The sequence below is a fragment of the Canis aureus genome, chromosome 3 (genome assembly GCF_053574225.1).
Source record: "Canis aureus isolate CA01 chromosome 3, VMU_Caureus_v.1.0, whole genome shotgun sequence".
NCBI lineage: Eukaryota > Metazoa > Chordata > Mammalia > Carnivora > Canidae > Canis > Canis aureus.
The window spans coordinates 64685603-64806962 of record NC_135613.1 but is presented as its reverse complement, the minus strand read 5'-3'; the positions used below and the strand labels follow the sequence as shown (position 1 = coordinate 64806962).

Below are 121360 nucleotides of genomic sequence, written 5' to 3'. Positions count from 1 at the left end.
TCTTCACATGGGGGCAGCTCAGACACCTGAAACCACCACAGAAGTACCATCAAAGATCCCTCGTCACTGTAACAGATAGGATGAATGTTTCAAATATTGCAAAAATTACCCAAATGTGACCCAGACACAACATGAGCAAACACTATTGGAAAATCAATCCAGTTGTCACAAACGTCCAACATGTAAAATCCTTTTCTGCAGAGTGTAGTAAGGAGGTGCGAGGTGTAGCCCACAGAGGATTCCCAGGGCCCGACCAGGACTTGGGAGAGGCCCAGCAATGAGTGGCCCAGAAGCTCAAGGTTAGCGGGAAGTCTATCTCTAGGGTTAGGTGAATACTATACGGAGACCAGACTTTTCCAAATTAACCCCCCTGCCCCACCCCACACCCTGCTCAAGTCCCAAGCTGAGCTCAGGGTTGAGTCGGAGTCCATAGACTTAATGACATCCATCTGCCCCAAAGTCCCACGTTGAAGCCTAATCCCCAGTGGGATGGTATTGGGAGGTGGGGCCCTGGCTTTGATAAGGTTAGGAGCTTCATGAAGGAGATTAGTGCCCTTACAAGAGACCCTGGCACCTCTCTCAGCCCTCTCTCCTCCATGTGAGGACGCAACCAGAAGTCAGCAGCTGCACGGTGGAAGAGGTTCAAGACCAAAACCACCTGTGGTGGCACCTTCATCTTTGACTTCCAGCCTCTGGAACGGGGCGAAACAAATTTCTGTTGCTTATAAGCCACCCAGTTTCTATGGTACTTCCATGAAAGACACTGTCCACAACCTTATTACTAAACTTTCTCTAGCTTTGAAATTTAACTATTTCACAAATTTTCCAAAAAACACAAAACATGAAATAATTATATATATTACTTTTATCTGACATATAAAATTCATATTGTGGTTATGACCTGGCCTATCTAACCTGATGGAAGGAATGCATTAATCACGTTCAGGTCTGAAATATCTTATCTTTTCCAGGCATGATAACCTTAGGCTGCTATCACCATTGGGAAAGCTACACTTCTGATAGCTTTCATCATCTAAAAGAAATCTAAAAGAAATAAGTGGATTACTTTTCATGTTTGATTCCTAAGGCTAAGATTTACTGTTTCACCATGAAATGTGTAAATATACTTATTACACAAATTTAACTCTCAAAAATTACTTAAGAGTAGAACATGAACATTTTCTGGATAGGTGAAGGCTTTTATATTACATTTTTATTTTGCAAGAAAATAAATTATACAACTTAAAAAATAAAATCCAAAAATTAAGCAGTTCATTAAAATATTTCAGCCTACTGCATACAGAAACTGCTACCATTTAAAATTGTACAGCATTATCATCTCAGTATGTAGTGGCACACATTCAAAATCGTATATACCATACGAAGATAGATTACAACTTAGGAACGCAAATTTGTTCAACACTCCAGACAACATATATAGTGTAGATGACAGGAAAGCTCTCAAGTAATGTTGATTTCACAAACATGACCTTGGAAGAGTTTATAAGATAGCATCCCAGTCATTTACATGAAAATAGAAAAACCGGCTTGAGTTTAAGATAGCAAATCTTTCTGGAAAACTAACAAATCTTTCACTCAAATTGAATTTTTAAAATTTGCCCTGTGAGCTGGGCCAATGACATCCTACTGCAAATAATGCAAAATACTTTGTAACTACTCTGGTCATATTTTGTATTAAATTCAATAAAAAGTAAAAACAAGAAAGCTAACATTTCATTTTTGGAAATTGTTAACATTTTATGCACAAAATAAGAGACTTAAATAAACACGCTGACAATGCAGGGACCCCACCAATAAATGTAAAAATTGGAAGACTTCATAATTTATTTCAAGATCCTCATTAAATCATTGAACACTAATGTCCTAATAGTTTTCTCATTGAAAGTATTAAAATTGTTCTCTTTTAAGTTTTGCTTCATGTCTACTTACTCTGGCAATGAGAGGACAAAAAGGTTAACATTTTCCAGATGGCTCCATCTTTAAATCAGAAAAGGAGTGTTCACAGTTTAAATTAACCTGTGACATATCCCATTGCCCTACTCCTGGTGGCCTAGATTCTTCTCCCTTAACTATGTCAGGCTACGTCCCTGCTCAGACAGTACCACTTTTAAGTGCAATCAGAGAAAAGGGACTTAATAAAGGATACTAACTGTGATTCTGTACTTTTAAGCTCATTGCTGGTACGGTTTTTTTCAGATTTTTTTTTTTTAATTAGCAAATCTATCATCAAAACGTATTTAAAGAAAACTTAACAATGGTATAGGCACCTCGTCAACTAAACTGTTTTCATAAACACCAAAAATTAGTTAAACTTTTGTATACATAACAAAAAAAAAAGATGAAAACTGTAAGTCTACAGTATTTGCTGCTGTTCAATTTCCCAAAATATAATTAGGACATAATTAGGTATTAAAAAATTTATAAAATTTAATAGAAAACTTTGCTATGGATTTAGTTACCCACTTTTGCATTAAATTCTCTTTATAAATCAAAACATCATGGCTCTCATTCTCAAATTAAATGACCAAAAAGATGAGAAATTCCAAACATGTTCTGGGAACAATTATGGTTTAAAGCAACAAATCTGAAACTTTAAAAAATGACCTCTAATTCTCCTTTCCATGGTCTTCCCTGGGCATTCTTATATGGGAAAAGCAAATATGCCCAATCCTAAACTATTTGTTAAATGTAAGGGCCACAATTATTACAAAATTATTTTTTAAAATTTCAAACATATCCATCGTCCACAATCATCAATTTAGTTTAATTCTCCATAATACACTTGGTCTAATAATGGACACATTATTAGAGCTAAGTGTAAGATTTTAAATTAGATACAACATTCCAATTTCCTATGTTTCAGAACAGGTATATGAATATATACCCAGTGACACCTTCAATGTTCTGAATTTGTTCTCCTTCCTTCCAGCAGACAGCTCACAATGCCTCTTGGCTTGGGACTGGGGATGGATTCCAGGGAATGTTCCTGAAAGCACTCTGCATGATACTGTCCACCGTACACTTTTCAAAGCTCAGCATTCCAATTCCTACCATTTCCAAAATCATAGGTTTAAAGTATTGCTTGGTATCAAACAAGATAGAAAATGCGAGAAACTTGGAACATGCAGTGTAATGAATAAAAATCCATGTAGAGCCACTCCTTCCCAACAGGGAATACGTTCCTCTGCTAAGTTGCTGTGTCCTCAAGGCCTGAACTCTGCATTACTCTGGGTGTTCAGTTGTCAGCAACTAGTTAAGTTGCTACTTTGGATCGACTGAAACAAATAAGGTAAGTGTTGCCCTCTGAACATTTAAAAATGTTTATTTTTTAAAATATATAAATATATATGTACATATATTTGGCAAGTTTACTGCTCATATTAAGACTGAAACAATTTTGCTTATGCTTTTCGGGTCTTACGTTGCGGTTTTTCTCTTCCCTTGGTAATGGACAATCACTACTTTTTACAACAGAATGTCTTCCTTTCCAGAAACCTGAGGCTATAAATCCCTAATCATGAAATGTTAAAATTCCAAAATATCTCTATGCTCAGGATCAAGAGGTCAGTTACGTAACTATATTATATAAGAGTAGATTTCTGCCTTGTTTTCAATAAATTTGGCATAGTAAGTATTAGGTGTACAAACGTTAAGTGTGTAAGTGAACACACTTTGTTTTGCCATTTTTGACTGTGTAGTTGAAATGACCTATCTCCATACATTTTTTTAAACAATTGAAGCAACAAATTAATATAAGCTTCAGTTTTTCAAAACAAGCTCTCCAGCCATGTAAGATTTTAAATCTCCTTATTTAACGACAAACATCTAAACTAGCAGTCTCCTGCTTAAAGAAAGCCAACATTTCTAAGTTGGAAAAATTCAGTATCATTTTCAGGTCACCATTAAATCCTGTCACTTTACTGGAGAGGGTGTGAATAGTGTGATACTGTTAAAATACTTATCTTCTCACCTACATCTGCGCCACCCCCCCAATATTGTATAGACCAGCTCCTTCTTTTGATCAAAAGAAACCAAGAGTGCTATTTCTAGTTTTAATTGCATTTTTAAAAAAACAAAACATAACAGCATTATTCAGTGCACGAATATCTGAAGATCCTTCCTTGTGCAAGTACATTTTTGTAAGAGAGAAAAAAAAAGAGGAAAAGAGGAAAGCAACAAGAACCCCGCCCTCACCCTTCCCGACTATTTCTTCTGGTGGGTATAAATCAAATTTACTTTTACAAGTTCATCATGGGCTCTTCATGAATGCAAGTTTCTCCACAAAACAGCATGCTGTTACAGAGTGTGCAACATGAAGGGAATGCCATCATGCTAACTAATGTGACTGGCAAAATATAGTTGTTTTGTCAGGTAAGGCAGAGATTTTAATATTTATGTAATCAAAGTCCAAATAAACTTTCCTCCAGCACAAACTGTTACAACTTTCTGCCCAAGCACTCTGAAATCTGGGTTCTTAATGTTGTCCATAATATTCAAGATTATGCCATGTATATGAAAGTGTTGATGTCAGACTCGTCTCTCCTGATGTATTTGTGCTCTATTAGCCACTCTATTTGCTCTTTTATCATTTTCTTTTGTGGCAAAAACATGTTTTTCAAAATTTCTACTAATTCAGTCTGCAGCTGAGCATTACTAATTTTCTTTCTCATCTTCATTATTTGTATGATAGCTTCCTAAAAGAAAAAGAAAAATGAAAGACCATTAATATATTAAATCTTAAGTAGAACAAAACATAATTTTCTATGTATTTCATTCTCTTTTCAACATCTATTCAAAAGACTCATTACTAGTTATCTTCACACCAGGAGCTTTTACTTAAATAAAATTACCTTTTTTTACTCACTGTAAAAGAAAATCTGATTGCAAAGATTTTGAGGAAAAGCAAAATTACCCATAACTGCTCTGTAGAAAACCACACCTATTGTTCTGGGATACTTTCTTCCACACTATCCATATTTTAAAAATTTATCTTATATGTGAACTCAGTATGTATATAATCAGATATTGTGTTAAACATCAATCAAGATATAACAAACCCCTTACCCACCCTTTTCCATTGTCCACAGAGTTATTTCTTGGGGTAGCCACATGTCAGTTGGTGTCTATTTTTAAAAATCAGTAATTACTACTCTTTACTTATTTATCAGAATAATAAATTATATTTGCAATAAACATTACTTCCAGTTTATTGATTCAATTAAACATTCTGACTTCCTAAAGCAGTAAGCACTGTTTGCCTAAATCAATTTTATAAATATTTCCTTGGTGATTCAATTACTATTAAGCTTGTAAAAGGGATAATTAGAAAATTATTAAATATTCTTTTCTCTTTTGCTATTCCAGTATAAGCTCTGTCCTTAGCAAAGCAAAGGGATCCGTCTGCTTTGGTGGAGATTAGAATTTGTTAAAAAAGAAATGTGAAGGGGCGCTTGGGTGGCTCAGTGGGTTAAGAGTCTGCCCTTGGCTCTCATGATCCCAGGGTCCTGGGATTGAGTCCCACATCAAGCTCTGTACTCAGCGGGCACTCTACTCCTCCCTCTTCCTCTGCCTGCTGCTCCCCCTGCTTGTGCTCTCTTGCTCTGTCAAATGAATAAATTAAAACATCTTAAAAAGAAATGTGAAAACAAAATGAGGGGTAATATTGGCTTTTAACATTCACAGTGAAGTTTTGCTGCAAAGCAATAACAGACTGGGGGGCCAGACACGGTTTGGCAAGACAGAAGAATCTTCCACGTCCCCCACAGAGACATGAGGATCCCACCCCTGTCATTAGGAGTCCTTCCATTCTCACTGTATTCAGATGCCAGGCTCTTGAGGACAGGGGCTTAGTTCAAGGGTCCAGATAGAAAGGAGGAAGGGGGAAAGCCGTTAGGCACATGGAGATCCCGGGAGCCGGGAAGGAGGAATGACGTAAATGTCTCAAGCTCTCCTCTCCCAGCTTTGGCAGAGCTGAGGAGGAGACTGTGCTTGAGAAGTGTTGAGAAGTGAAGAGAACAGCACCGGGGCACTGGCCCTGGCCTGCACCTTCTAGCTGGACGTCACTGGAAGAGGAGCATGACAAGATGCCTAGAACACGCACTCCTGCACCTTCTCAGTTCCCACATGATGCAGACAGGGTGTCGAGCTCACAGACCCCCATAGGCCTTAAGTGCTGGGCAACGGTAATCCCGCAGGACATGACAGTGACAGGGTGCCAAGTGGACCAAGGGGCCACATGGGAGATGTGGCAGGGTCTTGGAGAGTTGAAGAGCTCAGTAAGAATAGAGGACAGGCAGTCAGAGCAGGGAAGAGCCCCTGTAGTCCTTACCAACTGGAAAAAGAATGAACCAGAGCTCATCTGCTAAGACATCAGCAGGAGACAGCAACAGGAAGTCAGTCCCACAAGTGACAGATACAGCATCCCACCAAAAAGCAAGGACCCAGGACATTGTCATGACAACAGGATGATCCCTTCACTGTCACTATGAGGTCCAGTGAGTTCCTCTCACCCTCGATCCACCCAGATGCATCTGAGCGGGGATGGCTGGAGGAAGATCAGGGGAAACAAGCAAGGCTGAGCACGACCTAAAGGGACAGGCTGCCTTACTAGCCTGGACACAGTTATCCAGTTTAAGACAATGTAAAAAAATTAAATTTCCTCTGCATATCCTGTAAAATGACTATAACTGCTCAACACTAATCCATCGGGGATTTATCCTGGTATAGCCAGAAACTAGGACCGTATCCTGATTTTTCACCCCAAACAAAAAACTCCCCCAAATCTTATTGAATAATCCATTCCCTTTTGCAGGGTCCATGGAAATTATTTCCTTCATTCCAAAGTTTGTCTATACATATAGAGTAGGTTCAATTCTGAGTTATTTTCAACTCATGTGCCCATTAAACTGTTTTATTTTTGTAGATATTTTAGTAAGTGTTCATAGTTCACAAAGGGAGTTCCACCAATACCTTAATCTTTTTTTTAAGGATCTCAAACACTCTCATTTATTTATTCTTTTTAAAGTTTATTTGTTTGTTTGTTTGTTTATTTGAGATAGAGTAAGTGTGAGAGAGAGCACGAGCAGGAGGAGCAGAGGGACAGGGAGAAGCAGACCCCATGCTGAATGCAGAGCCCAAGGTGGGGCTTGATCTCACAACCCTGAGATCATGACTTGAGCCAAAATCAAGAGTTTAGACACTCAACCAAATGAGCCACGTTGGTGCCCCTTTCTCTTAAGTTTTTAAAATTTATTTATTGCTAAATAGAAAAGAAACTGGTTTTCATCCATCTTTTTCTACTTTATCATACTCTATGCTCTAGAAGTAATAAAAAATTTTAATCTTTTCTTCTTACTTGTTTTATACTTTTTATTGAATTGGCCACAGTTTCAAATAATATTAAATAAAAACAGTGAAAGTGAGAACTTAGTTTTAATAAGAATACTTCTAAAGTTAATATGGTCACACATCAGTTGCAATAGGTGTTCTTTCTCACGTCAAAAGGGACCACAATCCTAGCTTTAAACTGTTTTTAAAAGTAGAGGTGTCAGGCTGGCTCAATCAGAGGCACATGAGATTCTTGATCTTGGGGTCGGTCATGAGATCGAGCCCTATACTGGGTATGGATTGCTAAAAATAAATAAATAAATAAAACTTAAAAAACAGTTTAAAAAAAATTCCCTAATTTCACATTACAATGGACTTATAAATCTTAAAATTAAGCAAAAATTTAAATACTTCAGTCTTAGAATTGTCAGTTATTGTGGACACACAGTCAGTTGTAATCAAAGGAAGATACAGCTTGATGCCAAGGTTCTGCCCAACCAATGGAATCTACCAGAGGCTACCATGATGTACAGACCTCTCTTTCAGCAACTGAGAGAATGCCAGCAATGCAATTCTTAAATTTCAGTAAAATGAAAATTAGCTCTTCATCATAGTTTGAATACCTACATGCTTTTAAATAAAAAAAAAAAAAATTGAAGGTAAAAAACAAATTAAAAAATATATATACACATTCTGTCTTAGAACAAACCTGGGTTCTAAGTATTCTTAGTTGAACTATTCCTTCATTCTCTTCTTCTCTCATCCTTTCTGTAGTGAGCTGCAAGCGTCCAATCAAGTTGATTTTACCCCTTTTCTGAACTTTTGCATTTTTTCTATAAAAAACATTGAATCAAATATTTTACAGTAGAAGGCCTTTTAACATCATATTATAGCAACAATGTCTGAGAAAAAAGATTTAGAAATATTCTAAAGATTACGACCCAGAACTATTGAAAGGAAAAGTAACAAATAATCGACATACAGCTTTATTTAAAATGAACCATATAATTTCCCCTGAACACAACAAAGGCTCAGTTGTTAAGGTATGGGTGACAATACTCCTGTAATAACAACTAATATAATTTATACTGCCATGAAAGTGCTTAGATAGCTGAAGATATATAGACTATTATTCAGCATTATCATCTAAGTGGATTTTGGGGGAATAAAGCCTCTTTAGAGTGCAATATAATCACACAATAAATGTATCCTGGACAAAAAAGTAAAGAAGTAAGCATCTCCAGTTCATTATTATGTTTAATAAATAACTAAATGGCATAACCATAGAGTGATGTTTTAAATATAATGTAAGGAAAATACTGTGCTAACAATAAAATACCAAAATTCAAACAAGGTATTTTTATTTTACATCAACCAATGTTGACCTTACATTAGACTGAACTCCTGGTTCACTGAGAAGAGGGTGCCTTCCGTAAAGTCTTTGGGGGAGTTGACTTGAGGTTCATACAATAAAACTTGCCGCTTGAGCTTTGGGAAAGCTACTAAAGACTATGAAGAATAAAGAGAAAATGATTAACATCTAGAAACGTTATGGAGTATGAAGACCAATTCTCCAACATGACGAAAAGAGGTGAGAACAAATTATGAGCACAAAAATCATAATTCAACTTTTATTTGGTAGCTCAATGAATAAAAGAATGTACACGTATCATGAGAAAAGATCAAGGAGAGAAGACGTGGTTACGAGAAAGGAAGCAATAAATGTCTCTTTACAGTAAGACAAGACACCAGAGGGATGGTTTATATGCCATTACAGCAAACCCAACTTGCTGTTTACACACCAGCCACTTCCCTCTAGAAAATTATTATTCTGGAACTTTCAAGAGGTCTGCAGAATGGGGGTAAAATGTAGCTAAAGCAGGAGACTAACAAGTACATTTTATAAGCCTTCAAAAGGACCAAAGTTTCCTAATTCTCACATTTTTGGTCATCATAAAATCTTTGAACACATCCTCAGTATGAGATCTGTGGTCACACTCCTCACAGGTAATGTTTAAACATTAACTCAATCTTTCTCTACTTTTTTTCTTTTTTGTCTTTCACATCTTGGTAACTTGCTTATTTTCAATTTCTTTTTTACCATGAATACCTCATTGGTGCATTAATCCCTCACTAGTGTATTTTTCTTGGTTAAAAGTCATTTTCAGAGTGTTATGAATTCATAAATTATAAGCAAGCCATCAAATATTTTCTGCCTTGTGACTGGATACAACTTAAAAAAAAACAAAACATAAAACAAACCCATAAAGTCCTTCTAAGCTCAGCATCAGGGAGTTCAGTTGCAAGTTTTAGATTTTCAAAGCTGATTTTCTCTCTAGGTCTTTGGTTCCATGCAAACAACACAGCCAGCTGAAACGTTGTTACCTCCAAGTCGTATTGACCTACTTCATTCTTAAATGTTATCTGTAACAGACAAAATAATATAAAGATGAGACTCTCTTCAGGATTACCATCTCTCTAGTATACTATCCCTCACATGAGATGAAACATGAAAAAGACTGCTAGCTGTCTACCAATATCCATCCTTATGTGGTAATCAAAATTTTAGCAAACCTTAATGACTACCCAGAATAAAGGTTCAAATCCCAGCTCTCCTGGGGGCAAAATGTGGTCATGTGACCAGTTCTGTCCAATGAGATGCGAGTGGAAATGATGGGGAACCTTCTACAAGTTGCTCCTGAAGTAGTACATTCTCATCTTTCCCTTCCTGTTGGGCTGGAAAAGAGCCACAGAGGGGATCGTATTGGATCTGCAGACAAAAGCAATACCCTAGCTGATACAACCAGAAGCCCACGTCCCTACAACTCCAAGGACTGGATCCAGTAGATCTGTTCACACTTGACCTGTGAGACAAAGAAAGATCTCTCTCGTTTAAGCAAATCATATTTAGAGTCCTGGTACTTTCAGTTAAAACAACAGCAGAACTAACACACCATCTACTTACAATTCCATTTGACATGAGATGATGCCAATGTAATTTTCTACCACTGTGATTTTTTTTGTAGAATTCTTCTACTTCAGGTATCAAATCCTCCAGTTCAGTAGGAAGTGAGACAAAGACTTTCTCAGAGCTCCTTGACCAGGCACCAGCATTCAGAATTTTTATATTAACTGAATCAGCTACAGGCAAGAATATCAGAAAATATGAAGTAACCAATCTTGAAAATGGATAAAATTAAAAAGATATAAATATGTACATACTGGGTAAGCTTTGGTGAAAAATAAAACCCTAAAGGATTTTGCTAGAAGAGTCCTTTTAAAAAAAATTATTTTTTTAAAGATTTTTTTATTCATGAGAGACAGAGAGGCAGAGACATAGGCAGAGGGAGAAGCAGGCTCCATGCAGGGAGCCCGATGTGGGATTCGACCCTGGGACTCCAGGATCACTCCCTGAGCCAAAGGCAGACTCTCCGCTGAGCCACCCACGCGTCCCTAAAAAAAAAAAAATTAAGGATCAGAGGGGCACCTGGCTGGCTCAGTCAGGGGAGTATGTGACTCCTGATCTCTGGGTCATTGAGTCTGAACCCCACATTGGCTATAGATATTACTTAAATAAAAATAAAACTTAAAAAGGGGGGGAGGGCAGTTTTCAGTCAGTTAAGCATTTGACTCTTGGGTCTCAGAGCTCAGGTCTTTTTTTTTTTTTTAGATTTTATTTATTTACTCATGAGAGACACAGAGAGAGAGAGAGGCAGAGACATAGGTAGAGGGAGAAGCAGGCTCCATGCAGGGAGCCCGATGTAGGACTCAATTCCGGGACTCCAGGATCATACCCTGAACTGAAGACAGACACTGAATCGCTGAGCCACCCAGGCATCCCTCAGCTCAGGTCTTGATCTCAAGGTTGTGGGTTCAAGCCCCCTAGTGGGCTCCATGCTGGATATAGAGCTACTTAAAAAAATAAACAAACTGGGGTATCTGGGTGGCTCAGTCAGATAAGCATCTGCCTTCAGCTCAGGTCATGATCCTGGGGCCCTAGGATCCAGATCCAGCCCCATGTCAGGCTCTCTGCTCAGTGGGGGGTGAGGGTGGGGAGGTGTCTAGTCTGCTCCTCCCTCTCGGTCTACCTGCCAACTCCCCCTGCCAAATATTCTTAAAAATTAAGAATAAATACAATACATAAATAAATAAAGATAAAATCTTAAAAAAGAAGCAATTTAGTCTCTTCATGTGGCTGGATCTGAAACATGTAAAGCACAGGCAACTGAGCATCCAACTCTTGGTTTCAGGTCAGGTCATGATCTCAGGGTCATAAAATTGCGCCCCATGTTGGGATCTGTGCTCAGTGCAGAGTCTGTTTGAGGGTCTCTCTCCCTCTCCCTCTGCCCTTCTTGCTCATGTTCTCTCTCTCAAATAAATAAATAAATCTCAAAAAATAAAATAATAATAAAAAATATACACATAAGAAGGATTAGCAAATCTAAATTCTGTTAAATTCTGTTTTGCTGGATGTCTTCAAGGAATGTGGACTCTGTAACATCTTTGTATCTGTTACTGCTATGGCTCATTTTTAATATATTGGAAAATAAAGATATTTTCTTTAAAAAGGTTATATACACACACACATAATTATAAAACAATACCTGGTAAAGCCAATTTATTATTTTTGTGCATTTCCTTAAAAGCTTGGTTCAAATCTTCAGATACTTTTATGTCCTGAAACATTCTAGCAAGCTTGTTTACATAATCTGCTGGCATACCAACTTCCTATGAAAAGCAAAGACAAAAGAGGTAATGAACAATAATATAATCTGATATACTATTAGCTTTTAATGGAAAACTAAGTCTCAGATGCCTTAATATAAAATCATTCCCCTTTTATTTATTAGAATATTTATATTCTATACTATTAAATTTGATTCTTAAAAACTAAACAAGGTCACCCCAGCTTTCTCTGCATGATTCCAATAGACATCAATCAGTCACTGCAGCGTAGTTCAATAATACCAATCCCTCAACAACACAAGTCAACTCTCAGTTATCACCAAATATGAAATGTGAGGAATGTATAAAGTACAAAATCTACTTCTCATCAGTGACCAGTCATAACACTTTTTTCAAGATCTGTTAGTTATCTGTTTATTCAGTTTATCCACAGAAAGCAAAACATACAGTTTTGTAGCATCCTTGCCTTCCAGTGATAAATCCACTTAACATTTTATAAAAATGGATAATCAAGAGGCCTAAGTGGCAAATGACGATAATAAAAGCATACGAAGGAAATAAAAATAAAGCTGGAAATGAAAATAATCTAATAGAACATAAACGGCACATTGAGGTTGTAATGTTGATACTGTCAACAATGAAGACTCTAAATATACAGGAATAGGAACTTAAGGCAAATTATCTAAGGTAAGTTTACTGAAGGTAAATTATCAATATAAGTGAGAAAACAGGACGCCTGGATGGCTCAGCGGTTGAGCATCTGCCTTCGACTCAGAGTGTGATCCCAGAGTCCGAGATCAAGTCCCACATCAGGCTCCTTGCAGGAAGCCTTCTTCTCCCTCTGCCTATGTCTCTGCCTCTCTGTGTCTCTCATGAATAAATAAAAAGTCTTTAAAAAACAACAAACATAAGTGAGAAATGAGTAGTAACAAAACAAAAACAATCAAGAAGCCCCAGAAGAAGCAACACCAGCAAAAACTTTCACAACACTGAGAGCTCAAAAAACAACAGGCTGGAAGCCGACGACCCAAACTGACAGAGAGTATCACAACTCTCCCAAGGCACAGGGAAGATGCTGACACCGAATTCTAAGTCACAAGACGAGAAGGCCAGGGCTTGTCAAACTACTCTTCATGTACAGGACAGTCTTCCTGAGATACAACTCATCTACCATAACACTCACTCTTTCAAAGTATACAATTAAGTAGGTTTTGGTGTATTTACAGAGTCTCTGTGGACTGGCCATTGTGAACATTTTGTTTTAGTGGAATCATATACTACGTGGTCTTTTGTAAATTCTTCCACTAAATTCTTCCACTTAACATATTTTCAAAGTTTACTCATGTTGTAGCGTGTCAGCTTTTCTCTTGACTTTTCTCTTGACTACTAAATATCCCATTATATGATTAAACCATATTTTGTTCATCCCTTCACCAGCTGATTGACAATTTGGGTTGTTTTCACTTTGTGGCTCTTATTAATAATGCTGCTGTAAACATTCACAGACAAGGTTCATTTCTCTTGAGAAGAATTACTTAGGAGGAGAATTGCTGGGTTGATTCTTTTTTTTTTTTTTAATATTTATTTATTTATTATTTAGGATAGACATAGAGAGAGAGAGAGGCAGAGACACAGGAGGAGGGAGAAGCAGGCTCCATGCCAGGAGCCTGACGTGGGACTCGATCCCGGGACTCCAGGATCGCACCCTGGGCCAAAGGCAGGTGCTAAACCGCTGAGCCACCCAGGGATCCCCTGCTGGGTTGATTCTATGTCTAACTTCTAAGAACTGCCAAATTGTTTTCCCTGGTGGCTACATGATCAATTTCTCCTTTCCCTGCCACACTTGTTTTCTTTTTCTTTTTAGCTACCACAGTGAGAGTAAAGGAGAATGGGAGGAAAGCAGGAATAAAGTAAGTTATCTCACTGTGGTTTTTTTTTTTAAAGATATTATTTATTTATTCATGAGAGACAGAGAGAGAGAGAGAGAGAGAGAGAAAGAGAGAGAGAGAGAGGGACAGAGACATAGGCAGAGAGAGAAGCAGGCTCCCCATGGGGAGCTTGATGTGGGACTCGATCCTCATACTCCAGGATCACGCCTTGAGCTGAAGGCAGACGCCCAAGCACTAAGCCACCCAGGTGTCCCTCTCACTGTGGTTTTGATTTGCGTTTCCCTAATGACTAATGATGTCCAACACCTTTGATACATGCATTGGCCATGTAAATATCTCCTGGAAAGAAATGTCTATTTTAATATTTCACCCATTTTAAACTCAGGTGTCTTTTTACTGTTGAATTGTAAGAGTTCTTTATGTGAGAGCAGCCCTCGGCAGCCCGGGGGGGCGGGCGGCTCAGCCCGTCCAGGGGCCGCGCGAGGCATAGGCGCCACGAGGGGCCGCCCGGAGGACCCCCCGCCCCCCGCCGACCTTGTGCTCTGCTCCCCAGGCCGGCGGCTCCGGAGGGCTCGGGGTGGCCCGGGTGTCCGACGCGAGCAGGGCCGCGGCGGCCGGAGCTTGCCGCGCAGGTTGAAAGCTACAGGTAGCAGCCGTGGAAGCTAGAATATTCTGATGCTGGTTATTTTTACTGACCTACAGCAACTCTGCGGCCTAAGCATCACTGGCGAGGGAAACTCAACATGTGCGGAAATCCGAGAGGAGGTTGAGCCCTTGCCCGGCACAGAGGCTCCCTCCTCCTCCTACGGACCTCAACCCCCGCTGCCCACCTCGAGGCTTCCTTAGGGACCTGTCGTGGTTGGATAGAAGCTTATCCCACGCCCGTGAGACGGCAGACGTCGTGGCCACCGTCCTTACGAACACATCATTCCCCGTTTGGGGCTGCCTCGAACCCTCCAGTCGGACAACAGACCCGCCTTCATATCCAGCATAACGCGGCAAGTGGCTGAAAGTCTCATCTCCTGGCAACTACACATCCCTTACCATCCGCAGGCATCGGGCCCTCCTGAGAGCTCATGCTGACTCACTCACCCCGGCCCCGAACGACCTTGAGGACAATGAGATTCCTCCCCAGAAACTGCTCCCAGGTGACCAGGTTCTCCTCAGGAGTAGCAGCCCCGGCCCCTTGCAAACGCGGTGGACGGGACCCCACACCGTCATCCTCACTACCCCAACTGTGGCTAAATTCCTGGGCCACCAGCCACGGGTACACATCAACAACCTTAAACAGGCCCCCGCCGACAGTAAATGGGCCTCCCAGATGGTGGGCCCCACCAAGCTCCGCTTGGTTAAGTCTCCTCCTAATACTCCTCCTGAGCCCCCCCCCCCCATGCAGGCGGAGTCATGTGACTGCATGAGGGGCTCGGGTACCTCCCGCTACTTCTCGGCTTATACCTCTATGCCAAAATCTTGCTACCAGGGAAAAACGCCAACCCTCTGCACGTCGCCCTATGCCCCGGGAAGGACCTTTTGGACCTCTGAGCTGTCTCAAACCTTTCGATCCCCCTGCACTAAGTACCCCAAATCTGGAAAAGTCTGCTGGACCTATTTGGCCCAAATAGGACTCTCTGATGGGGGAGGGGTCCAGGACCAGGCCTCCCGCAACCACTCCCTCCAGAGAGTACAGCAACTCCTGTACAAGCACAACCCGAATATAAAGGGATCCATCTCGACTCCTCACGGGGAGCACCCTCCACCAAACCGCTCACCCTAACCCTCCTAAATTCCAGTTACAACCTCTGGAAAAATGTTTCTGGAGGACAAGATTGCTGGATCTGCTTTCCTTTTTCTTCCCTCACTAACATCATCGGGATCCCGATTCCTAATCCTGGCCTATACCCAATTTCTCCAATAAAACGGTCCACATTGGATCTATCGGTGTTCCCATACCGATCCTGAACCCCATCTCCTCCACCTGTCATACCACCAGCAATATCTCCACTCTCCCCTACTGCGCCCCCTCGGGAATCTTTCTCTCCTGCCCCACAGGATTCTTGTTGCTTAACCGCCAATGACTCTTTAAACTGCACTCTGATCCTTCCATCTCTGACCACAGGCATCTATTCCTCTGAACAACTCTCGTCTCAAGTATTCCCTACCCCTACCCCTCGAGAAAAACGGCTGTTTTTCTCCCCTTCTTAATAGGGGCAGGACTAACAACTCGGGGGGCAACTGGGGGGGCGAGACTGGGAACCTCCATTAACTTCTATTACGACCTCTCCCAGGCACTCAATGAAGACATGGAATGTATAGCCAACTCCCTCACCGCCCTACAGACTCAAGTCACCAGCTTAGCTGCCGTCACCCTGCAGAACCGACGGGCCCTGGACCTCCTCACCGCTGAAAAAGGGGGACCATGCCTGTACCTGAACAAGGAGTGATGCTATTATGTCAACCAGTAGGGCATAGTCACCTCCAAAGTCAAGGAGCTCAGAGATCAGATCCGAGCAAGGTGTCAAGATGACTCCATTTGGGGCTTAAAGCCTCAAGCCTGGGTGACCTAGCCTCTCCCCTTGGCAGGGCCCCTCTATATACTCCTCCTGTTAATCTTAATCGGTCCCTGCCTTATACGTTATGTACAAGAGCGCCTGGGACAAATGACCAGAATATCAGTTAACCAACTCCTCCTACAGCCCTATTGCCGCCTGCCCACTTCCGATGGCCTCTACAACGGCACCCCACTGCCTGCAGGAAGTAGCCAGAGCAAAGTCAATGCCCCCTGACACCAGTATATAAAAGAGGCCAGAATGATGGGCCGGCTGGGAAGTCGGGGCACCGAAATGGTGGACCTTCCACCAACCCTCTCTAAGATGACAGACTTTCTTGCCACCCTCACAACGGGCCTTCTGGGCACCATCGGGAGACCGACACTCTCCACCCAGGAACTTCCCATTTGGGAAGTGCCAATCATCTACTCCTCGCCCCGTGTGCCCTGAGCACTACGTACCTTACAGATATGAACTCGGACCCATGCCTTGGCGATGATCTGACACACTTCCCCCCCGCCCCATGCTCACTAACCACCACATGCCTCGCCTTTTTTGGGCACAAGCCAGGGCCCTACCCTGACCCAATAAAAGAACATCACCAATTCCTTCCCAGTGTGACTTCCCCGACTCACTCCTCCCCCCCTCAACGCGTGTCATGGAACCTCGCCCGAGGGTGCTTGCAATAAAGCTCGTCTGGGATCCAAAAAAAAAAAAAAAAAAAGAGTTCTTTATGTATTCTAGATACAATACTGGACATATGAATTGCAAATATTTTTCTAACTACCTCAGGTTTTTACAAAGAAATAGTACTTTAGTTCTAAAAGATTCTATCCTTTGAATTACAGTGTCCTAAATACGCATTTTACAATTTTCTTCCCATGTGTGAGTTCTTAATGTTTTAGAAATTTCTCAGTTACAAAACAATTTTTCCCACTGACTGTTAGCATTAAGATCATGTTGCACACTGTCAGTTTGCAGAGTAATTTTTACTATCCTATACTATCCTACAAATCAGAGCAATCTATGTGTATTTTGAAATATATATAAATGAAAGACATATAGAGCACATATAACTACATATATGATCTTATATATGAATATAATATTATGTATCTTAACATCATATAAATAAAACACATTCATTTTATTTTTTTAAAGACATTTTAATATAACTCAAATCCCATTAAAGTGAACTGACAGGAGCAGACTTAAAATAGATATGAGAATCTAGTCATAATCAATTAGCACTGATTATTTAATAAATAAGCCATCATCTTTTATGTACTGGTTCTTTTAGCTACATAAAGGTCTTTATTTACAAGCACCCTTAAGCATTTGGTACTAAAAACACCTTAATGCAATTATCTATCCACAGCCCATTTAATAAGGCCAGTTCAAATGGAAGCGGAAATATATCAGAAGAAAAGCAATAGCAAGGGTGTTTCATTAAAAGTCTTTATTAAGAAAATATACTTTATTAAATATCACTTTATTTCATATTCTTGATGCCATGCTCTTATAAAACGTCCCCTACTTCTTTGACACTAGTATCACCAAAATGTATTATTGAAGAACACATAAGAATCATGTGCTATATTAAGGAAAACAAGTATTAAAAAATGTACTTACTCTTAGCCACTCTACCATATTCTCTTCGATTTCACTATCAGCAGAGATGTCTAATATAAGACGTCGTGTCAAATGAGCTTTGTGGTATCTCATAAAAACATCCTTATTTTGTACGTATTTAAGTACCAACAGCTGCACAGAAAACAATGCTACTTTCAATTCATGCATATTCTTGGCCATCTCTCTGAGACCTTTCCATAACCCCAATGTTAAAATCCCAAAATTTACCGAAGCCTACAGAGTTAGAAGCCTGCTGAACCACCCAACTCTGAAAAATGACTCGCCCCAATATCCTACTTTACTACTTTAAAAGTTAGCACATTTGAGACTGTAATCAAATCACCTTTTAGTTCCTATAAACATTAATTTTATGGATTTAATAAATAATGTAATAAAACTTTACATGAAAATTAAGGGTTATTCCCAAAATTTCTCTTCTCCATAGCCTTCTCACTGTGATCTGACACTAATCTTCTAAGCCTTTTGTCTATCTTTTCTATCTTTACTTCTTTATCTTTTTCCTCTTTGCATTCCTGGGCTTATAGCATATTACGCTAACACCCAGGAGACAGAAATGCAAGGTACTAACTACACTCACTCATTCCAAGTTATCTATATCTAGCTCTCACAAAGAAAGAAGTGACAAACTTCCAGACTCTCTACTGTCATTTCCCCTTCTTTGTCCTTTAATGGGAGCCAGCATTGAATACCTTTAAAAGAATCAAGCAAGGGAAAGAATTAAACACTATTTCCCTTTTCTAGAAGCTACAAAATAAAAATTTCCAAGAAGAGAAATAACTGGCCTGGAGAGCTCTTACACTATCAAATTCCACAACATTCCACAACATGAACCGCGCTCACAGAAAGTCTCTTCAGCACCACACAAATTCCCAGTAACGTAATTACAATTTGTGAAACTTAAGAAAAAAAAAATACATACCACTTCTTTAAGCTTTGCTTCAATCTCTTCAGATGTTAGTTTTTTGCTTAATGGGGTTTTTCTTAGCAACATGTCACAGTAGTTGGCAAGCAGCTCAGGGCATTTTGATTCAGGCTGAGTTTTTAACCCCACCCTAAAAAACAAATTCAAAGCAGTTGATGAAAACTGACTGATATCTGCACATATTTTTTTCTAAAGCAGATTTTTCACAAATTTCTTTTGTATAAATGCAGTGATGAGCGCTAGAAGAACGATGAACAGACGATGAGGGTGCACAGCTGAAGGAGACACTTTCTCTCAGGTTCCTGATGCTGAACCTGCAGGACCCTGGGAGTGAGGCCCACAGATATTCTGTGGGCCAGATATTCTGTGGCCAGGCAATGCCCTGCCCACTCTAGTGGCCTTGTCAATGATCTTTACAATTTTTATTCAGGTACTTACTTGCTAAATACTTTTGAAAAAACTGTAAGTCCTTGCATTTTATAAGTCAACATTTAAAACTTTTCATTAGTATTGTCAAGAAAAAACTGTTCCTTTGCTCTCTGGAATGTAACCCACATTACCTACATCACAGTGATGTGACACCCGTCACCGATTTTATTTTTTAATTTTTATTTTTTTAAAAGATTTTACTTATTTATTCATGAGAGACACAGAGAGAGAGAGTCAGAGACACAGGCAGAGGGAGAAGCAGGCTTCATGCAGAGAGCCTGATGTGAGACTCGATCCTGGGACTCGACTCCAGGATCACGCCCTGAGCCAAAAGCAGGCGCTAAACTGTTGAGCCACCCAGGGATCCCCCATCACTCATTTTAGAAAACTGTACACAAACTTTTCTTAAACAATGAAGAACTCGTATCTCTATTTTACTTTGCCAACAAAATTTAAAAACCAGTGTACTTTTATGGTTGAAAGTCTTGCATATATTCTTTATCCTGCTTCTCTAAACTACAATGTGAATAAATTTAAATCCAACATTTTAGAATTTGTGTATATAAAATTTAAGTGTTATTTTCCCAGAATTGAGTTATTCACATTTAAGTACACAACTTACCAAAACTTTTTTCCCTCCTACTTAATGAATCCAGAAATTACAACCAATTTTACTTCTACTCTTTGTAACTGTATGTCTAGCCCTGAAGAATCTTATTCAGGTAAGTAAGTAGATCAGACTGCAAAGCTTTTTTTTTTTTTCTTTTTAAGGATTTTATTTATTCATGAAACACAGAGAGAGAGGCAGAGACATAGGCAGAGGGAGAAGCCCTGCAGGGAGCATGATGCAGGACTCGATCCCAGGATCCTGGGATCACAACCTGAGCCATAGGCAGACGCTCCAACCACTGAGCAACCCAGGTGCCTGGAAAAAGCTTTTCTGATGTTACTCAACTCGTTGAGAACCTCCTGAGTAATTTGCTTAAAAAATACATACAGATCTAACAAAAAGGGGTTATTTTTAGTAATGCATCAAAGTAACTATCAATTGGGTGGAAAGCCAAGAACTGGGAAATCATGTGACCTCCAAAAGGATCTGGTACCTAATTATTAGAAATTCATTTTCTGACCTCAATCCCAATGTTTCAAAATATTCCTTTCTTATGCAGCTTGGAGGCTTTTCATGTTTCGAGGCAACACACCACAGTAAGAATAGAGAGAGGTGTGCTTTTCTTTGTAAAGCAGGGAAGATTAATGGTGGGAAGAAGTGGAAAGGGCAGATCATAATGATAGCTTCCACCAACGGCTTCAGCATAGAGGAGGCAGACGTAGAGGCAGAGGACCAGCATCCACACTGGCAGACTTTAGGAAGGTTTTCTGCATCCAAGCTGAAGACCACTAACTTACTTCTCAAGAACCCCTCTATCTCTTCCAATCTATTGGCACTGTTACAAAGCTTGGCTCCTGCAGTAACTACTGCCCTAAGTTAAGGGTAGTGCTCTATTTATCTTCCTTCCTCCAATTCACTCTGCTGAAAAGTAGTTAGTTCATCAACGTTTCTTTGAAGGTAGTGTCATTTCCTCTTTGGTGGCTGTTTTAAAGCCTTGTTTGTTTGCAGTTTTTAGCTGTTTCATTGTGACATACTTGGGAATGGTTTCATCTGCGTTTATCCTGCTTGAGATTCAAAGAGATGCCTGAATCTAAGAGTTGCCATCTTGCAATAATTTTGAAAATTTCTGGTCAATCCCTCTTCAAATACTGCTGTGTCCCCCTTTTCTGTTCTCTGTGATTCCAATTACATCTTGCTACAGATATTCTGGCTTTCCCCAGTTAACAATTTCCACCTATTTGTCTATTAATATGTATTATTTGTTACTATTTCTTATTTTCTTATTTATTATTACTAAGATATAATTCACATACGATTTATGTCCATTAACACAATTCAATGTTTTTAAAGTATACCTACAGACTTGTGCAACCATCATAATGAAGTTTTGAAACATTTTCATGATCCCCAAAAGAAACCCTGTACGCATTAGCAGTCAAATGTCATTCTCCAGCTATCCCTCCCTGCCAGTGCCTGGCTACAAGTAATCTACCTTCTGCCTTTATGGATTTCCTTATTCTGAACATCTCAATAAAGGGAATCATACAATATGTGGTCTTTTGTGACCGACTTCTTTTCCTTAGCATGATGTTCTTAAGATTCATCATATCATAACATATACTGGTAGTTCATTCCTTTTTTATTGTGGTAAAATTTTACCATTTTAACTATTTTTAAGTTTACAGTGGCATTAATTATATTCATAATGTTTTGCAAATATTACCAAATATCTGTGTGCAGAGCTTTTTCACTATCCTAAACAAAAACCCTACACCCATTAAACAATAAACTCCTACTCCCCTCACCCCCAGCTGATGTCTATTTTGTTTTTTATATCAATGAATTTGCCTATCCTAGAGATCTCATGTAAGTAGAAAGATACAAAATGTGTCCTTTTGTATATAGTTGATTTTACTTAGCATATTCCCAGGGTTTCATTCATATTGAAGCATGTAATAGAATTTCATGTTGTTTTATGGCTGGATAATATAGCATTGCATGAATATACCACATTTTGCTTACCCATTCATTAGACAATAGGCATTTGGGATTTTTCCTTTTGGGGGAGCTATTAAGAATAATGCTGCTACAAACATTTGCGTACAAATTTTTGAGTGGGTGTACATTTTTGTTTCTCTTGGCTATATACTCAGAAAAAGCATATAATGCAAGTCAACGGCCATTCATTATCAAAACTTTTAACAAGCTGGGATAAAAAGCAATCTAATTAAGGATATCTATGAAAAGCCCTCTGCTAACTTTGTACTTAGTGATAAAATATTAAAGGTCCCCCCCTCACCAAACTTGACAAAAAGGGCAGGGATGCCCACTCTAACTACTTTCATTCAACACTGTACTTAATAATCCTAACCAGTGTACCAAGGCAAGAAAAAGAAGCAAGTGGTATAAAGATCAGAAAGGAAGAAGTAAAGCTGTCTGTTTATGGATTACATGATTATTTATAGACAAGTCTTAAGAAATCTACAAACAACTATTAGAACTGATAGCTTTGACAAGGTAACAGGATATAAAATTAATACACAAAAATCAATTCTACTTCTATATTCTAGCAAAATACTGGAACATCAAGTGTTCATGGAAAAAAGAACAAATTATACTACTCGACTTACTACAGAACTATATTAATTAGGACTATGTAGTAATGGCCTACAGATACCCAAATAAATCAATGGAATAATATAGAGAGCCCAGAAATACACACATATTTTTTAGGTCATTTGATATTTGACAAAAGGCACCAAAGCAATGCAGTGGGGATGGAAAATATTTCCAATAAATGGTGATGAGAACACTTGCTATCCATATGGAAAAGAAAAAAATCATTAAATTTAACCCCTACTTATAAGTATTCATTAATTAAAGATGGATCTTAGAACTAAATGTGAAAGCTACAATTATAAAGCTTCTAGAAGACACAAAAGATTATCTTTGTGTCATATAGAAATCGAGGTTTTCTAGACAAAACCAAAAAGCAAGAACCATAAAAGAAAAGCAAGTACCTCTCAAAGAATCTATATACAGACTACCAAAGAACCTTTATAGCTCCCTAATAAAAAGGAATAATGCAATGGAAAAAAAAAACAGGCAAAAATGCAGAATTGATATTTTATAAAGGAAAATGTAAGAAGGCCAAATAGTACAGGAAAAAGTGCTCAGTAGCAACAGTCATGAAAGAAATGGAATTACAACCATAATGAGATCATCACTACATACTTCTAGAATGACTACAATTAAAATGACAACTCTAAATGTTGGTAAGAATGTGGATCAACCAACACTCCCTTGCTTTACTGGTGTGCGGGTAAAGCAGTACCAACACCTGGGAAAAGAGGACCACTGTGATTCACAAAAACAATGGATGAAAGAAGCTTTACACACAAAAGTACGTATTGTAGGATTCCTTTTAGATCAAGTCCTCGATCAGGCAAAACTGATCTATGCTGAAATAATCACAACAGTGGCTACTCCGGAAGGAGGCGAGGTAGGATCACATGGGATGTGCATGGGGGATTTTCACTGTCATCTTCACAGGTCTGGGGCGGGGGGCACATCTGTGAAATCTCACAAAACCGTACACTTAGGATTTATACACACACCAGTGTGTAAATTTTATCTGAAAACCTAAACTGACACCAAATTCCATTCATGACTACATACTGAAGTGTTCAGGGAGTGAAAGTTACTGGTGCCTGAAACATCTTTTTTTTTTTTTTTTTTAAGATTTTATTTATTTATTCGAGATTCAAAAAGATTAAGAACTTTTTCAAAAAAAAAAAAAGAACTTTTTCCACGTAAAAAAGTAAGATCAACATTTTTTGGTCACCATGGAGAGAATATGAAATTATAATTTGAGACTTTTTAATATTCAAAGGCAGCATTAAAAATCATAAAAGTAAAAAAAAAAAGAATAGCAACAAAAATCAAATCTAATAGTTTTAGGGAGATAGGGCACTATGCATACCCAATAATGTATAATACACTCTGAAAAAGTTAAGAATTTTAAACATGATTTTTAAAAACTTACCCTTTCTGCTTCAAAGGTAATTCAAGTTTAAATATGGTAGCATCATTAACAACTGCTTTATATGCCTGCAAAGAATTTACAATGAAATGAACATTATTTTTAATATTTAAAATACAGTTCAATATTTTAATGGTGTCTGTGTCCTGATAGAAGTTTTTAAGTCATGACTTTAGCGTGCTCCCTCTCACATCAGGACTATCATTATTTTCAGATGGAGGGTCTCAACAGTGCCTGACAACTACTCTGTGCACATACTCTCCCAGAACATCCTTCATACACTGCCTTTCCCTTCAGCCTCTTACACTTCCTCCCCTGTGAGACCTAGAGCTGAGAATGTGGCTCAGTATTGTTAATAAAAACTCCCCACTGAGCGGGTTGCCCGACATGGGACTTGATTCCAAGACTCTGGGGATCATGACCTAAGCCGAAGGCAGACTCTTCACTGACTTAGCCCCCCAGGTGTCTCCAAACATATCATTATTTAAATCTTAACATTTTCTCTTGCCTTTGCTCATCTCCAGCTCCTGTGTCACTTCTTTCTCTCAGCTAAACTCCTGGAAGAATTACCTAATGCATGGTCTCCACTTTTTCTACCACCACTCCTATTGGAAAAACCCTCCCAACCAGGCTTTCGTACCACTGCTCAATTTAATCATTCTTGCCAAAGTCACACACAACCTCCATGCTGCTGAAGACAAAGCTTAATCCCCACCTTAACGGACAAAACAGCATTTTAAACCAGCACATCACACCCTCCTCTGGAACTTGTCATCTACGATGCTGTACTCTCCTGGTCATTCCACCCGTTATCCTCTCTCTGCATGAAAGCTGGTTCTTCATCTTTCTCCTAACAAAAATGACAGTGCCCCAGGCCAGTCCTTGGATCTTTTCTCTTTTCTATCTTTACTCAACACACTGGTGGTCATGGCCAGTGTCAGTGCTTTATATGCCACCCATACGCTAAAGCTCCCAAATTTATTATTTCGGGTCTATTATTTCCCTTACATGCCCAACTTGACATTGCCACACGGATGTTTAATAAACATTTCGAAGTTAACAGTCCCAAACTGAGTTCCTAATCTCCTTACAGCCATCCCTCCGAAAACCTGCTTCTCCTTTGGTCTTCTGCATCTCAGCAAGCATGTGCTTCTTAGCAAAACAAAAAACTGTCATCCCCAACTGTCTCTTTTTAGCACATTCTACATCTGATTAATTAGTAAATTGTGTATAGTTTGTTGTCATAATCAGCATTCAACCAATTTTAAAGACCCCTACCCACTATCATTCTGGGCCAAGCCTCCATCATTACCTATAAATGAATTATTTAAATAGGTTCTTAGCCAATTTTCTTACTTCTTCTCTTGACCCCCTTTAGTCTTTTTTTTTTTTTTTTTTTGCAGCAACCAAAGGATCCTGTAAAAATGCAAGTCCTATCCATTCTGTTCAAAACCTTCCAATGACTTTCAATCCTACTCAGGGTGAAAACCAAACTCCTTCCACAGCTCAGTGTCTCACATGACCTGGCCTCCTATTACCTCTCAATCCACTCAGGCCACAGTGACCTTTTTCTCTCCTGTTCCTGGAATAGGATGGGTATATTCCTGCCTTACAGCTTTTGAATCTGCTGTCCCCTCTTCTCCCAGATAACCACATGATTTTATTTCCTAATCACTTTCAATGCTGATTCAAATGTCCCCTCCATGAAGGCTTTGCTGGCCACTCCATTTAATATTTCAAACTCACTGCCTCCATCCTCCCTTAACTTCTTTCCTACTCTCTCTCTACCTACAAACAGAGTGAGAAAAAAAAAAACCCTACTGGAGAAAGTTGATTGTCTTTATAGAGCTACAGAAAGGAAAAAAAAAATCTAACTTGGGAAATAAGAAAGGTAGATGAAGGTGAAAAAATGGATGGTAATTTTTAGAGATAGGTTTGTGATATTTATGATGTTTAAAAAGATAAAACCCAGGGATCCCTGGGTGGCTCAATGGTTTGGCACCTGCCTTTGGCCCAGGGCACGATCCTGGAGTCCCAGGATCGAGTCCCGCGTTAGGCTCCCGGCATGGAGCCTGCTTGTCCCTCCTCCTGTGTCTCTGCCTTTCTCTCTCGCTCTATCATAAATAAATAAATAAATCTTAAAAAAAAAAAAAAAAAAAAAAAAAGATAAAACCCTGTGGCTCAGTTAAGCATCTGACTCTTTTTCAGCTCAGGTTGTAATCTCATGGTCCTGGAATTGAGTTCTGCGTTGGGCTCTGCACTCAGCAGGGAATCTGCTTGAGAGTCTCTCTTTCCTGCTTCCCATCCCCTATGTACACTTTCTCGCTTTAAATTAAAAACAAAAACAAAAACAAACAAACAAACAAAACCTTAAAAAGATAAAACCCTAAGGATAATACTATGTTTTATTATTATCATACGAATAAGGACAGGAAAAAGGATAAGAGAAGCAGGATAAATGTGACATAATACCCCGGAGTCCTATGAAAAGAGGACAGAAGAATCTAAACTCTACTTAGGGACAGGATGTGGGGGAAGGCAGGGTATCAAGAAAGTTCCAGAAGTGTACTTTGAGGTGGGTCTTAAAGGATAGATGACTAGATACTCAATTAAAAAAAAATTTTAAACATTCCCCCCAAAATGAGGAAGAGAACAATTTTCTTCTTCTTTTTTTTTTTTAAGATTTTATTTCTTTATTCATGAGAGACACACACAGAGAGAGGCAGAGACACAGGCAGAGGGAGAAACAGGCTCATGCAGGGAGCCCAATGTGGGACTTGATCCTCCAACCCCGGATCAGGCCCTCAGCCAAAGGCAAACACTCAACCACTGAGCTACCCAGGCATCCCAAGAGCAATTTTCTAGCTAGATTCTAGTTCATAAGCATAACTAATTCTTATAAAAAACATATAACCAACCAAATATAATAAAAATGACTGTCCTCCACTGATAAAAAAATCTGAGTTGTTAGGTTTTTAGTTTGTAATTTAGTAGCATGTTGCAAGCTTCTCTTTAAAAGTAAATTATGACAATAGTGTTAATATATAAGAATATATACCTTATCTCTTGCAGTAAGAAATCGCGGATCATCTTGAAAAGCTTCCTTGACGAGTTTACTAAATCTATTAAATAATGTAAGTAACTGCTCAACATATTTCTCAGAGTCCTAAAAATAAAATATTTTATAGTCAATTGAGTTTTTAAAAAAGAAAACACCAAAAATGACAACATATAAACGTAATTTTAAGTAAGCACTATAGCTCTAAAATTTGGGAAATTCTCTGAAAAATTTTTTCTTGATATTCAACAGTGTTCCAACATTATTGTTTTGTCATCAATTGCTATTTTAAATATCCAGTCCCATATTTTAAAAACCCTGACATACATCCATTACTGCTATTGAGGAAACTTACAGTAGTAATAGTTTCAGCAGCTGCTACCATATCTGCCAGGCCAGCACTAATGATATGTTCCTCCAAGTCTTTCAACATTGGCTCTATCCCATTGGGAACTTTGTCCATCAATGAAAACATTAAATGTAATTCTGAAACGACAGAATGCATTCATGTAATCATCTCATCCATCAAACTAAATTTTCTCTTTGATTTGTATCTTGGGTCTAGAATGCCTAGGATGGTAAAAGTCTGGAGAAATATTAGTTGGAAACTGAGAACCTTAACAATATTCTGTGGGTACAATTAGTTTAAAGAGTTGTTATACCAAGTACTATAACCTACTGATTACCTTGTCTGTCTAGCCAAAATTATTTTTAAAAGAAACTCTAATTAAAAGTAATCACACATCACAAAATCTAACTCCTCTTAAAAAGCAAGTCATTTGACCTTCAACTCCATGGAATATTTTTTATTCAAAGAAGGACAAAAGTTTATGCAGAAGGGTAATATATTCCATAAAGTAGATACAATATTAAATACATAGCACCACATCATCAAGTGGCAAAAAAAAATCATATTAGACTATTCAAAGTAATGATTATAAAAGTGTATTTGAGATAACATAAAACTATTCAGAAGGAATTTTTCAGGGTATAAAAGCACCTTCTCATATTTTGCCATTTAACTGATCTTCACAAAAATCTTATTGCACAGAACCATTACCACTAAATAAGTCCTTTTGAAGGGAGTCCAACATGGATCAGTAATAACTATTTAGCTTGGCAAACAAAAATTCAAATATTTCGTTTATGCCCATGAGCTTTTTCACTACCAAACCACAACTGTATGAACCTAAGTGAACTGAAATACATACTTTAAATGAAACTAGAGATTAAACATGACCTTGCAAATATACACAATGAAATCCGGAGAGGAATACAATCAAAGTGTTAAAAGTTATTATCTCCATGTAGTAAGAATATAGGTTATTTCTACCATATTCCTTTGGGTTGTAATATATTTGCAACCTCCCAAAATATATCTTGATTAAGAAAACATGTCAGTAACAAGAAAGTACATTTGCAGAAATCTTAAATTGTAACATATTTTAGGGGAGAGGCACAAAGATCATTAACATGTGTATTACTTTCTACAAATATTCACCACAAAGTTCCACAAAAAGTCAACTACCTCGTTCTATCCTCTCCCAGATGTTTATCATTTAAATTCGTCTTTAAAAGCAGAGCCTTACATCTGAGAACAAACTGAAATCCACTCCCATCCTCTACACACAAGTACTGATACCTAAGGGGGGAATGTTTAAAATCTAAGTTTGTAACTGTCTTTACAGTACTGCTGTGTCAAATATTTTATCATTTTCTTTAAGCACAGTTTGCTGTAACAAATATACCTATGTATAAAAGGATGATCTAACAGCAACTTATTAAAAGTTATCTGCTTCAAAGATACTTCTTAAAAGATTACGAGAACTTTATGAGATGTTTTACCTACTTTCAGTTTCATTTCGCTTGATCATGCCTTGGCACTCTGCTAAGATAGTCTCTTTAAAGGATGTCACCAGGGCATTTACACAGCATTCCATGAGCTGAAATATATAAAAAATTGGTCAAAGCTACTGTAAGCACAAACCTATTCCACCCCACTTTGCTTTTTAGCTCCATAAAACCATACTGTTCAACAATAGCAAGAAATTAAGTATAATGAAAGTAGATTTTACTTACTTTTAGTACAGGAACATTGAAGATGAATACTGTATACTAATTTACTAAGGTATATTTACCCCAAGAAAAAGGCTACAGAACTTATGTTCTCTTTAGAAATTTTAATAGAAGTCCCCAAGGAGAGGAGGAAAAAAAAAAAAAACTGAAAAATATGCAAAACAAAATGAGAAAAATAAACTTGGATGAATTTCTATCTGGAGAGGACATGTGTTAAAATTAAATTCTAAAATTATGAATATAGTCATTCAACAAACCATCCCTGGATGCCTACTACGTGCAGGCACCAAAAGAAGTGGTTAGGAGAAAAAGAAAACTAAAATATAATCCCCGCTTTGGAGGAGGAGCACTGTCTAATTAAGGATAAGGAAGAAAGGAAACATACACTAATATACAACTCAGTTTAAAAATAGATCTGCCCTATGACCCAGCAATTGCACTGCGGGGAGTTACCCCAAAGATACAGATGCAGTGAAACGCCAGGACACCTGCACCCCGATGTTTATAGCAGCAATGTCCACAAAAGCCAAACTGTGGAAGGAGCCTCGGTGTCCATCGAAAGATGAATGGATAAAGAAGATGTGGTCTATGTATACAATAGAATATTACTCAGCCATTAGAAATGACAAATACCCACCATTTGCTTCAACGTGGATGGAACTGGAGGGTATTATGCTGAGTGAAATAAGTCAATCAGAGAAGGACAAACATTATATGGTCTCATTCATTTGGGGAATATAAAAAATAGTGAAAGAGAATAAAGGGGAAAGGAGAGAAAATGATTGGGAAATATCAGGGAGGGAGACAGAACATGAGAGACTCCTAACTCTGGGAAACGAACTAGGGGTGGTGGAAAGGGAGGTGGGCAGGGGGTGGGGGTGACTGCGTGACGGGCAGAGAGGGAGGCACTTGATGGGATGAGCACTGGGTGTTATTCTATATGTTGGCAAATTGAACACCAATAAAAAATAAATTTATAAAAATAAATAAATAAAATACAACTCAGTTAAGTGGCAGAACACACACACACACATGCAACAAAAAAACAGGAACTACGTACTTCATTCTGAGGTAGTAAAAAAGGTCTCATCTACAAGATGAAATCTAAATTGAATCTTGAAAAATAATCACAAGTCCAAAATGGACTGAGTATTGTAGGAATAAGAAGCTGAATATAGCAGGGAATAAACAGAGACTGGAAGAGAAACTAGAAAGGGAGGCTGGAGCCAGATCATAAAGGACAATCTATGGTTTGGGATTTTATTCTATAGGTAGGGTAGGGAAGAAAGAATCAAAGGTTTTAAACAGAAGATCAATGCAATGAACTTCTATTTCCCCCAACAGTAGACTGGTCAACACGGCTGTTGAAATATTCCAAGTAACATGGCCAGGGTCTGGTGTTCTAGGCGATCCTCAATATAGTCAACCCCATCCATCCCACCCCCCCACTGTCCCTCCGGTCATATAATTACATATTCTTCTTGCAGGCATCAAATAAAATGAATAGGTCGTGAGCACTAAAGCATGGCACACTAAGGCTGGTATTTATCTTAAAAAGTTCTTTGTTAAAAATTCTCCTTGGAATTGACATGATGCTGATAACAACTGAAGCTAAATTTGGGTAACGGGGATTCATTATATTATTCTGCCTACGTTTTCAATGTTTAAAAATTTCTGTAATAGAAGTTTTTTTCAGGTGCCTTTTTGAGAATGATGCTAACAACTTACAACCCATGGATGTCAATTTTCTAAAAGAAACAATACACACAAAAAGTCGTTGAGGAAGTTCTGCCTTGCCAAGGTGGGAAGGTCTGTCCCAACTCCTGAGTCATCTCCTCCTGTACCAGATCTGGAACATGATGGCCGAGCACTCCCGCCCGCGGCAGCGAGGCCAGACTGAGAACAGGTCAATCTAAGTACATAGAACTAAGGGGGAAGAGAGAGAACATGCAGTCGGAATGAGCCCCATGCCTGTCACTTCATCCCCAGTTTCTACTTCACTGAAAAGTCACACTTGAACGTAAAGTGTAGTAGTCCAACTTTTACAAATTCCAACAATCCAGCGTGTTTCCAACTGTTCTGAATTGTGTCAACGGCTATAACTGGCTTTAACAACACAGAACAGAAAAAAGCAGAGTGCATCATACATGATAACACTGAATAAGATTTCATAGAAGGTTTTAGATATGTACAAATAAGCGCCGTGTCTACTAAGCCACAAAACAAAATGTCTTTCTTACTGTGGGTTACAGTGAGGATGAAAAGGAGGACAAGATAACTGAACAAAGTGAGCAGAATCTACTATGTGCTTAGATGACAGAAGCTAGGGAGTCTGTTGAGGCAGTTTCTAGTTTGAGAGAACTAATTCTAATTACTATCACAGGTATCTTTTAATGAGCACTTACTCTGTACCAAGCATTGTGCTAGTGCTTTGCATACATTATCCTATTTAATCACACAGCCACCTTATAAAGCAGATACTTAACACATAAGGAAACAAGCTCAGAGAGGCTAAGTGTTACACAGGTCACCAGGTCTTGTCAAGTGAGGCCAGGTTTGTGACTCCACAGTCTACAGTTTCTGTTACTAAGTAACAGAGCAAGTATATACTTAGTGATGGCTACATGCTGAGAACAGGCTTAAGTGCTGTAATGAAAAGAGAAGTATAAAACATGGTTTATACCTTCAATAATCTTACAGTCCAGCTAGGGACATGTAAGTATATATCTAAAACTTGCGTATAATTCCCATATAACAGAGGAACATTAAAAGAAATTCAACCTGCAAAGATGTGGAAATGCATCCATATTATATACTACCAACTTCACGAGGGCAGAGACTATGTTTGTCCATAGCTGTGTATTCATGGCCCCAGGCACAGCTATAATTTGCTACTAAATCTAGTGGTAGAAACAAGAGGTACAGTGGGAATTCAAGTAAGAGGAAACTAATGAATTTGCAGTGACTTTATCACAAGATGGACTATAAGGATTCTAAAGGATTTAAACAGGTAGAGGAAAAATAGAAAGTAAAACACTAAGAAAACAAGTTAAAAAATTCTTAAACATGAATCCAAGAAAAAAAATGAATAGAATATTAAGAATGAGGAAATATTTACTGGAGTAGAATGACTCTTGCTGGACAGTATTAAGTTAGAAAAATAGGTTAGGGCCAAATTATGGAGAGTGTTGAACATTAGATATAAGAAATAATGTTACTATGGTTTCTGAATAAAGAAGTAAAATAATGAAAGTGATGTTTATGAAAGATTAGACTGAACTCAAAAAAGAAGAAATATAAATGGTCTGTAATAATAAAGATGCTTAGCCTCAGTAATTTTTAAATGCACATAAAATTTTTATTTATTTATTTATTTATTTATTTATTTATTTATTTATTTATTTATTTATTTATGATAGTCACACAGAGAGAGAGAGAGAGGCAGAGACATACACAGAGGGAGAAGCAGGCTCCATGCACCGGGAGCCCGACGTGGGATTCGATCCCGGGTCTCCAGGATTGCGCCCTGGGCCAAAGGCAGGCGCCAAACCGCTGTGCCACCCAGGGATCCCCCATAAAATTTTTTAAAAATCTAAACTAGGAGTTTGTCACAATTAATAGACTGACAAAACCCAGATTAGCAAAGATAAACAGGCACATTATTGATGAAAGTTAAGAATTACTACCTTTCTGAAGATCGGTTTGGTATTATTATGTAGCCATTTGTAAAAGGTGCATACCCCTGGCTTCAGCAATTTCATTTCTAGTAAATTCCATTCCAAGAGAATGTCACATGTGTACACAAAAATATTAAAGAGATAAAGGCATAGAAGGATGTCCTAGGAAATACTATTCATAAGAAATAAACTACATAATAACAATAATGAAAATGCCCATTATTAGAGAATACATTAGGTACATTTACTAAATATATATAATAAAATACATAGACATTGGAAATCATGTTATAATAAACTTCTGTGTTTTATAGGGCAAAATATGCATGATGTCATAAATTTCTTTTCAAAGATGGAAATAAGGAGGAAGGAAGGAAAGAAGGAAGGAAGGAAAGGGAAGAGGAAAGGAAAGAAAACAGGCAACAAGCAAACAGAACAAGATGAGGATCACGGCTAAAACCGGGGGCTGGGGTTCATTGTACAGTTTTCTCTACTTTTATAAATATTTGAAAACTTTCCTAACAAGGCTTTTCTTTTAAATAAGGAGATTAATTATGATATAAATCCCCAGGAGATGAAAAATCCTTTAGAGAACTATTCTATGTGGGCAGAAAGGGAAACTGCGAGGTGGTTTCTCCTTGTTGCAAATGAGTCTTATCTTATCAAGAAGGTCAGTTCCGTGAGGGCAGAGACCACGTTACTTCTCTTTCATATTTCTCTCCCATCATTTACCAAAATACTATGTACAGAATCAACCCTAAATATATACTTTTATTTGTAAAATACATCTCGAATGGAAAGGGTAGTGATAAACGATCTCTCTCACCTTGTATTCCCTTTCTGTCTCCTTTTGCTAGCTTCCGTGAAGAAAAAAACTTTTTTGCCACATGCCATCAACTCCTGTATTTTTGCCTGAGATGAGCACAACTTCTAAATCCAGAGAAATCTCTCCCCAGAGGTCTGCAAGGTGAAACACTTTAACTATCAATGTGCTTGATGTTTTACCTTCCTCTATAGCAAAACTCTTCAAAGATGATGCCTGCCATAAAACACAGCGGGCACTCAGTATCTGGGGAATGAATGGATGTATAGGTCTGTGAAGATGAAAGGCAGGACAGGGAGGCTAAGTGATGTAGTAGAGTCTTCTTTTACTGGTATTCAATTTGTACAATTAAATTCCACTTCACTGAAACTTATTACAAAGCAACAAGAATGGTTCTAATTTTTTGTTATTTAAATCTGTACAAGTAATAATTTGCTTTAGCTCAACTCTAAATAGGAAATGAACTAAAAACTATCCTAGGTTTCTCCACTTTAAGATTTTACTTTATTATTATAAGGTCTTCAGCCATATACGGATACCTGTAACGTTCTCAAGAATTATTCTATGCACGGTAGGTTATTCTCAAAATTAATTTCCCTTGGCCTTTCTAGCTTGGTTAATATTTCTTTATTTTATTTACCATTATACCTAGTGGTACTTCCTTCATTTCTCAACTACTTACATAGCAACCATATAGAGCAATGAAGACTCAGACTTACTCACCTTGACTTTTTCGAAATCACCCTTAATATACTAAAATACTAACAGTTAACAAATACTGTCTCTAATGTTTATAATCTGTGATTTGTGACCAGGGTACTAACTTAGCTTTTTTAATCAATGTTTCATGTGAACACTAAGATAGTTCCTAACTGTCTTAGAATCAGTCACGTTCCCCAAACCTGAGCTCTAACAGTAAAAACTACCATGACAGGCACAGTGTTTTACTAAACTCTGATAACACATGTTGGGTATTATACCATTTTACAGTTAAGAAAATAGATTACAAAGGCTGAATAACTTGCCAAAAAGCGCACTGCTTGTAAAATGACAACAAAGGAATTCAAATCCTCACCTGATTCCAACACATATGCCCCTAATAAAAGAATACACTCCTTCCCTGTCAATGCCTTGGTCTTTGTGAAGTGATGAAGACTTGCTACCACCAATCCATTCTCTAGTCCCTTACTCTGCTGTATAAACAACCTATTTTATTTTAGTGTCACTCTGAAGCCAGGAACCAAATCAGTATTATTACCCACAACTCACACAAGGCCTAACATATTTTAAGTGCATAATAAATATTAACTGAATGCCCCCAGGGAATGCCAAGGTAAGTAGGACAATCACCTAAAACACAAATAGTCATAGAAAAAGTTTTATTTTTTATTTATTTTTTTAAAAGATTTTATTTATTCATGAGAGACACACACAGAGAGAAAGATGCAGAGATACAGGCAGAGGGAGAAGCAGGCTCCACACAGGGAGCCTGATGTGGGACTCGATCCTGGGTCTCCAGGATCACACCCTGGGCTGACGGCAGCGCTAAACCGCTGAGCCACCTGGACTGCCCGATAAGGTTTTAAAGTTACTTCAGTTTAAATCTTTTTCTCACTTCTTTATTATTGTTTCACTTTCTTCTGTCAATCATGTCTCTCCAGCAGACAGCTCTGGAGCCTTTCTCCTAGTTTTAAAAACACTCTGCTGCTCATGTGCTACAGGATCATCCACCGATAATCAAGCTTATTAGAACTGTGTGCGTAACTGGATCTGAGTGGGGCTCTATAGTGGTCCTATCACCAAAACCCAGCACCCTGGGCTCCCAGCTTCCAGCAGAACACTCAGCCACTCAGGACTCTTGCACTGGCTGACTTTTCAGGTTCTCCACTGAATTACAAGAATGTAAGGCTGCTTTAAGGGCTACCCTCTAGATAAATCAAATTCTACTATATTATACATGCTTCAGACACATACACAGACACTGAAGCGTGCCCGTACATGTGCGCAAAGATGCATAAAGCATCTGATCCAAGCCTGGGCCCTCAGCTCAAGCTGGGCTCATTAAAACCTCGGAGCGAGACTCCTATCTTCTCTCAGGTCACAAACTGAAGGACAGTCTGGCAGCAACCATAGCCCCCACTTCAACAACAACAACAGAAACACTAACACTAAATCCAGATAGCCTTCATGTTAATGTGATCCTTGCACTTCCCACAGTGGATTTTAGATGACCTAATACATTTACCTTTTTTGTCTGAGATGTGTTCTTGCTCCTTACAACCAAGAGTGTGGACTACACATGTGTGAGTACCATACACATATTCAAATTTATGTATCAGACTTTTTGATTCTTCCTTACACAGCTCCTACGTGCTTATTCACATTATACTTAGGAACTCAGGACCCAGAATTGGACTTAATTAGATGCCCAGCTTCACGATGTCCTGGCTGTCTGAGGTTAACCTCCTGCACTGTCTGACCCTCAGTTTCCTTACTTATAAAAGAGAAACAATGACAGCACCTATGTACTAGTTCTCCCTCCAAAAGACATCCTCAATCCCTCCACTGCCATCAACACCTCTCACTTATAGTTCATACTTCAAATACCCAACTACAACACAAATGCTCTTTCATAATATGAAAATTAGGTCATATCAGCTCTTTGCTTAAAACCCTTGAACAGCTGCCCATTGCACTGAGCTCTTGCTCCCTCTCCCCTCTATTTGGAGCACTCGCGTCCCCTCACCCACCACACTGTGGCCACACTAACCTTTTTCTATTCCTAAAACATGCTATGCTCATTCCTGATTCACAGCTTGTACACTCGCTCTTCCCTCCATCTGGAGAGCTTTCTCAGGATTTTTGCAAGACTATATCCCTATCATTTAGGTCTTAGCTCCAATATCACTCCCTGAAAAAGACTTTCCCTGACCATATTCCATAAAACAAAAGTGAGCAACACCAGCACCAATTCACTCTCTATAGCATGAGTCTAATCTGTAAAGAACCACTTACACTGGGACACTGAAAGGACTTGGCACATACTTCCCTGGGTGCTATTAAAAATATAATCAACTGCTTGTACAGCATAAAGATTTGAGAGACAAACAAGAGCTGAGACAGATTGAATGAAAAAAGTGAAACTCCACTATTTACAGATAAGATGCCACCAAAAAACTGTCAGAATAAACAAATTTGGTGAAGCTGCAAGATATAAAATCAATATACAAAAATCTGTTAATTTCTTTGCACTAATAACAAACTATCACAAAGAAAATAATCCCATTTACAACTGCATCAAAAAGAATAAATGCCTAGGAATAAATTTAACCAAGGAGGTGAAAGAACTGTATACTGAAAACCCTAACACACGGATGAAACAAACAGAACCCACGAATAAACAGAAAGATGTCCGCTGGTCATGGAACAGAAGGGTAATAGCATTAAAATGTCCATACTAACAAAAACATACACACTCAATGCAATCTCCATCAAAAGTCCAATGGCATTTTCCACAGATAAAGAACAAACAATCCCACAACGTGTAGAGGACCACAAAAGACCCAGCAACAGTCAGAGCAACCCTAAGCAAGAAGAACAAAGCTGGAGGCATCACCTTCCTGATTTCAAACTGTATCACAAAGCTCTAGTGTAATCAAAACAGTGTGGTAACTGGCACAAAAGCCGACACAGAGATCAACAGAGCAGAACAGAGAACCCAGAAATAAAACCACACATATATGATCAATCAATTAGTTCAGAACAAAGGAGCCAAGAATACACAATGGGGGAGGACAGTCTCTTCAATAAACAGCGCTGGGGAGCAGTCCAGGTGGCTCAGCGGTTTAGCGCCCCTTCGGCTGAGGGCGTGATCCTGGAGACCCGGGATGGAGTCCCATGTCGGGCTCCCTGCAGGGAGCCTGCTTCTCCCTCTACCTGTGTCTCTGCCTCTCTCTCTCTCTCTCTCTCTGTGTCTCATGAATAAATAAAATCTTTAAAAAATTAAAATTAAAAAAATAAACGGCACTGGGAAAACTGAACAGCCACATGCAAAAGAATGAAACCGCACCACTACCCAGCACGATACTCAAAAATTAACTCAAAATGGGGTAAAGACTTGAACATAACACCTGAAACCACAAAACTCCCAGAAGAAAACACGGGCTTAGGTAAGCTCCTTAACATAGGTCTTAGCGAGGATTCTTTTGAATATGATACCAAAAGCAAAAATAAACAAGTAGACTACATCAAACCAAAGAACTGCGGCCCAGCAAAGGAAACCACAAACACGATGAAGAGACAACCTAGTAACGGGAGAAAAAGCACTGCACATCATGTATCTATGAGGAGCTAATACCCAAAATAAACAAAGAACTCCTACAACTCAACAGCAAAAAATAAACAATCCAAATGAAAACTAGGCAGAAGATCTGCGCAGATGGTTTTCCAAAGAAGACACACAGATGGCCAACAGACATGGGAAAAGATGCTCAACATCACTCATCATCAGGGAAATGCAAACCAAAGCCACCTGAGCTATCATCTCCCACCTGTCAGAATGGCTAGGACCAAGAAGGCCAGAAATAACAAGTCTTGGCCAAGATATTGTGGAAAGGGAAGCCCTGTGCACTGCTGGTAGGAAGTAAAATGGTGCAGTTGCTGTGGAAAACAGTGCGGAGGTTCCTGGAAAAATTAAAAATAGAACTACCATATGATCCAGCAATTCCATACCCAGGTATTTATCCAAAGAAAATGAAACAGTAACTCCAAAAGATATATGCAGTCCCACGTAAACTGCAGCACCCGGCTCCACGCTGTGTGTAGAGCCTGCTTAATTTTCTCTCACCTCCTCTCCCTCTGCCCCTCCCCTGCTGCAGTGTGTAAGCTCTCATTCTCTCTCTCTCTCTCAAAAACAAACAAACAAACAAACAAAAACTATGAGAGGAATATCCTGAGAGTAACTTTTATTGACTATACAGGATGTCAAAATCCCTTTGGGGTACAAATGTTTATTCATTAAAAAACGGGACCCTGCTTTCATTCCTAAAATAAGAGAATGGTTTAGTGTTAGGAACTCTGTCGATGTGATTTACTGAATTAGTTCAATGGAGGAAAATCCCACGTGGTCAAATCCACTGATGCTTCCCACAGTAAAAAGGTGTTCTTCATAACATGTTCCTTGTATTTTATTTTGATTTTAGCATTACAGGAAAGTTTCAAAAACAGCACAAAAGCCGACACAGAGATCAACAGAACAGAACAGAGAACCCAGAAATAAAACTACACATATATGGTCAATCAATTAGTTCTCAACAAAGGAGCCAAGAATACACAATGGGGAAGGAGTCTCTTCAATAAATGGTTCTGGGAAAATGGACGGCCACGTACAAAAGAATGAAACCGCACCACTATCCTGCACGATACTCAAAAATTAACTCAAAATGGAGTAAGACTTGAACATATCACCTGAAACCACAAAACTCCCAGAAGAAAACACGGGCTTATGTAAGCTCCTTAACATAGGTCTTGGCAAGGATTCTTTTGAATATGATACCAAAAGCAAGGACAGAGAGGCAGAGACATAGTCAGAGGAAGCAGGTTTTCCCCAGGGAGCCTGATGAGGGACTTGATCCCAGGACCCCAGGATCACACCCTGAGCCAAAGGTAGACACTCAACCACTGAGCCGCCCAGGTGCCCCTTCCCCTAATGGTAATGTCCTACACAGCACAGCTACAGTACAGCTACCCAAATTAGGGAAACAGTATGCTACTATGAATTAACTACAGATCTTATTAGAACATCACCAGTTTTTCTGCTACTGTCTCTTTTCCAGGATCTTAACAAACCCACACTGCATTCAGTTGGTGCTTAGAACTCCTACTCTCCCTTAGGCTATGGTAGTTCCTTGGTCTTTCTCTTTTTTCACCTTTTTGGTCTGTTATGATCTGGACACTTTCAAATAATACTAGTCAGTTATTGCCTAGACCGTCCTTCAATTGAATTGAAATTGTTTAATCTTAAAAAAATAAAAAGAAATTGTTTAATCTTTTCTCATTAGGAATAAGGTTATACATTTTTTGATGAGAATACCACAAGAATGCGGTATTTATTCTCCTCAGTGCACATATCAAGAGGTACATCACATCAGTATGTCCTGTTACTGGTGATGTTAACCTTGATTAAGATAGTGTCTTTTGGGCTTCTCCGTTGTAAACTATTTTTCCCTTAGTAAATATCTTGGGGAATATATTTTGAAACTATTAAAGTACGGCATTTTTTCTTACACTTTTGGCCATTAATTTTGATATTCATTAGCAAAGCCGGTCTGCAACAATTATTACTGTGATATCTGCCTAATAGTGATTGTCAATTTCCCTCCCTATTTATAAGGCAGAACTCTTCTGTAACAAGAAGTTTGAGTATTTTCCAAATGTTTGATGGCCAGTATAAGTCATATATCTGTGTCATCTGTATCTTTTCCCAACATTTTTCTATCAGATTCTTATCCATTTTTGTTTAATTTTAAAGTTCTTTATATAGCAGGGATAATAGGCCTCTCTGTGATACATATTACAAATATTTTTTCCCCAGTCAGTTCTCTTTTGACTGTTTATGGTTCTTTTTGCAATTTTAAAAATGTAGTCAAATTTACCAATCTTTCCTTTTGTTAGGTCTGATTTCTGGGTCATGTTAAAAAGCCATTCCCAAGGTTAAAGAAGAATTATTTTAGTACCTATATGATTAGATGTTTAGCATTTCAACTCTTGACCCATTTGGTGTTTGTTCTTCGGAATACTGTAATATACAAAATCATCTTTTTCCAAATGACTACTGAGTTGTCCCATCACCATATTTTAAGCCTATCTTTATTCCTAATGATATGAGATCTGACCTTTGTCACATAAAATCCTGGACTCTCTACTCCACCCCATTGATCCAGTATCCATTCATGTGCAATTACCACACTATTTAATAGAGGATGTTTTAATGTGTGGTAGGGCTTTCTCCGCATAGTTTTTTCTTTTCCAGTGTTTTCCTGGCTATTCTTACACGTTTATTTTTCCTTGTGAACTTTCATATCAACTTGCCTGAACTTTATTTTTTTTTGTCTGAACTTTATTAAATAGTTATTATTTTCATTAGCATTACAGTGAATTTATAAATTCATTTAGGGAAGAATGGTCATCTTTAGAAGCCACAGAATTTAAGAACAAGGGATGACTTTCCATCTGTTTAAGTCTACTTTTGTGTTTTTTCAATGTTTAAAAAGTTTTCCTTTTATAGATTTCATACATTTGTTAAATTTACCCCCAATATTTAATTTTCTGTTATTACTATAAGCGATATCTTCCTTAATATATCTTGTTTATTATTTATGTATAAGAAAACTATTGGTTTTTGTATGTTAAATTTATAATTATTGTAAAATTATTTGCTTTATTGTTTGAGTTAGTTTTATCATTGATTGTCTGGAGTTTTCCAAATATACTACCGTATCATCTCCAAACTGAGACTTTTACTACTGCTCATCCCTTCTTATGCTTCCAATTGATTTTTCTAACCTAACTGTAAAGGGTAAAACCACTTATACAATGTTAAATAGCAGAAATAGTGGGCATCCTTGCATTGTTTAAGATCTTAGTGGAAATGACTCTAGTGTTTCTCCATTAAAAATAACATACTGACTTTAGGAGTAAAGTATACACATTTTTAAAAAGATTTTATTTATTTGACAGAGAGAGAGAGAGAGAGAGAGAGAGCACAAGCAGGGGGAGTGGCAGGCAGAGAGAGAGGAGAGGCACACTCCCTGCTGAGCAGGGAAGCCCTATGTGGGGCTCGATCCCAGGACCCCAGGATCATGACCCAAGCTGAAAGTAGATGCTTAACAGACTGAGACACCTAGGCACCCCAAGTATAACATTTCTGATAATATTCTCTATAACAGAAGAATAAATGAATAGTTTCTTAATAAAATGCATACATCAAAAACCCCCAAAAAACAAAAAACAAAACAAAACAAAAACCCAAAAAACAAACTGTATACATCATGCCAAAATCCACACCATGCTTAATGAAGAAAATGTGGAAGCATTCCCATCAGAGACTGAAGACAAGGATTCCCCATTGTTAACATGTTTCCAAAATTAACTATTAATCGATTTAGTCTATTGAAGGAAATAGGAAACATTAATATTAGAAAGGCAGAAGCGTCATCATTTGCAATGATGTAATCAGCTGCTTGGAATACTCAAGATAACAAAAATAAAACTTTGAAAAATAATGAAAGAATCCAGTGAGCTGCTGCATACTATAGTAACATTACTTGAAATGTCCATCTGACCTTTATGAGGCATGGCCTCACAACTGGGTACTATCTAGATGAGATTTTCTCTACTATACATAATACTGGTCCAAAAACTTATTTTTCTGCATATATTAAAAACTAGTCAGGTTTAAAAAATTGAAATTGATTCATATTAACTAAACACAAGGAAGGTAACTGACTAACCATAATAATTTGCTAATTTACAGAGAAAAACATAAATGCCAAAAATACACATACTTCATCTTAAATTCTGGTGTGTATTATAGTGTGGCCCCATATGAAGTGACTGTAACAGTAAAATATGTTCTCTCTACATTGTAATTGTCAACCGTTAATAAGAAGAGTTTAAGAGGTAAGCACATAGCATTGCATGTTCTGATGGCTGATAATTCTTCTCAGAGAATTTAGGGCAATAAGTCTGTTCTGAATAGATTATAGTACGGAAAGTGATTTGTTTCTTACTAACTATTCAAATAATGCTGTTCATACTTTATAGCAGGACTTTATACAAACTACATAATAGTCACTGATGAATATTTAATCTATGTTGTTAAAAGTTAAGAGACTGGACAACCTTTGAAGAAAAAGATGGCAATAGTAATTTGGAGGGGGCCTGATGGATGATTTCTTAATTGCTGGTAATTCTTATTATGGTGATTTCACAGGTATGATCACTTTGTGACAATGCATACTTTAGATATCTGTGCACTTTTTCTGTATATATATTTTATACTTGAGTCAAGAGTTAATTTTTAAAAAGAAGCAGAAAACTGAAACAAAATAAAAACAAACCACACAAAAGACCACTTACATCCTCAATAAAGTATAGTTTCTTTGGAAGCATGTTGTATTGCACTTACGGTCTCTGTTGAAAACAGTAACAAAAAAACTCATCTTTGAACTCTAAAATCTTTCAGCTTGAGGAGATGCCCACACTATTTGGTAACTGTGGAAAGGCAAATTCACATCTTCTATTTTAACTTTTCCCATGTGTGTGGTTTGAAGTAGAATGGGAGGCTTACTTGTTCTCTACCAACTGTCATGTGTCTTTGATTATTTTCACCATTTTTATCCTCTTTTTCTGCTTTCTCTTATTCTTAGACATCTATAGTTGAATCTCTTCAAGCTTCACTTGCATATGATACAACTAAGCTGTATACACTAGAGAAGAAAAACAATTCTATCTTACTAAACTGCAACATCCCCATCCAGATGCTATGGCACATCAATCAACTCAAAACTCCTCACACTAACTCACCTTTTTCCCTCAGGACTGAGAAGTCCTCTCTCACCTGACCTCTCCGGTGCAGCGGAACTCCCATAGGCTAAAGCCTCGGAAACACTACTGCTTCCTTTCCCTTTAATATCTAGCCCCACCCATAGGGCATCATCTTCCACCTCTGCGAAGTCTTTCTCTCTTATTACAAAAACCTCCCCATCACTCTTCTCTTCCTCATTCCAATTAATCTTTCATAGTGTCACCAGATTAACCTCACTGAGGAAAAACTGTGAGCATGGCATACGTGCTGAAAAAACATGCAACAGTTTTCCCTGCATTCTGAAAAGAAGCCCAAGCCTGGCTTTCAATTTCTATAGAGAATTTCTATAAATATCCATGAAATTAGCCCCCTTTTCTGGCCAACATTAAAGTTATTTTAACCACTAAAAGAGGAAACATACTGTACATTATGAAAAGCAAGACAAATAAACAGAAAACCAAGGGAAAAAAAATCAATTCAACCTGTTTTCTGAACAAGACATAAACATAACTATCACTCAAGATGGAATAGCCAAAGAAAAGTCAGAAGCAAATAAATAAATCCATCCACAGTTGGAAAATGTTTAGTTATAGGCAAATGTCACCTCCTTGAATGTAAATCTAAATCTTGTTTCTAGGTTCCAAAGACTGAAGGGTAATTAGAGGAAATAACGATGCTATATTTGAGCAATTTCTAAGACTTTCCCCAAGCTTGATTCTTATTTTCCTTACTATAGCATGTTTGGGTCATTCTCCATAAGAAAACACTCAGGACAGATACTGTAGCAAGGCTACTATCTCTGATCAGGCTTTTTTTGTTGCTGTTTTTGAGTAACTTACAGTATAAAGAAAAACAAAGTAACAATATAAAGACTGATGTTCTCTTATCATTTTATCTCATGACAAGTTTGAAAACATCCTCCCATAACAAGAATAAATATTCCTTAGAAGTAATGATTTGATCCATACTCTGTAATTTAGTGTTCACAGCCACTTTACAGAACATAATCACTAACAAGAATCAACTGTATCTCTAGGGAGCATATTTTACTTGCAACATGAAAATCACTAAAATGGATAAATAGATACACATAAAACATAATACAAGAAGACTGTTTAAAAATTAAGTACATTAAATGTAGTAAAATCTGGAGTAGGGATGGCAAACAGATCTCATCTTGCACATTAGCTCAAAAGAATGAGTTCTGAAGAAGGTGCCTTCTGCAGCTGTGCTCTGGCATACCCAGGAAAGAGTATTAAATGCAATCAGTAATATAGTTCAGAGGCATGAGAAGGATGAGTAATAATACTTGTATCACATATTTGCCATCCCTGGACTACTGTACTTCAAATCATCTCCAAGAATACACAATCACACAATTACTTACTGCTTCCACAGAGTTACATTCCCGTCTTGTTTCTAAATAACGTAGTGCTCTTTTTTCTTCTTCTTTTAATTTAGCATCTGCCTGCCCAGAAGCAAAATAGCAATCATTTTTAAGAATATCAAGAGAATGGCTCAAATTATCACATATACTAAGTTCTGACTTACATATTTCATATAATTCTGTACACCATTTTGTTGTAAATACGAGGGTGCCTGTGTTCTATAAAATCTCTCTGTTGAATCCAAGTATGCCTTCTCAAAATTGTCCCTATAAATTTGAAGCTTATCCTCAGGATTAGAACAAAGGTTAACTGAAAAACAGAAAATAAAATTTTACTCTAAGTATGTTTCAAATCAGTAGTTTGAGTACAATAAATGAAATAACAAATAGTGAGGAGTCATTATGTGCAAGGGATTGTGACAATGCTCAAGAGAACATATATCACAGAAGACAAAATCCTTCTCCATAAGAGACTTTAAAAAGGTAACAGCACAAAGCACTAAAGTGGCAAACAGTACAGACAACACAGGCTATTGTATTTCTGAAGAGAAAAGAGAATGACTTTCAGCTATATGGTCAAGAGACCATTCACAGACGAGATGGGATTTGAGATTGGTCTTAAGGAAAAACTAGAATTTACACAAAAGCTAGTCAAGTAAGTAAATATTCTCAAGTACAAAATCACCAGGGCAAGTCAAAGTAAAATGACCAGGTCGTCTGTGTGGACTGTAAGGTTAACAGAAAACAAGGTAGAATGGGAAGTTAGGAGTGGCTGTGGAGAGCCGAGGCTCTGGGGCTAAGTGACCTGAGTCACTAAATGGAGGATCACTAAATGGGTACGAAAAATACTAACAAAATAATACTTAAAAATTAACCTTGTGAATAGCATATGGGTTAAATGATAGCAGTAAGATCACTGAAAGAAGACTATTTCACAAGTCCAAAAGCAGAGTTTACATAGTAAAAGCTGGTGGTAGTTGAATAAGAAGGAATAAATTTCAACGACATAGCTAATGAAAGCCTAAAGACTTTGATACTGGGCTGCCCCGGTGGCACAGTGGTTTGGCACCGCCTGCAGCCTGGGGTGTGATCCTGGAGACCCAGGATCAAGTCCCACTTCGGGCTCCCTACATGGAGCCTGCTTCTCCCTCTGTGTCTCTGCCTCTCTTTCTCTGTGTCTATGAATAAATAAATAAAATCTTTAAAAAAATAAAATAAAGACTTTGATACCTAAAGAAATATGGGGACAACAGAGAAAGCCAATCAAAGATAGCTGAAGGTTCATTAATACAAAAAACTCTTACAGAGGAATACTTTGTGCCTACGTTTTATGTTGTGAAAATGGAGTGTCAACAATACAGTTAACTAAAGTATGATGACTGGGGCATGGGGTCTATGAAGCACTGTGAGAGGGACCTAACCTACTCTGGGAATTCGGAAAGACCTCTGTGAGGAAACAGGATGAGGAGGAGCTAGAAGTATAGTGGGAGCAGGATGAATATTCTCATATTCAGTTTGAATATCAGAATAGTTTAGCTGATTTAAAGAACAAATGAGAATATCATGAGAATATCATTCAGAAACTGAAAAGTTTAGAGAGGAACGCATACATAGAATAAACGTACTTCCTGAAAATATAAGTATAAAAACAATTACCTACCACCTTTTCTGGGCTATCAATTCAAATCTATATTTCTGTAATTTAAGTCACTAAAAGGATTAGATTTCACCAGCCAAGAAATGAGTAAGATGGAGAAAACCAATATTATCCACACGAATATGGGTTTTTCTATATTTCCCTGAAGAGATTAACACCTTCTGTAGGCTCTTAAAAGCATGTGGTGCTAAAAGTAGATATATGATAGCACACATGACTCTGATTGTGCTGTTCCATAATGGTCTCAGAATTTCCATAAAAAAATTATGATCATAAAAGTTCAGAACATACCATAGGATTCTCTTACTCCAATGACCAGTTGAGAATCAAATGCTTCTCCTAATCTTTCAGCATGTACCAGCTTCATTGCACTATCCTGGAGTCTGTTTTTTATATTTGAAAAGATTGACTCATTCCATGTATCAAGCATGAGCTAGGAAAAAAAGAAATATGCAATCATTTTGATTATTAATATACCACGTACCATACAGACTCACAAAAAATTTTAACTATAAACACTAAAAAAGGAAATAAAAAAACACATGATAAATGTTAAAGAACACGTTTCAAAATCAACATAATTGGATTTGAATTATAGCTCTGCTACTTATTTACTGGATTTCCCATCTATAAAATAGTAAAACAGTAACACAAATTTCAAGTGGTTATTGTAAAAATTAAATATAGCAATACATGGAAAAGGTTACCTCCTCTACAGTTTCAAGGTTAAGTTGCAGAAATACTGCGCTTTGGAATGCTCCATATACATGTTTGTATAAACACATAATAAGTGCAAAAAGCAGCAAATGAAAACCTATTGGATACTGGACCTTAAAAAAAAATAAATCCATCTGACAGATGTTCCATTTAAGTGATGGCAACATTATATATATATATATATATATCCATCCATATCCATATATATTATCATTCCAAGTAACTGTGTCAGATACAGAAAACATATTAATGACAACAGCACCAGCATCAATGATAACAATAACAGATATGTAACATTCACAGCATACTTAGAACTGCTCTGAGTACTTTTCACACACAACTGTAATCCTCAAAACCGATATATAGGTACTGTTATCTCCCTTTTTAGAAATGAGAATCTGGGGCATTGAAAGGAAAGCTAACTTTCCCACACTTATCCAGCTCATAAATGGTAGCACCAGGATGTGAATCCAACAGGTATGTTTCCAGAATCTATGCTCTTAATCATTAAGTGATGCTGATTCCTATAATCAGTAGGGAATGGTATAAATTAAAATAATAACAAAAACAAGAGAGGTCAAGATTATGGGACTGCAAATTTCAAAAGTATATAGAAGTAGTTTTTCTTTTTTGGAGAGAGGAATATAGTTTCTCACACTGCAGTTATTTCTACCACTGGAATCTAAATTCACAGCATCCCTATCCACATCAGCACAAAGATTACAAGGGGCAGGAATCCCTATGCCACTATTTGAACGGCTAACTTTATTCTATAGCCATCATAGCAAGTAACAAGTTGTTTAAAGCCCAAGAGGCACTTTTCACTTTTTTACTTTTCAAATCAATGATTCCATTTGATTCTCAAAAGCAAGAATACATATGAGAAATGACAGAGTTTAGGTCATTACTGATTGAAGAGTTGAAAAGAAAACCTGAGATTCTACTTTCAGAGCTGAGTTCTTTCCATTAAATCACGAAGGGTTACTGGACACAGAGCTTTTAACTAGAAACTATGCAAAAAATATGAAAATAAACACAGTACACAGTGAGTTTATGATAACCAGAATCAAGTAAAAAGATCATGAAAGTAACAACAATTTAGCCACAATTAAATACAAAGATATATATAAGATGGTAACCTAATGAGAGATTTTTGAAAGAAGAAAGAAGCAATTCATAGGAAGATAAAAGTACAAAGGAAGAGAAGTAAATAGAATACTGAAGATAAAACTAGGAAAAGGACAAAACAAGGTGCTAACACCTGAGGACATGGATCCACAACTTAACACCACAGGACATAATGAAAGGAAGTGCAGCTCAATACTCATGGAAGAAAGTTAGTAGAATTCAGTAAAACCCACCAAGAATCGAAAAGGAATTTATACATCAAGTAGAAGAACCCACTTAAAGTCTGATTTACTTTCGAAAGTTGTAGAATCACCCTCTTTCTAAAGTATATTAAGGAGGAACAATGTAAAAGTTAACTTACTTTTCGAACAATGCTGTCTTCCACAGTTGATTTTTTATTGCTGCCCTGTTTACCCATTAAAGTAATCTCCAATTGACAAAATGGCTTCGGTAAAATATCACACTGTGTAAAGAATTTTCGCCATTCAACAATGTATGCTTTTAGCAAAGCTGTATCATCTTGATGGCTCAGTACTCGCTGAAAAAAAAAAAAGAATCATATGAATTTAAAATAAACACAGGTATTCTTATTGAAAGAATAATAGAACATATTCATGCTATAAAAGCAATGTCCACAATAGCCGAACTGTGGAAGGAGCCTCGGTGTCCATCGAAAGATGAATGGATAAAGAAGATGTGGTTTATGTATACAATAGAATATTACTCAGCCATTAGAAACGACAAATACCCACCATTTGCTTCGATGTGGATGGAACTGGAGGGTATTATGCTGAGTGAAATAAGTCAATCGGGGAAGGACAAACTTTATATGGTCTCATTCATTCGGGGAATATAAAAAAATAGTGAAAGGGAATAAAGGGGAAAGGAGAAAAATGAGTGGGAAATATCAGGGAGGGAGACAGAACATGAGAGACTCCTAACTCTGGGAAACGAACTAGGGGTGGTGGAAGGGGAGGTGGGCGGGGGGTGGGGGTGATTGCGTGTCAGGCACTGAGGTGGGCACTTGACGGGATGAGCGCTCGGTGTTATTCTGTATGTTGGCAAACTGAACACCAATAAAAAATAAATTTATGAAAAAAAATATTCATGCTATAAATATGAAATATTTTATTGTATAAACTATATTATATCGAAGAGAAATTAAAACATATATATCCAAGAAAAATAAAAACATGTTCATAAAGATTTACCATGGAAATCATTTTGCAAACACACATAAAATCATAATGTACATATGAAACTAATAAAATGGTTTATATCTATATCTTAATTAAAAAAACCCTAAAACCCTAAATCCTTAAGCTATCATCTCTTTATCCTCCCCTAAATACCATTCCCATTCATCCCTTCTCTGGCCCTAAGCAATCACTAATTTACTTTCACTATTTGCTTGTTCCAGACTTTTATATGAATGGAAACATGTAATATGTAGTCACTTATTTTATTTTTTTTTTAAAGATTTCACTCATCGATTTATTTTTCAAAGAGAAAGAGGGGGAAGGGAGCATACGTGCATGAGCAAGGGGAGGGGCAGAGGGAGAGAGAGAATATATATCAAGCGACTATATGCTTAGCACAGAGCCCCATCCAGGGTTTGATCCACACCCCAAGATCACAACCCTAGCTGAAATCAAGAGTTGGAAACCCAATTGACTGAGCCACCCAGTGCCCCCAACATAAGGCCTGAATTCATGACTTGAATTGAGATCAAGAGTTGGAAGCTTAACCAAACGAGCCACCCAAGCGCCCCTCAGATGCAGACATTGACTTCATTCAACAGTTTCAAGGGTCCGCCAAGTCCTAGGATGTATCAATACTTTATTCCCTTTATAGCAGAATACTGTAACATTTTATAGATACACTACATTTTGTTTATCTATTTTCTCCATTGATGGACATCTGGGTTGTTTCCACCTATTGGCTATCATGAAAAATGCTGCTATAAATATCTATATCCTAAAAATCTTCATAAAAAACCTGTGCACAGGCACCAAAAAAAAAAAAAAAAGAAAGCATTCAAACAGTTTCAGAAATGAAATAGGAGATATTACAACTGATAACACAGAAATACAAAGGGCTAGGGCAGTTAGTAGAGCTTGCAACACTTGAACTCAGGGCTCTGAGTTCAAGCCCCACTTTGAGTGAGGAGACTAATTAAAAAAGAAAAAGACCCACAAGAGATACCTATCAACAATTATATGTCAAAATATTGACAACATAGAAGAAATAGATAAATTCCACGAAACATACTGTCTACTAAGAGTAATTTATGAAGAAACAGAAAATAAGAAAAACCAATTACTACCAAGGGGATTAAATCAGTAATGAGAAACCTCTCAACAAACTAGTCTAGGGCCAAAAGGCAATAATGGTGAATTCTATCCAACATTTGAAGAGAAGTAATACCAATCCTTTTCAAACTCTTCAAAAACATAGAAGAGGAGTGAACAAGTCCAAATGCATTTAATGAAGCCGGTAATATCCTGGTATCAAAACCTGACAAGGATAGCACAAAAGAAGAAAATTATAGGCCAACATCCCTAAAAAACATAGATGCAAAACTACTCCACAAAATATTAGAAAACTGAATTCAACAATACATTAAAAGATCATATACCATGATCAAGTGGGATTTATTACAGGAACACAAGGTTGGTTGTTTCAACATTCAAAAGTGAATCTATGTGAAATACCACATTAACAAATGGAGTATAGGGGCAGCCCCGGTGGCTCAGCGGTTTAGCGCCGCCTGCAGCCCAGGGTGTGATCCTGGAGACCCTAGATAGAGTCCCATGTCGGGCTCCCAGAATGGAGCCTGCTTCTCCCTCTGCCTGTGTCTCTGCCTCTCTCTCTCTCTCGCTCTCCTCTCTGTGTATTCTCATGAATAGATAAATAAAATCTTTAAAAAAAAAAAAAAAGAAAAACAAAAACAAAAACAAATGGAGTATAAAAATCATATGATCATCTCAAATAGTGCAGAAAAAGTATTTGACAAAGTATATATTTATGCTAAAAACTCTTAAAAAGTGGGTATAAAGGGAATGTACCTCAACATAATAAAGGCAATATATGACAAACACACAACTAAAATCATACTCAATGGTGAAAAACTAAAAGCTTTTCATAGAAGACCAGAAACAGGACAAAATGCTAATTCTCACCACTTGGTCACTATTTGCAGATAACATAACGTAGAGAAATCCATAAAGACTCCACCAAAACATTGTTAGAACAAACGAATTTAGTAAAGATGGATGATACAAAAATCACTATACAAAAATCTGTTGCATTTCTATACACTTAAATTGTCAGAAAGAGAAATTTAAAAAACCAATCCCATTTAAAATGGCATCAAAAAGATTAAATAGAGGCATCTGGGTGGCTCAAATATTGCCCTCGGCTTCAGTCATGATCTTGGTGTCCTGGGATCAAGCCCCATGTCGGGCTCCCTGCTTAGTGTGGAGTCTGCTTCTCCCTCTCTCTCCTTCTCCCTCTCTGCCCCACTCATGTTTGCTCACTCGCTCGCTCCCTCAAAAAAAAAAAAAAAAAAAAAAGCCTAGGAATAAATTTAACCAAGGAGGTGAAAGAACTGTATACTGAAAACCCTAACACACGGATGAAACAAACAGAACCCACGAATAAACAGAAAGATGTCCGCTGGTCATGGAACAGAAGGGTAATAGCATTAAAATGTCCATACTAACAAAAACATACACACTCAATGCAATCTCCATCAAAAGTCCAATGGCATTTTCCACAGATAAAGAACAAACAATCCCACAACGTGTAGAGGACCACAAAAGACCCAGCAACAGTCAGAGCAACCCTAAGCAAGAAGAACAAAGCTGGAGGCATCACCTTCCTGATTTCAAACTGTATCACAAAGCTCTAGTGTAATCAAAACAGTGTGGTAACTGGCACAAAAGCCGACACAGAGATCAACAGAGCAGAACAGAGAACCCAGAAATAAAACCACACATATATGATCAATCAATTAGTTCAGAACAAAGGAGCCAAGAATACACAATGGGGGAGGACAGTCTCTTCAATAAACAGCGCTGGGGAGCAGTCCAAGTGGCTCAGCGGTTTAGCGCCCCTTCGGCTGAGGGCGTGATCCTGGAGACCCGGGATGGAGTCCCATGTCGGGCTCCCTGCAGGGAGCCTGCTTCTCCCTCTACCTGTGTCTCTGCCTCTCTCTCTCTCTCTCTCTCTGTGTCTCATGAATAAATAAAATCTTTAAAAAATTAAAATTAAAAAAATAAACGGCACTGGGAAAACTGAACAGCCACATGCAAAAGAATGAAACCGCACCACTACCCAGCACGATACTCAAAAATTAACTCAAAATGGGGTAAAGACTTGAACATAACACCTGAAACCACAAAACTCCCAGAAGAAAACACGGGCTTAGGTAAGCTCCTTAACATAGGTCTTAGCGAGGATTCTTTTGAATATGATACCAAAAGCAAAAATAAACAAGTAGACTACATCAAACCAAAGAACTGCGGCCCAGCAAAGGAAACCACAAACACGATGAAGAGACAACCTAGTAACGGGAGAAAAAGCACTGCACATCATGTATCTATGAGGAGCTAATACCCAAAATAAACAAAGAACTCCTACAACTCAACAGCAAAAAATAAACAATCCAAATGAAAACTAGGCAGAAGATCTGCGCAGATGGTTTTCCAAAGAAGACACACAGATGGCCAACAGACATGGGAAAAGATGCTCAACATCACTCATCATCAGGGAAATGCAAACCAAAGCCACCTGAGCTATCATCTCCCACCTGTCAGAATGGCTAGGACCAAGAAGGCCAGAAATAACAAGTCTTGGCCAAGATATTGTGGAAAGGGAAGCCCTGTGCACTGCTGGTAGGAAGTAAAATGGTGCAGTTGCTGTGGAAAACAGTGCGGAGGTTCCTGGAAAAATTAAAAATAGAACTACCATATGATCCAGCAATTCCATACCCAGGTATTTATCCAAAGAAAATGAAACAGTAACTCCAAAAGATATATGCAGTCCCACGTAAACTGCAGCATTATTTACAATAGCCAAGACAGGAAACAACCTAAGTGTCCACTGATAGGTGAGTAAGATAAAGAAAATGTGGTTATATATACACAATGAACTATTACTTAGCCATTAGAAAAAAAATAAAGTCCTGCCATTTGCAGTAACATAGGTAGACCTTGAGGACATTATGCTAAGGGAAATAATACAGCAAAAGACAAGTATGAGGGACGCCTGGGTGGCTCAGCGATTGAGTGTGTGCCTTCAGCTCAGGATGTGATCCCAGAGTTCCAGGATCGAGTCCCACATCGGGCTCCTGCATGGAGCCTGCTTCTCTTCCCTCTGCTTATGTCTCTGCCTCTCTCTGTGTCTCTCATGAATAAATAAATAAAATCTTAAAAAAGAAAAAAAGAAAGACAAGTATAATTTCAGTTACATATGGAATTAAAAAAAAACAAACATAAGCTCACTGATACAGAGAACAGACTGGCAGTTATAAGAGGCAGGGAATAACATGTGGGACACAAATGGGTGAAGGAGCCATAGGTACATGTTTCCCGTTACAAAATAAGGCTAAGGAAGTAATACTGCATATGGGAACAACAGTTAACAATACTGTACTCAGTATTAGAAAGTTGATATGAGACCTTATAAGTTCTCATCACAAGAAAAAATTCCATAGCTATATGTAGTGATGGATGTTAACTAGACTTACTGTTAACAGTAAGTGATCATTTGACAATACATACATTGTGATCATGTATTGATCACATGATCATACATCAAATGATCTATTGTGATCATTTCACAATATATACAAACATCAAATCATTATGATGTTCACCTAAAACTAATATTATATGCCAATGATACTTCAATTAAAAAAAAAAACCTACTTACAAATGTTTATAGCAGCATTATTCAAAACAGAGTAGTAACAACCCAAACATCTACCAATGATGAACAGATTAAAAGAAGAATGTTGTATAGCCATATAATAGAATATTATTCAGCCATAAAGAGAAATGTAATATGGATAAACACTACAGTGTAGCTGAGCCTTGAAAACATTATCATAAATGAAAGAAGCCAGTCATAAAAGGCCACATACTGCATGATTCCATTTATAGGAAATGCACACAACAAACCAATGCATGGAAACAAAGACGATTGGTGGTTGCCAAGGTTTGTGGGGAGTGGGTAATGGGGGATTAACTGCTAATGGGTACAGTTTCTTTTTAGGGCGATGAAAATGTTACAGAATTAGTGGATGAAGGTTGCACAACTTCATGAATATACTAAACTCCACTGAAGTGTATACTTTAAGAGGGTGAATTTTCTGGTATGTAAATTATATCTCCATTTCTTTTTTTTAAAAGATTTATTTATTTATTTTTATTTATGATAGACAGAGAGAGAGAGAGAGAGAGAGAGAGAGAGAGGCAGAGACACAGGAGGAGGAGAAGCAGGCTCCATGCCAGGAGCCCAACATGGGACTCGATCCCGGGACTCCAGGATCGCGCCCTGGGCCAAAGGCAGGCACCAAACCGCTGAGCCACCCAGGGATCCCCTATATCTCCATTTCTTAAAGGATGGCAGGGTCTATTTCTCCACCACTTGTTTGATGTGATTCTGTGACTTGTCTTGACCAAAAGAATGCAGATATGACACCCTGAGACTTCCGAACCAAGACCTGAGGAGGTCCTGAGGATTCCACTATCACCTCAAAGGTTGGTTTCCCCTAGAATGGGAAACTACCTAAGGGAGAAAGGCCAGGGTGGAAGCCAGCACCAAATACCAAGTATGTGAGAAAATTTCTGTTGGATCATCCAGTCCCTGCAAAGCCACAAGCTACCTGCTAACACATTAATAAACTTAGGAGAAATCAGGTGAGCCTAGCTCAAATTGCTATACAGAATTATGAGCAAAAAGAATTAAACAATTAATTAAATCAATTAAAACACACACACACACAAATTAAATACCCTAATAACCTGTCAAACATTGTACATTTATTTTTTTACTTTCCATTCTGTCATGTTAAATAATGCTATGAACATTTTAATGTAGATGGAAACCATCTCTCCTGTTTAAGAGATTTGGTCCTCCCTAACAAAATAAGCTCAATTAATCTAATAACTGACTAGTAAAATAACTCACAAAGCTAAATTTTCTTAAATGTTTAGAAATCAGGTGCCCCTGGGTGGCTCAGCAGGTTAAGTGTCTGCCTTCACCTTGTGTCATGATCCCAGGATCCTGGGATCAAGACCCAAGTTGGGCTCCCTGCTTAGCTGGTAGTTTGCTTCTCCCTCTGCCTCTGCTTGCCACTCCTCCACCTGTGTACTCTCTGTCTCTCTCTCAAATAAATAAAATCTTAAAAAAAAGAAAAGTTTAGAAATCAAATAACCATGTTTGGCATTACTATCCCTACAATTTAATTTTTTAAGATTATATTTATTGGGGAGGAGAGGGACAAAAGTAAGGAGAGGGAGAAGCAGACTCCCCACTGAGCAGGGAGGGAGCCCAACACAGGCTCAATTACAGGACCCCAGGATCATGACCTGAGTTGAAGGTAGATGCTCAACGGACTGAGCCACCCAGGTGCCCCCTTTCTCTACAATTTACAAGCTCTGAATTAGTGACATTGAACCTGACCCTCAGAGTCTTTTTTTTTTTTTTTTAAGATTTTATTTATTTATTCATGAGAGACACAGAGAGAGGCAGAGACACAGGCAGAGAGAGAAGCAGGCTCCATGCAGGGAGCCCGATGTGGGACTCAATCCCTGGTCTCCAGGATCACACCCCGGGCCACAGGCAGCGCCAAACCACTGCGCCACCAGGGCTGCCCTGACCCTCAGAGTCTTGCGAAGGTTTACATACCAGACTTCACTGGGTCACATTACAGTGAAACACATAGTTTTGTGAAGTGTATTTTTTAACATTTGTTAACAGTATCTAAGACGATTCTAGGAGCTCATTTCCAGAAACTAAAGAATAAAGCTCTATTCATTTGAAAGAAACATAATGGTATTATCACCATAAATCATAAACAAGCTAATATGCTTTCCAATATAATATTTCTAAGTGAGTTCTAGAAACGTATACTTTTGATTAAATTGTGATACTGAGAGCACCGGGGTAGCTCAGTGGTTAAGCATCTACCTTTGGCTCAGGTTGTGATTGTGGGATCAAGTCCTACTTCAGACTCCCTGCGGGGAGTCTGCTTCCCCCTCTGCCTATATCTCTACCTCTTTCTCTGTCTCAAGAATAAATAAATAAAAATTTTTTTAAAAAATTGTGATACTGGGATCCCTGGGTGGCGCAGCGGTTTAGCGCCTGCCTTTGGCTCAGGGCGCGATCCTGGAGACCCGGGATCGAATCCCACGTCGGGTTCCCGGTGCATGGAGCCTGCTTCTCCCTCTGCCTGTGTCTCTGCCTCTCTCTCTCTCTGTGACTATCATAAATAAATTATAAATAAATAAATAAATAAATAAATAAATAAATAAATAAATAAACTGAAATATTTATTTTTCTAAGCAAAGCCTGAAAATATCATTTATATTCATTTAAAGATAATTTCCTATAATACTATATTTGGATTTTTTTTTTTTTTAGATTTTATTTATTTATTCATGAGAGGGGGAGAGAGAGAGAGAGACACAGAGAGAGAGAGAGGAGAGAGAGGCAGAAACACAGGCAGAGGGAGAAGCAGGCTCCATGCTGGGAACCCGACATGGGACTCAATCCCGGGTCTCCAGGATCACACCCTGGGCTGAAGTTGGCGTTAAACTGCTGAGCCACCAGGCTACTCTAGATTTTTTTTTTTAATTCTTTTATTTATTTGAGAGATCGAGCAACTGTGCACAAGAGAGAGCATGAGAGGGGGAAGGGCAGAGGGAAAAGCAGACACCCTGCTGAGCACGGAGCCCAATGTGGGGGGGGGGGGTTTGACCCCAGTACCTTTAGATCGTGACCTCAGCCGTAGGCAGATGCTTACCTGATTGAGTCACTCAGGTGCCCCAAAACTATACTTTTTACAAAATCATTTATCAGGGGCACCTGGGTGGCTTGATTCAACACCCGACTCAGTTTCGGCTCATATCATGATCTCAGGGTCTCAAGACCGAGCCCCGTGTTGGGCTGCACTCAGTGCAAAGTCTGCTTGAGATTCTCTCATTCTCTATCTCCCACTGTCCCTCCTTTCTCCCTCCCTTCCTCTCTAATAAATAAATTTAAAAAAAATCATTTATCAAGATGACAGAATTAATGGTGGTATCAAAGCATTTCTTTTTGTAAGTAATACGCCATGTGACATGATTCTTTTAACATCGTGGCAGTGGCTATTAGAGTTAAATATATAATAATCATATACTTTATTCAGTACCTTCTTTTAAGTCATATGTAGAAAAAGACCATTTTTAATTTCCACTGTTAATCTGCTATTAGTATTTAACAAAATTTCTAACAGGCAACTTTGGCTAATGTTGTTTGAGACACTGACATAAAAATTCACCTAAAGAATAAAAAATTCTCTCTTGTTTTCAAACTTCATTTTATAGAAAGGAAAATAATTTCACGTCCTTAGGCCTATCTTCAAAGTGTTAAGAGTTGATTCAATAGAATATTTTACTTCTACATTAATTTTCCCCAGAAAACAAAGGTGTTAATAAAGACAAACAAAATTAGCTCTTGACCTAATGCCTAAATGAGCTCTGTCTTCATTTCAATGATATTAAAAACTTATACATATTATCAATCCAAGAGTGAATTTCAGCTCAACAGCAGCAATGTAAAGGGCAGTGCAAGGATTATATAGCTGAAGTAGTACTGGGATTGAAGAAAATTACTCTTAGCTTGAGAAGAATTAGTTATGAGAAAAAAAAAAACCAATTCATGTGTACTGACATGCAGCAAAAAACCAAACCAAACCAAACCAAAAAAACAGTGGTGGGACTTCTAAAGAATCTATAAAAAACTGAATTCTTGACAGAATCTTTTAATTTCAGATGATGATATACTACCTTGATAGAAACATCACTGAGGAGGAAAAAACAACCAATAACAATCACCTTATTAAAAAATGTAGTCAACATGGGGCACCTGGCTAGTAGAGCATGCTAGTAGAGCATGCAGCTCTTGATCTTGGGTTTGTGAGCTAGAGCCCCATGTTGGGTGGAAAGATTACCTAAATAAATAAAAAAATCTAATCAACAAATGTCAAAAGTCAATGTGATATTTTAAAATTATCCTTGGAAGTCCTACATTCAAAATCAGAAAATAGGATATTCTCTAAGTCTTAAACTTAATATAAAGATACAGAACTTACTGCCTGTGCTTGCTTGATAAACTCAAGAATATCTTCTTTTAAAGCCTGATGAATTTTTGCTGGACCTTTATCATCCCAGAGACAGACTGCATGCACATCCCTGTGAAGGTAAAGCAGGGAAACAAACATGAACACCAGTACAAGGACAAAGACAGAACTCACATCACGTTCTGTATGAATACAGTTCCCACAGACCATGCCGCACACAGCCCAGGGTAGATGAATCCATTCTAAGAACCACAGAATTCTAAGTTACCTAACACACACATTTTTTCTGATTTTTATTTTACTTTGTTATTGTTTTCCTCCTTAAATCTCTGCTACTAACTGTATTATCTTTAATTATAAAAGCATGCTCCCATCTTTAAATCTCATACCCCAAGTTGACTATCACCAATTTTTTTCTTATGTTAAATATAAATTATTTTAATTCTTTATCACAATATATGTAAATTATTCTCTTAAAAAATTAGTCATTTAAATATAGCAAATCTCTTAGCTTCCCCTATATATTTATTTACACACAAATTACCACTTTATCTCCTTTATTTAAAAAGAAAACAAAAACAAAAGCTCTCCTAAACTGGTATACAAAAACTCTGAATTTATAAAGCTGACATTATAGAAATATATTTAATAGTAATATAACATGTTCAAAAAGTTAATTTCTTAATTACCACATTACAGAGTAGGTGAACTTATAATAAAAGGATAGAGTTTTATTATCGAGGATTCTTTTATTCAAAAAATGTTCCCCAGTGACTCATTTAGTATCTAATGGAGCCACTGCTATAAAAAATGTCAAAGAAATCAAAATAAGAGGTCTCCAGAATTGTAACATTCTAGCAATGGCCAAACAGCTTGTTCTATATCCAGATTCTCAAGGACATCATTATAACTCAAAGTTCTATCTGCATATTATTAATTTGAACTTGCTTTTGTCACCTGTTAAATTTAGCTTTCAGCTTAAGAGTGGTATCTAGAGCTCACTGCCTAGCATGCGGCAAACACACAAGTATTTGCTAAATAACAATATAATAAGGACCATCTGATTGCTTACTATGTGCTACTTACTATTCTAAGCTGTTTTAATTCATTTAACCATCACAGCAACTCTGAAGGCAGTACTATTTTTATCACCATTTTACAGATGGGGAGACTAAGGCAAATAAAGGTTAAGGAATGTTCCCAAGATTATACTTCTAGTGTACTAGCAGCATACGGTGAACCCATGAATAGATTATGGTAATACCCTACATTAATAAGTTAATAAATACCCTATGGTAAAACCTCTATGTTCTTCTCCCTAATCCTACTCTCTTCCACTCTTCCCAGAAGTAACCAAGACCAAATTTAGTATTATTTTCGTTTTACAACAGACTATGAACTTCATAGAAATTGTAGCAAACAAGCAGGGATGCCTGGGTGGCTTAGTTAGTAAGCCTCTGACTCTTGAGCTGGGGCTGGAGCCTGCTTAAGATTCTCTCCCAGGGCACCTGGATGGTTCAGTCAGTGAAGTGTCTGCCTTCAGCTCAGGTCATGATCCTGGAGTTCTGGGATTGAACCCCTTCCTCCCCATTCATGCTCTGTCACTATCTCTGTCTCTTTCTCTCAAATAAATAAATAGAATCTTAAAAAAAAAAAAGATTCTCCCTCTCCCTCTCTCCCTTTCTCCGGCTCTTAAAAATAAAGGGGGTGGGGGGGAGAAATTGTATCAAACAACTGTTTTTTCGAATGAGTTTTCCCTCAACATTGCTCCTGGTATTTACCCACAATAGATGCATGTAGTCCTAGTTCATGCACTTTATCTGTTATATCAAATAGTATTTGAATATAAAGGGAAGGAGTAGTAGCAAGCAGTAATATACGAAATTAAATCTGGATGGTTAAGAATACATTCTCTTGGAATATATAACCAAAGTGCTTTTTTCTTTCTTTTCTTTTTTCAAAGTGCTTTTTAAAAAGGACATGTAAGTGAAATTGTTTTTAACTACTTAACTGTATTAGAAAAATCAGGCAGGAAGTGGGAGAGGGATAAAGTAAAGGTTTTTCAAAGGTTTCAAGGCGACAGAGAGAAGTGGTGGGAGAAGGAGCAAGAAAGGGCAGCCTGGGTGGCTCAGTGGTTTGGCGTCTGCCTTCGGCCCAGGGCGTGATCCCGGAGACACAGGATCAAGTCCCGTGTCGGGCCCCCTGCATGGAGCCTGCTTCTCCCTCTGCCTGTGTCTCTGCCTCTCTCTCTCTCTCTCTGTTTCTCACGAATAAATAAATAATCTTAAAAAAAAAAAAAAAGAACGAGCAAGAAGTAAAAAGCATTCCAAAGGTTTCAACTTCCTTGGGTACAAAGAAGATAAAATGGAAAGTGTGACTCTATATAGAAAACAACTATTTTACTTTTGACTAATAGTAACATTCTATGCCTCTGATGGAGAGTAAGAAACAGGAATGTAGCTGCCGCCATGGCGCCTGTGAAAAAGCTTGTGGCGAAGGGGGGTAAAAAAAAGAAGCAAGTTCTGAAGTTTACCCTTGATTGCACCCACCCAGTAGAAGATGGAATCATGGATGCTGCCAATTTTGAGCAGTTTCTTCAAGAGAGAATCAAAGTGAATGGAAAAGCTGGGAATCTCGGTGGAGGGGTTGTAACCATCGAAAGAAGCAAGAGCAAAATTACTGTAACTTCTGAGGTGCCTTTTTCCAAAAGGTATTTGAAATATCTCACCAAAAAATATCTGAAGAAGAATAACCTCCGTGACTGGTTGCGCATAGTTGCTAACAGCAAAGAGAGTTACGAGTTGCGTTACTTCTAGATTAACCAGGACGAGGAAGAGGAGGAAGATGAGGATTAAAACTCATTTATCTCAAATATTTTGTATGAGTTCTTGAATAAAACTTGGAAACCCCCCCCCAAAAAAAGAAAAAAAAAAACAGGAATGTAACCATTAATGGAAGTGAACTTCCAGATTAAGAAAAATAAGGAAAACAAAAAAATGAACAAGAATATGTACTAAGTGATAAAGTTAGAGAAGCAATAAAACAAGAATATCAGTAGTAATACTAAACATGAATGTAATAAATTACCCCATTAGAAGACAGTATGCCTTTGAAAAGGACCACAGTGGATTATTGCACTTACATAAGGAACCTAGAACAGGAAAATCCATGGAGACCAACAACTCAGAGCTTCTGTGTAAGATGATGAAGATGTTCTAAAAAATGGATCATATTCATGTTTGCACAACACTGTGAATGTACCCAGTGCCAATGAAATGTAAAATAATGAACTGCTTAATGTGGTATATTTTAAATAATGTACAATTTACCAAAAAAAATTTTTTTAAGAAAAAAAAATAAAACCATGTCATAAGAGATAACAGGCAAACACAAACTAAAAAAACCAGGGTGGCAATATTAGTATGATCTAAAGAGGAATTTAAGGTTGAAAGAACTAGAGAAAAGAAATATTATGTAATGATAAAAAGCATTATTTAGCATTACATTATACAAAATAATCAGGAATATAAGAACTTGATACAAATACAATAGAATACTTAAAACATCCTTACTTGCCTTAGTGAGGATGCACTTAGCTAAATATTAAATTTGATTAACAGTGTGGCTCAGATTATTATGTTACTTTTCTTAAATAACTTGGAGTCTAGGGTTAGGCAGCTGCTGGTGCCCGTGCAGAGACTAAGAGGATCTTTCTCTTTCCACTTGGCTGTGTTAGCACATTAGACTCTTATCCCTGTGAGGATTAAAGGTGGAAAAGGAGGACTGAGCCAGGCACGTTAGTTTAATTGATCTGAAAAGCAAAACCTTTCTCAGAAGGCCTCCTGTAAACCTATTTGCTGGAATTTTATCACATGGTGACCCAGACAGCAAGGGAAGCTGAAGAAGTGAGTATTAGAATACGCAGCCACGTGGAAAGTACACAAGGAACATAAAACCAGGAATGGGGTGTGGCTTGGCTAGTCAGAAGTGTCTATCACAAGATCTCTTAACATTTGAAAATCTAGAAAAAAATTAAGGACAAAGAAAAATTTTTTAAATACAATCAATAGATATTATTAGAGATTCTTATTTACAACTATCAAAAAGATTTTTTCGGGGCTCTTGGTTGGCTCAGTTGGTGAAACATTTGACTCTTAATCTCAGGGTCATGAGTTCAAGTGCCCCACATAGGGTACAGAGTTAACTTAAAAATGAAATCTTGGGATCCCTGGGTGGCACAGCGGTTTGGCGCCTGCCTTTGGCCCAGGGCGCGATCCTGGAGACCCGGGATTGAATCCCACGTCAGGCTCCCGGTGCATGGAGCCTGCTTCTCCCTCTGCCTGTGTCTCTGCCTCTCTCTCTCTCTCTCTCTCTGTGACTATCATAAATAAAATAAAATAAAATAAAAATGAAATCTTAAAAAAATAATTTTTACCTAAGAGCATATGTACCCATATAAAAATTTTTTTAAGATTTTATTTATTTGTTCCTGAGAGAGAGAGAGAGAGAGAGAGAGAGGCAGAGATACAGGCAGAGGGAGAAGCAGGCTCCAAGCAGGGAACCCAATATGAGACTCGATCCCTGGACGAAGGGATCACCCCCTGGGCCTAGGCAGGCGCTAAACCACTGAGCCACCCAGGCGTCCCATAAAATTTTTTAAAGGTATTTTTATGGGCTATTTCTCTGATCATAATCTATAAACAAGAAGTGACCAAAAAGACATCATTGTTAGAAATTAAGTTGCGGGCAGCCCGGTGGCTCAGCATTTTGGCGCCACCTTCAGCCCGGGGCGTGATCCTGGAGACCCGGGATCGAGTCCCACGTCAGGCTCCCTGTGTGGAGCCTGCTTCTCCCTCTGCCTCTCTCTCTCGCTCTCTCTCTCTCTGTGTGTATTCTCATGAATAAATAAATAAAATCTTAAAAAAAAAAGAAGAAATTAAGTTGCTAGATAATGCATGGATTAAAGAAAATTTACTAACAATCGAGAGAGCAAAAGAAAAGCATTTTGTACTGTAAAACCTATGGTAGCAATAAAAGCAGTATTAAAAAAATGTATAGCCTTAAATGCTTTCATCTGAAACAAAAAGATCTAAGAATTCATCTTAAGAGAAATCAGGGGGGAAAAAAACCTAATATAATTCAAAGTAACCAGAAAAAAGACATTAATAAAGAAGCAAGTTATTGTGGCATCTGGGTGGCTAAATCAGTTAAGTGTCTGACTCTTGATCTTGGCTCAGGTCTTCATCTCAGGGTTGTGAGTTCAAGCCCACTTCAAAAAAAAAATGAATTATGGATCTGATAATGAAAGTAAATTGAATAAATATTATTCCTTCCAAAGAACTAATTTTTGCCTTTGCCTTTTCTCTGTTGCACCATTATTTTATATTTCATTAATCTGGCTTTTGTCTTTCCTTTCTTATACTTTTCTTAGTTTTAATGTGCTAAACTTTTCCCTCATTTCTTGAAATGAACACTCAGATCACTGACTTCCAACCTCTTTATTCTAACATACGAATTAAATGCTATAAGCTCCTTAGCATCTAAGCTTTGCTGAGGTGGATCAAACAAATGTTGATATGATGATCTCATCAAAGCAATTTTTTGAATTTGGTTATATGAAAAGAGCAATAAAATGCATCAACTCCTTAAAGACCAGATTAAAGAAAAATATGTAGGATTAGGGATGAGATATGAAATGTATTCACATGTACAATATAAATATACTACTTATAATGCCATGGCAACAAATTTCAAAATCTAGAGGAAAAAGAAATGAAGTATGCCAAGAGACTCTTTGTCTTAGTCCCAATTTTATTTTTATTTTTTTAAAGATTTTATTTATTCATAGAGACGCAGAGAGAGAGAGGCAGAGACACAGGCAGAGGGAGAAGCAGGCACCATGCAGAGAGCCTGACGTGGGACTCGATCCAGGGTCTCCAGGATCACGCTCTGGGCTGCAGGCGGTGCTAAACCACTGCGCCACCGGGGCTGCCCTTATTTTTATTTTTTTAAAACACTTTTATTTATTCATTTGAGAGAGAGAGAGAGAGAGAGCGCACATGAGTGGCAGGGGAAGCAGAGGCAAGAGGGAGAAGCAGACTCCCCCATTCAGCTGGGAGCCCGATGTGGGACTCGATCCCAGGACCTGGAGATCACGACCTAAGCCGAGGGCAGACGCTTAACCATCTGAGCCACCCAGGTGCCCACTCAGTCCCAATTTTAAATAGAAGGTTTCCAATGTTATTACTACTGAACGCTTTCTACTGCTAGAACACTTACAGATGACCTTTATCAGATCAAAGAACAACTTTTTATTTTTCTAATATTTTTTTTTTTAAAGAAAATGGAAGCCTGCTTTTATTGATGCACACATTGACGGACTTGCAATTGGAAGGGGCGGTGACGTTAACATGACACTGGTGGTTAACGCAATGGAAACATGAGGGCAGGAGATGGCTTTGCAGGGACATGATGCCTTCATAAGTTAGGGAAACAGACTGCTAGCTGGCTGCCCTTTCATTTCATATTCTTCACAAACTCCTCCTCCTTTTTGATGGGAGGTCTTCAGCTCGGGGATGGCTTCTGCTATCATATTCTCTTCAAAAGGGGAGATATTGCCAATGCCTAGATTCTTCTCGGTGCCCTTTTTCCCCAGCAGTAATGGTGTGGAGAAATAGGCACAGTCTGCTTCCTGGGATTTAACAAAGGAACATTCGACAACTCCTTCCTTCCCATTCATTGCATCCACAAGGGAGAAGACAAACCGAGCTCCAGCGTATGCCATGGACAGGGTGGCAGAGCCTGCTCCAGCTTTGGCCTTCACCACCTCCGTGCCGGCCTCCTGAATCCGCCCAGCGATGGCTGTCAGCTGGTCCTGGGGAAGGTCCACCTTGGGAGTGCACTGAGAGATCAGGGGGATGATGGTCTTCCCGGCATGACCGCCGATGACAGGAACATTGACTCGCGCGGGATCCAAACCCTTTAGTTCTGCAATGAAAGTGTTGGCCCTGACAATGTCCAGGGTCGTCACCCAGAAGATTTTATTGGGGTCGTAAGCTCCGTGTTTCTTGAAAATCTCCGTTGCAATTGGGATGGTGGAGTTGACCGGATTTGAAATGACACAGATCACGGCCTCGGGGCAATGCTGGGCGCAGGCAGCAGTCAGGGTGGCCACAATTGAGGCATTGGTGTTGAACAGGTCATCCCGTGTTATGCCTGGTTTTCTTGGGACTCCGGCTGGAATAACCACCACATCGCAGCCTTTGACGCAATCTGGCAGCTGCTCAGGTCCAAGGTAGCCTTTCACAGTTGCTCTGGTCTCGATGTGGCTCAGATCTGCGGCCACTCCAGGTGTATGAGCAATATCGTAGAGGGTCAGGCGGCTCACTAAGGGGCTGTTCTTGAGAAGCAGCGCAAGGGGCTGCCCAATTCCTCTGGAAGCCCCAAGCACAGCTACTTTAGCATTGTTCTGGGCCGAGGTGCTGAAGCTGTGGCGGAGAGCGGCGCCAGCAGGGTGGGCGAGGGCAGAGAGCATGGTTGGTTGGAGCGGGCAGGGAGCCGAAGAGCAGGCGCAGAAGCCGGCGGCTGGCAGGTGACACCCTATTTTTCTAATTTTTAAAGAAACATTTATCTGTTTTTTCTTCTACTGAAATTATCTATTTCTAATATGATTTAGACTTTTTGTTTTCTAAATTCAGTTTTCATTTTATTTCCTCCTTACCAGTGTTGATTTCTTTACTTACCTTTGAAATTTGATTCAAGATTTTTTAAATTACCCTAAATGGTCATATGAGGATAACAAACTCAGTTTGGAGCACTGTGTTTGCGTTGTTCTGCTTCAGAGTTGGAACAATTTTTATCAGCTGAAATGTTTAGGTTTCCACTTTCTTATAGTTGTGGCTGGATGACGTCTGTCATTTTCCATTTATGTTCACGTTAAGGTGGGGATTCCTAGTTTAGGAGCGCTTCTTCTATTTTAATAAAGCTCAATTTCTTAATGACCAACGTTGATACCAGAAGAAATGGCACCTATTTCATCTCTGCTGGATCCTTAAGTCCTCTAAATCCTTACACCTGTCTGAAAACATGCTTGTCTTCATTCAACTTGATTACCAACTTGGCTAGAGAATACTAGGTTTGGAATAATTTCCCTTCAAATATTTAAAGAAATGTTTCACCAAACTCCTACATCCAATTTGGCCAATGAAAAGTGTAGGGGACAGTCTTCTTTGTTTGAGAGTTAACTTTTTCCTCACTGCAAGAAAACTAGGGTATTTTGTTAATCTTTGGAATTGTGAAACTCCTTCAGGATATGTCTTGGCATGTTTTCTATCACTTTCAATAATTAAGACTTGTGGGGATGGGTGGGAAGGGACAGAAATTTCCACCTGGGGAGTTTCCACCTTGTATTTTTGGACTATACCTTCTCCTCTATTTCTATTCTCTCCTTCTGGTACAAGTTTACACACTTCTAGATCTACCTTCCATATCTCTTAATTTCTATTTTATCTTCCATACTTTCTTTTTTGCTCTACATCCAGGGAGAACTCTGCTTTTATTTTTTCCAATCACTGATGTGGTCTTCTTTTATGTTTCAGCTCTTTATCCTTTATTTCAAAGATCTCTTCTTTACTTGACTTTCATTTTCAGTTTAAGTTCTTTCATGTTCTTCCTCTCTAACATAGAGTTTTTAAAGAACTCTTTCTAAAGCTTGCATCCTCTGCTTCCTCTAACTCTGAGGTATGGCCATCCTCTAAGATGGCCCTTGATGACCCCAGTCTCTTGGTAATCACACCCGTGTACCATTTCCTCCTACTGTGTACAAGCACCTGTTTGAGTAATAGCACATGAACCCATGTGATGGTTTGCCACTACCACAACTATGGCAGAAATACCATGAATTCTGTCTCGGGAATACCCTCTCTCACTCTGGGGAAAGCAAGCTGCCACACTGTACACTGCCCTACGGAGGGCCCTACATGGTGACGAACTGCACAGCTAGGGAAGAACACACCCCTACCAGCAATCCCGTAACCTGCAATGTCACTCAGCCCTGACTAACTCTAGGCCCACATGTGCTGCTGAGTTTCACTGCAAGCTCACCAGAGACCCTGAGTTACACCGCCCCATCAAGCTGCTCCCAGCTTTCTGACCCTCAAACTGTAACAGGGTAAAGCATGCAGTATTTCAAGCTGCTAACCTTGAGAGTAATTGGTTTGCAGTAATGGACAACTGATACATGGAGACATAGCAAAGAAGACAGACAGGAAGGCAGAAGACTCCTGTAATTGTTCAGATGAAATGGTGGTGGGGCAAGAAGCTGGGACGGAAAGGTCAATTCAAGAGATATTTAATAAAAATATATGAAACCTAGTAATGAACTGAATATGGGAGAATAAAAAAAATAAGACGCTGATGGTAGCTTCCAGGTTTTTGGTTTGAAGCTATGAGTTAACACATTTTTATCATTATAAATTTGGAATACTTAGAGAACTTAAGAGACAGATATGTATGAAAAACAACAGGCCCTTTGAGTTGGAAGTTCAACTCAGGAAAATAATCTGGATCACTTTTGTGGACAGGAGAACTCAAAGAATTTTTAAAAATGGAACTCTGAAAGAAACCAACATTTAGGGCAGCCTGGATGGCTCAGTGGTTTGGTGCCGCCTTTGGCCCAGGGCGTGATCCTGGAGACCTGGGATCGAGTCCCATGTCAGGCTCCCTGCATGGAGCCTGCTTCTCCCTCTGCCTGTGTCTCTGCCTCTCTTTCTTTCTCTCTCTCTGTGCTCTCATGAATGAATAAATAGAGTCTTAAAAAAAAAAAAAAAAAGAAACCAACATTTATGGAGTACACAAGAAGTCAGCTCACATGATGGTGATGAGGTAGATAAAAGAGGAGAAAGTATGTCCAAACCAACTTAGGAACAAGAAAAATATCATTTTTAGTAATTTTTTTTTAATTTTTATTTATTTATGATAGTCACACAGAGAGAGAGAGAAGCAGAGACACAGACAGAGGGAGAAGCAGGCTCCATGCACCGGGAGCCCGACGTGGGATTCGATCCTGGGTCTCCAGGATCACGCCCCGGGCCAAAGGCAGGCGCTAAACCGCTGCACCACCCAGGGATCCCCATTTTTAGTAATTTTTTTTAGATTTATTTATTTTAGAGAGAAAGTGACAGTATGTGAGCAGGAGGAGGGGCAGAGGAAGAGAGAGAGGAAGAATTCTCAAGCAGCTCCCCATTGAATGTGGAGCCTGATGCAGGGCTTGATTCCAAAGGATCCTGAGACGATGACCTGAGCCAAACCCAAGAGTTGGGATGCACAAATGACTGTACCACCCAGGCACCCACAGAAAAACATCTTTTGAGATCATTTATGGTGAAAGAGCACCTGGGTGTCTCAGTTGGATAAGTGTCTGTCTTTGGCTAAGGTCATGATCTTGGGGTCCTGGGACCGGGCCCCATGTCAGGTCCCCTGCTAAGCAAGGAATCTGCTTCCCCCTCTGCCCTTCCCCTTGCTCATGCAATATGATCTCTCTCTCTCTCTCTCTAATAATGTTTATTTATTTTTTTAAAAAAGAATTTATAGTGAAGATAAAATTTCTTAAAAATAAAGTCTTAGGCCTGGGTAGCTCAATTAAGTTCCCAACTCTTAATCTCAGCTCAGGTCTTGATCTCAGGGTTGTGGGTTTAAGCCTCATGGTGGGCTCTACAGTGGGTGTGGAGCCTACTGAAATACATAAATAAATAAAATAAAAATAAGGTCTCACAAGTTGAAAATGATTTATGATTTAATTCTAGCTTCAATTTCACTAACCAAAGTCAAACCAAAGTACGTATCTAGAGCAGCAGTTCTCAACTGAGAGAGATACCACCCCATAAAAGCTCACTTGGAAAAGTACCAGAGCTTTTTTTTTTGTCTGTCTCACTAATGAAGGGTGAGGGTGTACAGGGAGTGTCCCCTACTAGAGTGTCTGAGGATGAAGGCTAGAGGTGATAAACATCCCACAATATGCTGAACAATCTTTTATAACCACCTAGAATGCCAGAAGTACTCTTCTTGAGAAAAAAGGATATATGAGGGGGGAAAAGGAGCAAGTTGTCAAAGGAGTTTAACAATAATATTTTAGTTCCTCAAATTTAGAAAGATATAAGCAACCTAAATGTTATCAATTTACATGATCAAATAGGCTAAACTTTGAAGTTTTTTAAAATATATTTTTTAAAGATTTATCTACTTTAGAGAGAGAGAAAGAGTGCAAGTGGGAGGAGGGGCAGAGGGAAAGGGAGAAGCAGGCTCCCCACAGAGCACAGAGCCTCACATGGGGCTCCATCCCAGGACCCTGAGATCATGATCTCAGACGAAACCAAGAGCCACACAAGTGCCCCTGGAATTTTAAAGGTTTTAATTAACGTAGGGTTTGCATTTTTGGTGATAATATGATAAGATATACAAGAATTGTTTAACCTAAAAGGGCTGTATATTGAGCCGCCTTGAGTAACTCCAAGGAGATCAAGAATATTTAAAAATGATGGGATGAGACCATTAACTAGAGCAAGTACAAAGGTACTCACTATTTCTGCTTAGAAATACATCTTAAGGGCCGCCTGGGTGGCTCAGTTGGTTAAGCGTTTGCCTTTGGCTCAGGTCATGATCCCAGGGTCCTGGGATCCAAATCCTGCATCCTTGCTCAGTGTGGAGCCTGCTTCTCCCTCTGCTTCTGCCTCCCTCCCTCCCTGTCTCTCATGAATAAATAAATCTTAAAAAAAAAAAAAATACACTTTAAGCAGAGAACATCATGCTCTTCCCAGTCAGGAGTGCACAGAAAATAAGCATTATTCTAGATGATAAAATATTATCAACACAAATTGGCAAAAAACAAAACAAAAACCAAAAAAAAAAAAAAACCCCACCACATTCAACATAAAATAGTTGAATCAAATAATTTAAGAAAAATATAAGTAGGGGTACCTCAGTCGGTTAAGTGTCTGCCTTCAGCTCAGATCATGATCCCAGGGTCCTGGGATAGAGCCCTGCATCAGGCTCCCTGCTCAGTGGGGAGTCTGCTTCTCCCTCTCCCTCTGCCCCTTCCTCTGCCTGTGCATGCTCTCTCTTAAATAAATAAAATCTTTAAAAAAATAAAGAAAAATATAAGTATACATGAATGCTTTGTAATTCTAAAAGGACTTAGCTGTTTCTTATTGAACTTTACTTTTCAAAAGGCAGAACTATGCATATAAGCTAATTAATATGCAACAAGTTCTACACTACTTAGGGAAATTAGACTTTTCTTATGTGATAAAGAGAAAAACGAGCATAGCAGCTTAATGTGTGTGGATTATTCAGTCACACACCTACAACTCCCAACTCTAGTATTCCACTAGAGCACACACAGAAAAGTTAGAGCAAGTCTGAGACTGCTATCCTTAGGAAGACATGTTTGTAAGGCTGCCCCTTGGCTGGTTTCTGGGAACTTGGATTTTGCAGTTTCTGTTTCCTGATAAGAATCACCCATTGTACCTAAATACTTAGGCAAACAATCTGATTTATGTTGAACACCTGCTTGTCATCTAGAAGTGTGGAACTTCAGTTCATGTCAGGCAGAGGTTACCTAATGTGACTGCCCTAGACCTACACATGTGCTGTCACAATCAGTTGCTAGAGAATTAAATATCTACTGAGTAACTCCAATGGGAGCGGATGCCTGGACACTTGCACCTGGTATCCCCTGGATTTGTCACCCATATCTTTTTTGCATTTTACTGTAATAAATCATAGCCTCGAATACGACTATATGCTGAGCCTCCTGAGTATTCCTAGCAATCACCGAAGTTCAAGGTGTCAGAAGTAAGATTCACTAGGCCAGCTGGGACTTAATGAAAGACGATGAAAGCACCATGTGGTAAAAGGAAAAAGTGATTGAACAATGAACCGCTGCTGTCTGGGTGGCTATAAAATCATCTATGGTATGAAACAGCATCTGAGTTACATATGTTTTAAGAGAGAAGAGTTACCTAGGAAAGCTGAAAACAATATGACTCTAAGCCCTGGAGAGTTGGCTGACTCAATCCTCTGGCTGTGTCTGAGCCATGTGGACTCAAATGACAGGAGAAAAAGCACGGCCTGGGTGATACCGCTGGTTTTGTTCTTGCCTCCAACAAGGAAGAGAAAAGGCCCAATGTTAAACTTTGGGTGAGCCAAAAATGTCAAATGTTGGCATTATTCTCCCACTGAGCCAGGAGGAAATAATAATTAAGTCGGATTCCAGGGTTAATAATTAAGTCGGATTCCAGGGTTGGGGAAAGCCTTAGATAAACCAGGGGAGGAGGGCAGCCCCGGTGGCCCAGTGGTTTAGCGCCGCCTTCAGCCCAGGGCCTGATCCTGGAGACCCAGGATCGAGTCCCATGTCAGGCTCCCTGCATGGAGCCTGCTTCTCCCTCTGCCTGTCTCTGTCTGTCTCTGTGTGTGTGTGTGTGTGTGTGTGTGTGTGTGTGTGTGTGTTTCTCATGAATAAATAAATTTAAAAAAAAAGGGGGGGGGGAGGAAATGCTGGGGGTGGGGTGCTTCCAGGGAGAGGAAACCACTCCAGCTGTCTCTTCAGCCCCCGGGCTGTTGAAGCAATCCATCCAGGATCCCCCATAAACTGTAACATTAACGCTATCAATGCTGCTAGGGGGTTGAATACATTTATAATGGGAAGAAAGATGAGGTTAAAAAGATGGCTTTGTATTTTGTGGCAATGGTATCTGGATATATGATCCAAAAGGACGTAAAATGTTATATGCTTGTACTTTCAGAAGTACTACAGGGATTGTACCTATCAGGAAAGGTTGTCCCCCCAAAACTTAGTGGACACAATTTGCTTTGAGCTGCTGGTAAGGAGACTAGAATTTAAAGTGTTTGAATAAACAGAAAAAGTCTCCATAACAGGTGATATTTACTATTACTTTTACCTATTGGTATGTCCGAGAAAAGGGAGACAATATTAAATCAAAGGAAATCTTAAGACAGAAATTCACTTTTGGAGTTTTAAAAAGCAGTTTTTAGTTGCCACTGAGCTCCTGTGAAATCAGACGTCTGACCCTTAAAGGCTGATGATTTTCCAGCCTGATGTGCATGTTTTTCAGACTCTAAGACTGCTAAGATAAAAAGGGCTTAAAAAAGTCCTGCTTGTCACTTGGAACATGACTGTGTGTCTGTAGCCATGTTGGCTTTGCTGCTGCAGAAAAGTTGCTCTCTTTTTTCAAATCCTGAATTCACAGATCTTAATTGCCTGGATCTGATTCTGAGCTGAAACTTGATACTGTCTGCTACTGGTTGTTTCAAGCTCAACATAAGCTGTGCTGAACTAAAGCAAGCATATGCTCAGTGAACAGGATGCTAACGTGAGGACTGCTGCAGATTTCAGACACCCTTTGCAGAGCCATAAACTGAAGACATCATGGATTCTGGCTACCGGAAAGAGCTATTCTCTGATGGAGACACCTGAAGTTAAGCAGCTGACTGACTCTCTATACCCAATGCAGACACTAACTGCATTCCTAACTCGCAGTCACTGCCAAAAGCTGTCAGGGGGAGGACAGGACCCACTCCTCTTGACGTCCTCACAGCGATGCCTCACTGTGACTGACTTGTGTTCACTTTTCAACAATGGATTAATAACCTGATTCTACTTCTCTCACCCTCACCTCACCCTCTTTGTACATATACCTAAATAGAGCAATTTGGTTGTTGAACACAGCTGCCTCTAAAAATGAGATCTTTTCTAGGCTGCTCACTAGATAAATGATCAGGACAAAAGGTGTGGGAGGTGACAGAAACTCCCCTTTAAAAATGTTTGAGGGAATCCTGGGTGGCTCAGTTTAGCGCCTGCCTTTGGCCCAGGGCCTGATCCTAGAGTCCCAGGATCGAGTCCCATATCAGACTCCCTGCATGGAGCCTGCTTCTCCGTCTGCCTGTGTCTCTGCCTCTCTCTCTCTCTCTGCTGTGTTTCTCATGAATAAATAAATAAAATCTTTAAAAAAAAAAAGAAACAACAATCTAGTTACTGAGTCTACAATAGCTGCTCAGGTAGTTAACAGATAACATTTGTTGTCAATCCTATTGCAGGAGAAACCGTGTCCTGTATGATTCTACAAGTACTCTGGGAAGCCTGTGCCTGTTTTTCCCCAGACTTTATCCCATGTGGGATTCCTTTTTGCTGATTTTGCTTTGTATCCTTTTGCTGTAATAAACCACAGCTCTGAGTGTGATGGAATCCCTCTAACAAATCACTGAATGTAGAAGAGGCCTCGGACTAGTAATAATTGTAAACAGGTAAACAGTCCAGAGTCAGCATTCCATTTGGATATAGAAATGCACCTCCAAAATCTCCTTTATGTTAGCAAAAAGAGTTAATGGATTACTTACGAAAACAGATCAAACCACTGCTGTTTTGTAACAGATTCCTGGCGTAAAAGCTTCAAAACAATTGGGCGCATGAAATCCCATTTGTCTTCAAATTGAAGTGAACCTTTATTCTTAAAGAAAAAAAAAAAAAGATAAGTAGTTTAATTTCAATGCAGTTAAATCAAAAGTGTCCGTTATTTTTATCTTTTAAGAGCTAACTAGAGAAATGCAAGTTTCAAAATTTAAAACAGTTTTCTGTAATGAAATCCCTATACACTTAATTTGGTTTCAAGAAATCATAGCAAGACACCATAAAAACAAAAATTAATTGTACAAATGTATAAAGAATTTGGCCTTGCCCAAGGAGAAGGTCTGGTCTTTGCCCTTGACTTCTGGTAGGTAATCTCTGCACTCTCGGAATGTGTGTCTGATATGAAGTTGTTGTTTGCCTCATAACCTTGGGTCAAACTGGATAATCTTACAAATGTGATTCAGGAAGGGAACTGGACATACCCATAAAGTCCCTAGGGTTGGAGCTGACCAATCCAGAAACACCACTGTAACTTTGGGAGGTGATTTTGGGTTAACCAAAATGGAGATTATCCACAAGCAATCCACCAGTCATGCCTACATAATGAAGCCCCAATAAAAACTCTGGACAAGGACATCTGGCTGGCTTAGTAAGTGAAGCAGATGACTTTTGATCTTGGGGTTGTGAGTTTGACCTCCACCTTGGGTTAACTTCCATAACTAGCAATATTCCATACATACTGTCACACGTTAAGGCCAAGAGAGAGATGCGATAGGACTACAGTGGAGAGGACAACAAAAGCACTGTTTGGAACCGTTCTAAACTCTGCCCTGTATGTCTCTTTCTTTGGCAAATCTTAATCTGTATCCTTTCTCCCTAATAAGTCACAATGATCTATAAGTGTGTAAGATCTAGGAGTCTTTTTAATGGATTACTGAACCTAAGGGTGGTTTTGGGAACCTCCAAACTTGTAGCTGGTATCAGAAGTGAGGGTGGTCTTTCTTCTGTATGGAGACTGTGCCTTCTAATTTTATAGTTGCCCTAAATTCCCCACAAAAAGTATACTGAGAGTCTATATAAACTCTGAAAACTGAGAAAACCACAAAACCAGAAAAATATCCATCCCTTTTTTTAATGCTAACAAAAACCCTGACACCAAACTGGTGAGAAGAGCACAAGAAATGGAAACTAGACAAATTCAACAAGGACATAGGTGCCAAAATCCTAAACAAATATTAGCAAGTTAAACAAGTAGTATATCAAAAGAATGATACTTTATAATCACATATGGTTTATCCCATGAATGTGAAGTGGTTGAATATTAAGAAAAAAGTGTTATCAACTCTTCACATTTATAAAAAGAGAGAAAGTATGTGTTCAGTCATTACTTCTGTGGCCACGTGACTAGCTTTCACCAATAAATTTCCACACAAGTCATTCATTTCCTAACATGTCTCTGAAACATTTCCAAACACACCTATGAAACTCGTTGTTTTTACTATATAACGTTGCTACAGATGCTGCTCACTTGTATCAGTTAAGGTTCTAGACTGACTACATGGACTCTGCCAACTCCCTAAAACTATAACCCAGAAGAGGTCTCTAAACATGTGGTCTAACAAGAAGCTACATCAGTATCACCAACTGTGGAAGTTTCACATATAAGTTTCTAAAACTTAACTGAGACCTATTGGATCAGAATCTCTTGAGTTTACAATCAGTATATTTAGCAAATTCATGATAAAAATATATAAAAATGTTAGAGGGCCCATGACCAAAAATAGGTTAAGAAGCACTAACACTGAATTCTTGTAAAATCAAGTGATACTTCTTACATCCATGGACAATTTTTTTTTTTCTTTTAAACATCTTAAGAAAGGCAAATGGTCACATGCAGGGCTGCATTTGAATGTGTCTGAAGTCTTGGAACCTTGACTACCCTATGTTCTCCTACAAATGGACCCTGAGAGCTTGTCTGGAGGTTCTAGCAGGGATGTACAGCTACTTGTATACCCTTGACCAAAGAACGGTCCTCCTCCATTGGGGCAGGTCATCCTCTTCAACCAAGTGTGCAGCTTCAGGAGGCACACATATGGAGTGGTGAGGGATGGAGGGGACACCCGCCTAGGCAGCCAGATCAGCTAAATCAACCCTGATCAATGAGGTGACAGCCGTCACAGCCAGATTGCACTCACATCCTATATCCATGAACACTGATGATCCTAAAAGTTACTAGACTGTCTTGCCCCAGGTACCTATTTTAATCACAATATTCTTATAATAAGCACCCACAAGTGATATTCACTCAAAATTTTACACTGGAATTAGCCGTCTTTGTCCCTTGAACACCTAGTTTGTTTTTACCTTAAAGACTTCAGTGAATCATGTAAGTAACCTTGCTCTTAAGTGTTGGCTATGGAAAAATTCAGAGTCAGATTTGTAATACTATGGCATAAAATTTGTGTATTAACTTTATGGCTGAATTCACTTTTTCTACTGTTCCCCCTGAGGGAAGAGCATGCAAATATGAAAGAACCATAGAATGTTTTCTTGACTATGACATGGAAAATCATTATATATCCTCTTAATTAGAGGATACTTTATAATGTCAACTAAGTCTATTTCCATTAGCAATTTTGGCAATTCATAAAATTAAACATGTATAAATCTTGCAATTAAAAATCAAAAAGGCACAGAAGACTGGAGTAAACAGGTGTTTGAAGTAACTTAAATACTGGTTAGACTCTGAAACCTATTAGCGATGGCAAAATAACAGGAAACACATTTTGGTTCTCCTGTTTGATGAAATACACAAGATTAACTTCAGAAACATTTTCCCCTAATACTGAACTAACGGAGGAATTTGAAAATTGAATGTTTTCTACTAATCTTTTATAGCCAAAAAAATGCTCACGCAATTCTCTGGCCTATTTTTCGTTAAACAGAAAAGCATATCATTAAATCATAATTAAGCAGGACACCAAATCTACTATCTACAGAAGAGTATGCCTTCTCAATAGGTGAAGGGTCTTTCAAATTATGAACTCTGATTTGTAAACACTTCCATTGGCTAACTGAAGCCCTCCTCATCTCTACTAATTTGCTACAAAGTCGCTTCTGCTTTCATTTTTACTCAGAGTAACAATAGGCTGAACTCACCAATGGTTAGTATATCTAAGACTATCTTGACCACTGGCTCTTTTTCACCAAGAGGATTTCAACATCTGCCATATCCCTGCCCCTCTATCCTTTACTCCTTTCAGCCCAACTCATCCCCTCGCAGGCTTTCTTCTTCTCAAACATACAACTGGGCTATAAGGAGGCCAGTGGGGAGCTGGCCACGAGGGATACCTGAAGGAGGCGTATTCCAGGCAGAGGAAGCAGTCACCCTTAAGACCCTAAGGGAGAAGCATGCTTGAGGCATTCAAGGCAGAGCAAAGTAAGGATGGATGAGAGAGTAAGCAGATGAAGTCAGGGAAGCAAAAGAGGTTTGGATCTTGCAGGACCTTGAAGGCTATAATAAAGACATTCGCTTCTATTATAAGTGAGATGAGGAACAAAGAAAAGATTCTGAGCAGGCAGGGACATGACTGATTTACATCTAAAAAACTTCCTGGGCAGCCCAGGTGGCTCAGCGGTTTAGTGCTGCCGTCAGCCCAGGGCCTGATCCTGGGGATCCAGGATTGAGTCCCATGTCAGGCTCCCTGCATGTAGCCTGCATCTCCCTCTGCCTGTCTCTGCCTCTCTCTTTCTCTCTTTCTCTGTGTCTCTCATGAATAAATAAATAAAAATCTAAATAAATAAATAAATAAATAAATAATAAATAAATAAATAAATAAATAAATAACTTCCTGACTGCAATGTTAAAAATACATTACGAGGGGCAAAAGCTAAAGCTTAGTGTAAGTTTCGGAGGCAAGGTGAGAGTGACAGTGACTTGGACCAGTATAGCAGCAAAGGCGGTAGTGAGTAGTAGTTACATTTTGTTTTAAAAGTGGCACTAAGTAGGGATTTCCCAATGCATCTGGGATGAAAGAACAGAGTAAAATATGACTCTAAGGCTTTTGTCTCATCTATCAAGACTCACAAAATGAAGTCCACTTTAGTAGCCCAGCCCATGTCACCAATCTAAACTTAAGTCTACCTGTACTTGTGGGAAAACCTCATTGCCAAGGAAACCTAACATCAATCACCATCCTCCAACTCTGTTTTAGTTAGCTTATTTTACTCTAGAAGAGGCCCTGCTTGCCTTATATGTTGCCAATGTTCTAATCAATCAGGCCCTGCTTCAGTACTGCCTCTTCTAACATTCTATAAAACTTGCCCTTGCCCCAAATCCTTCAGGAAGAGTGCTCCACAGGTTGTTAGACACTGTACTCCCTCAACCCATTGATCATCTTCCCTGGAATCAAGGACATCAAACTCATTACTGAATTCTTTCAGTTGTCATCTGACATGTCCAAGAAGCACGGCATTATCATCAACTGGAATGGAAAACACTGCACACAGAACAGACTAAGAAGGAAAGCCTTGGTGTTTGGTTTCAGACGGGTCACATTTGACAGATCTACTAAACAGCCCTTTGAAGATGTCGAATAGGCAGTTTCATAAGTAGCTTTACAACTTTAAAAAAAGGCCTAGTCAGGAAATTAAAATATGGAAGTCACTGGAGTACAGATAGGTTTTAAAACTCGTTACTGGACCAAGGCAGTGAACATAAGAGAGAAGATGACCCAGGCCCTAGGCATCCAACATTAAGAACTAGGAAAGGAGACAGAAGGAGCAACCACAGAGGTAGCAAGTAAATCAAGACTCCAGAATTCCAGAAACCAAGGGAACACAGTGTATCAAGAAAGGGGGAGTGATCAAGCTTAGCTCATGCTCCTGAAAGATTATGTAAGAGGACTACTGAAATAGCAATATGGAAGTCAGAGACTTCATATTAATCATATAAAAGCACTTTTCATAGAGCAGTAAGGACAAAAGCCTGACCGGAGTGGAATTAAGAAAAAGAAAGAAAAAACTGGAAAAGTACAGACAACTCTTGGCAGTTTTGGTGTAAAAGAGAGCACAGAAATGGCACGGGAGCTGAGGAGGGGAGAGGGAGTCAAAAAAAATTTTTAAGATGGGATAAAGTACTATTCTACTTTAGTTTTCATACTGATGAGCATATTCCTGGACATAGTATTGACGATGTGGGAAAACAGGAGGGAAACAGCTAGAGAATTAGAATTTAAATTTAATTTGCCTTGGGTAGGCAAGAGGGAAAGGGGCCTATAGTGCACAGGTGGAGGAAATGATCACACATTGAGAGGGGGAGGCAAAGCAGGCATGAGTAGATGTTGGTAGGAGGGGAGATGATAATGATGTAAGTGCCACTCTGCAAAATTCATTTTTGATTGCTTTGATTTCTCAGTGATATAAAAAAAAACAAAAAAAAAGGAAAAAAGCCTTGGAAGACGGGGTGGGAGGTGCCAGAATTCTGAGAAAAAAGATACGAAACAGATATCTAAGGAAGTAGAATAAATGACTATGGACGTGTGGTGGGGCTCACTTATAGACTCTGATCATGGACTTAATAGCACCGATGTGTCTTTTTTGCCTCCAACATTCACACAGGTGCTGCCACAGAAAGGTGGAGAGATGATTTTACAAGGGTTATGGTTTTCCCAAATGAAATTAGAGAGGAGCAAGGAAGTCAAAGTGTATTCAAGGGAGTGATTACAATGACTGGACAGAGAATAAGTGCTGGTAACACTGGAGGAGAAGACACCAGGATGGTAAGCAACAGAGACTCTGACTTCCAACCATGATGGAATAACAACAGCCAGACTTCCCCTCCTTCCTCAACAACTAGAGACCCAAAGGGGAGTACAAGACACTACTTCCTGAGAAAACCACTGTAGTTGAGCCCTGCAAATGCCTAACATACCACCTAGAGAGTTTCCAAGCCTCAGCACAGGCAAGAGAATCCAAACAGCCTGGAAGTTTCATTCAGGAGCCAGAGTTTGGAGAGGACAAGGTGACAAAACTTTGTGGTGCAGACAGAAAAAAGAGCTGTACAAGAAAGGGAGCTCAGGAAATATACAGAGAGGTCCCTCTGAGCCCTTGACTGAATTCTGACTTGCACAGGCATATAAGAAAACTATCAGAGACTGGAGAAAGGTCCATTAGAAAGGAGTAGACAGAACACTCAGCAGGGCTCATAATAGTTTGCATCCCTATCAGCCAGAGTAGAAATGCTCCTTAACGTTAGGGAGAGTCCTCAGAAAGGCACTGCAACTATAGTGGAGCCAAAGTACTCCTATGTGAATGTTGTTCTAGACCCACTCTAACAAAACTCAAAAGTAATAAGCTTCAAAAAGATCAAGCTGATTCCAAGTAACTTAATTGTGTCAAAGCCAAACCCAGAAATATTTAAAGGATATTTGAAAAAGTCAGGCCCCCAAACATAAAACACACAATGTCTAACATCTAATCAAAAATTACCAACCAAGCAAAGAAGGAAAATAGAACCCATCATCAAGAGAAAAACCCATCAACAGAAACTGACCCAGAAATGACATGAATGATAGTTTTAGTAGAGCATAACATTAAACCAGCTACTGTATATTTCACATGTTCAAGAAAATAGAGGAAAGCATGAACATCCTAGAAACAAAAGATTTCTAAAAATGAGTATCAGGGAGCTGTGGAACAACATCAAATGACCTAACTTACAGATAACCAGAGTCTTGGGGGGGGGGGGGCGAGGGGGAGAGGATATCTGAAGAAATAAAAGCCAAAATGTTTCCTAATTTGAAAAAAACTATACACTCACAGATCTGGGGCACCTGGGTGGTTGAGCATCTGCCTTCCATTCAGGGCGTGATCCCGAGGTCTAGGGATCAAGTCCCACATTAGGCTCCTTACAAGGAGCCTGCTTCTCCCTCTGCCTATGTCTCTGTCTCTCTCATGAATAAATAAATAAAATATTAAAAAAAATAAACTCAGATCTAAAACACTGAACAATAAGGTGGTAGAATCAATTAATTAGAAGCCCTAGTAGAGCTAGATTTCTGGATTAAGAACATTAATGTGAGTCAAAAAGATAGGAAGGGGTAATCAGAGTAGGCTGCCTGACACTGATGTTATAGAAGGGTGAAATTTGTAAAAACTTCTTATTTTTATTGTTTTTGTTTAATCATTCCCTTACAATATTGTGTACTATTTCTTTCATTGCAAATATATGGCATTTAGCTAATCTGGGGTTAGTCAACAAATTTTTTTTTATTTTTTATTTTTATTTTTTTTTAATTTTTATTTATTTATGATAGTCACACAGGGAGAGAGAGAGGCAGAGACACAGGCAAAGGGAGAAGCAGGCTCCATGTACCGGGAGCCCGACGTGGGATTCGATCCCGGGTCTCCAGGATCGCGCCCTGGGCCAAAGGCAGGCGCCAGACCGCTGAGCCACCCAGGGATCCCTCAACAAATTTTTTAAATGGTAACTGTGGGGCGCCTGGGTGGCTCAGAGGTTGAATGTCTACCTTCCACTCGGGCTGTGATCCTGGGGTCCTGCGATCAAGTCCACATTGGGCTCCCCTCAGGGAGCCTGCTTCTCCCTCTGCCTGTGTCTCTGCCTCTCTCTGTCTCTCATGAATAAATAAAATATTTTTTTAAAATGTAATAACTGTAATATAAAAGGATTTCCTTTTGCTTATCTCTAAATAGCTTCCTTTACATTTTGATGAGTAGTTTGAATATCTATTAACTGTAAATAAATTTCAGCTCAGCTATTTATAACTTCTATTATTTAACTTCAGTATAAGCTTCAACGTAGCTCATTCCATCACTTTGATCATTTTACTTTATAATATCTGACTACTAATTATGTGTCAGGTACTATTTTAAATATTCACAAGTATTAATTCATTTAATCTTTATAACTTCCCTTTGTATTTGGTGATTCTATTATTCTCACTTTATAGATTAAAAAATCTGTACACTACACCCTGAGATTAGGTTATAGACATTAAGTGGCAGAGTTGGGGTTCAAATCCGAGCAGTTTAGTTCTTTAGAGCCCCATCTTTTTAAGGTTTTATGATTTTTTTAAAGTAATCTGTACACCCAACATGGGGCTTGAACTCATGACCCAGTGATCAAGAATAGCATGCTCTTCTGCGTGAGTCAGCCAGGTGCCCCTGCTAGAGCCTTATTCTTAACTACTCCTTGGATCTTTCCTGAAGAGTAAGAGAAGGCCTTACAACCTATGGGCCAGAATCCAACCGTGGAGTTAATTTCATTAACAACAACAAAAATTGCAAGGGCACCTGTGGCTCAGTAGTAGAGTAACTGTCTTGGGCTCAGGTGTGATCCCAGGGTCCTGGGATTGAGTCCCACATCAGGCTCCCCCACAGGGACCCTGCTCCTCTGTCTGCCTGTATCTCTGCCTCTCTCTGGTCTCTCTCATGAATAAATAAAGTCTTAAAAAATAATTAAAAAATAAAAGAAATAAAAGTGCAGGAAAAAATCTATGATTATAAAAAATCAGTGGCAATTATCTAAAAGCCACAAGGCAGAAACACCACTACATAAAAGACATATTTATCTTTAAATATGGTGCAGGAGAGAACACTTCTTCAAAAAAAGCTAAATATCTTTTTCCAGGGAAATGAGAAATTTCAAACTACACTTCCCTTTAAAATGTTTAGTTTTTTTATAGAGAAAAGAATTTTTAAACAAATTCTGATAGTGCCCCAATTTTTAGAAACGTAAACAACTAATTTTAAGGGGAAAAAAAAGTAACAGTACTGTGAGTCTGAACTTATTTGGGGGGCTTCTTCATCATTCATTTATTCATTCAACAAATATCTTGAGTGCCTCATGTACTTGAAGAATGATGCTAGTCATTGGGATTTTCAAAGGAAGATCTTCAAGAAACTCACATTCTAATACAGTTTTTTCTTAAATGGTGGTTAACAGACTCCTGGAAGGAGGATATATTTTTGAGGCTCAAACCTATAACAATAAATTCTTAATTTTGTTTTCAAAAATTAAATAAGATGCTAATATAAGTAGAGTCTGAATCGTGTGTATGACCTTATAACCAATCACTAACCATAAAGAAAACTTTTGATAAACTGTACAATATTAAAAATAAAAACTTTTGTTCCTGAAAAGATACCATTAAGGAAGTGAAAAAGCTACCCACAGAGAAGAAGTAGTTATTTCTAATACATATATCCAAGAAAGGCTCTTATCCAAAATACGTAAAAATTCCTAAAAATCAGTAAGAAAGGAAAAATAATCCAATCCCGTCCCCTGGCACAACACTAGAACAGACCCTCCACAGAGCCAGTATCTAAATGGCCAATAACTATATGAAAAAGCACATATCATTAATCATCAGAGAAATACATATTAAAGCCACAATGAACTATCACAACATACCACCAAAAAGGCTCAAAAAGAGAAGGACAATACCAAGTATAAAGAAAATTTAGAGAAATCAGAACTCTCATCCTTTTGCTGAGTGTAAACTAGTACAACTATTTTAGGAAACTATGTAGCAATATCTATAAAAGCTAAACATGTGTAATATGTGAAACAATTTCACTTCTGGGTATACTTCCAAATGAGCCACATACATATATCTACCAAAGACCTATAATCATATCTCTATACTCAATAGTAAAAAAATATAAACAACTCAAATGTCCATCAAAGCAAGATGGATAAAATGTGAAATATTCATAATAGGGGCATACTCCACAGCAACAAAAATTTAACATGTAGTAATATAGAGGAATCTCACACACATAATGGTGAGCAAAAAAGTCACAAGAGTGCACACTAATTCATATACAAAGCACATCTACAGTTACTTAGAAGTCAGCAAAGTGATTACCCTGGGGAGGGGGTTGCAATTTAGAGATTAGGACAAGGCAAGAGAGAGGGGCCTTTCAAGGGTACTGTTAACATTCTATTTCTAGATATGAGTGCTGACCATACAGGAATTTTGCTTTATAAAAAAATGTATCCAGCTATACATTTATGATTTATAGGCATTTCTATATATATAGGCCATATTGCAAATAAATCCTGCTTTAAAAATGGTCAACCTAGTGTTGCTCATTTAAACATTAGTTTTTAAATGTTGTATTTAATTAGTAACTATATTTTAATTGTCAAAGAATTCTGAGTTCAAGGAATTTATAGCTAGTTTTACATCTATACATATTAAAAATGTTATAATAGCTTCCTCTCTTCTTTCCTTCCTTCCTGAATAATTCAGGAAGGATGAATCTCATAGTGATGAGATTTCTCATTGTCAGAGAAGGAAGTTACTTATATGGAAAGAGAAAAGGATAGAAATGAGTTTACTGGAATTGGAAGGACTGGGATGAACTCACTGATTTTGATAATATATAGAAATTAGCTCCAGGGGGATCCCCGGGTGGCTCAGCGGTTTAGCGCCGCCTTCAGCCCAGGGCGTGATCCTGGAGTCCCGGGATCAAGTCCCACGTCAGGCTCCCGGTGCATGGAGCCTGCTTCTCCCTCTGCCTGTGTCTCTGCCTCTCTCTCTCAATCTCTGTTGTGTCTCTCATGAATAAATAAATAAAATCTTTAAAAAAAAAAAGAAAGAAATTAGCTCCGAGTGTGTATGTGCACATACATATGTGTACATGTGTGTCCTAGCTCAGCCCAATGGGAGGGCCTTGGAGAAGCAACACCCCAATAGCAATTAGCATACCTAGCATCCAGATCTTGATTTCTCAATACCATATTCCATGAAAAGGTTCCTTAGAGAAAATGTTAATTCCAAGGTTGGGGCAGAGATGATCCTGGAACACCTTTTTGTGTCAGAAAGTAAGAAAGTATTTAATCTAAGCAAAATAAATGACAGTAACAGATTATAACACATAAAATAAAACTCTTTGGATGGGGGGAAAATGTAGTCATTGGCTATTGGCATAATTACACTTAATCCTAAATGATCAGCTATAAAATCATTGAGGAAAAACTGAAATGGAGTCTAGCAAAAAGCCTCCACAATAGTCGATACAAGCAATTACACGATGAAGCCCTACACGGAGGCAAGGTGCTATTGGTGAGATGTTCATGAAGCAATTTTGAAAGAAAAGAATTATGACTTCGCCATTTACCAACTGTGTGACCTTGAGTAAGTTACTTATACCCTCTGTGCTTCAATGGATTTAAAAAAGCTATCTATGTGCAAGGGTTGTCACAGAATTTAGTAATACATATAAAATGTTGAGAAATGTGGATGAAATAATTAAATGTGATATTAAGTGCTGGCTATCATTACTACATTAGGACTCTTATCCTAACTACTTTGCTTCTAATTCTCCTACAGTATCAGGATTTGGTGGTAGTTAGACGTAGGAATGAGAGAAAAAGTTGAAAATGACTCAACAAGAGCAGTATTAAGGCACTAGGCTCTCAAATTACTTATCAGTAGAGCTCCCTTACTGGTACTCCCCAATGTAATTCAAAATACAAAGGATACTAAATTCTAAAAAATAGATTAGAGGGCAGCCTGGGTAGCTCAGCGGTTTAGGGCCACCTTTGGCCAAGGGCATGATCCTTGAGACCTGGGATGGAGTCTGTCAGGCTTCCTGCATGGAGCCTGCTTCTCCCTCTGCCTGTGTCTCTGCCTCTCTCTCTCTCATGGGTAAATAAAATCTTTAAAAAATAATAAAAATTTTAAAAATCATAAATAAAGATTTTTAAAATAAAAATGTTAAAATTTTAAAGATTCTAAAAATAATAATAATAAAAATTTTAAAAAATCAATATAACCACACACAGGTTGTCTTTTTTTCTCATTTTTTTAAGGGGAGTAGGGTACCGTAAACATGTGGGGGTTTTTTTTGCCTATTGGGTAATGCAACACAGCTCTCAGTTTTCTTACTTGACTGAGTAGCTGATAGGGCACTGACCATAGAAGAAATGCCGGGAGAGAATGCATTTGAGTTGAATGGTTTGGAAGTAGTACCTAAGTTCAATTTGGGATGTACTGTCCAATAAAAGCAAATGCTGAAGTTCCAACTCCTGGTCTGCATTTCTTTTTCCCTTTGTTCCCTGTTCCTCTTTATTTTAAATAATAAAAGTATACTTACTACTAAATTGTTCTTTACTTAAGGTTTCCCCTCAAAGCTGAAGAGGAAAAAAAAATCACTGTCAAGTTTCTCAGAAACAATTAGAGGAGAGATAGGATAAAAACAGTAAGGGGAAAAAAAAGGAAAGAAAGAAAAATAGGTGAAAAAAAGGCTTAGCTCCCTTTCGTACTCTAATCAATACAAAGAAATCAAGATCTCTTCATATTACATGTTGGTTACCGAGAACCAGGTAAAATACATTCAGCTATATCTAAAAAGTATTCCCTAATGGAATAATCAGTAATAAAGCAAATTGGTGGTCAAATCCTACAATCTTTTCTACAGCCACAGTGATCGTTTCAAAGAAAAACAAGCATGTTTTAGGAAAAAAGCAAATTACAGATGAAAAGTTTAATTTTGGGGGGGGTGCCTCGGTGGCTCAGTCGGTTAAGCGTCTGTCTTTGACTCAGGTCATGATCTCAGAGTTCTAGGATGGAGCCCCACATTGGGAGTCTGCTTCTCCCTCCCCCTCTGACAACACCCGTGTGTGCACTCTCTGTCAAATAAGTAAATAAAATCTTTAAAAAAAAGTTTAATTTTCTGTAATGTGTTCAGGGTTGGGGAGATATTATAGGACAGTAAGGAAAAATGCTATATAGATCTTTCTAGAATATGTTATTTTATTTTTTTTTTAATTTTATTTATTTATTCATAGAGACACGGGGGGGGGGGGGGCAGAGGAACAGGCAGAGGGAGAAGCAGGCTCCATGCAGGGAGCCCGATGTGGGACTCGATCCAGGGTCCCCAGGATCATACCCCAGGCTGCAGGCGGCGCTAAACCGCTGCACCACCAGGGCTGCCCGAATATGTTATTTTAAAAGTTCTGTGCATTTCCTATTGAAATTCAAGAGTGGTTTTTCTTTTCTTTTTTTTTTTTTTTAAAGATTTTATTTATTTATTCATAGAGACAGAGAGAGAGAGGCAGAGACACAGGCAGAGGGAGAAGCAGGCATCATACAGAGAGCCTGACGTGGGACTCGATCCAGGGTCTCCAGGATCAGGCCCTGGGTTGCAGGCGGCGCTAAACCGCTGCGCCACTGGGGCTGCCCCAAGAGTGGTTTTTCAAACAGTGAGTTCATCTGCAATAATTCCATTTTATTTAATCCCAAGAAAAAGGCAGGTACATAATTGTGTGCACATATAAAATCTGGTACCATGCTAATAGTAATGCTTGAACACACAGAAGTCAAAAAAACAGAAAAGTCTACTATCTTGTGAAATATACTAAAATAGATTTTTAAATTACTTACTTTACAACAAAATAACACAAATGATGACCTATTGATTTGCCCTGAAATGTCCAGAAATCCCTATATAACATATAGGACAAAACATACCACAAACTATAGAAGCAATCACATAACAACAACTTATAACGATGTCAAATGTTGCATTTGGAGGTGCCTGGCTGGCTCAGTCAGTGGGACATGCGACCTTTGATCTCAGGCTTTGAGTTTGAGCCCCACACTGGGTGTATAGATTACAAAAAAAAAAAAAAAAAACTAAAAAAAAAAAAAGTTGCATTTGGAAGAATTGTTACATTACTGTACATGTTCTTGTAATATCTTCATGATGACAAACATACAAAAAAAGTTAAAGGACAAGCTGAGGAAAGACAAGAAATAATGACATGGACACAATTAGTAGCAATTATTTTTATCACTTGCATGTTTTCATGCCCAAATATTCTGTGACACAGGGAGGTTATTTAAGATTTGTATTTGTTCCCTCTGTGAAGTTTCTAACCTATTATGAATTATATCCAATGATGGCATTCTAATTACTTTACAAAAGGAATTCAGTTTGTGTATTTTAGGTCTTCCATGTAAATCAAGAGGCTATTTGAATGTGTGGGCTCCTATATGGTCTATGAGCCACTAATGCTCCCACTTACGTGATTTTAAAACCACCTGTGAAATCCCCATTAATCAAGAGAACCACAAAACTCAAACATCTATTTGAATCCTTGCAATTCTTGCTATGTTCAGCCATACTACCCTTTTAAACATGTTCCTCAAATAAGCCAAGCTCACCACAGCACCTCAAGACCTTTGCCTAGAAGAGAATGCAGATCATTCAGGTCTAGTGTCAATGTCCCCTCACTAAGGCCCTCCTCAACCAAACTAAGAAAACTGTCTTTCCCCCATTCCTCTCTGCAGATCTACAGCCAAGGGCTTAAGCATATAGATTTAATTTGACTTTGAGATTGAAAATTTTAATTTAGATTTACAGAACTTTTTTAAAAGACCAGAAAATTAGAGATGGAGTTGAAATGTAATCAAGTGGCAGGGAAGAAAATTCAAAAGAACATAGCTGAAAGCAATATTTAGGGGAAAAAATCATTTCATTGTAAGTAAAATAGTGCCCCCATCTTCTGAATACTCTTGATTATACTGTTTCCATCATAGCTTGTTTCTACAAAACCTGCCCAAATGTGTCAGTATTTACACATTTGAATATAAGCTCCAAAGATTAGGGACCTTGTCTGTCATATTCACTACTGTATCACATTTAGAATAGTATCCAGCACAGAATAAATGCCTATGTATTTGTGGAATGAACTCCATTAACAAAGATCATATATCCCTGATATTATCTGGAAATACTACAGGTATTGTGACCAATGTTTTTAACCTGAGCTGTCACTTGTTCACAGAGCCTATCAGGCACTAAGTTTTACTCTATCTACTACTATATGCCAAAGCACAAGTAATGGCTTTCTGTCACAACTGGGTTCACCAGGACACGTAGCAAAATATCTAGCAAGAAACCCCTGCCTTTGTCTGTATGTCTTCTCCACCCTTCTTCTCTGCCCACCAGATGGAGGTCTAGTGTCCTCTTGAGACCACCTGCAGTATAAAATTTCCCTTTTCTAGTCCACTGATAAATGGCTGATCTCTCAAAGTTTCTTCTAAACTGTCACGTTCTGGGCAGCCCAGGTGGCTCAGCAGTTTAGTGCCGCCTTCAGCCCAGGGTGTGATCCTGGAGACCTGGGATCGAGTCCCACGTCGGGCTCCCTGCATGGAGCCTGCTTCTCCCTCTGCCTGTGTCTCTGCCCCTCTGTGTGTGTGTGTGTGTGTGTGTCAGGTTCTGTCTATAGCAGTAATATACATCACCTCCAGATTATGGCATTGTTCACTTATTTTCACAGAACATGAACAATGCTCACGTTTACATTTATCACAGATTTATAATAACTAATTTAGTTCACCAACACCCATAAGCTTGTATTCCTTGTCTCCCTAGGTCAGGTCAAATGTAACCATGTCTCAAGAACAGAACAGGAATGAGGGCAGGTGGCTTGAGGGACCATGTGCCTCTTACATGCCCATTCAGAAGGGCAATTTCCCTGAACTCAATAAAAACTGACAAGTTAGGTTCTAAATCTCACTTATGTTCGAAAAGAAATTAAAAAGAATCATGCAGTTGTGTATCTTAACCCTTCACTGACAACATTTACCTCTCAGTAATCACGTCCATATAGTTCCTTGCCAAGCATGTTCCAGACTCCGTGCCTTTACGCTGGTGGTTCCTGTTTCCTCCACCTGCAGATCTTCTCCTAAATATGTTCATGGTTTGTGCCCTTGCTTCATTCACGTCTCAAGTCCAAGGTCATCTCCTCAGAGGCCTTCCCTGATTAGCCCATCAAAAATAACACCCATCTCTCTCTACCCTGACCCCAACGGTTTTTCTTTATAGCGTATCTGACCTATGTATTTGCTTATATGTTTTTTGTCTCTCTCTCCAACAGAAATATAAGCTATATAAGGCAAGAATTTGCCTAAATCACCAGCTGGAATTAGAAAATACTAAATACTTATTGAATGAATTTATTTGCCAGAGATTTACTGATTCCCATTAAGGTTTCAATGAATATGGGGTCTTTGGCACATATGCCCCTCATTCATGACCACCTCACAGTCAGATTTTGAATACACATAAAAGTAATGCTGAGTAACAGGTTTTATGTATAGAGTCGAGAATAAATTGAGGGCTTGACAGTATCTCTGCTCACATATTTTTCAAATATTCCTCACCATCTACAGAACTTTATTTCAAACTTCTTTGCCTGGTATTGAAGACCTTTCACAGCCCATGACTTTCCCTTGTACTCTTGTCTCCTAGTGTTTCCCATATTCTGGGTCACTGTACTCTGACAACTTCAAGAAACACCGTTCACAAGAAGCAGGCAGTCCTGCTTCCAGCACAGCCAAACTAATCTCTCTACTCCCACTGAAATCTACCCTAATCACCACCTACAAGTCTACCCAGTCTTCAAAATCAAGCTCCAGTGCTTGATCATTCCACCAGAAATGATTTCCTCAGTCTGTGAGGGACCACATAGCATTTGCTAAAACTCCTTAAATTCTTGCCTTAGAGAAAATCATTAGCACCTTTTAATCTCCTTTAGTATATGGTGAATTCCCAAAGACGACAGAGGTTTTACACATCCTTGTATTGTTCATCGTGAATAATAAGGATGTATCTAATGAAATCATTTTAATAATGAATTCTAGAGAGACTCTGAATCTCTCCTTTATTATTTCCATTTTCTTCCCTCTCAAAAAATAAAGTTTCCACTGAGAACAGACAGCAGCATGCTTCCTATTTCAGTTTCAAGTTGGGATTCTCTAATGGACTGGTTTTTATACTTCTATCCTCTTCTCTCTCCCTCTCTCTAGATCTAATTACAAGGGAACAGAACCAGAAATTCCTCCTTTTAACCAATTAACACCAGGTAGTAAGCATCTACAGTGCACAGAAATATCACTAGACTTCTCTCTTTTTTTTTTTTAAAGATTTATTTATTTATGATAGACAGAGAGACAGGCAGAGACACAGGAGGAGGGAGAAGCAGGCTCCATGCCGGGAGCCCGACGACGTGGGACTCGATCCTGGGGCTCCAGGATCGTGCCTTGGGCCAAAGGCAGGCACCAAACTGCTGAGCCACCCAGGGATCCCCTAAGACTTCTCTTTTTAGGCAATTATCACTCACTTATGAAGCACCTACCATGAGTGATCACCACAACTAATGGTTAAGGCATCAAAAGATTAATAAAATAAAGTCCCTGCAATAATGGGGCAATCGACCCTGAAGGGGAGTTAGATATGTAAATAGACTATGCAACTAATATGTAAGGCATAAAGCAAAAGAAAGAGATGCAGTGCTATGCCTGTGCAGAGTAGGCAACAATTTCAAATGAGGGAACTAAAAAGGGAGGAATTTGGGCTAATGGTCTTAATAATGAAATGGATTTTAACAGACCAATACTGAGATGGTGGTATACTAGTGAACCAACAAGGACCCAGTCAGGTAGAGGCAGGTGTGTGTGAGAGGCGGACAGAGGGGGAAGAAGAAAGGAGGGGGTAAGGGAGACAGAGAGATATTAGGGAGAAGACCCAACTGGAAGGATATCAAAGAATTTGAACTATCAAAGGTATCCAAGCAGGAAAGTGATATGGTCAGAACTGTGTTTTGGTCCAGAGCTCAGATTAGAGTTAAGAGATAAAAATAGTGAAATCATGGGAGTTCGGACTGCCCCAGAAACAGAAGTACAAAGATAGAATAGGGCTGAAGATTAACTCCTGAGAAACAATCACACTGGGGAGGAGAGGAGGGAGGTCAGTGAAAACACCAGTGATCTGAGAGATAGGACGTGACGGAGAGAATCTCATAAAAAATCAAAAGGGAGGTGGAGATGGTCATCCAGGTATGGGAGAAAAATCTCATTTGGCAATCAGGAAGTTGCCACTGCTCTGGAGATTGGCAGCCTGCTTCACCATGAGCATCTGGGGGTACGGGGAGGGTAGAGACACAGTAAATTGGGGCAGAAGGTGAAGAACTCCACAGGCAGCCGTGGGGGCTGCCTTCCAGACAACCAGGGGAACCGAGGGCAAGAGGAAACAAGGCCACACAGGTCAGGTTTCTATAAGGAGATGTATGAACTTTCTGACCTCTCAGGAGTGAGAAGAAGGAGACTGAAACAGAAGAACAGAGATGTTGCTGCCAGGTTCTGGGGAGAGTAGAGACTGAAGAGCACTGGAGGAAGAACACAGCAAGCACCTGGAGACTGAAGGGAACCAGAAGAATCTGTAGCACTGACCACAGAGTGAAGAAGGGCACTCAATCCACAGAACTGCGCACGGCAACAAGCTAAGAAGTAAATGGGGGTTGAAATCTAGCAAAACAAGATTTAAACAACCGGTATTTGGAATAGGATACTCAGCTAGAAATGAAAAAAAAGAGCACATAGGCCTAGATACTGTAAAACAAAGGACACAGAATTACATGTTAAAAACAAACTTAAAGGAGTCATATTGAAAAATTTAGGAGATATAAACCCCCTCAATGATCAAGCAATTGGTCATTATTTACAACAAAATATACAACACAAATCTTTATATAATCAAAAGATTTCCAGAATCCAGCCATAATCTACCTGGTTTATATAGACAATACAATCATTATTATATCAAATTCCAATATTTAAAAAGTGGTTTTTATTGCTTTGCTCTCTGACTTGTAAGTTTCCTATCAAAGTTCTGAATCTTGTTATCTTTCGTAACACATTAGCTACCCTTCCAAACTGTCATCCACAAACTCAATGAACTTAACTCCACCCAAGTTACTGGCAAGTAGGAAGAAAACTTATTTTTTCAGCAGGACACTAAAGGCCTCCCTTCAGGGTTGATGATTTATCACTTTTTCTTCAGGTACAGCTGTTTATGATAATTAATCCAGTTCTAATTATATTCTCATCTAGCCCACGTTTCTCTATTTCGACCACAAGACATGATAATTCTGTCAAATATACTCTTGTGAAACCTAACTGCATAATGTCTAAGGCATTTCTCATACAAACCAGTCTGAGTCCTATCAAAAAAAGCAAATGAGGCTAATTTGGCCGCATCCCTGTCAGCTCTATCTTTATTCAAGGTATCCCCAGACTTGAATTTAAGTGATTCTATGAGTTATGTTATGGGTCTGTCCTGGTAGGGTCTCATTGCATTTCTCCAAGACAAACTTTCCACTTTTTAATTAGCTACTTACTTCTTTAAGTATGAATGAGACAACCCCCTCCCTATTCCCAATATGGAAAGAAAAAAGAAAAAAAGTTTTACTGGCCATCTTCAACATGTAAGCTTTTGATGGTATTGACAGAAAAATCAAACGTCTTTTGATTAATGTCCATGATAGGACGTTATTTACATGTATTTAAAATCACATACTATGTAAAATAAGATTCAGAAATTCTTTCTCTCCCTTTTCAACACCTCATAAAACAATTCCATCGAAAATTTTCCAGTGTATCTATGGCATCTGTCTTCATGCTCACTAGAGTGAATGAATCATTTACCTGTTTTTTTCAAAGCATTATCACCTTCCTTTAATTTATAAAATTTGTCTGAGTTGCAGAACTTTTTGAATCCTTGTGACCTTTTTCTTTTTTTTTTCCCTTGTGAACTCTTTAACCTAAGTCCTAAGTGCTCATTTTCTATACATTTGAGTGGTTTCTTTAATTCTATAGATGTGTGTTGGCTATGTATATTCATAATCTCCACGAGGTAAGCACTCACTAGTGTTTACCCAAGTAGCTTCAGATGTGCACCTTCTCCAAACAATCCTTTGTAAGGCTTCGTATGGAGTACAATACAGTGACTTGCTCCTTCCTGAGACAGAATTTTTGAGGGAAAAAGATCTTGCTTTACATCCAAGTAATCAAGTCAAAGAAAGACAAAAAAAAAATCACAACGAATCAGGAACCCAATTACTTTTCAAACGCTTCAATGAATAACATTAGCTACTGCTTATGTAAACATCTGAGAAGCTCCAACAGGAGTCTTTAGAAAGTAAACAAGTTTTCTCTCTGAATCTACTAGAACTTTGCTATCCTGTTCTAAATTCGTTTTCTCAGAGAAGCCACCGCGGTAGTAATCCTGGTTATTTACGGGGACTGTGTACTAATTCAGTGCCAGTCACTGTTTTAAGCATTTTACATACGTTAACATCGACCTTAACAACGCTCGTGAAATAGGTGCTACTGATGGTGCCATTTTACTGCTAAGGAAACCTAGGCACAGAGAAGTTAAGAAACTTGCCCAAAGTCACACAGCTTCTAAGTGGCAGATAGAGTTTCGTGCTAAGCCCCTCCTCCTTTTGAAAGAAGACAGACTGCCTGTTAAATTAGTAAAATTCGGTCTACTTTTCATAGAACAGTCCCATCAGTTAGGCAATTATCGGTAGTGGAAAGGAGTCCTACGTGAGGTTGCAGCCTACTTCTCTGTATTTTCCATTCTGTCTGTTGTCCCTGTGCCCTGCGTTCCTATTCCCCTCCCGGCTTTCTGCCCCTCTGGGCCTCCATCCCCGGGGCCACCCCACTGACACAGACACAAAACTAACTTTAACCCTGGTCTTGATCCGGTGGCGGCGCGGAGCTCTGAAAGGCTGGGAGCGCCTCCCCCGCATCACCGGACGGCGTGCTGCCCTCGGGCTGCGTGCGGGGTAGTTTCCCGAGGAAAAACAGAAGAAATAGGAACTCGGGCTTGGGAGCCACGAGGGAAGCACAGCGAGCACAGCGGGAGGGCGCGAGCGCGGGGGAAGGCACCGCGAGCTGCGCGCCCCGGAGTTGCGTGCGCCGGGACGAGGCCCACAGGCACGGGGAAGGCGGGGGCCAGTCGAGGCCGAGACCCCCTGGGCAGCGCCTCCTCGGGTTTCCGGTTCGCTCGCCTGGGACTCTCGCCGCAAGAAGAAGCGGAGCCCGCGGAGAGCTGCGGCCCAGCGGGTGAGCGCCCAGCATCTACTCGCGTCGGGGCCACAGTGGCTCCCGGGCCTCTGCCCACCCCGCACCGGGGCCACAGCGGCTCCCAGGCCCGGCCCCGGCCCCGTCCCCGTCCCCTGCCCTCCCTGCGCCGGGGCCCCTGCCCTCGGCCGGGCTCCCGTCCTCCCGGCTCCGGGGCCCCTGCCCCTGCCCGCCCCGCCCCTGCCCTCCCCGCGCCGGCCCCCGGCCTCCCCGCCCTCCCCGCCCCTGCTGGGCAGCCCCCGGCCTCCCCGCCCTCCCCGCGCCGGCCGGCGGGACGGACCGTCCGAGCCTCCCGGCCCCAAGGCCACAGACCCGCGTTCCGGCCGCCGGCGGCCACTTCCCCGACCTCCCCCGCGGCGGACAACCCCCGAGCCCTCCCACCCTTGGCCGCCGAACCCGAACCGAGCCTCCGCCGGAGAGCCAGCGCCGGCGGCCGCGGAGTCCGACCCGGGCTGGCCGGAGGGTCTTACCTTTAACAGATTCGACGTCGCCATGTTCCTTCAACTTCGCCTCTCGCGAGACGGCGCGAGATTTCGTGGCGCTCGGGGCCAGGCCCCAGGCGGAGGCCCGGCTGCCCAGCAGAGCCGAGCGGCCCGCGGGCCGGCACGGGGGGTGCACGGGGCGCCGCGGGGGCGTGCCCACAGCGCTGACCTCGTCCCGGGCACTGGAGCGGCCTCGCTCGTCCCCCTACATGGTCACCGGGGCTTGCCCACGCCAAAGAGCTCATGCAAACGCCCGGGGAGTCGGCAGCGGCGAGTGGGGAGGAGGCAGCAGGAGGCGACCTGACTTGCACGAGGAAGCATCGACGCCGCGAGCACCCCCGATCCTTCGGATTAGCCTTTGTGGTTCCACCCGCGGCGGCCACCCGCAACGAATTTAGCTCGGCTTAGGCCCGGCGGCTCGGGTTCCGCGGCAGCGTCACGTGACGCGGAGGGCGGGGGCGCGCTCGGGAGCGAGCCTAGGAGCCGGGCCGCCGCGGCGGGCGGGCGGCAGCGCCCCCCCTGCTGGCGGGACCGGAGAGCTTCCCTGCGCCCCGAACCGCTACCCCCACCCCGGGCCCGGGCCCCGCGCGTGCAGGGGGCGCCGCCACCCCCACCCGAGGCGTGGACCCTGCGTGTGCAGCGAGCCGGTGTGCAGGGCGCGCCGCCACCCCCACCCGAGGCCCGGACCCCGGGTGTGCAGAGGAGACGCCTGTGACGGCTCGCTCGGCTTGGGTTCGGCAGCTGGGTCCGTAGGAACTGGCACATCGAAGGCGTCCAATAGATGTTTGCTGAATGACTGAATGAGTCACTGCACGCGCAGAAGTGACAACTATTAATATTTCCAACCCAGAGTGCCTGGCGCTGAAAATATCCATGCAAGGTTGTTCAGGCACTGAGTAGTAATGTTGGATTTCCTGAAGGCACATGATCCTAGAAGGTACTCACCATAAAACTCCAAGCTTTGGCCTTTTAGACCAGGAACCACTGGTTCGGGGAAGAGAATATAACTCGCGGTAGAACCTACACACAGTGTCCCTGGTTTTTATATCATACATGTTTACAAACAATATTCCTTCCTACATTCATAATATTTTAGGGGAAAAAGATAATAAGATCTATGGAGCAAAATGCAGCCAGGAAGAGGCATGAAGTTTGCAACGTTGCAGAGAGAGACCCAAGCAGGCCTCCCTGGGAAGATGCCATTTTGAGCAAAAACCTGAAGGAGGTGAGGGGCGAGGCCAGGCCCCGTGTGCAGGAGCATTCCAGACAGGGGATGGTGGGTTGGCAGGTTGCCCAGAGTGTGGCAAGAACAATGAGAAGGTTGGTGTGTGGACCGCAGAGGCAGAGGAGAGCAGATCATTCAGGGCTTGGTGGACCCCCCATAAGTAAGCACTGGCTTTGGTTCTGGGTGAGACAGGCTATACTGCAGGCTTCCGAGCAGAGGAATGGCAGGATCAAACTCTCTCTACCCTGTAAATCGTAAACAGAGCAGAAGGGTCATGTAGGAAGCTTCCCCAGTATCTCCTTACATAACACATGATCGTGCCACCTAGGTGTCCTCACTCTGCAAATGACTTCTTAGAGTGATCTAGGCATGATTCAACCATGACAGGATAATAGAACAAGGACTCAGATCCACTGGGCCTGGGATGTCCTGGCAGAATGATAAGGGAGGGCTTGTAGAGGTGACCTGACTGGTACAGTGATCTGGCCAAGGTCACACAGCTGGGTCAGAGAAAAGGCCTAGTCCACAATAAACGATGTAATCAGTTATCTTTGCCAGGGAAACTGGGTTTTATCTTCAACCCTAAGCCAACTCCACTGCGCAATTTAAGGTGTAAATTGATAACATTATAATCAACCTGATGCATCAGTAAGATGACAGGCTGATAAAGTAATTGCGTTAATTAATGGTTGACACTGCCTAAGACTCCAATTAAGTATTTCATACTTGTTGGGCTGCCTGTTAAGTACTAGGCACCAAAATACAGGATTTAAATGAGCAGAGAAGACCCATGCCATCTTGAAGCTTATTGTCTAATAAAGGAGCTGGATGTTAAGTATAGTTACATCAAATATTATTTAATTGGGGGTGTCTAGCTGGCTCAGTTGGTGGAGTGTGTGACTCTTGATTTTAGGGTTGTGAATTCGAATCCCAGTTTGGGTGCAGAGAAATTACTTAAATCCTGCATTAAGGGCACCTGGGTGGCTCAGCAGTTGACCATCTGCCTTTGACTCAGGGCGTGATCCCAGAGTCCTGGGATCGAGTCCCACATCGGGCTCCTGTGGCCTGCTTCTCCCTCTGCCTGTGTCCTTTCCTCTCTCTCTGTGTGTCTCTCATGAATAAATAAATAAATTTTTAAAAAATATATATACTCTCGCAGTCCTTTTTAGACATAATAACTAAAAAGTCAAAGCCTGTGATTTGTAAGAAGCAAGAAACAAAAAGTTTTTTGCATGCAAAGATAGTATGTAACGTTTTACCAACATACAGCTTAATAAGAGAATTGGTGAAAACCTAGAGGGACAACAAACCTAGAGCGTTTACAAGATTTGGGGGTGAGAGGAGAGAAACAGACCCAAGAGTTGGGGGATGGCCGTTGGGCTTCCCAGACCCCTGGAGAGCACACAGAAAAAGAGCCCACCTCAAGACTGCACCACTGCCTAACACCAAGAAGACGCATGGGGCCAGCCCTAGGCCTAACCCAGACATGAATCCAACCATGGCCCTGTGTCAGCTTCTATTCTTATTCCTAAGCCTGAAGATCCTTCTTTGCTCTGCCAGGGAATGTCACACATTACCAGAGCTAAGCCATCTGCTGGTAGCCTCTCAGGAAGGCTATGTCAGAGGGAGCCGCCTTCATACATCTTGTAAGACAGTTGTCTGTGCCTTCAGTCAGCGCTCAGCCCACGGCACTACTTTATACAGATGACTCCCTCTTCCATGGCCCCGAACACTTCTTTTTTTTTTTTTTTTTTAAGATTTTATGTATTTATTCCTGAGACACACACACAGAGGCAGAGACATAGGCAGAGGAGAAGCAGGCCCCATGCAGGGAGCCCGATGTGGGACTCAATCCCGGGTCTCCAGGATCACACCCCAGGCTGAAGGCAGCGCTAAACCGCTGAGCCACCCCGGCTGCCCTGAACACTTCTAAACTCCATTCCCACCTCCAGAAAGTGGGGCCTCAGGCAAGATGGGTGGCTGGGGCAGGGCGTGGGAAGGAGAGGAGAGCCCGGCTAGCAGCTGCGTAAGACAAAAGAGAACCACCCCGAGATTTCCACCCACAGGACCAGGTCAGGAGTGAAACTTCCACAGCTCACTTTATGCACATCACTCGTCTTGCAAATGTCTTCAACAACCCAGTCCCTTTCCCCACCCGTCATGCAGAAGCAATATAGTCACGACCTTGAATAAACCCTTCTATCTTTTCCATGCCTACACCCAGGGAGCTGAACATCACCAAAGAGCCCAAAACCAAGTCCAGTGGTTTCTCTTGAAACTCCCAGACTTAGGGGGGGCACCTGGGTGGCTCAGTGGTTGAGCATCTGCATTTGGCTCAGGTGGTGATCCCGGGGTCCTGGGACCAAGTCTCATATCGTGGTCTTCAGGGGAAGCCTACTTCTCCCTCTGCCTATGTCTCTGCCTCTCTCTGTGTGTCTCTCATGAATAAGTAAATAAAATCTTAAAAAAAAAAAAAAAAAACCTCCCAGACTTAGACCTCAGATGAGCACGTAACACAACCCAGTAATCCTGGCATGTTTGTCTCCAGTAGGTTTACTCTTCCATTCCATTCCCTCGTACACCTACTTCATTTCAAACCTCTTACTCCCCTGCCGCCTCCGTCCATACTTCACTGCAAACATAAATGGCATCTTTCTTTTCTCCTCCACCAAATCTTGAAACTACCATCCCTCCATTTGCAATTCTTTTCCCTGATCGAACTATATTGGCCAGGCATCTACGCCAACTCAGGACCAATGCTTCTTCCTGTATTCTGGGTCCTCCCTCAAGGGCTCCCTTCTCCCAGCACACTTCCACCTCTCTTGTATCGTCAATTGTTTTTCCACTATCCTATGTCATTCCCATCCCCATAAAAAAAAAAAAAAATCAGTTCATAAGCATTTTCCACCTTGAAAGAAAAGAATCCCTCCTCTGACTCTCTTGCCAATTCTAATGGTCATTGCCCTGATCTTACTGCTCGGCACCTTTCAGTGGCGCTCTCCACTTCCCTGTCCTGAAGCACTCTCCTCACTTGGCCTCCATGACGCCAAATTCTCCTTTTTGTTTCCTATCGTCTGGTCTGTCTCTTACTGCATGGCTAGCCCCTTCCCTGCCACTTCACCTTGATGGTTGTAGTTCTTCTGGGCTTCATCTTGAACCCTCTTCTCTCCACACGTCTCCTTTAGTGATCTCATCAAGTCTCCTCATCTAAATATCACCTATAATGCTGAGAACTTTCAAATACATCTTTCCAGCTTCGAACCTCTCTCTTGGATTCCTGATTCATATACCCAACCACCTGTTGGTCATCTTCAGATCTCATAAACATCTCAAGTATGACACGTTGAGAGGTTGAACTTTACCTGAGCCCTATACTCCCAGAACACAGTGATGGTTAATCCCCTCAACATTTTGTTCTCCAGAAGTGGCTTCCTACAAAGAACCACCCTTCTCCATATACCTTAAACTGTCCATTCTTTTTAAGGATTCTCATAAAACTCACAGATGATGCCCTCATTTACCTGTGACAAGGCCAGACACAGGGCCTCAAATTCCTATTCTTTGTCTCATAATGATTAGCTGAACTGTTTATCACCTCCTGCAACTAGTCAGACATAGAGACAAATGATTTTCGTTCAGATGACTGGCTAAGACTCCCCCTGATTTATTAATGTACCCCAAACTGTCAGAGCACCCCATGAATAACTTACCTACACTTCCAGGCAAAACCATCCTGCTAAGGCACTCTGATCTTGGATCTGGCATGCTCTCCCCATTGCAATAGCCTGAAAAAGGTTAGCTTCCTTATTCGCCTGATGTCATTACCTTTGCCAATGAGCGAAACAGAACTTCTGATTCTTGTCTCTGTTCTCTGCCATTTCCATACCTTGACCTGGTCTGCACCTGCTCCTCTCTCACTGCCGCCCCTCCCCCCCAAGGCTTCTCTCACTCATTTTATTTATTTATTTTTTAAATATTTTATTTATTTATTCATGAGAAACACAGAGAGAAGGAGAGACAGAGACACAGGCAGAGGGAGAAGCAGGCTCCGTGCAGGGAGCCCAACATAGGACTCGATCCCAGCTCTCCGGGATCACGCCCTGGACTGAAGGCGGCGCTAAACCGCTGAGCCACCCGGGCTGCCCACTCGCTCAGTTTAAAGCACCTCCACCCAGGTGTTAGGGTCAAAAACCGAGCATCATTCTTCCTTCCTCCTTTCTCCCCACCCCCTACAATCAACGTATCAGCAAATCTTCTTAAGTCTGCTTCCCAACATATTCTGGATCTGTTCATTCCACTCCACATCCCCTGTCATTACATTATGACAAGCCAAGGCAACTTCAGCAGATCCTTAACTATGCTTCTCAAATCCGTGCTCTCAACAGGTGTTATAGGTTGGAGCCGGTGGAAGGATCACCCACCACTTGCTATGTTGTAAATCCACCAAATGATACATTAGAGAGCCTGGACCTAATTTGGACCACTGAAGGATTATTCATTTCAATAATGACTCTATTATTTAAGGATAACAGTCTATATATTCCTTGTGAGGAAAATGTTCATTGATCCTGTCATAACTATCTCCTTTGTAGGACATATAAATCAGTCAGCATTTTGCTCATTTAAGTATTTTTATCCTCACTGAAATCCATTTTAACTCAGCAGAGACAAGAAATCCACAAACATCTATTTGAGGGCTTTTTTATTTTTTTAAATAAAGATTTATGTATTTATTTTAGTGGGGGAAAGGGCAGAGAGAGAACCTCAGGCAGACCCCCTGCTGAGCACAGAGCCTGATGTGGGGCTCAATCCCATGATCCTGAGATCATGACCTGAGCCGAAATCAAGAGTTGGATGCCTAACAGACTGAGCCATCCAAGTGCCCCCATTTGGGAGCTTTTAAAGTATTGGCCAATCCCTTTGAGCCATGAGGAACTAGTTCTATTTTTAAGTTTCAGAAAAAGGATAATCCACAACCTTACTGAAAATTTTTGTGGCCTACTTACTAAAGAGAGAAGAGACTAGCATTGCATTATTGTAATACTGAAGTAAACATTTTATATCCCTAGGTATACTTTAAAATCCAAAATACAGATATTGGTGAGGAAAAATGAAGTAATTATTCTCTGCTTTAGGGATAAGAAAGTATTTTATAGCATGCCAAATATTAAAGAAAAAGGAACTTTCTATTAAACATAATGGAGGCTTAATAAATATGTCAGTCCAGCTATGGTCTTGTCTCACTCAGGAGTCAGGACCCTATTTAACAGTTTTATTGGATGAAATTTCCAGAAGAAATGAAGATTGTGAAGATACCTAACATGTATAAAGGCAAAAATCATAATTTAAAATATCTCATGGCAAAAAAAAATTAAAATAAAAAATAAAAAAATAAAATATCTCAAATGGGGGTTCCTGGGTGGCTCCGTCAGTGAAGCATCTGCCTTTGGCTCGGGTCATGACCTCAGAGTCCTGGGATCGAGTCCCGTGTCGGTCTCCCTGCTCAGCAGGGAGTCTGCTTCTCCCTCTCCCTCTGACCCTCCCCCTGTTTGTGCTCTCTCTCTCTCTGTCAAAGAAATAAATAAATAAAATCTTTAAAAATAAAATAAAATATCTCAACTGGCTGGAATAATGGGCTAATGTGACAATATTTAGTAAAGAAAGGAGAAAAAACTAGTCTCATGATCAAAAGCCACATGAGTATGAGGGGTTAGGATGGCAGGCAAACATTGGTGTCTGTAAAAACACTTAAGTATTTTTTAACCTGTGGGTTCAAGATTCTTTAAAATATTCATGACCACTCCAGGGTCTTATTTTAATAAATTCTCACATTTTGGTACAAGCACCTTCATTTTAGCATTGTCAATAAGAGCAGAAAATATTTTTTAAAAAACATTAAAAAAATTTAAAAAACATAAAAATATGGCAATACATGAATGGTTAAATAAATCTTACAAATATGTAACAGAATATTATTTAGTTATTAAAACTCATAGAAGGCTATTTACATGGGAAAATATTCAGAATATGATACATGAAAATACAGGGTATTTTCAAAGTTCCACATAGGTACTAGAACTCTAACTTTGAAAAAACAAACAGACCCTACAGTTCTACTTCCTACTCTGAATAGGGGAAAAACTGGAAGAAAATATTCAAAATTTTACCAATGCTTGCCTGTGGATGATGGAAAATGAAATAATTTTTATTTATTCACTTAAGATATTTTAAAAGTAGGCTCCACAGCCGGCATGGAGCCCATTGTCAGACTTGAACTCATGACCCTGAGATCACGACCTGAGTTGAGATCAAGAGTCAGAGGTTAAACAACTGAACCACCCGGGTACCTCCATATTTAATTTTAAAATAACTCTATGATGCAGGGGTGCTTGGGTGGCTCAGTTGGTTAAGCCTCCAATTTTTGATTTTGGTTCAAGATCTTGGGGTCATGGGATTGAGTCCCACATTAGGCTCCAGGCTCAGCACAGTCAGCTTGTTTCTCTCCTTCTCTCTTGCTTGTGCATGCTCTCTCTCTCTCTTAAAGTGATGAATAAAATATTTTTTTAAAAAACTAAAAAATAAAAATTAAATATGATAATGCATGTTAAACAAAATATATTACACATATAAGCACTCAATACATGTAACAATTAGAGCTAATACATATAATACTATACGTAGTGCTCTTTGCGCTTCACAAACATGAATACTTTTAACACTGGAATTAATCCCCTCTTGTGGAGAACTTAAGTATCATTTAAACTTCACATCCAGGGGCACCTGGGTGGCTCAGTGGTTGAGCCTCTGCCCTGGGCTCAGGTCATGATCCCAGGGTCCCGGGATCGAGTCCCACATCATGCTCCTCGCAGGAAGCCTGCTTCTCCCTCTGCCTGTGTCTCTGCCTCTCTCTCTCTCTCTCTCTCTCTCTCTGTGTGTGTGTGTGTGTTTCTCTCATGAATAAATAAAATCTTAAAAAAAAAGAAAAGAAAAAACTTCACATCTGGCTCATACAAATGATCTGGTAGAAGGGAAAAACCAGTGATGCAGAAGATGGAAGGGGGGAGCTTACCAGAACCCTTGCCCTGATGAGGAGAGGGTATGGCCTTGGCTAGGAGCATGGACACAGCCGCAGGATGGTCATGATGAGCTGTTGGAAGCTGATGAAATAGTTGGAAGTAGATGAGCTGTTGGAAGTGAGAGTTCTCTTCTGGTCACTCTGCCACTCAAGTTGAAAGCCTGACGATGTGGACATTGTGAGAAAAGAAGATAGGAAATTATTATTTACGATGGTGGGAGAATAAAGGGACTGAGGAAACGCATTCTGATTCCTAGGAAGCCCCAAAGACACACTTGAGACTACCAGTCCTGAATTTTATTTTGTTAAAGATTTTATTCATTTATTTGACAGAAAGAGAGCACAAGCCGAGGGAGCTGCAGAGGCAGAGGGAGAAGCAGACTCTCTGCTGAGCAGAGAGCCTGATGTGGGGCTCCATCCCAGGACCCTGAGATCCTGACCTGAGCTGAAGGCAGACACTTAACCGACTGAGCCTCCCTGGTCATGAATTTTAGTTGAGACTGCTCAGCATAGCTAAAGAAACTAAGACTCAGCAGGGGTAAGTGAAGTGCCCAAGGCCTCACATTCAGCAGCTCAGATGCAAGTTCTAAATAGGTGTAGAACAGGATGGAACAACACCTCAGGGTGTTGCTGAGGGCGGATGATGGAGGAAGTTGGGCATACATGTATAAATATGATGTAAGCATGACGATGGACCATGGGATTGAAGCTGAGTTGGGACCATGAAGAACAGTGAAAAGTTAGAAGGATCAAAGTACTGGTCTAAGGATTGTAGCCAAGATACACTAGGGGACTGAGTTGACAGGAAACATGAGGAGGGGGCTGAAGGGTGAAATCAAGCTCAGGCTGTTAGCGGTTGCAATGACTGGTAATAACAAGGCTGTGCTATGATCCAGAGAAAGGATAGTTGAGGCAGGATGGAAGACAGGACCCTGGGAGAGAGGAGGTTAGGGAATTGAGAAGCTAGGCATCCCAGATGCTTCTGGCATCCTAGTCACATCCCTTAACCCGTTTCTGATTTCAGCAGCAGCTATGGTGGAGAACACTTCAGTCTTCCCCTGACAGCTTCCCACCTCTCCTCTCTGCTGTCACTTCAAGGTCTTCTGCCTGAGCCCAGGAGCCTCTAGGTTCACAGGCATGTGCAGCCAATGTGAGGAAGATAATGCTTCAGGGAACAACCTTCAACCAATAGGGTCAGGAGCCAGGCAGTAAGGGACCCAGCTTCCAGTCCTTTGAGAGACAATGTTGTCAATGGACTCAAGTCTCCTGTGTTCATGGTAGTGACCTTCATGCCACCCTTTACAAAGGATTTTCCATCTTCTCTGTCTCATTCTCCTCGCTCCCTAGTTCCTGATTCCTGGATTATCTCCCAAATAAACTACTGGTATGTCAAGTCCTTGTTTCAGAAGAAACCCTACTAAAACACCAGGGTATTCATAATCTTCTGTGTTAATATTGAAATCACTAAGAATTATGATAAGGGTCATGTTGGAGAGAACGATAGTCAGAACTTTAATTAAGGAGAAAGAGCATGACCTAGGGGGTCGATGTATTACTGTGACAAGGAGGGCTAACGGGTGGGTCGTCCATTGACACCCGACTCAAAACTGAGTGCTTCTAGGGAGAGAATGATTTGGAAGTGGCAGCAGGAAGCAAAGAAGACCAGCACACGGTCTCCAGGCTGGGGGTACATCAGCCATCCTGTGAGAGATGCAGGAGAAGCAGTGACTTCGGGGGTGAATAAGAAAGTAAAGAGTTTGAGGATACAGAGGGTTTTACTGCCTGTCCAGAGGCTTGGAGGCTGGGGTAATGGGAGGTGGAACCAGAGGGGGGTAAGTGCCAAGGGTAACTGAGGCATTGGGACTTCTTGTGGATATAGACATAACAAGGCTAACGGCATAATGAGATTGGTTTTAATGGGATAAGAGCAAATAGTGGGGGAGAGTCAGGCAGTAAGGTGGGATGGGCATCTTGCCAGAAACAGAGTTCTAGCATTCCCTCTTCTCTGTGACAGTTAAAAGTGTGGAAACTGGGGAGGGTCTTCCTACTCCATTCAAATTGAGAAGATTCTTGGGAATTCTCTCTCTCTCTTTTATTTAAAGATTTTTATGTAATCTCTACACCCAATGTGGGACTTGAACTCACAGCCCCAAGATCAAGAGTTGCACACTCCATCAACTGGGCCAACCAGGAGCCCTAGGAATTCTCTTGATCCTTATTAGAAGGGCAGGGAACCCAGGGAGAAACATGGGCTGAAGTACTGAGAATTCTGGAGAAAAATTTTTTAAAAAGATTTGCTTTATTTATTTGAGAGAGAGAGAGAGACAGTGAGAGAGAGAGCATGAGTGGGATGGAAGGGTACACCATTGAGCAGGGAGCCCAAACTGGGGCTTGATCCCAGGACCCTGAGATCATAAACTGAGCCAAAGGCAAGACACAACCAACTGAGCCACCCAGGGCACCTCTGGGGAACAAATTTTAATATATAGTTTGAGGCTAATGTTCTCAAAACAACCGGTGAATTGTCACCTACTCTTTCCAGCTTCTTCATTAACAATCGTTTAACCAATGCCTGAAGCTTATGATTTAATTGTATTTTCTAGACAAGGATGAATTAAATAATATGAGGCTTATGATATTCTACTTATATAATAGAAAATAACCCCCAAATCCTGAAAAATAGAAAAAGAGTCTAAAGATGAAAAGTATTGCAGGGATGCCTGGGTGGCTCAGTGGTTGAGCGTCTGCCTTTTGCTCAGGGCATGTTCCCGGGGTTCCTGGATGGAGTCCCACATGGGGCTCCCCACAGGGAGCCTGCTTCTACTTCCTCTGCCTGTGTCTCTGCCTCTCTCTGTATGTCTTTCATGAATAAATAAATAATATCTTTTTTAAAAGAACAGTTTTGCAAAACAACACCATGAGGCCCCAGAATTGTCAATTCTTGAAAAACCAGTGATTGGGTATATGATTTCTGGAACCAACAGGTATTTTATTTTATTTTTTTGTTTATTTTTTAAATTTTTTTAATAATAAATTTATTTTTATTGGTGTTCAATTTGCCAACATACAGAATAACACCCAGTGCTCATCCCGTCAAGTGCCCCCCTCAGTGCCCGTCACCCATTCACCCTCCTCCCCTTCCACCACCCCTAGTTCGTTTCCCAGAGTTAGGAGTCTTTATGTTCTGTCTCCCTTTCTGATATTTCCTACCCACTTCTTCTCCCTTCCCTTCTATTCCCTTTCACTATTATTTATATTCCCCAAATGAATGAGAACATATAATGTTTGTCCTTCTCCGATTGACTTATTTCACTCAGCACCAACAGGTATTTTAACCAACTTGTTGGGTTGTATCCTATGAACGTTCTTGGAGTCGAATTATCTTCCACCATATCAGCTCGTGGCGGTGACTTGGGATTTAGTGCTCCTCTTGTCTGAAGGATGGTTTCACAGAAAAATTATCAACAGAAACATGCTTAAGGCATGTTTTGCTTGAACTGTGGGGTTGTGAGATCAAGTGAGATCAAGACCTTCACTTCGAGACCGGATTTTTCTTCTCTTCTCTGAGGCTGCCTCATCAAAGACTCAAACTCTAGATCTTTGCTCCTGTCCCATCTGCGGATCTCCCCTGCTTCACTCTCATGATATACCCTAACTCTTCTACATGTAGGAGAGGAGTGGTTAACCTGCAAATGAGTTCCAAGTTTTCTGACATTTCTGCTGGGCCTGTTTGTTTCAGTGCCCAAGTCAACCTCATCCTTGTCCCCTTCCTCTCCCACCGAACAGTTCACCAGCAGGTAGAAACTTTCCTCCTTGGAAAAAGAAGAGGAGTCAGAGGTCTTAACTGTATCCTGGCATCCACCAGGGAGTACTGTGGGATTTGCAGCCCCTGGGGTGGGGAGTGTTCAAAGCTCCATCTCATAGCCTCCCCTAGTGGTACATCAGTTAACTGCAGAGGCAGGATCTGCTGTCTCAGATGACCTTGACTTTGGGCTTAAGGGGGATTTCAAAGAACCTGGAAAAAACACACAGACACCCTGATACTTCTAATACTTGTTTCATTATCTATAATTACACAGACAACTATTCACTTTCCCAGTACCAGAAAAAACAAGCAACTTTATCTTGCCTAATTAGTGCTAAGTAGAAGCAGAAATTAGCAGCTGTTGGCCAATTATAACTTTTTTTTTCATGCTATCACTTGGAGACCTCACATCTTATTAGAATTTTATTTTAAAATTCTATAATAATAGAATTTTACTCAATAATAGAATTTTTACTCAAGCTACTATCATTCAAAAGCCTTATCCAATTTATTTTTTAAATTGTTTAGACAATTTGCAAGATAAGGATGAATTATGAAAATAATATCTTAGCAATAGAATTTACAGACTTTCTACCCAAAACTCAATTTCCTAATTGAATGAAACCCAAAGTTAATTGTCAAAGTATTTTTCTGTGCTAAAGCAATCCAGTCATTGTAACACAAAGGATGTGTCTGCTGTATTTTGCTTAATAAATTACTTATGACTTATGAAATTAAAACATTCCCAGGCTTCACAACACTAGGCAATGAAGTCACATCAATATATTTTTCAAGTTTATTTATTTTAGTAATCTCTACACTCAATGCAGGGCTCAAACTCACAACCCTGAGATCAAGGGTCACATGTTCTACCGACTGAGCCAGCCAGGAGCCCTGGTGTCACTTCAATATCAAAACCTAACTTTTGCCACTTCATGCACCAACCTCCATTTATGCCCTTCACTCTTTTGTTTTATTTTGTTAGTCTCCAGGGAATACTTCAAAATGTTCAGGATCAATGCTGGTTGTATTCAGCCTCACTAAGCTCCATCGTTTACAATGCATTGGTGATTTCAGGGGTCCCTGGGTGGCTCAGTCATGAAGGGTTTGCCTAGGGCTCAGGTCATGATCCTGGGGTCCTGGGATCCTGCCCCGTGTTGGGCTCCCTTTTGGTGGGGAGCCTGCTTCTCCCTCTCCTTCTGCTGCTCTCCTTCTATGTTCTCTCTGTGTCAAATAATAAATAAATAAAATCTTTTAAAAAACTAAAACCTGGGACAATCTGGGTGACCCAGCAGTTTAGCGCCGCCCTCAGTCCAAGGCCTGATCCTGGGGACCTGGGATGGAGTCCCGCATCGGGCTTCCTGCATGGAGCCTGCTTCTCCCTCTGCCTGCGTCTCTGCCTTTCTTTCTCTCTCTGTGTCTCTCATGAATAAATAAATAAAATCTTAAAAAAAAAAAACCAAAACCATAATGTATTGATGATTTCAGATAATACAGTTAGAAACTAATTATGCCAATGGACAACAAGCACAAGGGGACCAGTAGGGCATAAAATATTTATGGTATGGTAGTAAAGCTATGCTGGAGAATATGTCTTGAAAGGGAGGCCAAGTGTCTTCTTTTCTTCTCTTCTCTCTGAATAGAACTCACCCCCGCAATTGCCGATGGGGTGGCTGGAGTACAACAGCCCTTCTTCAACTCATGCAGCTTACAAGGTACTATAGCTGGAGTCCATCCTCTGGACATACACAACAATCAGCTCAGACTAGCAGGGAAACTTCTTACATTTACCTTTTATTTTTTTAAAGATTTTATTTATTTATTTATTTATTTATTTATTTATTTATTTATTTAAGATAGTAAGAGAGAAAGAAAGAGAGAGAGAGAGAGCTTTGGGGCCGGGCAGAGGAAGAGGGAGAAACCGACTTCCTGCTGAACAGTGAGTCTGATGCTTGACTGGATCCCAGGATCCTGAGATCATGACCTGAGCTGAAGGCAGATGCCTAACTGACTGAGCCACCCAGGTGCCCATACATTTACCTTTGATATGGTTTCCCCTAAATTAATTTGTATATTCAATAAAATTCTGATAAAATACTTACATGATTTTTTTTTGTTTGTTTACAGAAACTTGACAAGCTGATTTAAAATGTATTTGGAAGAAACATGTAGAAGAACAGCAAAGAAAAAAAAATTTTTAAAAACAAAGGAGAAAGAAAAACAAAATATAAAAAACAAACAAATGAGGATTTGCCCAGCTACATATTAACCCATATTACATTTACTTTTTCAATGCTGATTTCTTTTATCTTTCAGAACACTTTTTCATCCTAAGAAATTTCACAAAAGTAGAAAAATATCACAATAGAACTCCATATGCCTACAGTATTAGATTCATACTGCTGCTGTAACAAATTATCATAAATTTAGTCACTTCAAACAGCACAGATTATTCCCTTACAGTTCTGGAGGTTGAAAGTCAAAAGTCAAGGTGTCAACGTAGCTGCATTTCTTCTGAAGGTTTCAGGAAGAATCTGTTCCTTACCTTTTCCACCTTCTAGCAGCTGCCTGCATTCTTTGGCAGGTGGTTCCCTCCTCCATCTAGCCAGCAAGCAGCAGAGCATTTTCTCTCTTTGACCCTGCTTCCTCTGCTTCTATTGGCACAGGGTCATCTTCTCTTTTTGGGTTTGACCCTCTTGCCTCCCTCTTATAAAGACTCTTGTGATTACATGAGGCTCACCTGGGTAATCCAGGATCATCTTCCCACTAATCAAGATCCTAAATCACACCTACAAAATTCTTTTTCATTCTGGAGATCAGGACATGGACATCTTTGGGAGATGGTCCATTATTTTATCTTCCATCCATACCAGCAATTCATGGTCACTCTTGTCTCATGTATACTTCCAATCTATTATTTTGAAACAAATCCCAGATAGCCTGCCATCCACATTTTAATATGCATCTGTAAGCGGCAAGGATTCAATCTAAAAACATGACAATAGGGATGCCTGGGTGGCTCAGCGGTTGGGCAGCTGCCTTCAGCTCAAGTTGTGATCCTGGGATTCAGGATTGAGTCCCGCATCGGGTTCCTGCAAAGAGCCTGCCTCTCCTTCTGCCTATGTCTCTGCCTCTGTCTCTCTGTCTCTCTCTGTGTCTCTCATAAATAAATAAATAAATCTTAAAAAATAAATGAAAACACAACAATAAACTAATATTGTACTAAACAATCAACACACCATGTCTTGATATCATTATTTAATATTCCGTTTTCCCTGATGGCTACTTCTTTTTTACAGTTAAATCAATACAACCCAAACGGTTAATATTCTAACTTGTAAACTTCTGAGATTCCCCACTCTGATGAAAGGTGTGTTGTCCTAGCTCGCTGTCCATTGGCAACATTCAGTTGTCTATTCCCTTGGGGATTGCCTAAATTATAGGGAGCCACATCACTCAAGGCCCAACTTCTACAACTTATCAACAAAAGAATAAAAGGCTGGGCCATCACCACCTAACTCTGTCTCAGAGTCAGCTTCCTGAAAAATCTGTCCTGTGACAGTTGCTACCAGGAAGAAGAGTTTCAACAGAGAAGCAGCTAAAATGGGGTTTTAGAGCTGAGTCACTTCTTACTATTATGATGAGGACACCATCTCAGATTGTTAACACTTTGTCCGGTGGTGAATTAATTGAGAAATGCTGGAAGGAAAGTCATTAGCTGGTGCACTATATAAGGTGTCTGAATAAGACAGGCCAAGTATAGGAAGGTAACGATATTAACTATAAGAACAATGGTATTGGGTGGCTATCGCTAAGTACAAAAAAAAAGATGTTGAAAATCTGAGAGCGTTAATTGCCAGTTGCAAACTACACGTGAGACTCAGTCTCCCTGGTAACTTACACAGAGGCTGTCATCTCTTGACAGTGGGAAGGTAAAGAAAGCCAAATACCAGGCCCAGGACTTACTCTTCAGAGTAGCTGAGCTCCAGAGAGACTTCAACTCTGACAAGACAGGTCTTCTATGCCACAGTCAGGGGCCTGATTGAAAAAGAAGGGGAAGGGATCCCTGGGTGACGCAGCGGTTTGGCGCCTGCCTTTGGCCCAGGGTGCGATCCTGGAGACCCGGGATTGAATCCCACATTGGGCTCCCAATGCATGGAGCCTGCTTCTCTCTCTGCCTATGTCTCTGCCTCTCTCTCTCTCTCTCTCTCTCTCTCTCTGTGACTATCATAAATAAAAAAAAAAAAAAAAGAAAAAAGAAGGGGAAGCTGACCCATGGCCTGAGGACATCCAGTCCTCAGACATGATGGCCTACAGAATCTTGAATCATCAGACTTCCCTTCAACCTCTGAGACTGAGAACCCACCCCCTCCCATTAAGAACTTGCACTTGGCTTGTTGATGATGCAGAGATTTTTTTTCTTTCAGAAGGCAACATGTGCTTCCCCTCCAGGCCTGAACCAGGGTTAAGACACAATATAACCCAGTCAAGAATATACTGGGCCTGATAAGGGAGAAAAGAGACTACATCCCAAGAGAAACAGCAAGACTGCCTATACATGGTGGCAGGTCCTGGGGGACTGGGCATGCTACTAGCTTCTGAATGTGCTTAATCAATAGGCCAGAAATAGGGTGGATAAGGGATATATTATTGATCTGGGAGCATTTTCACAGGATCTTAGATTTAATGCTCTGACAAGAACCCCAGGAAATGGTACCAACTTTCTCATACGTTGCCCTCCAGAAACAGAGAGGAAGTAATGTCAATACATGAAGTTGAAATGCTAGAACTGTTATGACCGATAGCAGAAGAAAGGGTTAAAATGCTCAGAGAAGTGAGCTTGCTGAAGTGGATGTACAATGTAGAGTGGAAAATTCTCCCAGTGGCAGTGCTTCAATGGAAGGCCTGGAGGATACATCATATACCAAGGCAAGAAGGAATGTCCTGGTAAGAGGGTCAGCTGTATCACTCACTAAGTGCAGGTATGGCTTTCCTCTGTAGGCTATGGCTGGTGGTAGGAGAGGTCCTACAGAACTGGCTTCCTGATAGGAACTGGGCTAATAGGAGTCTAAAACAACAAACACTAGGTGGCAACCCTTAACCATCAGAATGTGGACACACTTATAATGTACCTTAAAGTCAGGGGTGCCTGGTCAGCAGAGTTATTGAGATGGTTAATAGGACATGGTGTCCTTGAAGGTTTGTGTCAACTTGCCTGAGCCACCAGGTGCCCAAATATTTGGTCAAATATTTTTCTGGGTATTTCTGTGAGAGTAATTTTTGGATGAGATTGACATTTAAATCAGTAGACTTTGAGTAAAGGAGCTGGATTCCATCCAGTCAGCTGAAGGCCTGAATAAAACAAATAGACTCACCTTCCCTGAGCAAGAGAACTGTCCAGCAGACTGACTTTGGATTTCCTCTACAACACTGACTCTTCTTGATTCTCCAGCAATGGCCTTCAGACTCAAGCAGGAATTTTGACTTTCCTGGGTCTCAAACCTCTCACCCCATCCTGCAGATTCTGGACTTGTCAGACCCCATAATTTTATGAGCTAATTTCTCATAATGAGTATCTTCAATGTATACATCTTATTGGTTTTCTGGAACTAATCCTTTGGGGAACCCTAATACAGTGGCTATGTTGCTAAAATGATGGACAGCCAGAGTGGTACATGTCAATGCATACTATAAAAAAAAAAAAAAAATCAAGGATGTATGATTACCCGGTTTTCACCCAGAATCTATTGACTTTCAAAGAAGTTGGATCCCCAGAAGAAAGGACCCCACAACATCTGGAGAAGTCTTTTCCCAAAGAGATCTACAGCCATTTAGTTCAGTAACTTTGCATTTAGGAAAGGTGAATACCCATTTGACACAGGATACAAGTTGACATAGACATTCAAAATCTGAAGTGTCATTGTGGTCCCACTGTTAGAATGGGTCCCAGGTAATAAATGATACACTTGACTAGTTTCAGCTCACAGTGGGTCCACTGCATCTACAGACTCACATAGTGGTCCTTTCCCCCTGGACTGCTGATGCATAATCGAAATAGACACACCTGGTAGCTGGCACACCATATTGGGAAATTAGCCTGAAAACTAAAGCTAGCAAAATGGGGAAGGCCAAAGAGTCTCAGCCTTGGCCAAGAGAATAAATATTATATCTTGGGGGCACCTGGGTGGCTCATTTAACTGTCTGCCTTTGACTGAGGTCATGGTCTCAGGGTCCTGGGATGGACTTCATGTGGGGCTTCCTGCTCTGCGGGGAGTCTGCTTCTCCGTCTCCCTTTGCCCCTCTGCCTGCTCATTCTCTCTCTGGCTTAAAATAAATAAATAAATAAATAAATAAATAAATAAATAAATAATAAAATCTTTTATTTTTATTTTTTTTTAAATTTTTTTAAAATAAAATCTTTTTAAAATAAAAAATAAATATCATATTCTGAGGGCTATTCTTAAAGATTCTAGAATTCAGGGGTGATAATCCTCATCACATCTCCATGGAATTCACCAGTCTTGTCCTTATTTTGGAGGACAAGTAGATGACCAAACTCAACCAATTGCAGCACCAATAGCACCACATTGTAGCATTATCCTGTTCCAGATGTGCTATCCTTGCTGTTGGAGCTCAATGGTCCTGGGTAAATGACATAAGGCTTTTGATTTTATGAATACATTCTTTCTCACTTCATCAGAAAAGATGATCAGAAGCAGTTCTCATTCATATGGAACAGACAAGAGTGAAGAATTACAGTTTTGCCTTACTTCCCCATCTTTTTTCATACTACAGTCCAAAGACATCCGGACTATGTTAGCATCCTGCATCCTGCATATTGATAAAGGATGTCCTTTATGAGAAATGACTGGCCAATATGCTGAAAGCCTTCATGACATGTATGTACTGCAGAGGTGCAAAAATAAATCCTAGGAGGATTCAAGAACCTGCCACAAGAGTAGAATTTTTGAGGGTCTGGTGATCAACTACATGCTGAGACATTCCATCTAAATTACAGAACAAACTGTTGCATCTTATCATGAAGTTGGAAGTACAAATCCTGGTGGGCTTCCTCACGTCCTGAAGACAACTTAGTCCACACCAGATAATACTTCTCTTACCCATATACCAGGTTTCCAGAAGAGGAAAGGACTCTACAAGTGGGTCCAAATTGTAGTGCAAGGATCCCTGCTGCTTGGACCAAAAATCAGCAGACCCTGTGTCATTAGTGGTTTCTAGGAAAGACACATTGTGGAGTCTCTGGTGAGACCCAATGGGAGAATCACAAGCAGCCCCTAGGGTTCCTGCTCAAAGTCATTCCATAGATAGCAGAGAATAATATGTATTTTTTAAAAAAAGATTTTATTTATACACGAGAGACACAGAGAGAGAGAGGCAGAGACACAGGCAGAGGGAGAAATAGGCTCCCTCTGGGGAGCCTGATATGGACTCAATCCTAGGACCTTGGGCATGACCTGACCCGAAGGCAGACACTCAACCACTGAGCCACTCAGGTGCACTGAATTATATGCCTTTTTATTTTATTATTATTTTTAAGAGATTTTATTTATTCATTTGAGAGAGAGAGAATCTCAAGCAGACCCCCCACTGAGTACACAGCCTCTCACAGTGCTCAGTCTCACAACCCTGAAATCATGACTTGAGCCAAAATCACATGTAGCTTGTTAACTGACGGGTTACTCTGTCTATGCTTTGTTAAAAACAACTCTGGCATAAAGCTGGGCACTGGTAGAGGTGAAGAGCCTGACCACAAAGCACCAAATGACTATGTGGCCATGAGTCATGAGTCATGACCACCGAGCACAGCAACACTCCTTTATAAAAGATAGAAGGGGCTTATCCAAGATTGAGCACTGGGTTTGGTCCTGCGGGTCCCCTAGACAGGGACCAACCAGCCACCCACTGAAGAGTAATTACACTGAACTTTTTCCATCTTGGAAGGTGCAGAGATTTGTTCTTACTAGAACAGATACATATTCTGGATGGTTTTACCCTCACATCTGCAATGCTTTCAACTACAATGTCAATCCTGAACTCACAGGATGCCTTATCCAGCTGATGGCATCCCCCATAGCACTGTGTCTGATCAAGAAACTAATTTCACAGCAAAGGAAGTACAGCAGGAGACCCATGCTTATGGAATTATTTGGTTTTACCACATTCTTTATCACTAGAAGCAGCTGGCCTATTGAAAGGTGAAAGAATTTACCGAAGACTCAGTTATAGAGCCATTTAGGAGATGGAACCTGGAAGTATGGGGTTCTGTCTTACATGGTACGGTATATGCTCTGGATCAGAGACCATTATATCCTGTGGGCTCCACTATAGCCTGAATACACGGGACTGGGAATCATGGAATAGAAATATGAGTTGTGGGACGCCTGGGTGGCTCAGTGGCTGAGCATCTGCCTTTGGCTCAGGGTGTGATCTCGGGATCCAGGATCAAGTCCTACATTGGACTCCCTGCGAGGAGCCTACTTCTCCCTCTGACTGTGTCTTTGCCTCTCTCTCTGTCTCTCATGAGTAAATAAACAAAACCTTTAAAAAAAAAAAAAGGAGTTGGGTTTTTTAAAGACTTATTTATTGGGGCACCTGAGTGGCTCAGTGTCTGCCTTTGGCTCGGGTCATGACCCCAGGGTCCCAGGATCAAGTCTCACATCAGGTTCCCCACAGGTGTAGTGCCCAAGATTGCGAATCTGAGAAACCACCAAGGAGACGACACGGATGCAAACACACGAGGGTTTATTTACAAGCTCGAGCTTGGGTCCAAGTATACCCGACACAGAGGAGCAGGGACTTGGAACCCGAGGTGGGTTTCAGCTTAGTTTTATGGGCTGGTCTAGGGGACCTCCAGAAGGGCGGGAGGAATTTCTCAAGTTCTGTTTACATTCTGATATGGGGCTTTCAAGGGCATTGAGTTCTGTTCTCATTCTGATATGGGGCTTTCTAGGACGTCAAGCTGTAAGCTGGGTTTGTTTGTTTGTTTGTTTGTTTTTCCTGTAACTGAAGTAATGTAAATTTTAGCTTTTATTCACAGGGGCCTGGGATGGCTGTACTTGTGCTAACGCTAAACTTAAAGTGGAATGGCCTTAATTTTCTCGGCCTCCACACAGGGAGTCTGCTTCTCCCTCTGCCTATGTATATGTCTCTGCCTCTGTGTGTCTCCCATGAATAAATAAATAAAATCTAAAAAAAAAAAAAAGATATATTTATTTATTTTTGAGAAAGAGAGAGAGGGTGCGAGAAAGCATGAACAGAGGGGGAGGGGTGGAGGGAGAGAATCCTTAAACAGACTCCCCACTGAGTTTGGAGCCTGGTGCAAGGCTCAATCCCAGGACCCATGAGATCACCACCTGAACTGAAATCAAGATTCAAATGCTTAACCAACTGAGCCACGCAGGCGCCAAAGAAATGAAAGTTTTTCTTACTGTCGTTTGAACTCATAGATTTAAAAATATTTAATGCTATTTTACTCCACTATTTTTCATTTTGATGCTCATATTGTCCCAGCTTCAGCCTTTTCAGGTTTGCTTCTATGTTCTTTCGGTATGTCCGTAGTATTCTTGCATCACTTCTTTTACCTTCTCGTGTGACAACATGTCCAAGCTTGTTGTGTTCATTTCTTGCCCCAGACCAAAAAGCAGCCATTTCTCCAAAGAGCGCTGGTGCCTTTTATTTTATTTTTAAAGATTTGATTTATTTATTTGAGAGAGAGGGAATGAGCAGGGAGGAGGGGCAGAGGGAGAGGGAGAAGCAGACTCCCTGCTGAGCAGGGAGCCCCATATAGGAGATATAGGACTCGATCCCAGGGCTCTAAGATCATGACCTGAGCCAAAGACAGATGCTTAACTGACTGAGCCATCCAGGTGCCACTGTTGCCTTTTATTTTAAAAGGGAAATAGTATTAAGAGACCAGTCTGGGTGTTGATGGATGTGGGAGGAGATTATAGCAAATGGGTTAGCCATTCTGACACCGTATTTTAAAACTTCACTAAATGATTCAGGCTGGCTTACTTGGGGCAGCATATGACTCTTGACTCTTGGTCTGGGAATTGAGAGTTTGAGCCCCATGTTGGGTGCAGAGATTACTTAAAATCTTAAAAAAAAAAAAAAAAAAAAAATTCAAGAATGCCTGGCTGGCTCACTCAGTTAAGCATGTGACTCTTGATCTCAGCTCAGTTCTTGATCTCAGGGTTGTGAGTTCAAACCATGTTGGGCTCCATGCTGGGCATGGAGCCCACTTAAAAAACCCAACTAAACTAACAAAAAACTTCTATAAATGAAAGTGTGGAATTAGCTCAACAACAGACACATAAGCCGTGAAACTGAAGTCTGGAGAAAGATTCTGAACAGACACAGAGAGAGCTAAAATATAAATAAGCAAGTCTTTTGTGATAAATATGTAAATTTAAGTATTTGGAGAAAGGAAGACATAACATTGAAATAATAGACTATTCAGAAAAAAATCCCTATGTCACACCATGCACAAATAAATTCCAACATATAAAAGTGTGAACATAAAAAGCAAAATATAGGACAGTGTTGTATAATTTTGGGCCAGGGAAGAATTTCCTAGTCAAGATATAAATCCTAGAAGTTCTAAAGAAAAATGAAAACTTTACAAAAAATAACATACACAAGCTATAACTGGCTTCAAGGGAATAATCTTAAAACACAAAACAAATAGAAATGGTCCTAAAAAATCAGTAAGAAAAATTCTAATAATCCAATTGAAAATTGGAAAAGGATATTAGTAGATAGTTCACCAAAAAAGAAATTCATGAATGCAGTTCAGTCTTAGAACAGAAAAATGCAAGTTAAAAAGAGAATATTAAAAAAAAAATAAGTAAAATAAGGATGCCTTGGATGGCTCAGCGGTTGGGTGTCTGCCTTTGGCTCAAGGCATGATTCCAGAGTCCCGGGATCCAGTCTCCCATCCGGCTTCCTGCATGGAGCCTGCTTCTCCCTCTGCCTGTGTCTCTGCCTCGCTCTATTTGTGTCTCTCATGAATAAAATAAAATATTTTAAAAAATTAAAATAAAATGAGAATATTTTTGCCCATTATTTGTCAATATGTCAAATTTTTGGCCTTGTTTGATATTAATGAAGGATCTAAGGAAACAAGTGTTCTTATGGGCAGCCCGGGTGGCTCAGTGGTTTAGCACCTGCCTTTGGCCCAGAGTGTGATCCTGGAGACCCAGGATCGAGTCCCATGTTGGGCTCCCTGCATGGACCCTGCTTCTCCCTCTGCCTGTGTCTCTGCCTCTCTCCTTCTGTGTGTCTCTCATGAATAAATAAATAAAATCTTTAAAAAAAGAAAAAAACACAAGTGTTCTTATAAACTCTTGTTGAAGATATCACTGACCTACCCTTTTTATTTTATTTTATTTTATTTTATTTTATTTTTTAAAGATTTTATTTATTTATTCATGACAGACACAGGGAGAGAGAGAGACAGAGACACAGGCAGAGGGAGAAGCAAGCTCCATGCAAGGAGCCTGATGTGGGACTCAATCCTGGGTCTCCAGGATCAGGCCCTGGGCCAAAGGCAGTGCTAAACCGCTGAGCCACCCAGGCTGCCCTGACCTACCCTTTTTAAAGGAAATTTGGCAAGATCTACTAAAAAACATATGTGTAATGACCTTTGACCCAGCACATTTCTGAGATTACATTACATAAAATTACTCACACATATTCCCAAAAAATATGTTCACTGACATATTTATTGTAGCATTATTTATATTAGCAAAAATTTGGAAACAATCTAAACGTCTATTATTGAGACTGGTTAAATAAATCGTATTTCCCACTATATATGTCACTCTATGAGGCTGTCAAGATCAATGTGTATCAAAATGGAAGAGATTTCCAAAACCCTTTTATGTGCAAAGAGCAAGTTACAGAACAATGTTATAACTGATCTCATCTGTGTGGTCCCTCATCCACTATATGTGTATTATATGTGTAAATGCATAGGAAAAAGACAAGAAAGATAAACATAAAATTGTGAGTAGTGATTGTCTCTTACAGGGAAATGGAGTTGGAGACCTAAAAGGAAGTCTTCACTTTCCACTTTATGTCTATTATTAGCTATTTTTCTTTTCACAATATAGCTATATTATTACAAAGAGGAAATATGGGGACCCCTGGGTGGCTCAGTGGTTAAGCATCTGCCTTCGGCTCAGGTCGTGATCCCGGGGTCCTGGGATTGAGTCCTGCATTGGCTCTCCGCAGGGAGCCTGCTTCTCCCTCTGCCCGTGTCTCTGCCTCTCTGTGTCTCTCATGAATAAATAAAATCTTTAAAAAATGGGGAAATATGTTGAATATTGAAATAGTCATTTTTCAAATGATGAGTCTAAAGACAATTTTTCTCTCTTCTATTTTTCTTTTCTTTTTTTACGATTTTATTTATTTTTTTGAGAGAGAGAGAGAGAGAGAGAGAGAGAGAAAGCATGAGTGGAGAGAGAGGGACAAGCAGACTCTTTGCTGAGCTTGGGCCTGACACGGGACTCAATCCTGAGATCACCACATGAACGAAACCAAGAGCCAAACGCTTAACTGACTGAGCCATTCAGGTGCCCCTCTTCTTTCTATTTTTCTGTATTTTCCAAATTTTGTACAATGAGCTAGTATTTTTTACATAGTGGGGATTCTTTTATGCAAATAATGGAATTGGGGTGTCTGGCTGGGTCAGTAAGAAGAACATGCAATTCTTGATCTCAGGGTGATGGATTCAAGCCCCATGTCGGGCATAGAGCTTACTATAAAAATAAAAAAATAAATAATGGTAGTACCTTAAAAACATGCCAACTTAGGGAAGCCAGTCACAAAAGACCACATATTATTTGATTACAATTTTATCAAATGTCCAGTATAGGCAAATAGAGACACAATGTAGATTTAGTGATTATTTAAAACTGAGGTGGTATGAGGTGGGAGAGGTGTTGGGAGTGATAGCTGAAGGTATGGGGATTTCTTTTTGAGGTAACAAAAATATTCTAAAAGTGGTTTGTGGTGATGGTTGCATAACTTGAAGTAACTGAAAAACCATCTAATGATAGATCTGAAATGGGTGAATGGTGCCATATGTGAATTCTATGTCAATAAAGCTACTTCCCAAACGTCTTTTAAAAAACAATGCTACCGATTGATAACCATTTCACACATAAGAAGCCCAATCCTTTGACCCACGGTCCTTATCACACTGTGCACATGCACTAAACTGTTCTGGTGATGATTGTGTCTAGCATAGCTGTGAAGACACAATGGCTGCACTCATTTGAGCACCTGTCCATTTGGTCAGATGCATTGGTGAACGCCAGCCATCCCCAAGAACTCTATCATCTTCTGTTTGTCCTGCTGAAGCATTCTCCCCTGATTCTAAGATTCAGACCATTTCAGAGTCATGACCCTTATAATCTATAAGACTGCCATTATCAACAATCAGTTGCTGGCACACTCTGGAGATTAAAACTGGCTTCTTGGCAATTCGGTGGTTATAAGAATACTATTAAAAACAAAAATAAAAGATGACATTTATTGAGTGCTTACTATGTGCCAAGTGTTGCAAATATTTTACATGTGTAACTAGTTATATGTGCAGAAGCTATGAAATTTTTTTCTGTGTGATTAAACATATCAATTCAAAATTTAATAAGCTCTTGCTATGTGGAAGACCGAAGCATGACAAAGGCAAACTCAGTTAGAAAAAGGTCACAAATTCTGTATTATCTGTTAAGGCATAATAAAAGACCATGATTCTTTTTCATAATTCTGAAACT

At 39.8% G+C, this 121360-nt stretch overlaps 1 protein-coding gene, 1 long non-coding RNA gene and 2 pseudogenes across 4 annotated transcripts; 2 read left to right on the top strand and 2 right to left on the bottom strand.

Annotated features, from left to right (window-relative positions):
* Positions 1 to 1191: 1191 nt before the first annotated feature.
* CUL5 (cullin 5) lies at positions 1192 to 95909 on the bottom strand. The gene is given in 20 exon segments (XM_077893333.1): positions 1192 to 4715; positions 8057 to 8180; positions 8738 to 8856; positions 9610 to 9771; positions 10313 to 10488; positions 11952 to 12075; positions 18101 to 18232; positions 19041 to 19173; positions 24128 to 24192; positions 27183 to 27290; positions 27538 to 27668; positions 29032 to 29125; positions 44732 to 44812; positions 44896 to 45041; positions 46680 to 46821; positions 48595 to 48771; positions 58597 to 58696; positions 73996 to 74105; positions 95442 to 95468; positions 95471 to 95909. Coding segments are annotated over 20 exon segments (2574 nt in total). The 5' UTR covers positions 95699 to 95909; the 3' UTR covers positions 1192 to 4520.
* Positions 23334 to 36016, top strand: LOC144311193 (uncharacterized). 3 transcript variants are annotated; one of them, XR_013376767.1, is made up of 5 exons: positions 23334 to 23485; positions 27197 to 27258; positions 30955 to 31164; positions 33793 to 33902; positions 35447 to 36016. It is a non-coding gene; the product is annotated as an uncharacterized LOC144311193 (long non-coding RNA). The 3 variants fall into 3 exon arrangements; XR_013376768.1 differs by lacking the exon at positions 35447 to 36016 and adding an exon at positions 34276 to 34300; XR_013376766.1 differs by lacking the exon at positions 35447 to 36016 and having other exon boundaries at positions 33793 to 34137.
* LOC144305542 (large ribosomal subunit protein eL22 pseudogene) lies at positions 61049 to 61493 on the top strand (annotated as a pseudogene).
* Positions 65086 to 66133, bottom strand: LOC144305536 (malate dehydrogenase, mitochondrial pseudogene; annotated as a pseudogene).
* Positions 95910 to 121360: the final 25451 nt, after the last annotated feature.